The sequence below is a fragment of the Rana temporaria genome, chromosome 1 (assembly GCF_905171775.1).
Source record: "Rana temporaria chromosome 1, aRanTem1.1, whole genome shotgun sequence".
Taxonomy (NCBI): Eukaryota; Metazoa; Chordata; class Amphibia; order Anura; family Ranidae; genus Rana; species Rana temporaria.
In genome coordinates, this window is record NC_053489.1 from 301,237,416 (window position 1) to 301,352,352 (window position 114,937).

General features: G+C 42.0%; 1 protein-coding gene across 1 annotated transcript; it reads left to right on the forward strand.

Annotated features, from left to right (window-relative positions):
* Positions 1-17,833: 17,833 nt before the first annotated feature.
* LOC120944316 lies at positions 17,834-73,293 on the forward strand. Its single transcript, XM_040358355.1, has 6 exons — positions 17,834-18,091; positions 31,510-31,662; positions 46,364-46,675; positions 58,959-59,076; positions 72,503-72,610; positions 73,135-73,293. The coding sequence occupies exons 1-6, from the start codon at positions 18,028-18,030 to the stop codon at positions 73,247-73,249; spliced, it is 870 nt and encodes a 289-aa protein (XP_040214289.1). The 5' UTR covers positions 17,834-18,027; the 3' UTR covers positions 73,250-73,293.
* The last annotated feature ends 41,644 nt before the right edge of the window (positions 73,294-114,937 follow it).

Genomic DNA, 114,937 nt, shown 5'->3' on the forward strand with positions numbered 1-114,937 from the left:
TTTGGCTGTCACATTCACTCAATTTAATTTCTCGGATTTTGCTTTTCAACAATGTTTGCAAACAAAGTTTGGGGCCAGTCAGCCATGTCCAGGTGTGTTATTCCTGGACTAACCTCGCATTTCTGCGAAACGACACGTGTACAGTATCTACACGTGTTCAAAAGTACAAGCAGGCCAAGGAGGCAGATGTCAAAATCTACATGTCAACACATTCTTGCAGACATTCCCCCCCCCCCCCAAAAAATCTGGACTTACTTTTCCGCAGAATTTTGAGAATCTTCTTCATGTGATGTGGCTCCCGCAATTTCAAGTCGGACCAACGCTTCCTGAGTTGCTCTTTGGACCTGGTGACACCAAACATCTTCCTCATTCTCCTCGCCACCTTGTCCATAATGTGTGACTTTTTGCGGTTAGGGGTCTTGTAGGGCCCAAATTCACCATCATAGTCCTTCCTCCGCATGATGTAAACTAACTCCACCATTTCGTCGAAAGCCATATTAGTGGCTTTATATCTTTTTGGCCTGGATCGGGACGGTCCTGCCTCTGTCCCTTCACTTGCGCCATGAGAGCTCCGTGCCCACTCGTGTGACATCGCCATCTTTCCTTCCCACAGAGGTTAGGGGCGTGGAAACGAGGAAATGTCCCGTCATGGGCGGAGATGAGGGCGGGGATTCATGCATATGCGGAGTGTCGAGAATGCAAACAACGTGTTTACGTAGGTTACGCGGAGAATATTCGCGCGATTCCAGAACCTGCACAGTTAACACCATTTTTCCGTTTCACATTGATTAGGGGCATGGGAAAGGTGACGAGGGCGGCGTTTCATACATACGCGGAGTGTATAAAAGGCGCACGCCGTGATTACGTAGGTTACGCGGTCATTAATCGACGTTACAAACGAGCAATTTGAGACAGGAAGGTAAGAAATTTAAACATGGGATCAGCAGCAGCCTAGAAAATGGAGAGCCATGGGATGGGGGTTTGGTCTGTTGGTTGCACCCTTTTATTAAGCTATTATGTCTCTTGGATACCACAATGGGATTTTGGGAGCCAAATGCTTTTGTAGACATCACAAAATATAGATGGGAAAAATGCTCTACCTCATTACAATTTATGTAGGGTGTATTCAGATCAGGCCAAGTATTGTTCTGTGTCGGTTGGACAACCAATGGGGCAGAGCTGGCCAGCATTTTTGAAACAAGAGACACTGTGTTTGTATTTCTATATAGGTCCTACATTTTGTGCCACATATTCTATCAATGTCAACGCTGAGCCTTTTTTAAATCGTGTTTTTGGTTTCTTTTTCTTTTGGTAATCTAGACTAAAATTAGCCACAAAAAATCTTTTGAATGGATCTACTGCAGACCCAAGAGATTATCCAGCACTTGCTGGATAAATTCAGAGAAATGCCCATCCTGTGGGATTCCAAGCAGCCCACTTACCACAATAAGGACCTACGAGCGCAGCACTTGAGCAGCTAGCAGCCTACATGAGAACATGGGTGCCAGAATGCAGTGCCAACATGGTGAAGGATAAACTTGCCAACCTCAGGGGCACATATAGGAGAGCGTACAAAGCTCACCAAAAGCAGCTAAGATATGGAGCAGCAGCAAGACCAACAAAGGAACCCAAGCTATGGTATTTTAACCAGATGTCGTTTTTGCGGGATCAACTGGAGGGCAGGCCATCAATGTCAAGTCTGCCTCCCAGCCTTCCCTCCACGCTACCTTCCAGCGGGACTTCCCCAGATCACCACAGCCCTGCAGAGTCGGATGAAGAGGGCCTGGCTGACAGAGAGGCAGATCTGCGCCTCTACGATGATGAGGTATAGTCGTTTCCTAAATATTTCTGGACTAATAATAATTATTGTTGGATTATTGACTTGATATTGTAAAATAAAAGACAAGCTGGGGAAAAAAAAAAAAAAGTCGTGGGCAAACAAATAGGTGTCAGGGATGACAACTGCAGGGGTCAGAGGGAGAGTCTGTTCAAGTATAAATTAGCCCCAAAAAAGTAGATTCAAGCATGAAAATGTGAGTGATTAGATTTAGAAATATATTAAAACATGTCCCTTTTTTTTACACAGGAAGAAGAGATCAGCCAGGAGGTGGCAGATCCTCTCGTCACTGTCAGCCAGGCCGAAGGGGTCAGTGGCAGCCAGGAGGAGGCCGGGCCCAGTGGCGTTCAGCAGCTGCCCAGGACAACCACCACCAGCCAGGCTCCTCCCCTCCAGATGAGGCCACCAGGCCGAAAGAGGAAATTGGGGCCAGTGGAGGAAGCCAGCCTCAAAATGATTCAGGAGGCGAGTGCCATCATGAGGGCCCCCCTTAACCCCACTGAGGCCTACAGTGCCTCCCTGGCACACGATCTCAACAAAGGGACGGAGGAGCAGAAGCAACTGGCAAAGGGCGTGATCAACCAGGCCCTTTGGTGGATGGAGAGGGAGCTGCTGACCAGAGACACTGGGCTATGTGACCCGGCCCGGCTTGCTGAACACCATCCTTCTGCTGCCACATCATCCCCACCTGCAAGGGGCCAGGGAAGATCCGCTGGAAGGAAGCCTGGAGGGAAGGCTGTAAGGAAGAGGAGACGGTGATTCCCTGCCTTCCATTTGATCCCCCACAAAAGACATCCTGTTTGGACTACCACAGCTTGGGTTCCTTTGGTTATGTGCTGCTGCTTCAGATTTTTGTTTGTGTGCCTCCTGAGGTTTGCTAGTTTATCCTTCACCATGTTTGAAATGCAAGTCTGCATGTATTTTGCTAGCTGTTCAAGTGCTGCCGTTCTGTTTTATTAACTTTTTTCACATTTGCCAAGATAAATGGCTTTTTGTTTAATTTAAAAACGTGCCTATTGTTTGTTATACTGTGGGGATTATTTTTGGCATCAAACATTCAAAACAAATACAATGTTTCATTTAAAAATTACACAAAGTCCTTTGGGGGGGGGTGCATTTGGTGTGCCAACATGGTAGACAATTGAAACAACCTTCAATAAAATCTATGAAAAATTTCCAAAAAAATATAAAGAAAAAAATTACGTACCACAAAATAAAAAATGGTGACATAACTATAAACACAGAAAAAAAGTGGCTAAGATGAACATTAAAGAAAACCTAAAATAAGATATACATGTGGAGGACCCCAAAAAATATGCTACGTCTGGCCTAGAAAAGATTTCACAAATATTACTACATCCCAAGCAACAAATGTCACTTTTCAGTATGGGACAACTCAGTTGAAATTCAGTACGCTGAAATTCTGTACGCTCGTACCTACACACGACCGAACATGTCTACTGAAAATGGTCCGCGGACCAGTTTCAGCAGACATGTTTGGTCGTGTGTACGGGGCCTTAAAGGCCCAGTACATGTGGAACCCTTCAGGTATAACAGAAGTCTTAGCAGCAAAGTAGTAGTTGTTTCCTGGAGCGGTGTTCCGGCCAAGGGAGCTAAGGCAGCTGCATGTGTAAGGTAGCTGAGCTGACAGGCTACGGCTGACAATAATAGAACAGGGGCTGTATCTCTATTAAATGCCCTTTATAGGCAGGAGATCAGGTGCAGTGCATAGCACTGATTTCAAACAGGGTGCCATGTGCGGCGCACTTCCGCGTTCCACGCTGGAACGCAGGGCGCACTTCCGCGTTCCACGTTGGAACGCAGGGCGGTGCCGGGCGATGATGTCATTGTGCAAGCACCGTATGCGTTCCAGCATGGAACGCATTACGTCACTAAAGGCGCCTGTGTATTAGCAATAGGAACAGGCGCGCAGAGCGCCTGTTACACATTGTCCCCTCTGCTCCTCCTAAGACATCTTGCTTTCTAGTTCCTTGTTACCTCCTCCCATGCTTACCTCCTAGATTTCACCAGAAACCTCTCCCATCCTTTGGAACTCCCGACCCCAGTATGCTCCTGTAACGGAATGACCCGGGACAAACAGAGACTTTGGAAGGATGAGGGGTACTCCTGTGCCAGCATCATTAATAACTCTTATGTCTAGGGTCACCTTATGTCCGATAGGGCCATAGGGTGACTGAGAAATTATATCCTAAATTACAGGACAGGGCACATTACTGATAGCTCATATTGCAATTGGAGATATTGCAAGTTGTTGGTTAATTGTGACCCAACCAATCAATAGTAACTAATTTCTATGATTAGCCCTGGCTAGTGAGTTGTTAATTGAGTCAGGCTTCTGGAAGACCTTTCATTGTGTGATAACACTGTTTAAAGCCTATTGATGCTCAGAGGTGTGAATACCTTTCATGCGGAGACAGAACGTCTGTCTAAAGATGTGGATTGAGAGGGATTTATTGTGTGATGGTGTTTTGTTTGAATTCTGTTAATGAAGGAATGTGATTTCTCAGGTGGAGTGATTAGATCATGATAATTATAGCCCGGCACCGAGATGTCTGGAATGTTTAGCAATTAGCCATCTGAAGGTGTATTGAAGCCCCCCCCCCAGGGTGTCATGTGTGGGTGGAGAGTTTTATTGTTCCTTTCATGCTTAAACTGTATATAAACTTGAGAGCTAGCCATTAAAGTTGTCTTGCATTTGAAACCAGAACACAGAGCTGTGTGTCTCGTGTCTGGGGGGAATTCTTATGGGTCGTGTTCGTTTGCCTGATTGTGGAGTGTCGATAAGCTGTCGTGGGTTGATGGAAGGTCGTAAACGGTGGTGACCGTGGCAAGTGGTGGCAGCAGTGGGATGTTTCCATTGGCAGAAGGACGGCTACAAGGACACAGGACAATGGAGACGCTGTATAAACGGCTGAAGCTCTCTTCCCTCAAGGACTTACTGGAGAGCCGGGGCAAATCGGCCTGCAATCGTAAGAGAAGGGACATTATTACAGAGCTTGTCCAAATGGATAGAGCTGAAAGGCCCAGTGTAACAGAAAGGCCCAGCATAACAGACAGGACACCCGAGGAAGAGTTTTTTGACCGGGCTGTTAGACGTGGACTGGCACAGTATGGACCTAATCCTCCACCGGAGATCATAGACCGGGTTATAGCGGCTGTGGATGCCACTTTGCTACAGCAAAGAGATGCTGCAGCAGCAGAAGTCACAGCAGCACCAACTGAAGAGAGGGGAGAGGTACAGATGCCAGTAACCATGGAAGTGGAGTTCCAGGGAGCCGGGGCAGTTGGCCCCTCTCCACAGCAACAAGCTGTGGTGGTAAAGCGTTTACTCCCAGCTGAATCACTGGCGGCAGGGCAGGATGCTACTGGCTGCTGCACACAACTGCAGCTTCAGCTGACATCGGGAATGAGACTGTGGTCTCCCCTCAAAGCGACCCAGCAGAAGAGCTGGCAACGGAGCAGAGTGCCACAAGCCTCTGCTCTCAACTAACGGAAGAGGGAGTTCCTGGGGCAGTGGATGGGACTGTGGTCTCCACTCAAAGCGACCCAGCGGAAGAGCTGGCAACAGAGCAGAGTGCCACAAGCCTCTGCTCTCACTTAACGGAAGAGGGAGTTCCTGGGGCAGTGGATGGGACTTCAGTCTTCACTGATACAACCCCAGAAAATGGTGCGTCACCGAGACAGGAGGATGTCGGCTTTGCTTTGCAAGCATCAGGGGATTTTCTACCACCAGTGGATGGGACTTCCGTCTCCACTGGTATACCCCAGGGATGGGGGCCAGTTGGCCCAGATCCCCAACAGCATGATGGACTGAGCCCAGTCACCCTGTCTTCTCTCCAGCGGCTGAAAGGACTCCAGGGAGAAGGGCCAGTCCAGGCCTCTACCCAGCGGCAGGCAGGTTCTCTGAGAGAGACAAAGGTTGGCGGGGTGAGTAATGCTCTGTTTGGAGCAATTTATTTGGGGTACGGTATGGATACCAGCATTGAAGGACTGGTACTACTGACTAACTTCAGAGTCAACCCGTTCGGGGTTCCCTCCTGTGTCAGTCTCCCACCGAAAGGGGAGAGACGTAACGGAATGACCCGGGACAGAGACTTTGGAAGGATGAGGGGTACTCCTGTGCCAGCATCATTAATAACTCTTATGTCTAGGGTCACCTTATGTCCGATAGGGCCATAGGGTGACTGAGAAATGATATCCTAAATTACAGGACAGGGACATTACTGATAGCTCATATTGCAATTGGAGATATTGCAAAGTGTTGGTTTTTTCTATGACTCATCTCTCTGTGTAGACTGTTGACATGTTAAATAAGGCTGGCTCTTGAAAGGCCTTTCATTGTGTGATAACACTGTTTAAAGCCTATTGATGCTCAGAGGAGTGAATACCTTTCATGCAGAGACAGAACGTCTGTCTAAAGATGTGGATTGAGAGGGATTTATTGTGTGATGGTGTTTTGTTTGAATTCTGTTAATGAAGGAATGTGACTTCTCAGGTGGAGTGATAAGATCATGATAATTATAGCCCGGCACCGAGATGTCTGCAATTAGCCATCTGAAGGTGTATTGAAGCCCCCCCAGGGTGTGATGTGTGGGTGGAGAGTTTGATGGTTCCTTTCATGCTTGAACTGTATATAAACTTGAGAGCTAACTATTAAAGTTGTCTTGCATTTGAAACCAGAACAGAGCTGTGTGTCTGGGGGGAATTCTTATGTGTCGTGTTCGTTTGCCTGATTGTGGAGTGTCGATAAGCTGTCGTGCGTTGATGTAAGGTCGTAAACGGTGGTGACCGTTACAGCTCCTACCCTTCAGGAAAGCCTACAACTCTTCCACCTATTCACTGTACTTTCTCCACCTCCATCAGAATAGAATATCCTCCACAGCTGTTATCTTTTGTACCACCCAACACCCCCCCCCCTTTTAGAGTTGTGAGTGAGCTTCATTACCAGGGCCCTCTTATTCCTTCTGTATTGAACTATATTGTCTCCCTTTATATTGTAAAGTACTGTGCAAACTGTTGCTGCTATATGCAGTACATTGTGTATAATGTGTATAATGTTAATAACAGTTTTCATTTCTGCACCATTTAAAACACAGAAAATATGTGAAATTTTTGCATAACTGTCAGCAAAAGTTCCACTTTATATGGAGCTTATGCTAAACATGACCTGCCTTAAATGTCTTATATAATATTAATAACGTGCTATATCTACTTTGTAAACTGTAAAGTCTTAAAACAACCTGTATGTTACACTGTCACTCTATCCCAATATCGGATACTGGATACAGTATATAAAACTTTCTAACAGTCATATATCAGGGACTCCTACTAGAAATTACAAGTCAGTATTATAGTCATTTTTATAGTTCCATTTGCTCTGCACTGTTTGTAAGCTTCTTTGACACAGGTAGGGATGGATAGAGGGAGGAATGAATGATAGATGAGATGGGGATGCCTAGATGGATGGATGTTTGATAGTTTGATTACGAATTCCCCTTGGGTGGTAATCAACACTCAAAATAAAAATTGTGCCACGTCCTACAGTAATTGAGTTGAATATATGAAAAAAGAAAAAATGGACTTCGTAGGCACATAAAAAATTAACAAAATTGTTTAATAATTCATAAAGTAGTACAATTTTATTTTCATTAATTGCATCCAATGGAATACACAATAGAAAATATTAAAAAAGAGAACTACGTGATTAACTAAAGAAGATACTATTGCAATATATTCCACTCGCTGCGGGGATATATCTCCTTGGTCAGTGTCCATGAAGTTCTTGAATTGCTAAAAATAGCTCAACATGTTTCGCGATTATAAGAAAATCGCTTCCTCAGGAGCTTCTAGATTTGAAACAAAATACAACAATCATTTTTAATTAAATCAGAATATAATACATGCCTTAACTGATTCATATCAATGGCATTAATATAGATAGAAACTCACCAGCTAGTGGTGTTATTAAGAAATGCCTTCCAGGCCCGTAACACTACAGCCAAAACAACCCCCACCTTAATGGGGATGATGGAACACCCAAAAATGATAGATGGATGGATGGACGGAAGAAAAATTGGGAATTAAAGATAGTTGGTGAGTTTAGGAGATGTTGTGTAATTAATACATGGATGATTCCATTCCAGAGACTCATGTCTCTACTGTTCCTATATAATTTTAGTTATTTTTGGGGTAAAAATTTTTTTTTATTGAACATTCAAGTAAAATATACATTCAAAGGTGATGATGACTGATGGTTAATAAAATAAAAATACATCAGAAAAAAAAAAAAGAGGCACGCTTTAGATGACTCCAGTGATGCAGTAATGACATTGTGGTCAATTAGCAAAATATGCTACCTATTTCTGAGAAGGTAGCCTTACTACTGTGCCTCAGTGGTGACTGCACTCTGCTATCATATATTGGCCCAGCCTGAGCCTCTTTTTACTCTCATATTTTAATAAGTGTAATTTTCCTCTTTCAACTGTACCACCAATTTTGTGTCAGAAAATGCCTTGGGATGTTGGAGGGAAGCTGCCAGGGGGACAGCACATTAAAGTGTTGTGTGCCCTGCATATCTCTCAGACTTGGAGGGGGGATGTGACTTTGTAGAGTACACTATTGAGTTCAGCTTATTAACATGTCTTTATATTTGGAGGAGCCCATAAACCCTATCGAGGGCATTCAAGTCTCTCTGAATTGTTCATCCACGTCGTAGATAGTTGCCATGAGGTCTTCTATTTACATGAATTGCGCTATAAAGTAACTGCAATAGATTAAATCATCTCTCTGCTTTCTTCTGTCAGCCTGTTCATTGTGTAAGGATGACAACAATCAGTCTCTCAGTATTAGTTATGCAGTGCAGACAGCTTCAAGAGGCTAATATCAAGACAGATTTGGATACTTATAATTATTTTATGTAAAAATAAATTTTAACATTATATAACAGGATTAAGCTATGACTTTTATATCTGCTCTGAGTTTAGATGTAAGTGTTAAAATGCTAAATGTTAGAAATCCAAAACGACTCTAGATTACTAAAGTGCAAAATACATAACAGTAGTATACAATGCAGTTTTGTATTATTTGGTGTTCATTAGTCTTAAATATTTAATCACACATCATTTGTGAAGAGAAATGGAGCACGTAGGCATTTATCGTAAAATACTAAACTTCGGTCATTTCCCCCCTCCCTTATTTTTTTTTCTTCACATGAAAAGCTGTCACATGCTTTGTGCATGAATTATCATTCACACGGCAATGTCAAGGACTATTAATCATTTTAAAACAGAGCTTATGTACTGAAGTTAGCTACAAATTATATGTTAATTATAGCATAAAATATGTTTACAGTGAGATTATAATGTCTAGCCTTTCAACGTGGAAGATAATATACAGTAATAAATAAGATTAACAAAGCATTTTACAATTATACCATATTCAACACAATTGTTTAGTATTGTATTTAAAAAAAAAATGCACCTTTTATTTTTACAATTTAAACCAGCAATTAGACCTTGATGTGTTTTAAAATCAATAGTTAAAAAATGTATTAAGACTTAAATTAATAAAATGTTATGGTTAGACAAAATATCATTATAAATAGCTTTAGGGCCAGTTCACACCAGACGCAGTTCCGTTCAGTTCTGTGTGTTTTTTTTCTGCACAAAATGCATGCACAGTGTTTTCCATGTATTCCAATGGATCTAGATGACTCTAGTTCACACCATGCAGCCAGTTTCCGGTCAGTTTCTGCACCAAAAAAAAAACTGACCGGAAACTGACTGCATGGTGTGAACTAGAGCCAACTAGAGCCATTGGAATACATGGAAAACACTGTGCATGCATTTTTAGTGCAGAAAAAATGCACACGGAACCGAACGCAACTGCGTCTGGTGTGAACTGGCCCTAAAGTTATTTATATTATATTTAAAAGGTGTTTTTAGAAGTGGGGATCAGACAAAAGAGTTAGACTAATGGTTGGTTAACCAAAGTGTAGCTAACTAGATGTTTATAATGAAAGGGCTAAATGAATAGATTTGTTAAATAATACAGTAGTAGCAGAGCCACATGTCAGCTAGATATACAGTTATAAATGGCCGGCATCTTATTACTGTAGAATGTATTAGCTTATCGTCAAACATATTCACACTGGAGCAGATGTTGGCGAAAGAGCAAGAATAATGATGTTGGTAAAAAACAGCAACAGACTATAGAAAGGGCTTGTAGAATTAAGTTTCATTTAACCCTGGCAGCTGCGTGGCATTTAATCACTCAATCCTTTTGGAGGATGAATTTGTCCCACTCTCCCCCTCTGGGACTTTTGGTGACCACGGCCAGAACAACAAAGGAGATAGAGGATGTATCAAAACGATGATAAAGATCAATGTGTCTGGTACCTCCCACTGGGTCTGGAAGTTTGGAGAAACATATTTAGCCAGATTCATAAAGAGTTACGCCGGCGTATCAGTAGATACGCCGTCATAACTCGGAATCTACGCCGTCGCAAATTTAGGCGTATTCTGGAAACCAGATACGCTTAAATTAGGCTAAGATACCAGCGGCGTAAGTCTCCTACGCCGTCGTATCTTAGGGTGCAATTTTTTCGCTGGCCGCTAGGTGGCGCTTTCGTTGAGTTCGGCATAGAATATGTAAATGACTAGATACACCGATTCACAAACATACGTGCGCCCGTCGCAGTAAAGATACGCCATTTCCGTAAGAGGTACGCCAGCGTAAAGATAAAGCTGCCCCCTAGTTGGCCTAGTCAATGTTAAGTATGGCCGTAGTTCCCGCGTCGAAATTTGAAAATTTTACGTCGTTTGCGTAAGTCGTCCGTGAATAGGGCTGGATGTAATTTACGTTCACGTCGAAACCAATACGTCCTTGCGGCGTACTTTGGAGCAATGCACACTGGGATATGTACACGGACGGCGTCACCACCCATTTACATAAAACACGCCCCCCTCATCCTCATTTGAATTAGGCGCGCTTACGCCCGCCCCATTTACGCTACGCCGCCGTAAGTTAGGAGGCAAGTGCTTTGTGAATACAGCACTTGCCTCACTTACTTACGGCGGCGTAGCGTAAATACGATACGCTACGCCACCTTAAAGATACACACAGCTATCTGAATCTAGCTAATAGAAGTTAGTGGACGGAGGCCAGGAGGGCTGATCTGCATACTTGATGGGACTTGGCGTGATAAGGAGGCTGTCTGTGGCTTAGGAGGGGTCCTCTAGGTTTAAATGTGGGGCCTTTCCTTCCAGGCTGGGCTTGGGCTGGCTTGAGAAAGACCCATTCAGCATCATGGTTTAAACAGGATTCCTGCCTGAGAGCCGTGGGAGCAAGGAGTACAGAGTGAGTACATCAGCACACCCAGGGATTCACAAGGAGAGAGACTGCCACATGTAGCAAGCTTTCAAAGGACAGTGCAGTACTTAACCCTTTATACCTTATCCTAGGAGATCTTCGGAGCAGCCTGGGAACAGTTCTACAAGAGAGGAGAGGAGATACTCCTGCATGAAGCTTTTCAATATTTTGGGTTACTTTCCAAAGGATTCCCAGTCCACAATTGTTGTACAAGTATTTTATTACCGTATTTGCCGGCGTATAAGACGACCCCCTAATTTTCCAGGAAAAATTTTGGTTTTGTGATATACTCGCCATATAAGACTACCCCCTTCCTACTAGTCTTTCTGGAAGCTGAGGGGTAGCCAGAACCGCTGACAGAAACAGGATTTTTTCAAATCTCACTGTTCCATTACATTACATGCCTCACTGTACCATTACATTACATGCCCCCACTGTGCCATCACTTGCCCCCACTGTGCCAACACTTGCCCCCACTGTGCCAACAGTGCCATCACTCACGTTTTGCTGATTTGTTTCCAGGCCGGTGACAGTCTCCGTGCTGTGAGCGTCCATGATTTGAAAGCCGCGCCTTCTTCTCAGCGTGTCCTGTGATAGGCGGAACACAAATTTTCCCAGCAGCGCCTCTGTTCTGTGTTCCGCCCCTCACAGACGTCCTCTCGTCCGAGGATGAGAAGGCATCTGTGATAGGAGGAACACAGAACAGAGGCGCTGCTGGGAAGATTTGTGTTCCGCCTATCACAGGACACGCTGAGAAGGAGTGGCTTTTAACTCATGGATGCTCGCAGCACGGAGACTGTCACCGGCGTATAAGACGACCCCCGACTTTGGATGCAATTTTTTGCAGAAAACATTGAATGTAATGAGTAAAGAGAAAAATGTTACATCTTAACATTAAAGATTTTTTAAAAGCCAGCAGCTACACATACTGCAGTTTTAATAATAGGACACTTACCTTTCCTGGAGTCATGTTTCCATCAGCTGTCGGGTGCTGCCGCTGCTATTGCGGGTAAGGGTACCCGACAGTGTAGCCTTTCGGCTTCATGCCAGGAACCCTACTGCGCATGCACGAGGCCCGCTCCTCTCTTCTACTGGCTGGCGGTCGGGGGAGGGAGGAGGGAACCCCAGCTGTGACGTCACCACCCGCGGTTGAAACTCCCGGAATGGGGAAAGGATACCTGTGAAAGACAGGTATCCTGTCCCCCCTTCCCCCGAAAGGTGCCAATCGTAGCACCGGAGGGGGGAGGAATCAGATGAGTTTAGGGTGGAACTCATCTGAAAGTATATCTCTAGTCGCATACGACATCATATAATTGTTTAGTTAAGAATTAAATTAAGACAGATCAATGCAGTAAATTAATAGTTATCTATCTAAACAAGAATCTACCTTATATATATATATATAAATGTATGTAGAGTCGCTTGTATATTTAGTGCTATTTTCAATAGTGAAACATTATGGTCCATCTACCGCTGATTTAGGCCTCCAATTCTAATACAGAGTGCTTCACAATATGTTAACATGAAAAAGCCTACAACATCATCTTTTAAATTATTGAGATTTTTTTCCATGAACTTATTAGGCATTCTTGCAGGAGGGAAAAACTGATCCAGTTATGGTCAGATAACAGCAAGCAGTATCTTACTATTGTAGGTAGTCTGTTGCTGCAGAGGTGCATTGTGAAGCCGGATAACATTTTTAGCATACAACCTCGTTATATGTAGTACACACCTGGGATCAAAGCCCCCGCTGTGGTGCCTGTACACAGCACTGGCTGGCGACATGTCGTCTCGGAGATACTTCCGGGTATTGCGGTTTCCGGCGCTGTGATTGGCCAGAGCTGCAATGACGTCACTCCCGTGCATGCGCGCAGGAGCTGCCGGTAACAGCACACTCACTGAAAGCAATGGCGCGTAAGTGCCATTGCTTCTGTGCGCATGTGTCAATTAAGTTGGCACATGCAAATACAGGGGATATCTCCTAAACGGTTCAGGTTTAGGAGATATCCAGGGTAGCTACAGGTAAGCCCTATTATAGGCTTACCTGTGTTGTAAGGGTTTACAATCACTTTAATCATCTCAGGATCACATCCTCTCCTCCTTATAGGAATGAAATCTTTTGCTTCCAATAAGAATTTGTGGGGTTAATTTGGGTGACTTGGGTGAGTTGTTAAAACAATACTTTGTTCATCTTCTTTGTGCATATAAACAGTTTACATCGCCGAAAATGTATTTGAGAAGACTGTGCACCAGTGCACAAAGCCAGACATCTATCACATCTCAGCAATAGGACCCCTTCTTCAGACATGTGATGTGCCACATGCCTAAAAAAAGGGATACTGCATGGCTCCGAACTATGCTGTGATGTGATCACTTCAATAAACTTTTGGCTGCTATTTTAAAGATCCTTGGTGTGCTGGTGATATGTGATTTACCTTGTGTCGACACTGGTTCCCAGCCAGTGCCCTCTATTACAAAGCCTTATTATTGGAGGGGCCTTAGTGTTCTTCCCTCATGGGGCCAAATGGACTACAGTATTATGCTTGCAATACCTTAATGGTGGCTTTTTCTGCCCCTGGTTCCTGAAAGAGACCCATGTTAGGTTGTGTGGTAAAGCAAACATGGAAAATGTTTATAGAACATGACTAAAGTTTGGGTGATCAATATGAATTGCATCAATGGGAGTTGAATGTTAAAAACCAAGTAGGAGTCATTGTATAGGTTAATAGGCAAGGCATCTTCAAACAAACAAATGGCATGAGGGCTGGGTATTGTCCTGACACTTTCAGCCTTTTTGTTTGTGAGCAAACAGCCAGGGATCCCTTTCTTCTTAAATGAATGAATTTACATTTTTTTTATCGTAATGAGGGATCTGCACAAAAAAAGGCATGGGGTCCCTTCCAAAAACACTTTTATCCTTGATGAGGGTCTGGTAGGGATGTCAAGGGAGACCTCACGCAAAAAAATAAAACTCATGATTATTTTAGTGGTGGGTACCTCTAGCCCAGTGGTTGTGGGGGTCTGTGGGCAGGGATCAGAATATGGAAGCTCCCTTTAACATTAAGTGGGCACCTATATACTGCCCCCATCCCACGTAAATAACAGACACAAAACAAAAACAAAAAAAATAAGAACTTACATAGTTGAATCCTTTTTTAGAAAAAAATGTCCTCGATCCATTCAAATGGAATGTGGCAGGGGTACTATGCAGTGCTATGCGGTGCTCTTGCAATCTGTCAGTGTAAGATATCTGCTTGTACCTGAGGGTATTGCTATTTTCAACCACACGCTTTCTGCAGAATTTGTTTGGCTTTGGATCACACGTGGAACCATCTGCACGGCACCTACACGGCACGGATTGCACAGTAAGGAAGCTTCCCCCTTCTGTTTGCGCAGTATACAGCTTACTGTGAGCACTGCTCTTACCTGTATGAATCCATAGAGAGAATCCATAAGGAGGACTGCAACCGAGGACTTGGTGAGAGTACATATACCCACCCACTGCTTGTGTTTATGGATGCATATAGTCTGCTCCTTCTACAATCTCCCCCACACATGCTCCTCTAAAACACATGTGCCATACCAAAATAAGCTGATACGTGTATAGCCAAACCACACCAAGCTGATTGGTTGATCTACACCGCGCAGATCTGTTCTAACTACATATGTGACATCTCACGGATCCTTCCATCTGAAGCGCTCCTGTTACCATGACTTGGAAGTATCTTTCCCTATTGATGTTAGGATAGTCATACCCTCACGCATTCACCCAGCAAATATCCATGTTTAGAAGCAATTTTCTTTGAATAATAGCACACACAGCCTACTGGAATCCTTTTGATAGGACTGTACGGATCATACACAGTAATTATTTTCCAGCCTACCCTTCCGTCGCTCCGACTTCAGAAAAGGTTTCTGAACTACTTCAAGGCAACTTCTAAGCAACTTGTACCCATAGATTTAAATGGAAGTCGCCTCCAAATTCGGATCACATCTTAACTGAAGCAACTTTTCAGGAAGAGAAAATAGTTTACTCGGGCAAGCCCCTCCCACCCTCCCACAGAGCTGATTATTCTGTGATTGGCCACAGCCAAAGTCTCCTATCCTGGAGGCAACTTTAAGTCTTGTTGTAAGTTGCTCCATGTCGCGCTGAAGTCGTGCTGAAGTTGCCTTGCAAAGTCGTGCTGTAAGTCGGGTTGCCCCTGTGTGAACCGGTTCTTACTGTATAAGTGACAGTAAGAAAAAACGGCACAATTATTTGTCAAGTTTCACTGTATAGGCTTATACAGCTTTATGTTTTTCAAAGACACAAAATGAATGAGTACATAAATATAGCTGCCCAAACACAGCATAGAGTTTCTAGGGATGCAGATAAACTAAAATGCAATTTTTTTCGTCATCCACAGTTATATTCAAATAGGGTAAATACGAGTGGTCCAGTCAGGTGTATCTTGTTTATATTGTTTAGATGGCATTGGGAATACTGAGGTCATACTTCGACCTCATACATGCCCTCATTTAGCTTTAAAACTATGTCTTTCATCCAGAAACTTTTTTTATTCAGAATGAATAATATTTGTCTTCCCCGTATATACAGTATACTGATCATTGCCAGAGAAAATATATAATTATCTTCATATTTATGGACTATTCAGAGTATACTTATCCCAAATTCAAAGCCTCAAACACTACTTAATATGTAAATATCAATTTCTATCATTTGAAGCTCTGACATTCTGCCACCTTGCAATGTGTGCCCCTTTATTGTGAAGTATATGGTATATATTAAACTGAGCAATGCTGGGTGATTGGTTCACACATTTGGACCAGTCTGTATTAGATATTACTATTATTATTAATATTTTGATTATTTTATCTCTTAAACCTACCTAAAAAAATAAATGTCAACATATATATGTACAGTCGGAATAGAGTTATTGGGCCGGATTCAGAAAGATGAGCGCATCTTTCTGCGGACGTAACGTATCTCAGATACATTACGCCGCAGTAAATTTGGGCGAAAGTTCTGTATGCATAAAGAACTTGCGCCCTTAGTTACGGCGGCGTAACGTATGTGTGGCGGCGTAAGCCCGCTTAATTCAAATGGGGATGTTGTGGGCGTGTTTTATTAAAATTTCACATGACCCCCGCGTATTTTGCGACTTTTGTGAACGGCGCATGCGCCGTTCGTGAAAAAATCCCAGTGCGCATGCTCAAAATTACGCCGCAAAGCCTCATTGGTTTCGACGTGAACGTAACTTATGCAAAGCTTTATTCGCGAACGACTTAAGCAAACGACGTAAAATTTTCAAAACTCGGCGCGGGAACGACGTCCATACTTAACATTAGCTACGCCTCATATAGCAGGGGTAACTTTACGCCGGAAAAAGCCTAACGTAAACGACGTAAGAAAATGCACCGGCCGGACGTACGTTTCTGAATCGGCGTAAATACCTAATTAGCATATTCCTTGCGTAACTATACGAAAGCGCCACCTAGCGGCCAGCGTAAATATGCAGCCTAAGATACGATGGTGTAAGACACTTACGCCGGTCGGATCTTAGGGAAATCTATGTGTAACTGATTCTCTGAATCAGGCGCATAGATACGACGGCCCGCACTCAGAGATACGACGGCGTATCTGGAGATACGCCGTTGTATCTCGTATCTGAATCCGGCCCTAAAAGTTTGCATAAAATTGCTTCAAAAACATGTGCATTAGACAATATTTGACTACAGAGAACAAAATGTATTCTTTTCCCAGACTTGAAAGCTTGTCATTATGCAGATTTCTGGGGCCCGATCGGGTCAGAACGCGGTGACGTAAAACACACAATGTGCTGAAAAAAAACGAAGTTCAATGCTTCCAAGCATGCGTCTACTTGATTCTGAGCATGCACGGGTTTTGAACCGATGCTTTTGTGTACTAACCATCGGTTTTGACCGATGGTCAGCCGTCCATCGGTTCGATTTTAAAGCAAGTTCTAAAACTTTGGTCTGAAGGACAAAAGTCCGATGGGCCATACACACGGTCGGTTTGGACCGATGAAACTGGACTTCGGTCTGTTTTCATCGGTTTGGACAGGTCGTGTGTACGCGGCCTTAGAGATTTCCTCATAGGATCAGGAGTCAGACACTTTGTGGTGGGAGTGTGAGGTGCAAATGGGTTCGCTCAATTTGAACCAGATTGCTCTAGAAAATGCCTTTATGGCAATGGACCATGTTTGGTCATTTTTTAAAGCAGTATCTAAAGCATATTAGGTGTTCCATATTTTTGTATTAATAGCATATATTTCATAATTATCTTCATAAATATTTTCATACTTTCACTACTGATAGAGTAAACTTATAAATCTACTTGTATTTTGAAACCTACAATAAACCAATGTTCCTATATAGGCAGCTAATCTAACTCATCTGCTTCCATTTTTATTAAAGTAACATACATACTCAGTTTGCATTCTTGAAATGTTATCACATTGGGTTAAATTGAAGAGCAATTATCATGACTAGAATTTAAGGTTGTTTGCTAGATGCCATCATTCTTTTTGGTGATGTAAAATACTGTGGCTATTGGTATTTGGAAGCAACCTGTGACTTTCTGTGGAGGACAGTAATGGATCTTCCTACAGGATTCTACATGAAGTAGAGTCAAATTTCATAGCACTCTTCCAGCTAAATACCAACCACAAGAATTGTTTCCTTTAGTTTGAACGGTATTATCTTTAACTTGCAAGTACTATCTATATGCTATTGACTACCTTCTATACAAGACAAGGAAGGATACCGCCAATCAAATAATGAAATCTCTGGGATTTGAAAACATTATTACTTTGGTTCTATGTATTGTCTGTAAAACGAAAGGTAGGTGCATTTTCTCTTTCTGACTTTCAAATGCATGGAACATTATTCCATTTAGCTGTTGTTATTCCCCCAAAAAAATTATTCTTTTATTTTTATTTTTGTGAATTATTATGTATTCATTCTACACTTTTGGCAAACGTCATTTGGCTTGAAATTATATATTTTACATTTATTATTTTAAATAATCACTTTTTTATTCTTGCAAGAGGTGTACTGAGCTTTGAGTGCATGTAATATTTCTATTATTTAATAGTAATAGTGTATTTTTGCTTAACAGGCCTATTTAATAAAACAGTTATGAAGTTCTGTAGATTATTGAAAAAAAAATATATGTTTATGGCAGTCATAGCTAAGAAATACATTTTTCATTATCTGATATACAGTATAGTAGCCAACTAGTCACTTGTTTCTTGGCTTTACATAAATAAACCAGTATGTGTCATGTTTCTGTATGACAGAAGATTGTGGTCTTTAGTTAATAAATGCTCCAAACACAAAGAAATCATCCATACCCCTAACATACATATAATCTTCAGCGTCTCATATCATTTACAGATAGGCATTGATGGGCATACCTTAATTTCATGGAGGTGAGGAAAATATGTTCTGGGTGTGTTGGGTTTGTGTACAGCACCTGTTAAAAGCCAGAGATATCAGAGGTATCAGACAGTGAACCTAATAATATATTAAGGGCCTATTTACACCATTCATTGCATTAATGCACACATGTTAATATGCATTGTGTCCCACATTATTATGTATTTACTTAAGGAAGCCTATTTTTTTAATAGGACACCACCACAAAGGAATGGACCAAAAAAACAGACATGCACCATTTGTTTCAATGCAGTGCACCACAATGTACAGTAATGGAATACCATGCATTGTGGTGTTCTGCAAGATTTGTATGTCAGAACTGCATTGCCTGCAATAGGATGAAATTCAAAATGAATGAGCACTAATACACAGAATGTGCCCTAACATGCATTACCACAGCGGAGGTGATTGCAAAAGTTTCTTCCATCCCTCTAACTTGTGCTGAGAGTATGTTGAGCAATAAGTTGCCTATTGAGGTATATAACACTGTTCAATGTAAGGACACTAGACTCAATTCACCAAGCTATAATGACTTTTGTATAACAACAATTGTTGTCTCGTGTCTCCCTAACTTACAAGCATTGTGTACAAGTTGGTTACAGGCATATTGTTGCATTAAAATGTAATCTAATGTCAAAACGTTCTTCAACATTTTGGACAGAGTGGGGAAGTGTGGCCAAGGAGGCATTAAAAATGGGTGGCTTTGCTACAGTTTCTCCATTTCCCTGGCCACCCACCCAAACTGCCCCAATACATCCTGACAGGGCTGTACAGATGCATTTGTGGCTCAGTGTGCAGAGTTCGAAAGACGGTGCTGCCTGTTAAACTTGCCATTGAGTTTAATGTGGCTGGGCCGCAACCTCATGCAATGTACGCAATTGCAGCTGGGTGTGGCATTATAGAGTCAAATCAGGTGGTAAGGAGGCACATTCTCATCACCTATAAAATGCCCTGTGAAAATTGGTCCAAATATGGATCACTCTTCAGAGGTCACCACAAGTCTGAAATAGCCCTTAGCGTGATTCACCTTCTCTCTTTGTCCTGGTGACTGTTGTGCTCATGACTGAAAAAAATTGAAATTCCTAAAATTGAAACTAGAGTAGCAATGGAGGGGAAATCTTTAAATTGATACACTTGTTTTGGTGACAATTATTGAAGAGGGCAGTTTTATTACTTTGTAGATGTTTCTTCTCACCTCCTGCTGAAGCTACGGGAAAGGAAATATAGGAAAAAATTCCAATTGGCAAACATGGCAAAAACAAAAACCTAACTGGGGTTTAAATTATTCCCTTTTTTATACAGCAGTATTACCAACCTACCAGATTGAAATTTACTGACACGACACCCATTTCTAAAAGTAAAAAAAATACAGATGTAAGTGCAAATTTCAGTATTTGGGCTACAAACAAGTACAATATGAAATTAGCAATGTGGGTAGATATTAAGACAAGAATCATATCGATTATTTCATTTACGATAAAGTAAATAAGTAGCTCAGGACAGGACAGATGATGATGACTCCTCACTGACAGGACACATCCCCTTCTGAGTAACAGTGACAGTCTCTCTCCACACTAGGTGGTCCCTTACGGCCACTTCAGCCCAAACAGAAATCACAGTCCCGCTCCTATTCTGCGGACCCACACTTAAAGCTCCAGCTGCTCCGCTCGGCTCCCTTGCACCATGACATCACACCAGACACTGCCTCCGCCAGATCCATGCAATGCCCGAACACACTGTAGCAGGCACTCAGATGGTCTCGGCCGGCTCTGGACCGAGATGAGCATCACAGCCATATTTTTACTGACAACTTTCCCTGTCACTGGCATTTACTGGCAGGAGAAAAGTCCACCAGACTCACACAATTTTCGAACATACTGCAGCAGACACGCAGAAGGTCTCGGCCGACTCTGGACCGAGCTGAGCATCACAGCCATATTTTTACTGACAACTTTCCCTGTCACTGGCATTTACTGGCAGAGGAAAAGTCCGCCAGACTCACGCAATGCCTGAACACACTGTAGCAGACACTCAGAAAGTCTCGGCCAACTCTGGACCGAGCTGAGCACCACAGCCATATTTTTTACTGGCAACTTTTCCTGTCACTGGCATTTACTGGCAGGAGAAAAGTGACCCTTTTTACTTGCTGCCAGTAATAATACTGACAATTGGCAAAACTGCTATACAGAATGAAAAAGGATTTGTTTTTTTAAATACTTTAGGTTATCTGTCACAAGAATTACTAAAATGTAAAAAGAAGACATTTACTAAACATTCCACATTTATGAATTACTACCATTGCAATATTGTATATAGTAAAACCATTTTTTTTAAAAACTGCTCTGTTGGAAATCCCTGCTTTGTGCAAAGAAAGGTCTATGGGAACTTTTCATTCTTCTGAACATGTTTTTAGATAGATACAGTATATATACAGAACCACATAATTCATTCAGCTTTCTATTGCATTTTTTAAACTACTAACTTCAACTGCCCAAACAGTCATAAGCAATAAATAATCAAATATTAAAATGAAACGAGAGGAAAACAAAGAGGTTAGACATACAACTGGACATATTTTTCCATACATTTCTTTTTTATGAATTACAAAATGCTAAAATCTAGCATGTTAGCACTTCAGGGACACCTTAAACAAAGTACCTCATTTGAAAGCAGTGTTTTAACAAGATAATGGCATTGGTAAGTTATATCAATAAATCCCCTGGTTGTGAAATCCATTGTCCCTAGCAAGTATACTCAAATGAGATCTACAACCCCCTTAACTATAGCACTAAAGAAAGTCAGATCTTTATAACAAACTGTCATAGTTAAATAATAACAATAACACAGCACGCCACACAGACACTCTCCAAGCTATTAACATGATAAATATTATACATTGTTATTGCTTTTTCACATTAATTGAAAATCAGTTTAATTATATTTTGTTATTAAAAAAGATTAATGCTGATTTAAGCCACAACTAAACTGCTTACTATCTGTAAAGTGCGTTGTGTGCATATTAATGTTCAAGGAGCATATTTATCATTGTTAGGCAAACTCTGGCTGATCAATTTCACCAACATTCACCAGAGTCTGTTCGATGCCTGATGTGCATTTTAACCCATACTTATGAAGTTGCAAATAGTTCCGAACAATATAAAACAACTGTGTTCAGTTGAAACTAAAAATGTAAGTATGGAAATCATGTACAGGTACAGTAAAACTTTGGATGGTAAGCATAATTTGTTCCAGGAACATGCTTGTAATCGAAAGCACTTGCATATCAAAGCGAATTTCCCCATTAGAAATAATGGAAGCTCAGATGATTTGTTCCACAACCATTTATTCATAAGTCCTTCAGTTTATAGTCCATATTAAACGATTATAGCAATGTGACAGGTTGTGTCACCATAAAATGTCCATCCACAAATGGAAGCCTCCACAAGGGGATTAGAAGCAAAATCCAGCAGGAGCTACAGAGTATAAAACAGAAGAGAGGCGCATCTCAGGCCTCGTACACACGGGCAAACATGTACGATGAAACCGGTCCGCCGGACCGTTTTCACCGTCCATGTTTGCCCGGGGATTTCTGCACGATGGCTGTACTAACCAATACGCGGGGCGTGTCCGCGGCGTCGCCGCGACGATGACGCGGCGATGTGGGCGGCCCTGCCAGTTAAATGCTTCCACGCATGCGTCAAAGTCTTTCGACGCATGCGAGGGATTGGCGGGCGCTCGGACATGTACGGTAGGTCTGTACAGACGACTGAACATGTCCCAGCGGGCAGGATTCCAGCGGACTGTTTTAAAACAAGTCCAGAAATATTTGCTCGCTGGGAAAAGGCCCGGCGGGCAAATGTTTGCTGGAATCCTGCATGCTCGGGCCTACACACGACCGAACATGTCTGTTGAAACTGGTCCGCGGACAGTTTCAGCAGACATGTTCGGTCGTCTGTACGGCCCATAAGTGTAGCAGAATGGTAACATTTAATAAAGGTAAAACATTTAGCAACTCACATGGTTGATGATTAAATAAGGAACATTTAAGTAAGAAAGCATCTGGGGTACAGCAGTCCACATAGACCGTCCTCCGCACCGCTGTCAGGTTGCAATCGTGACTGTCATGGGTAGTCATCCCATGGGTAGCAGAGAAATCTGAAAGCGTGGCTTGAAGGACCTGTGGAGCACAGCGTGGAAGGGATGACGTTGATGGTGGTGCAGAGGACAGTCTAGGTGGACCGCTTTACCCCGGATGCCTACATACTTAGATGTGCCTGTTTTAATCATCAACCATGTGAGTTGCTAAATGTTGTACCTTCATTAAATGTAACCATATTGCTACTTAGAGGTGCCTCGCTTCTCTTTTATACTCAGTTGTGACATGACACTACTTGTATATCAATGCGTTGATATACAACGTTTGTTTGTCTTGCAAAATACTCTCAGACCAAGTTACTCTCAATCCAAGGTTTTATTGTATTTGCAAAACCTCTTTTGCTAATTGGACATCAAACTACCTAAGGGCTTGTTTACATTTGTGTTAGCAAATTTATTAGTAGATCACTCTTCAGAAGGTGATTGATGGGCACCTGTTTCAACCCCTATAAATCTGCACCACCATGTCGCAGCTGTGTGCAATTGGATGATTTCTGTGCAGCTCCATTCAGTTGAATGGGTAGCGTTTGGTGGCCAATACTGCCTGCCAAACAGAACAAGGGGATAATGTTTTGCCACACCATGTGTACACCCAAAGCAACCCTTTGTCTTTGCAGCCTAAAGGGGAGCAGTTGGGGTGGTGAAAACTCAATGCAACCACGTGTTTTTACAACTCTTCCAACTGCAAATGTAAATGAGGACTAAAAGATCAAAAATTTGCTTCATCTTCAGTACTGACATTAATTACTGTACAGATGTAAAGCTATTAAAAAAAACTGAAAGCTCTGGCTGCAAGGAATATAATTAATACTTTCCTGTTTCACTGCCGAAGAAGAGCTAAGTTTGCGGAATTATCTATGATATATATTGTAAGCTCTAATGAGCAGGGCCCTCTGATTCCTCCTGTATTGAATTGTACTGTAATTGTACTGTCTGTCCTACTTTTTGTAAAGCGCAGCGCAAACTGTTGGAGCTACATAAATCCTGTATTATTATAATAGTAACATCCAAAACAATCTTCCAGTTGTGATAGGTGCCTGATTCCCCATTGCCTGCCATTGTTCTTTCCGCCAGCCCCTATTGTTCTGCTGTATCCTGTACTGATGTAGGAACTACTTTTATATAAGGTTGATGTAAGGGATATACACCAATAACAAAAAAATGTTTCACGTTTGTCCATTTTAGCTCAATGTGACATTTACTTTATTTCTAGAATTGGAATACTGACAACAATGTGGTATTTTTTGGTAGAAAACTCTTAATATATTGAAACAAAAAGTTGTATTAGAAAACAACGCTCAGCTGTCGGCGGATAGGGCGGTCCCCGCACACAGTGCAGGGACCGCCCTGTCTCTGCTCCGCTGTCCCCTATGTGGAACCTGATGCAGATGGACCGTCTGTCCGTCTGCATCAGTTCCGCTCCGCCGAACGGAAGAAAAATAGGGTTTCTTCCATTCGGAAAAGCGGATCCCGACTGACGCGGACGCTAGCGGATGCTCCATCCGCTAACGGACGCGTCCCCATAGGGATTCATTACAAGTCCGTTAACGGACTTGTAATGAACGGACAGACGGAGCGGACGTCTGAAAGGGGCCTTAGGCTGTCGAGGAACTCGACAAGGCAATTTTCTCCATTCCTGTCGAGGAAAAAGAAGACATTCTCTCTTTTTGGCTCGACGGGATCCTCGACAGTTTCCTCGTCGAAAAATGTACACACAACCGGTTTCCTCTGCAAAAAAAAAATCCCAGCAAGTTTCTTGCTGGTTTTTGCCGAGAAACTCGGTCGTGTGTACGAGGCCTTAAGCCTCGTACACACGACCGAGGAACTCGATGGGTGAAACACATCGTTTTGCTCGTCGAGTTCCTTGTTAGGCTGTCGAGGATCTCGGCGAGCCAAATTTCTCCATTCCCGTCGAGGAAAAAGAAGACATGCTCTCTTTTTGGCTCGACGAGATCCTCAACAGTTTCCTCGTCAAAGTGTACACACGACCGGTTTCCTCGGCAAAAAAAAAAAAAAACAGCAAGTTTCTTGCTGGTTTTTGCCGAGAAACTCGGTCGTGTGTACGAGGCTTAAGAGTACAGAACCGAAGCATGATTTAGCCCAGGTTCACATTGGGCTGTGGGAATGAAGCCGTGCAAGTTCAGCTGAACTCGCACGATTTCACTCCCGCCAGTCATGCCCGATTTCGGCCGTGATTTCAGAGACATCTGTGTGGGTTTCTGCACAGATGTCAATGTAAAACGCGGCCCAAAATTGTAAAAAGTACTACAGAAACTAGATTAGGATGGTGTCATTGCCAGCAAATACCACCGATTTGAAATGCGACATGCCAAATCGTAACAATCTGAACCAAAAATAAAATACTTTGATATTCAAGGAGGTTAAAGTTTAGAAACTTAAGAGGTAAAAAAAATGATGCTTTCCACATTTTCAAAAAAGTTTTAGGCAAGTGCGTCTTCAACCAGAGGTTAATAGTACCACACATAAAACACACATAAAAAAAAAGAACCTCAACAAATTTAAATAAGAGTTGTAAATGGGCCATTAGGCATCGGCTTTTATTGCTGTTTCACAAATCCAGGCCCGGTGCACTCCCTCCACATTTTCCTCCACCTGCTCACTTCTTGCCTTTGCATGTTAAATAGTAATGTTCCCATTACAAAGAGTCTTATGATACCGTGGGCCAGCGCATATAAAGCAGCACAAAACCTGCACAAGAGAATTAATGCCACATGACGTGTTGATCATCAGATCACTGAACAGCAGGGATGTTTCTTAGTCAGATTATCACCTCTGACTCACCTCACATGCTCCTCATACATTATCACTAGGAGTCATTTACTAAATGTTAAAAATAATTTCACCTACGCAGGGTCTGATTTCTTTATTTCTTTCTTTAAATGGTATGATTTCCATCCACATTTGATTTTTGTACATGAATTAAATACAATTGTATATGCAACTGTTTTATAGGGGATTTAAAACACAACTGTCATGCAGTTAGATACCTATGTCAGGGGACTCATATGGAAGCTGCCGATCTGAGCAGTCTGGATTCCAACTCGTTTTATGACCCCACCTACAGTTACATAGAACAGGGGCTTCACTACTTCAAAGCTAACATGCAACGTGTGAATAAAATAAATACAATTTCTATCAAAGGCTTCTCAGACATATTTACTTTAGTGCACTCAGAATAAAATCACTGGATTGTTATTTGGAAGGTATTTCCTTTAGTGAGTTTGAATGATAACTCTTGGCTTCTGGCTGCTGCAGAACTACAAATGTTAGTACTACAAGGGTGAGTTTTATTTCTTAATTTTCCATGCCCAAGAACATGATACCCCCGTTGTTACTCTCTGTCAGCACTCATTATAAAACACATTCTATCACGGATGCCGGGATCTCGGGATTGCTGTGGATCTACCCAGTCCACAGTGCTATTGGCTGGCTTCATTACTTTGACGCCACCCTTCTGTCATATTTGGTCATTAACCTACCAAACACGGCTTCACCAAGCAAATATGTGGTCCCAATGCATACCCAAGCAGGGTTCCACCGGTTTGGAGCACCCCTTATGCACCATCTACACTTTTACACTCAAGACATCTCCCCATTTGCCTGCCTCCTGGCCGCATATGGGACGCTTTATGGTGATCCCCGCCTTCTCTCCTGCGGGTTCCTCCTAGACATGCTTCTGATGAAGTGGCCTTCGCTGCGAAACTAGTAAAGTTCAATGTCGTGACCTTCAACCCATATATTTTCCCCTTCCAGGATCATTGTATTGGTGCTATGTATGGTCGTCACCATTTTTAATATTTTTTATTGTATTTTTTGATCTAATAAAATTATATTTTTTACATTTCAATTGTACTTCATTACCGAATTCCATTAGTACCGCAATAGTCCAAACGGCCCACCCCCTTTTGGCTCTCTGGTTTGGGGACCTTAGACCCAATTTTTTCTTTATCACATTCTATGCATAGTTAAATTCACTGCTTAACAGAACAGTGTATGCATCACTGCTGCTAACACTGTCCTTGCAAGTACCACCCATTGCTAGTAGGTAGCAAGATGCACCTGTCACTGCTGCCATCACTAGCTAAACATATGTATAACTTTCATTGCTCTGGAGCACAATGTACCTGTCACTACTACAACACTGCCTATACATAAGTAACATCATTGCTACGGAGCACAGTGTACCTGTCACTACTACAACACTATCTATACATAAGTAACATCATTGCTACGGAGAACAGTGTACCTGTCACTACTACAACACTATCTATACATAAGTAACATCCATTGTTTAACAGCACAGAGTACCTGTCACTGCTGCCAACACCAGCTATACATATAATAACTCCAATTTCCCACCAGCACAGTGTACCTGTCACTGCTGCCCACACTGCCTACACATAACTAACATCCATTGCTTAGCAAAAAAATTTACCCTATCTCAGACGCCAGCACTGCCTATACATTAGTAACATCCATTAGTCAGCAATGTATCTGTCATTGCTGTTTGTCACTATTTACTATGAAATATACAATACACTGCTCAACAGCACAAAAGCCCTATCTCTTTCTATCTTTATACATACATATAATTTGCTGCTTATTAAAATAATGTCCATGTCACTGTTACCAACACATTTATTGCCCACCATGCAGCAGTACATAGTTCCAATTGATGACGTTGGTACTAATTCCTGTCTACCATGAAATTATTTGCTGTTCAGCAGTACAGAAATCCCTGTCAGCTTGGCTTGATTGACTTTGATTGACAGCAGTGGGAGCCAATGGTGCCACTCTCCTGTCTCAGCCAATGAGGAGGGGAGTCCCAGGCAGCCAAGACGACTCTGCAACTTTGCTGGTTCTAGATGGACCTCAGGTATGAATTAGGGGGGGATGAGGGGGCTGCCTGCCACACAGAAGGCTTTTTATCTGATGCATTAAGGTAAAAAAAAAAATTCTGCCTTTTACAACCCCTTTAAGCTTTGACAAAAAAAAATGGGAAGCAGATTGGTTTCTATGCAGAGCTGCACCAGATTTTGCACTCTCTAGTCTTAGTTAATCAACCCCTATATGTCCCTGCACAGCGTCTGATTACAAAATAAACAGAGTAGGGCACCAACCTAGGACCAATGCCAGTAATGGCCCCACAAACAACAGGTCAAATTACAATAGATTTGATCTTGAAAGAAAATTGCAATGAACCTTCTTAAATTGTTTACAAATGATAGAAACATGAATCAACTCAAAGAAACAAAAACTTTGCATAAATGTTTTTATAGGGAAAATACTGTATTAGTGTAATGCACCTAATAATAACGTAAAGGGAATAAGCCATAGACAGGTTCACATTACACTTTGCCTGCTAAAAGCTCATCTTCTTTCAGCTTGAAAACAAATTTTAATCTAGCTGCCAACGCGCACACTACCTAGTTCAATTTCATTCGACTAGAATGTACACACTAAAAAAAATCAAAAACCTGCAAGGGGGGCACACAAGTTTTTTACTGTCTAGGAGCCTCCGAAGAGTTTAATCTGGCACTGTCCCAGCATGACCTACACATACTTCATATATTTATTGTAAATTACCACTTCCATGACTTTTGTATGTTACTTATATGGATGATCAGTGTCACTGATTGGTGTTTGCTCTTCTCTTCTGAGTCACCAGATTTCATTCAGAGTGGGCACACTTTTTGAGCTCCTAATATTAGTTATATACCGTATATACTCGAGGTAAAGAAGCCTGACTTTTTCAGCAATTATTTTATGCTGAAAAAGCCCACCCCTCGGCTTATCTCGAGTGAGGGTCTCCTGCTGTGTCATTCTACTTTCGGGGGCGGCCTGTCACTGTAACAAAGCCCTGCCTCCTCCTCATTCACGATATAACGGAACACTAAACACTGATAACAAACTAAATCAGTGTATTCCATCTATCACACACAAGGAGGAGGGCTTTGTTACAGTGGATGGGCCGCCGACTACTGCAAATTGTCATGACACATCGGGAGAACCAATGGTATCATGAGGCTGCAAATGGACACAGTGAGGCCTGCAGTGGGCACACATAGTGGAGGCTGGCAAAGGGCACAGTGAGGCCTGCAGAGGGCACAGTGAGGCTGCAGATGGGCACACACAGTGAGGCTTGCAAATGGGCACAGTTGAGGCTGCAGATTGGACCACAGTGAGGCCTTCAAATGGGCACAGTGAGGTTGCAGATGGGCACACAGTGAGGCTGCAAATGGGCACAGTGAGGCTGCAGATGGGCACAGTGAGGCTGCAAATGGGCACAGTGAGGCTGCAGATGGGCACATTGATGCTGCAGATGGGCACAGTGAGGTTGTAGATGGGCATAGTGAGGCTGCAGATGGGCATTGTTGACCCTCTTTTCCACTTACAGTAGCTGCTGCATTTCCCACCCTAGGCTTATACTCGAGTCAATACGTTTTCCCTTTTTTTGTGGTAAAATTTGGTGCCTCTGCATATATTCGGGACGGCTAAAACTCGAGTATATACAGTATATTATGCTTCTCTATTTTATTTGCATGAACAAAGGTACATCTTTAAAACTGTACCTTCAAATAACACATCCTAAATACAATAGAATACTGGTTGACCAGGCAGACTCACTATTGTATGATAATAGTAAACAGATTTGTATAATAAAAGCTGGGGCATGCATTACCCTAATTGATGGTTTTTATGGCAAGGTGGACTAAAAAGTCCAAGATTTTACTAGAAAAATGATCAGCCTAGCTAGAAACCCCAAAGATTTTTGCCTTATTGTGTGAAAAATTGCTAATCAATTTGTTTCTGTGGAGCTTTCTGCCTTGAAGTGTATAATGTCAGCTCTGAAATAGATAATCATTGAGGGTACACTCAGAATAAATCTCTCTTTGAAAAGGTTGCTTGCAATTCTTCATAGAAAATCCATATAAGGTAGCCATTTAATCCTTTTTACTGATAAATTTTAAACCCACCACTCCAAGTTCCTAAGTAGGGATGAGCCAAAAACCCCCGGTTTGGTTCACAGCAGAATATGCGAACAGGCCAAAAATTAGTTCGAACTTACGAACACCGTTAAAGTCTATGGGACAGGAACATGAAAATTTTAAAGGCTAATATGCAAGTTATTGTCCATAAAAAGTGTTTGGGGACCTGGGTCCTGCCCCAGGGGACATGTATCAATGCAAATTTTTTTTTAAAAATTGCAGTTTTTTCGGGAGCATGTGATTTTAATAATGTTTAAAGTGAAACATAAAAGTGAAATATTCCTTTAAATTTCGTACCGAGGGGTGTCTATAGTATGCCTGTAAAGTAGCACATGTTTCCCGTGCTTAGAAAAATCCCTGCACAAAATGACATTTCATTTAAAACTACTTGTGCTATAATGAATTGTCGGGTCCCTGGCAATACAGATACAAGTTATTGAAAAAATGCGTTCCCCCTTAGTCCATTACCAGGTCCTTTGGTCTGGTATGAATATTAAGGGAAACCCTGCGCCATATGCGTGGGGGTCCCCCCAAATTCCATATCAGCCCCTTCAGGTCTGGTATGAGATAATACGGGGAACCCTGCGCCATTTTTTTAAAATGGCGTGGGGTCCCCCCCCCAAAAATCCATACCAGACCCCTTATCCAAATTGGTAACGGGTACACTGTACCCCTACCATTTCACAAAAAAAAAGTGTCAAATGTTAAAAAACACAGGAGACAGTTTGGGACAAGGTCCTTTATTAAAAAAATAAATAAATAAATAAAAAGGTTTCCAACGATGTAATCCGCTCTCGAGCGATACAGAAAAAGACTTCGCCGTAACGAACGATACCATCTCCATAGGAGGGGCCCGTAAAATTACGCTCTGCCGTGTGACAGCTGTTTTATAGCTGAGGGCGGGGCCACATGTCACGTGCATGGGTGACCCCTGCCCCCCTCTCTAAATCAAGGAAAAAGCCCGGGGTTACCCATTGACGTGTACGGGTGACCCCGCCCCCTCTGACGCGTCACGGGAGACCCGCGTTGCATACCATAGACACCCCCCAGATACGAAATTTAAAGGAATATTTCACTTTTATTGTTTCACTTTAAGCATTATTAAAATCACTGCTCCCGAAAAAACTTGCCCCTGCCCAGGTCCCCAAACACTTTTTAGAACAATAACTTGCATATTAACCTTTAAAATTAGCACTTTTGATTTCTCCCATAGACTTTTAAAGGGTGTTCCGCGGCTTTTCAAATTTGCCGCGAACACCCCAAATTGTTCGCTGTTCGACTCGAACATAAAGCTTATCCCTAGTCCTAGGCATGCAAGAACATCCTGCAACATCTGTAAACTTATAAGGTCACTGTTCAGTATTTCCACTTGTGGTTACATTTTTAAAACAATATGTTAGATGGATGATAAATGTACCTACAGTGTACAGTCTCATAAACCAATAGTTAAATGCAGTTCAGGTAACTACTGACCAAATGGTATTTTGTCGTTATTCTGAAAAGAGATATAAAGATCAGTCACAGATGAAGCAATTCAGTAGAAGTTGTACTAAGTAACGATCAGCTATTTTGTTGTGTGTTCCAAGAATGGAACCTGCTTTAAATATAAATAACAAATAAAATAAAAAATTGAAAATGCATTTAATCTATTCACAGGAGATGTGTCCTTTCAGACTTTTGTCCTATCGACATCACCATCTACCTCCTTCCCTGTCTTGAAAACCACATCTGCTTTGGAAGAAAGAGAAGAGACCACTGAAGCGAATCCTCACATGGTGCAGCCTGAAGTGCAAACAACACAGCTTTCAGGTACAGTGATAATGAAAACTTTTATCTACAACAACTCCAAGAAAAAAATGTCAATGCTAATTCACAGTAGTGCTTGTCTGGAGTGTAGTGATTCAGGTTAACGTTGCTGAAATGGGACTCTTATCAAAGTTTTTATTGAACATGCTCACTTTAGACAGTAGAGCCTTATTGCTTTAAATGCTAGGGCCGGTAACAATCTTACCCAGTGAAATGTACATGCCAATCAAAACTGAATATTAAATACCAAGATACATATGTCAAGTACCAGTCAAGTATACAGTGGAACCTTGGATTACGAGCATAATCGTTCCAGGAGAATGCTTATAATCCAAAGCACTCGCATATCAAAGCGAGTTTCCCCATAAAAGTCAATGGAAACAAAGATAATTTGTTCCACATTGACTTCCATTGCATGCAATACCGCATGTGGCCAGAGGTGGGGGGCGCCAGAGAGACTCGGAAATACTCGGAGACCGCATGGATGCACACGGAAACCCCCGGAAAGGCTCGGAAACACTTGGGAACTGAGTATTTCCGGATGTTTCCGAGTATTTACAAATGACTCCAGGTGACACCCTGCACCTCTGGCCAAATGCGGTACTGCACACCTCAGAGGCTTGAATCCTGCTCGTTTTGCGAGACAACACTCGCAAACCGAGTCAGGATTATTTTTAAATGATTGCGAAACGCTCGTTAACCACAATTACTCCGCAATCCGAGGTTCCATTGTACTCCCTTTTGCTTGAAATCTGGGGATCCTGAAATGCACCTGCTGGTAATGGTGGAACACCCCTCCTTGACAAGATGCATATAGATGTACTGTATTGATGTTATAAAAACAGTACTAAAACCTTTACCGCTGTCACCAATCAGATGCACCTCCCGTCCAACACTCCTGGAGATGGAGACAGAGTGTGAGGGCCAGGAGTGGCATGAGAGATGGCTGCTAATGTCCACTCTTCAAGTGGGTAGAGCTTGTATTCGCAGTCGAATTGCTCTGTAATGCTCTGAACTTGCTCTGTAGTGTGTAAAGTTAGTCTAGAGTACTAGAGTACAAGCTAGTATTATTGTACTCTCTACAAGGTTGGATGAGAATGCAAAGTACATGTACAAGCCCAACAGAAAACATTCTCACCAGCAGCTGTGTGGCACCACTTTTTTGTATTTTATATTAAACAAATAAAGGGATAAAAAACAAAATAATACGGCGCTAATAAACCTGGAAAAATATATGTGAAATATATCTCAAAAAATTTAATAAACACAATAAAAATGAATGTGAAATATATTACCCAAAAAAAATATATTTGACCAAAAAAATTAAGATTGGTGAATTGACAATATGATAATCAATGTAACAAATCCGTCCAAATGAATAAATAAAGTGAATAAAGATAGTCCATAAAAAATCAGTGCAATTGAGTCCAATTAAGGTGAGCAGCTGTAATTAATCAAGAAAGGATCCTCCACCAGAAAGGTCACCAATATGGTGGAAATGAAATCTCCTTACCAGAGAAAAAGACCGGCTTTCAACGGTCTAATTCAGCATAAGGATGTTTAAAGTCTTCCTTGAAAAGACTATTCCGGACACTGCTATGAATCACCAGTATGATAACTCCAAAAGATAGGATCCTATTCAAATCCGCTCCAGTTTAACATTGGTGTTCATAAAAATAAAGAATAGTTGAAACCACATAGTGCATTACTGTGTAAACATTAGGTTTTTAATAGAAACAGATGCGGCACTTACAGCAAAGCCTTGAAAAAACTTGCATATGGGATATGGTGTGGAGAGGATGGCGTTCCCTCAATCCTCCGTTTGCTTCGTATCTCCGTCCGTCATGTGTCTCTCCCTCTAGCGTGATGACGTCACTGTGGCTAAGCTCCTCCTACGCGTTTCGTCGCAATACGGACGTCTACGGGATAGGCTGCCTGGAGAGAGCGTCATCACAAAGCTCAATATATATAGCCCCATCCGCATGATGGAAGAGGGCAAAAAACAATAAGAGCTATGGGAAAGAGAAAACGGAGCGTGCACGTGTTAATGTGTGACGCATAAACAAAGCTATTTGCGGAAGAGAGTGTTAATAATAAGATGGATGCCATCTTGTGGACAAAGGGGAGTAAGACACATGGACGGATTGAACACAGCAAAGGATAATAAAGGAAACACCATCACAGCTATCCATGACTTAAAGTCTCTTAATAAAAATACAACATATGAAGCCTGTACAACCCATATCACCTATAAACATGCATAAATACATATATATCCTGAATCATGTATATAATTACAAAGTTTAGTATTAAAAATTCCTCAATAAATTTGAATTATATGTTTATATTGAAAACATTAAAAAGTAATAAAAACTGATAAAAATACATATTAAAAATCATTAAAAATCATTAATAGAAAAGATGAACATAAAAAATGTGGACAGGAACAAAAACTTTACTCTGTAAAGAGTAAAGTTTTTGTTCTGTCCACATTTTTTATGTTTCATCTTTTCTATTAATGATTTTTAATGATTTTTAATATGTATTTTTATCAGTTTTTTATTACTTTTTAATGTTTTCAATATAAACATATATTCAAATTTATTGAGGATTTTTAATACTAAACTTTGTAATTATATACATGATTCAGGATATATATGTATTTATGCATGTTTATAGGTGATATGGGTTGTACAGGCTTCATTGAAAACATTAAAAAGTAATAAAAACTGATAAAAATACATATTAAAAATCATTAAAAATCATTAATAGAAAAGATGAACATAAAAAATGTGGACAGGAACAAAAACTTTACTCTTTACAGAGTAAAGTTTTTGTTCCTGTCCACATTTTTTATGTTCATCTTTTCTATTAATGATTTTTAATGATTTTTAATATGTATTTTTATCAGTTTTTATTACTTTTTAATGTTTTCAATATAAACATATAATTCAAATTTATTGAGGAATTTTTTAATACTAAACTTTGTAATTATATACATGATTCAGGATATATATGTATTTATGCATGTTTATAGGTGATATGGGTTGTACAGGCTTCATATGTTGTATTTTTATTAAGAGACTTTAAGTCATGGATAGCTGTGATGTGTTGTTCCTTTATTATCCTTTGCTGTGTTTCAAATCCGTCCAGTGTCTTACTCCCCTTTGTCCACAAGATGGCATCCATCTTATTATTAACACTCTCTTTCCGCAAATAGCTTTGTTTTATGCGTCACACATTACACGTGCACGCTCCGTTTTCTCTTTCCCATAGCTCTTATTGTTTTTTGCCCTCTTCCATCATGGCGGATGGGCTATATATATTGAGCTTTGTGATGACGCTCTCTCAGGCAGCCTATCCCCGTAGACGTCCGTATTGCGACGAAACGCGTAGGAGGAGCTTAGCCACAGTGACGTCATCACGCTAGAGGGAGAGACACGTGACGGACGAGAGATACGAAGCAAACGGAGGATTGAGGGACCGCCATCCTCTCCACACCATATCCCATATGCAAGTTTTTCAAGGCTTTGCTGTAAGTGTGCATCTGTTTCTATTAAAAACCTAATGTTTACACAGTAATGCACTATGTGGTTTCCTACTATTCTTTATTTTTATGAACACCAATGTTAAACTGGAGCGGATTTGAATAGGATCCTATCTTTTGGAGTTATCCATACTGGTGATTCATAGCAGTGTCCGGAATAGTCTTTTCAAGGAAGACTTTAAACATCCTTATGCTGAATTAGACCGTTGAAAGCCCGGTCTTTTTCTCTGGTAAGGAGATTTCATTTCCCACATATTGGGTGACCTTTCTGGTGGAGGATCCTTTTCTTGATTAATTACAGCTGCTCACCTTAATTGGACTCAATTGCACTGATTTTTTATGGACTATCTTTATTTCACTTTATTTATTAATTTGGACGGATTGGTTTACATTGATGATCATATTGTCAATTCACCAATCTTAATTTTTTGGTCATATATATTTTTTTTGGGTATATATTTCACATTCATTTTTATTGTGTTTATTCAATTTTTTGAGATATATTTCACATATATTTTTCACAGGTTTATTAGCGCCGTATTATTTTGTTTTTTGTTTCTTTGCTTACTATGGTATTTTAGTAATTAATACTGGCAGCTTTTCACATTTATTTTATTTATTCAATTTTTCACTGTTATTTAATTTACACGTTAGCGCAGTGTTTTTTTCTGTTTATACAGAGAAATCCCTTTCCAAATAAAGGGATAAACCCCCATGTTTTTTCACCTTAAACTGTCTATAGTGTGCCCAATCATTAGACTGACCCTAGAATGGATGATTCAAAGGGTACTATTTTACCATACAATCAGTTTTTCTACTAATATTAATTCGGACAAAATTACTCTACGATAGTTCATGCATTCTATCATTGCTAGCAGCCATCTCCAGTTAATGTTAAGAACCTTTTATAATTTAGGAACATTTTGTGCATTTTCATTTTACATTTGTTAATTGTTAAATATTTTCCCAGACAGGTATATCTAAAAATAATATTCTTAATTTAAAAGTTTTGGAAAACAATTATTAGCAACATTTTCGCCAATAGAATTTAAAACAAGACAGATGGGTTGCTAGAGTATTTTTTTCTTTCATTTCTCTATCATGTTAAATAAAGCCTTTTCATTATTAGCTCCAATTCATTTGTGCAATGTAATTAAAGTACTACATCTTTCTACAAATCCAAGCCCTAAATGTGAAACTAAATAGTTTGATTTGTAGTATTTTAATTTGTTACAAGGTTTTACGCATTTTAAGCGCTGCATGGGTTTGTCTGTTATAAAAAGGCATAGCATTACACAGACTGCAGTGACTTAATTGCTCGATTTTCCTCTTGGAGTACTATTAATTACACCGTTTCTTTATGCTTGACTTACTGGGGATGTGTTAGCTGTGGAGTTTACATGCTTTAAATCAAGTGACTAATTGTGCATTAGGATAAAAGTTAGCTTTTGTGGTTTATGTTCAATTCAAAACTATTATTCATAGTACATGTTACAAATGGATTAGACAGGTAAAGCTCATGGTAGTTATGGCTTTTGAAACTACTCAAAAGGGGTCAGATTTTTAACTGTTATAGTTAAACTGAATGTAAAGTATGTTTTTATAGGTTTTCCTTATTGAGTTTGTGACTAAAATATAACATTTAGAAATAAAATGTTATATATATAGAGCCAGATTCACAGTGGACTTATGACGGTGTATCTCCACGTACGCCGTCGTAAGTCCGAATGTAAGCCGTCGTATCTATGCGCCTGATTCTTAGAATCAGTTACACATAGATTTGGCCAAGATACGAGCGGCGTAAGTCTCCTACGCCGTCGTATCTTGGGTGTATATTTACGCTGGCCGCAAGGGGGGCTTCCGTAGATTTACGTGTCAAATATGTAAATTAGGTAGATATGCTGATTCACAAACGTACTTGCGCCCGCTACGTCGTTTACGTTAGGCTTACGTCCGGCGTAAAGTTACCCCTGCTATATGAGGCGCAGCCAATGCAAAGTATGGATGTCGGCAAGCGTATCTTTTTACGTTGTTTACGTAAGTCGTACGTGAATGGGGCTGGGCGTAGGTTACATTCAGGTCACAGGCATTGGGCCTGGCGTATCTTATGGAGTAAATTCGATGTTATACTGAGCATGTGCACGCATGGGCTGTTCGTTAGGCGCGTCATTTACGTGGGGTCATGATTCATTTACATACAACACGCCCCCTACCAGCCTATTTTGAATTAGGCGGGCTTACGCCGGCCAATTTACGCTACGCCGCCGCAACTTACGGAGCAAGTGCTTTGTGAATACTGCACTTGCCTGTCCAAGTTGCGGAGGCGTAGCGTAAATAGGATACGCTACCCCCGCACAAAGATACGGCCAGATACGTGAATCTGGCCCATATTATTTAAATATTAGGTAAATATGAAACTTTGTATGTGGATATTACATGGAAAAATGTGAGGGAGGGGGCGCTATGTCTAATTAAATCGTGAACATATATAAACATGAATAAACATAATAATAAATGAATAATAGTCCATATATGAAACCATCCAAGTATGTGCTTATGAAAAATAAAAATTATAAGTGATAAATAAAAAATATATAAAAAGATGATGAAAACTTGTGTAGACAACGAGTGTTCACAAAAGTCCTTTGAAAGAAATTTTCCATAAAGTGAGATCTGTGTCTGAAGAAAAACAATTGAAGCCTCCACCAAAGGAATAACGTTCACCCGACGTGAATAAATAGATTGGCTCCTTACCAACTTGAGTGGACCCTTTAATTAAAAAGAGGTCAAATCAGCTTTGTTACACCACTGTAACCATGGAATAAGCAGGTGAGGACATCTCAGTCAGCAATAAGACAGGTGGCAGATCTCACATCCCATCAAAAAATGCAAAAGAAAGGTTGCAATAGTATATTATCCTTTATTAAAAGCAATATAAAAAATGACAGGACAGCCAAATGGCCTCTTACTTGATAAAGTGCCAAAGTCCCGGCACTGAGGCTACTGCGCGTGTAATCCAATGCATCGAATGTTGCAAAGAGCGGGTCCGCGTGTATCTTTGTAGGTGGCGTGCGTTCCAGCTCACCCACCAGGACCCGGAAGTAGCGTGCGTCAGCGTGACCAGTGTGCGCCTTGACGTACGTTTCGATGTGAAATCGTCATCAGGAAGCGTCACTGGTCACGCATCGAATGGGTCTAAATAACCCTGTGACGAATCTAAGTGGTTGGAATGGGACCAATCGTAGCCTCGGTTCCGGTCTCAAGCTCAAACAATAAAACTTTATTAAACGAACAAAGCTATATAACGCTGGGATACTCTGGGGTAAATAGTAGCGATAATATAACAAATAAAATTAGGAATAATTTCCTATATGTATCATAAAGGGAATAAATTAATATAAAACTTTGTCTCAATATTCAAATTGAGGCCAAATAGGACAATCCCATTGATAAATGGTATATTTAAAAAATGGTATATTTAAAATTGTATGTACTGGTACTGCACAACCATGGTATATTTAAAATTGTATGTACTGGTACTACGCATAATACAACAAAAAAATACATAGAAACTCAATGCTGATAAGTGGTTATTATTCATTACTGTGGATATTACATATCTTCCTATTTCAAGCCAGTAGTCAGCTTGTGGGCCCTTTTCTCTTTTATCAATTTAATGCTAACTGATTTTGCTGACAAAAAGCTTGTCGATTAGCCACACACTCTTGTGTGCCCACTTCCTTATCTGCTATTTATGCCTGAATACAGATTTTCAATTAGAGAGAGACTGTCTTAAAGCAAACAGCTACTATATAAATAGTTAAAAAAATATACAATCTCATAAGCGCTTTTAAATATGTAAAATCTAAGATCTATATAGCTGCTGGTGATACCTCTAGTAATGCATCCTAGAATACTATTCACTTTTCCCACTGCCTGGGCAGACTATTTGCTCATTTTTCTATCATCTGAAATAAGTACCCCTAAATCTTTTTCTCTAGTAGTGCTGGTTAACACTGTACCCCAATGTCATACTCTCTCAGGGGATTATTTTTCCCTATGTGCATTATTTTACATTTAGAAATATTTAACTGCAGCTTCTCCTGCTTTGACCCATCTTCCAGCAATGTGAAATCACATTCCCTATTACAGACACCTCCAGGGATATCAACCTTATTACACACTTTTGTATCATGAAAAAGATATACCTTGCCCAACAAACCTTTAGTTGTACTTACACCTACATATACATTAAATAGAACATGACCCAGTACAGAGCCTGGTGGTATCCCACAAGTGCCTGGTCTCTGTTCTGAGTGAACCCCATTTACAACCACACTCTGGTATCTATCCTTTAGCCAATTACATATCCACTGAGCCACCCAATCCCAACTTGTACAACTTTTGTATTAGCTTATTATGTGGCTCTGTATCAAATTCTGAAATCAAGATATGCTATGTCCACAGCACCACCCTGGTCCAAAACATTGGTAATATAATCAAACATTTTTAATCAGATTAGTCTGACATGATCTGCCCTCAGTAAAGCTATGCTGCTTTGGTTCCAGCAAGTTGTGTATTTTTAAGTTATCAATGATCCTTCTTTTCAGGAGTGATTCAATTAACTTGACTACAACCGATGTTAAACTATTTGTCCTGTAATTGCTAGCTTCTACCTTGCTGCCCTTCTTGTGGCTAGGTACAATATTAGCTGTATACATGGAAGTTCTCTCAGAACTCTGGGATGAATACCATCAGGGCCCTTTATTAAGCTTTAACCAAGCCAGTTTCTCTGTTACCTCTGTCTCCAGGAATCCTAAAAATATACTGTCATTACTTGAACTTATATGAGTCCCCAACTTGTTATTGTTAGTGAAATTTTTTTTTTTTTTTCTTACTATCCTACTTACCTCTTTAGAGCCCTTTCACACATGCGGACAGTATGTCTGTATTTCATCCATCCGTTTTCGGTTGAAATACGGACATTCATGTATCCCTATGGGATAGCGGGTGTCAGCGGATGAACATCCGCTGATACCCGATCATATCGGTCCCCGCTATGGTCCGATTCTGCAGATGGAGGAAAATCCTATTTTTCCATCCATTTGTGGATCGGATCGGGTGAACACGGACAGACGGTCTGTGTTGATCCGATCTCCCAAAGAGGAGAGCAAAAATCTGACAGGGCAGTCCCTGCACAGTGTGCAGGGACTGCCCTGTCATCTGTCGGCTCATATAATCTAGTTGCCTCCAGGATGGTAGACTTTAAAAGTGCACACTGATTACTGATTACTTACTCCTGTCATTTTACTCCAACCTTTCAATAAATCTTTTAGAAATATCCCCATTCCAGCAAAATTTGTCCTTTTGAAATCTACAATTTTTGTTTTTGTATGCTTTTTCAGTTCTTGTTTTAATATCAAACTAAAGGCATTGGTGATCACTAGAACCCAAATATTCTCCCACCTCACATCAGACAGTCAATATGATGTCAGGACTAGGTCTAGAATATGATCACTTCAGGTTGGGCTTTTTACTAATTGTTTTGGAGAAAGCCCATTCAGTGCTTCCATTACATCCATTACATCCTTGTAATAGCAGATTGAGAATTCCAGTTAAAGGGGTTGTAAAGGTTTGTTTTTTTATTTTCTAAATAGGTTCCTTTAAGCTAGTACATTGTTGGTTCACTAACCTTTTCCTTCGATTTCCCGTCTAAATGTTTTTTTCTTTGTTTTCTTTGTCTGAATTTCTCACTTCCTGTTCCTCCTCAGTAAGTTGTTCTGGCTGACTAACCCCCAGCCAGAACGGCTCAGATGATGGGGGCAAGCTTACTGGGGAGAAACAGGAAGTGAGAAATTCAGGCAAAGAAAAAAAACATTTAGAAGGGAAATCGAAGGAAAGGGTAGGTGAACCAACAATGCAATAACTTAAACCTATTTAGAAAATAAAAAAATGAATGTTTACAATCCCTTTAATGTCAGGCATGTTGAAGTCACCCATAATCAAAACCTGTCCCTTCATTGTCATTTAAGTTATATTGTCAATTAACAAGTTATCATAATATTCAGTCTTTCCTGGGGGTCTGTATACTACACCAATTCTCATAAAAGATCCCTCTCTGGTTGGAAGGCTGACCCAGAGGATTTTGAGTATTTCATTCATTTTTTTAATTAATGTTATCGTTATAATATTTTTGACATACCGTATTTATCGGGGTATACCGCGCGCCGGCGTATAACGCGCACCCCAAGCTTAGAAAGGTAGTTTAAGGGAAAAAAACTTAAATTTTTGCCCTGCATCAATCGGCGGCCTTGTCCGGTATCCATCTGCGGCCTTGCATGGGGTCCATCCAGCCTTGTGGGTGTCCGTCTGCGGCTTCCTTGCACAGGGTCCGTCCAGCCTTGTGGGTGTCCATCTGCGGCTTCCTTGCGCAGGGTCCATCCAGCCTTGTGGGTGTCGATCTGCGAGTCCATCCGCACCTTGCCCGGGGTTGCAGAGGTGTTTGTTTTTGGATTTGGCGCCTCGGCCGAGCTGAGAGGAGACGGATTTCCTGTGTGTTCGGCTCCTCTCGGCTTGTCTTGGCTTCTCTCGGCTCCTCTCGCGTGGCTGCGGGCGGAGCCAAGCGTGGCCGAGCCTAGCTGAGTGCGCAGTACACTCGGCTCGGCTCTTGGCTGCGGTGCTCAGAGACAGCGGGGATCGGCGTATATCGCTCACCCATGATTTTAAAGGCATAAAAGTGTGCGGTATACGCCGATAAATACGGTATATGGCAACTCCACCTTCCCTCTTCCCCACTTTGTTGTTCCTGTATAGTGTATACACTAGTATTGTTATTTCCCAGTTATTTGAATCCTTAAACTATGTCTCTGTAATTGCAACAAGGTCCAAGTTGTCTCTAGACATAAAAGCTATCAGCTCACAAAGCTTGTTGCCTAAACTACGAGCATTCTTGCACATGACATGAAAAACACTGCTATCTACTGCTTTATTTTTACCATGAGAAACTTTAACTGAAGTGACCACCCCATCAGCCCAGTCCTTAGCATCACAAACCCTCACATTTGTTTCTACCTGCTGGGGTCAGAAATGCTCCTCATTAATTACATCTCTGTCCCCGTTTCTCAGTTTAAATGCATGTCCAAAAAACTCCTAAATTTAATTCTAAGAAGCCTAGTGCCCCTTTGTGAGGAATGCAGACAATCCCTCTTGTACAGGTCCATGTCAGACCACCTGATAGCATCATGACTAACATAGCCAAAACTTTCAGCTTTGCACCAACCCTTTAACCAAACATTGAACTCTGCTATATGAAGTACTTGATGTCCAAGGTAAGACAATGAAAATGTAACAGTACACCCTAACTGTTGAAGATCCTTGCCCAAATTCTGAAAATCCCTCTGTACAGAACTCCCTTCATTCTGGAGACAAATAAGTTGTGCCAAGGTGCACAACGACATCAACATTTAATTAGTAAACTGGTATACATGAAAATGGACACACTGTTTGCTTAGCTGAGGAAAAATATCTAACAGAGGCTGTAGTTGGCACCTCTGGCTAATGGTATACATTTTTAAAATAGCTTGAGGACACCCATCATAATAATCTGCTAATAGCAGATAGAAGAAGGCGAGAAGGGATGGGTCAATGTCAGAGAACATGGTAGCTAGTTGCTCTGTTTTAAACAGAGTGCTCTATATTCTGGTGTCCTAGGACCCTCAGCAAGATATTTTATAAAGTACATTCAGACATATGAAGTTAACAACTATGGTATGTAAGTCTCTGATCAATTTTGTTTAGCCACCACTAAAATAACTTTATTGAATACCAGTGGGTCTTTACATAAATGTTATTGGACTGCCATTTGTTCTGCACCTCCGAATGTCTGCACATAAGGAGCTTGGAATATCAAGGTGCTCTCATGTGCACATAAAATCAGAAATTAGTGTTTGTTATCGCATGTCCAATTTCACTTTTAGTGAAGTCAGCCATCACTATAACTGGCCAATAGTAAAGTACAAGACGTGGCAGAGAGGGTCACTTCTTTTGGCACCTGAATATTTAGAGCGCCTGGTCCACTCTTCGATAAAATAGAGCTGGAATGCTCTCACCTGAAATTGCCTGCTTGGTAAAGCCAGTGCCAGTTTCAAAGATTTCATATATATTTTTGCAAAATACAAATAAAATTATCATCAATTATTTGCTAAGTTTCCATGTATTCACCATTTTCATTTTTTTAAATTGTTTGATCTTTGATCATCTGTGTCCCTCCTATTTATTATCTATTATTTTGTACAGTAAATAGAAAATCTTCAAAATTTTTAATGATTTACCTAAGGCATTCTCATATACTGTATATATATATATATATATATATATATATATATATATATGAACAAATTAGTCATTAGATATTTTAACCGGTTAAGGGCCAGCTCACACCGATATACATCAGCAAAATGTCACGTACAGGCAGATTAACGTACCTGTACATCGCCTTTAAGATGCTGCATTGTGGGCGCACGCACCCGTCGCAAGCTCCGTGAGTGTGATCGCGGGTCCCGCGGACTCGATGTCTGTGGGGATACCCTCGATCATCTCACAGAGAGGAAGAATGGGGAAATGCTAATGTAAACAAGCATTTCCCCATTCTTCCTAGTGACAGGACACTGATCACAGCTCCCTGTAATCGGGAGCAGTGATCAGTGTTGTGTCACACATAGCCCATCCCCCTATAGTAAGAAGCACGCCCTAGGACACACTTAATCCCTTTAGTGCCCCCTCCCGGTTAACCCCTTCACTGCCAGTCACATTTACACAGTAATAAGTGCATATTTATAGCACTGATTGCTGTACAAAATGGTCCCAAAATAACGCCAAAAGTGTCCGATGTGTCCACCATAATGTTGCAGTCACAATAAAAATAGCTGATCGCTGCCATTACTATGTGGGGGAGTGGATGCACTGGACGAGAAGAGAGATCTGTCTTTCTGATTAGCAGAAACACAAGAGCTTTCTTTTCCTCCCTGACAGATCAGTGGTCTGCCTTGTCTACATAGGTAGACCACTTTTCTGCCTTTCCCCTGAACGATTGGCTCCCGCTGTGTCCAAACACAGTGGGAGTGGCGCTCTGGCGGCGTGTGAATGCGCCCCAGATCTTGTATACAAAATCACGTAAAGGTACGTGAGCCTGCACAGCTGGGCCGCCCTGCCACAGTATATATGCGGTGGGCGGTACAGAAGTGGTCAATGGGACATTTTGCTGTAAAAACTCTATAGTGTATTTTTTTTTTTTGCAATAATCAAGTGTAATTTTACATGTAATTTTATCATTTTTTTATATTTTAACTGTTATTTACTGTGTATTAATTAGTTATTAAAAATAAAAAATCAGATATTGCTCCAAAAACAAGAAATAGCAGCCAATCAGACAAGAATTGTGATTGTGTGAAGTGCAAATAAAGTATAAAGTGTAGGGCTGTGAATGAGAAAATATGGAGCAAACCTTGGGAAAATATGTCTATTCCCAATGTGCACAGAAAACTATATAACTAGGCCCTGTTCGGATATGAGCAGTGTATATACTCAAAATATACTTATATTAGGTGAAAAAAACAGCACAAATGCAGTGAAAATCCAAACTATACCAAAAATAGTGTATCTTAACCACTGAGAGTGCTGACCATTGCTGTTCCTCCTCCAGCCTGCACAGAGCCAGGACTCAGGTCACCAAGGCCTGGAAAACTGATGAACACTTTGTTGGAAGAGAAACAAATGAGCAGGAACACGGGTCATCACTAGACCTCTTCAGGAATTACCAAACCTGATTCAAGACAAGACGTTCATAAGTTTGGCGGAGTCCTAGCCTGGCACATTCGGTTCCGGTATTCCTGATCCTAACGGTTCAACAGCTGATCAGATATTGAGGTCTGTTTCCAGTGGAGAAAAGGAGGTGTTCTGTAGATCCAGTTCTTACGAGTCCTTGGTGTAAACAAGCGCTGGTATACCACCACCGTATGGTGAGTTGGGAGTATTCATTTCTCTCCCCCTGCCCAAAGGTGAAGGCACTCCTGGGTGACACTTTCTATAGTACACCAAGTATACATCATTTGAAGTACCAAGTACAGTGCGACTTTGGACAAGTTTCCTCCCACTTGGATATTTACTGTTGAACTGTCTAGTGCTCATAACTTTGGACTCTGGCAATTTATTTCATGTAGAATTCTGTATCTCACAGTGGTTAAGATACACTATTTTTGGTGTTGTTTCGATTTTCACTGCATTTGTGCTGTTTTTTTCACCTAATATAAGTATATTGTTGAGTATATACACTATTCATATACGAACAGGGCCTAGTAATATAGTTTTCTGTGCACATTGGGAATAGCCAAATTTTCCCAAGGTTTCACTTATGTCAATATGCATTGATGGTTTGCTCCATATTTTCTCATTCACAGCGCTACACTTTATACTTTATTAATTACCGGTAGTTATTGTATCTATTAATTGTTCTGTATTTTTTTCCTAAAATGCCCCTTTTTACACATTCCATGTTTGCATTTGTAGTTCTATATGGAAAGGAGGACTAAAAATTCAGCTACTCACAACATTTTCAGCAAAATTCACTGATTAGTTTTTAAGTGTTCTAATAATTCCCTTTGTATTCACTAGCCTTGCATGAACATATTTAGCTTTATTCAATGAATGAATTGTACCTATAGCAATTTTGACTTTACAGGAGTCAGACTAGCAAAAGTCAAATTCTAACTGGCTGTTATGAATTACTGAATTAGAATAAAGAATTAGCAGTCTATAGTAAATAAGGTCAATTATACTAAAAAATATTTCAGAATAATGATCATGTTTGATTATTCTCCCTTGTTCCTCAATAACTGCTGGCATTGCTTTAGTCTGCCTGGTAATGGGTAACAATGTACAATATACAATATATAACAGTTAAAGCATTTTTTTTAAGTTACTGGTAGCATTAATTACTAATAGGTTGTTTAGTGGTCCTTTAAAGTTTTATAAAGCAACACAAAGCATGCCTCCACTTGTAGACTTACACTGATTTGAGAAAAAAACATGTATCTATAAAAAATGTTAAGCACTTAAGTGCTAAAATGTGTTAATTAACCAGGATGTGCGACTTTCTTTTAGACCTCAGCCCAGAGCTGCCAAGGATTACTTTGTCTCCTATTTCACATCATCCTGAGACTTCAGCATTGCCTCAGCTACCTGAAAATTCTCATGCAGAAATTTCTGACGCCAGTAAAGAATCTAATGACATTTTTACTGATGATGACCAATTTTCCAACCTAAGTGAAGGAACTATAGCACCAGAAGTGGAAAATACCGTTCCAGATCTCTCAACAACCACACCAGATCCGTCTGTAACTGAGTCACAAGTCACACCTTATGAGGAAATCGAGGCTGATGTATTATTAGAGGAAACATCAGAAGAGCTTGGAGGTAAGGCAGACACGTCCCTGTAAAATAATTTAAGCAATGAACTTTGTGTCATACACATCACAAACAATAAATATACAGGATTCATAAAAACTTAGCTATTTTATTTCATTATATTTTTCTACTTGTATATTAAACAATTATAAAGCATCAAACATCTTAATGATTTAATCTAGTGCAACTGAAAGGTTAAGCCTGTGAACTAAGAAATGAAGTTAATAATTAGGTGGAGAAAACAGGAGTTGGCAGCATCACAGATTTAACTAGATTAAAGAATTCTACTGTGATGATCTTCTACAGATATATTTTAATTATATAGTCTGCAATGGCACACACAAGTTCTTCCATAAGTCTATTATACATTTGGCTTTACCACTAGTTTGTAAACCTTTAAGAAGTTTCTTGATTTCTTCATGACCGTTTTCTAAAATGCAACCTAATTGTCATTTGAAGTTTTATCATACTGTAGCCCTCTTTTGGGGGGGTGGGAGAGTTATGACAAATGTCCCACCTCGGACATGATATTACACTAAAATAAAGTAAGCTGCGCTGTGTAAGTAGTGAAAAGAAAAATACAGTGACATATATAACATATAATATACACCAGAATCAATGAGGGCTGCAAACCCTCCGAATACCTGATGATATATCAATATTGAACATGTAAACTCATGAGTGTGCATAAATACCACCAATCAAGGGGACTAGAGTGCCCTCTGAGTGTCCATTTATCTCTATTGAATTGCTAAAAAGAAAAATGTTCCATAACATGCAAAACTCAAAACGATAGTTCATATGAAAGTTCCTCAACCGACTGATCCACAGTGATATATGACAAAAAAAACACCCAAGAAGCTGTGACTGGGTATGATAGGAAAGTCCTCCACCTTTGAAAATACTGCCGCTTACCAGCTGGATAGATCTCTTTTTTAGAGAGATTGCATTGGCCTATGGCTTATACCCCAGCCCTGGATCTCTGTGCTTGGCAGCAAAGTATCCCAGATCCTCTAATCCGGATGTCCTCAATATTACCAACAATCAGTGATTCCCCATGTAAGGATAAAAAGGGCTTCCATAGTGTAATTCCATAAGACGTTTATTGTTTTAAAAAACAAGATTGCACTTACAATTTTCCGTAGATAAAATAGCGTGTCAAATACATTCGATAGCTGAAGATGGAGGGAAAAAACTGCAACAAACACAAATGTGAAAATTAAAATAAGCAGCTGCACTCAAACAAACAAAGCCTAAAGCCCCATACACACGGTCTGACTTTTTGACAACAAACTTCAAAATGAGCAGGTTTTCAAAAAATCCGAACGTGTGTACGCTCCATCTGACAAACTTTTTCATTTTTCATCGGACAAAAGTTCGCTCTTCAAACGGACAAACTTTTCGGCAACAAAAGTCCTATTGTGTGTAAAGAAGTCCATCAGACATTTGTCCAAAGTACAAACACGTATGCTCAGAACCAATGCTAAAATCAACCAACAATAGCAGAAGTTGACCAAAGGGTGGCGGTAAAGAGCAGAAAAGTTTGCTGAAAAAGTCCTGCTGTGTTTATGCATAGCAATTTCACGGCCAACGCCCTTCAAACAAAAATCACCGAAAAATTTGCATAATACAATGTGAACAGATGCGGTATAAAGTTCAAATGTTAAGTATAGACTTCCAACAATGTAGAAAAAAAATGTATGCAAAAAGGAGTCCACAAGAAAAGAGGAAACAAATGAAGATTCTTCCTATTGTGGTGACACCAAAAAGTGAAGATGGAGGGAAAGGTTGCCTGTAGTCACTCTTAAACTCTTCCGAGATAAATGAATAAGGTACTCTTACCGGCTGGGATGGACGCACATGTCTTGCGACAGTGGGTCATACAGGCTTAAGATCCTGGAAAATCTGGATCAGCTGTTGGATATAGAAGACGGTCCGGATGGATCAGGGTGTAGGATCCCCAGTTCTCTGCTGACGAATACTGCGGATGCAGCAAGGTCCCTTCAGGGTCTGGTCAGACTGGATACACACCAGGGTGATTCCTCATGGGCTCCAATGGAAAAATAAAATAAAAAAGTTGGCCTCCAGATGGTGCAGGTCAACTAAGATGGTTTTATTTGAACAGGTCATACATCAATGACATGATAAAAATCACGAGAATATAAAAAAGTAGTAAAAAGCATTGTGGGGGGCAGTGAATGCTGTCCCTAAGCGTTTCGACACAAGGGGTCTTCAGCTGGGGCATTACACCTTGTCCCCAAACACTTTTTATGACAATAACTTGCAAATTAGCCTTTAAAATTAGCACTTTTGATTTTTCATGTTCGTGTCCCATAGACTTTAACGGTGTTTGCGTGTTCAAACACATTTTTTGCCTGTTCGCATGTTCTGCTGCAAACCGAACTGGGGGTGTTCGGCTCATCCTTACTAATGAGCATCTTGATATGCCCCACCTGTAAGGTGGATGGATTATCTCGGCAAAGGTAAAGTGCTCACTAACACAGATTTAGACAAATTTGTGAACAATATTTGAGAGAAATATATATATATATATATATATATATATATATATATATATATATATATATATATATATATATAGGCCTTTTGTGTATATAGAAAGAGTTGTAGATCTTTGAGTTAAGCTCATGATAAATAGGGGCAACCACAAAAGTGAAGAGTTTATAATTTTGCTCAGTGTATATGTATATACATATACACTGAGCAAAATTATAAACTCTTCACTTTTGTGGTTGCCCCTATTTATCATGAGCTTAACTCAAAGATCTACAACTCTTTCTATATACACAAAAGGCCTATATATATATATATATATATATATATATATATATATATATATATATATATATATATATATATATATTTCTCTCAAATATTGTTCACAAATTTGTCTAAATCTGTGTTAGTGAGCACTTTACCTTTGCCGAGATAATCCATCCACCTTACAGGTGGGGCATATCAAGATGCTCATTAGTAAGGATGAGCCGAACACCCCCAGTTCGGTTTGCAGCAGAACATGCGAACAGGCAAAAAATGTGTTTGAACACGCAAACACCGTTAAAGTCTATGGGACACGAACATGAAAAATCAAAAGTGCTAATTTTAAAGGCTAATTTGCAAGTTATTGTCATAAAAAGTGTTTGGGGACAAGGTGTAATGCCCCAGCTGAAGACCCCTTGTGCACTTACAATTTTCCGTAGATAAAATAGCGTGTCAAATACATTCGATAGCTGAAGATGGAGGGAAAAAACTGCAACAAACACAAATGTGAAAATTAAAATAAGCAGCTGCACTCAAACAAACAAAGCCTAAAGCCCCATACACACGGTCTGACTTTTTGACAACAAACTTCAAAATGAGCAGGTTTTCAAAAAATCCGAACGTGTGTACGCTCCATCTGACAAACTTTTTCATTTTTCATCGGACAAAAGTTCGCTCTTCAAACGGACAAACTTTTCGGCAACAAAAGTCCTATTGTGTGTAAAGAAGTCCATCAGACATTTGTCCAAAGTACAAACACGTATGCTCAGAACCAATGCTAAAATCAACCAACAATAGCAGAAGTTGACCAAAGGGTGGCGGTAAAGAGCAGAAAAGTTTGCTGAAAAAGTCCTGCTGTGTTTATGCATACCAATTTCACGGCCAACGCCCTTCAAACAAAAATCACCGAAAAATTTGCATAATACAATGTGAACAGATGCGGTATAAAGTTCAAATGTTAAGTATAGACTTCCAACAATGTAGAAAAAAATGTATGCAAAAAGGAGTCCACAAGAAAAGAGGAAACAAATGAAGATTCTTCCTATTGTGGTGACACCAAAAAGTGAAGATGGAGGGAAAGGTTGCCTGTAGTCACTCTTAAACTCTTCCGAGATAAATGAATAAGGTACTCTTACCGGCTGGGATGGACGCACATGTCTTGCGACAGTGGGTCATACAGGCTTAAGATCCTGGAAAATCTGGATCAGCTGTTGGATATAGAAGACGGTCCGGATGGATCAGGGTGTAGGATCCCCAGTTCTCTGCTGACGAATACTGCGGATGCAGCAAGGTCCCTTCAGGGTCTGGTCAGACTGGATACACACCAGGGTGATTCCTCATGGGCTCCAATGGAAAAATAAAATAAAAAAGTTGGCCTCCAGATGGTGCAGGTCAACTAAGATGGTTTTATTTGAAGAGTTTATAATTTTGCTCAGTGTATATGTATATACATATACACTGAGCAAAATTATAAACTCTTCACTTTTGTGGTTGCCCCTATTTATCATGAGCTTAACTCAAAGATCTACAACTCTTTCTATATACACAAAAGGCATATATATATATATATATATATATATATATATATATATATATATATATATATATACACACACACACACAGTATCTCACAAACTGAGTACGCCCCTCACATTTTTGTAAAATATTTTATTATATTCTTTCATGTGACAACACTGAAGAAATTACACTTTGCGACAATGTAAAGTAGTGAATGTATAACAGTGTACATTTTCTGTACCCTCAAAATAACTCAACACACAGCCATTAATGTCTAAACCAATGGCACCAAAAGTGAGTACACCCCTTAGTGAAAATGTCCAATTAGCCACTTTCCCTCCCCGGAGTCATGTGACTTGTTAGTGTTACAATGTCTCGAGTGTGAATGGGGAGCAGGTGTGTTAAATTTGGGGTTATCGCTCTCACTCATACTGGTCCCTGGAAGTTCAACATGGCACCTCATGGCAAAGAGAATCTGAAAAAAAAAATTGTTCTACATAAAGATGACCTAGGCTATAATAAGATTGCCAAGACCCTGAAACTGAGCTGCAGCACGGAGGCCAAGACCACCCAGTGGTTTAACAGGACAGGTTCCACTCAGAACAGGCCTTGCCATGGTAGACCAAAGAAGTTGAGTGCATGTGCTCAGCCTCATATCCAGAGGTTGTCTTTGGGAAACAGATGTTTCAGTGCTGTCAGCACTGCTGCAGAGATTGAAGGGGTGGGGGGTCAGCCTGTCAGTGCTCTGACCATACACGGCACTCACACTGCATCAAATTGGTCTGCATGGCTGCCGTCCCAGAAGGAAGCCTCTACTAAAGAAAGTCCGCAAACAGTTTGCTGAAGACAAGCAGACTAAGGACATGGATTACTGGAACCATGCCCTGTGTTCTGATGAGACCAAGATAAACTAATTTGGTTCAGATGGTGTCAAGCATGTGTAGTGGCAACCAGGTGAGGATTACAAAGACAAGTGTGTCTTGCCTACAGTCGAGCATGGTGGTGGGAGTGTCATGGTCTGAGGCTGCACGTGTGCTTTCGGCACTGGGGAGCTACAGTTCATTGAGGGAACCAAGAATGCCAACATCTACTGTGACATACTGTAGCAGAGCATGATCCCCTCCCTTCGGAGACTGGGCCGCAGGGCAGTATTCCACAAAATTACCCAAAACACACCTCCAAGATGACCATTGCCTTGCTAAAGAAGCTAAGGGTAAAGGTGATGGTCATGTCTCCAGACCTAAACCCTATTGAGCATCTGTGGGGCCTCCTCAAATGGAAGGTGGAGGAGCGCAAGGTCTCTAACATTCACCAGCCCTGTGATGTCATCATGGAGGAGTGGAAGAGGACTCCAGTGGCAACCTGTGAAGCTCTGATGCCCAAGCGGGTGAAGGCAGTGCTGGAAAATAATTATGGGCACACAAAATATTGACACTTTGGGCCCAAATTGGACTTTTTCACCTAGGAGTATACTCATATTTGTTGCTAGCAGTTTAGACAGTTATGGCTGTGGGTTGAGTGATTTTGAGGGGACATCAAACTTACACTGTTATACAAGCTGCACACTTACTGCTTTACATTGTAGCAAAGTGTAATTTCACATGAAAAGATATAATGTGAAGGGTTGTATTTACTTTTGTGAAATACTGTTTAGATAGATAGATAGATAGATAGATAGATAGATAGATAGATAGATAGATAGATAGATAGATAGATAGATAGATAGATAGATAGATAGATAGATAGATAGACTCAGTATATATAGTATACTGTATATACAATCACACCACCAATATTCCCTATTATTGATGGATATACAAATTACTGTGTTACACAAGCCTTATGATTTTAAACACAATCTCTCCTTCTCAACAAACAAAGAACCTTTTGTATCCGTTTAAAAAAATGTCCTATATTTAAATAAGTATTCTTCACCAGGTGACTATCCCATGAGACAACTGTGACATTATATACTAATAGATATGATTTTAATGTGTACTTTATACACACAAGACACGTCACTGGGTAAACTGTATTTATAGTAACATGATTAAAGCATAATCTGCTGTAAGATGTAAAAAGGTATTTCTTTATACTGTACAGACCCTCTTTCATAAACATCATTATGTACTGTATATCCCATTTAGCTTCAATTACCAGTGCACTGCCATCAAAGCAACATTCCTTAAGTTATCAACTTTTTACATATTGTAAAGGACAAGCGTCAAATGTAGAGCTTTAAGGACACCGCCACTCACTGGTTCTTCTTTTTAAGGGCTTTGTTTGCCCATTTTTATTAAAAGCAAGTTCAGCAAACAAACATAGGTTTCCTTCGCAAGGGGTTTTCAGCATTTCTTTGTCCATAAACAAAAATGACATTCAGCCTAGTTGGCTCTCACTTGCAGCACTGCTGCTCTGGCCTTAAACGCCAGGCCCTTGTCTGTCTCGTACAGACTTTTACCAACCACATTGGTGCATATAGTTAGCAGTCTCTTGGTGGACTGGCTCCCCTGTGGACTCCTGGTACTCAGACTTCCTATCTGCTGGGGGGGAGCCCAGAACTATGGTCAGGTTACTACTAATAGCCCAGCACAGACCTCACCAATCAGTATGCTGACTGTTTTCCAAATCAGGACCCAGGACTGGATCAGGACCCATGACTGGATCCCACCTGGACCTCTCAGAGATCCCCAGGCTCTAGGTCCCAAAGTGGACCTTTCTAAGAAAGGAGGAAACTGAAAAGCCAGTTTCCGCTTCATGTTACAAGCTCACTGGAGCCCCTCAACCCGTCCGGTTGAGAATTCTAGACCCTGACAGGGCAACGCTCTGCCACAAAATGTACAGGCGTAAGTTAATCACTTACATAAACACACACATCTTGAAAAATTCATGTATCTGAAATAAAATACAAACACAATAAAAATACATAAAAATGTCCTTTAAATTAAATCCACATCAGTCAGGATTCCAGTGATGTTATCCACATCAATCATAGTATCTAGCAATTGAATCCTCATGAACAGTGCTAATGTTTACCTTCAATAAATTCCTTTGCTGCAATAATGGAAACAAACAGCTAGGAATCCTGGTTGATGTCACTGATCAAATTTGAAAAAGAAAAGAAGGTAATGCCAAGAACAGATTCAGGATCAGGTAAATTCAGCACTTTGAGCACCCCAACATTAAAAAGACCCTATCGACATTTAAAAAAATCAAGAAAAACCCTGTAAAAGTAAGCTTTTTTTAAATGGAAAGGAAAAAAGATTAAAAAACAGAGCAGTTTGACCTTATTGAAAAAAATATATAATAAAAACCAATATATCCCACCAAAAAAAAAAATACAAAAAATAGCCCACTGTTTTAGCCTACTTTTTTTTTTTTTAGGGAAGTCTTACCAGGACTGGGGGGGGGGTTCTCTATGTTACTCTCTATGATATTAAAGTCTGCTACTGGGTGAAAAGGCTGAGTGATGACAGAATAATAAAATGTGCTGCCTAAATGTTTTGAGCAACCCATTAGAGTTCAACCTGATTGTCAGGAGCTGACCTTAGTTTAGTTAGTGGCTCAGACAACCAGAATTGTTTGTTCTATTCTATGAACTTGTTACAAAAAGCCCTCTTGCATTGAAACTATGCTTTTGTGCTGTTTTGCTGAAAAAAAGTGCAGGACAAACTTGTTCCTGAGTGTCCCTGCCCATGTATGGTTTACCACTGGCAATACCACTTTAAAAAGACTTGTACATTCATCATTTCCCAATTAGGACCAGTTAGGGCCATGTCACAGGAGCGATTTTATAGTTTCTACAGCTGCTTCCTGCTGTGGTGGTGTTGTAGCAGCTAATTTCTCCCCTTAGCATTTATACTGAGGAAAAATTGAATTGTAATTAATGAAATATCTGTGTTACATTATCATAAACAAGTTGGAGCTCATTCACTGACATGTTTCATTGTTTAAACTAGCTTAAGATTTATCAACGGCAGTAGCTACAGTAATCATATTATCCAATGCATTTGTTGATGATCATGAACCACCACAAGTATGTATCTGCATATGCAGACACTGGAGTAGATTTACTAAAGGTAAATAGACTCTGTGCAGTTTTTAGTAAATAAGGGGGAAGCTCCGCTGACTTCCATCATCCAATCATGTGCAAGAATTTTTTTCCTGTATGTGATTGGGTATTGGGCGAAGCTACATTTCATTTATTAAGCACAGGAGTGCACAGTCTATTTGCCTTTAGTAAGGCCCCATTCACACCTGTGTGCTATTATAGCTTGAAGCCTGAAGCTACAAATGCTGGAGGGGAAAAATCAATTATTCTCTATGGAGATGGTTCACATCGCCACTCCAAAACGCCTGAAGCCAGAAGCTCCAAAACGCCTTAAGCCCAAACAAGTTCTGTAGCTTCTTTTTAGACAGATCACAGGCGTTTTTCTTCTTTTTACATTGGTGACCATTTGACCTGTACAAAATCGCGGCAAAAACGCACAACGTTCCGCCTTTAAAAGTATATGCTCAGGTGTAAATGCAGCCTATATCCACCGCTATGTTGAACAACTAGCTAACCGAAGAACAATAGAGAAATAAAGCAATTCTTTGCTACAATGTTACTAGTGTTACATTGCCCTTAGGTCTCAAGTTTACAAATGGAAGGCATTCAGCAACGTTGATACTATCCATATCATGTTGAAAGAAGCACAAATAAATCAAAAACTGGAAAGGTACAGGTATTTTAAGTTAACAATTTAGGCGCAACTCTGGTAAACTATACAATTCCCTTGAAGTGGCACTGTGCTTGGACTGCAGGGATTAACTGCTCATAAGTTCTGGAGACACAGAAAAACAGATTAACTTTCCCGATCATCTGCTTCTCCCCAATGCTAGACCTGCTATTCTCTGCAGCATTTTCTACCCTACCTTCCACCTGGTCTAGGGTTCAGACGTCATCATCACCATTCCTAGGTCAATAGCCCTGATGGACGTGAGGACCACGAAGGACAGTCCACCGTCAGAGCATTGGGGAGCACCATATGATTAAGGAGTGCATATCACAATAAATAAAACCACAAAGGAAATTACTACAAGCATATCCTAACCTCCTCAATCAAAATGAACCAAAATGTAATCGTTCTATCTGCTGTATAGGTGATTAACATTGATACATTGTTTTATATGTTTATTTATATTTACACCACCATTGAATTACACAACATTACACAACATTACATCCTTATTAAATAGACATTAAAATTATTTACAATACAGATTCAAGGGCCCCCACTTATGGGTGTTAATCACTTCTACAGCAGCAACATACTTTGATATTTTGTTTTAATGTACATATAGTAAGCTGTAAGCAAAGTCAGCAAATCTAGCGTGAACAGGCAGATGAGTTTCCTTTATTTCAACCTGGGAAGAGAAGCAACAGATGAGTCTGTAAAGGCAAAATGGGGATGGTAAAGGTGTCAGCTTTTATGCAATCATTGTTAAAGCTTAGATGGAGCATAACTATCCATATAACTACCTATTCAATTACAGGATCTAAAAGGCATAAACTTAGTTCATACAGGCAAGTTAAGATCTGACAGCAGACAGATCATAAAGGTGAAAAAAAACAGATAAACGGTGCTTGTGATATCAAATTATAAACTAAACAGCTGCACCACTAACATGAGATATTATCACAAAATATAAATATTAAAAGAAAGCCGCGCTAAACAAAATATACCAGTGAAAAATTATTATATAAATAATATTAATGATTAAATTGGTGAACCTCCACCACATAAAGTGCGTGCTTACCGGAAGGCACTGCCTACTACTCAGAGCTATGTTGTATTATGGTCTCTTTGTTCAATGTACTGTAGTTGATATGTACCACTTATTTCTGCTTTATGTATATATATATATATATATATATATATATATATATATATATATATATATATATATATATTTATATACAGTACAGACCAGAAGTTTGGACACACCTTCTCATTCAAAGAGTTTTCTTTATTTTCATGACTATGAAAATTGTAGATTCACACTGAAGGCATCAAAACTATGAATTAACACATGTGGAATTATACATAACAAAAAAGTGTGAAACAACTGAAAATATATTTCATATTCTAGGTTCTTCAAAGTAGCCACCTTTTGCTTTGATTACTGCTGTGCACACTCTTGGCATTCTTTTGATGAGCTTCAAGAGGTAGTCACCTGGCGCAGCACCCCATCACTCTCCTTCTTGGTCAAACAGCCCTTACACAGCCTGTAGGTGTGTTTGGGGTCATTGTCCTGTTAAAAAATAAATGATGGTCCAACTAAACGCAAACCGGATGGAATAGCATGCCGCTGCAAGATGCTGTGGTAGCCATGCTGGTTCAGTATGCCTTCAATTTTGAATAAATCCCCAACAGTGTCACCAGCAAAGCACCCCCACACCATCACACCTCCTTCACGGTGGGAACCAGGCATGTAGAGTCCATCCGTTTACCTTTTCTGCGTCGCACAAAGACACGGGGATTGGAACCAAAGATCTCAAGTTTGGACTCATCAGACCAAAGCACAGATTTCCACTGGTCTAATGTCCATTCCTTGTGTTCTTTAGCCCAAACAAGTCTCTTCTGCTTGTTGCCTTTCTTTAGCAGTGGTTTCCTAGCAGATATTCTACCATGAAGGCCTGATTCACACAGTCTCCTCTTAACAGTTCTAGAGATGTGTCTGCTGCAAAAGGTGGCTGCTTTGAAGAACCTAGAATATGAAATATATTTTCAGTTGTTTCACACTTTTTTATGTATAATTCCACATGTGTTAATTCATAGTTTTGATGCCTTCAGTGGGAATCTACAATTTTCATAGTCATGAAAATAAGGAAAACTCTTTGAATGAGAAGGTGTGTCCAAACTTTTGGTCTGTACTGTATATAATGTGTGTGTATCCAACATTGCATTGCCTTTGGTTTCATCCATAGGACTACTGATTTTAGGATATTTTTGTACTAATAAATATTTTTTTTATATAATACATTTTTCTTTTTTGTCTAAATTGCCTTAAAAATTCCAATATTTCAGGGTATACCTTTTCCATTTAACAAGGGATGATGGCAATTAACATGCCAATCCACATGAGTCTAACTAATTTGCAAATAGACCACAATGTCAGGGGCTTAGCAGCTATGATTATCGTGGTCTGTTTGCAGAGAGTAGGAGAGAAACTGTCAGGATCAGCCAGTTTTTTTTAGGTGTTAAAGGGGTCCAAATTACACAGCACAAGCACTGTGCTGTATAAAATGCTTTAAGAGCAGGATCCATATTTATTTATTTTTTATGGGGTTAACAAACGCTTTAAATAAAACAGAATAGAATAAAATAGAGCAACTTTGAACTTGATTAAAGCAAAAAAAAGTTACATTCATTACTTTATGGCCATTGAAAAGGAACAACAATACATTATATAAAATTGGACAGCCAAATGTTGCATCTTTCCAATGCAACTTTTTTGAGGGTATCCTGCTTCCTTTTTTTTTCCCTTGCAAGAAAGATAAAAGGCAATGGGTGATTTAAACCCACCAATGTTCAACAATAACTGAAATATAGTTTTGGGTACACTGACCTTTATCCACTGCATAATAATAATAATAATAATAATAATAATAATAATAATAATAATACATTAATTGTGTTTTTACTAAGGTGTAAATTGCATATTACATAATTTGCATATTACATATTTTAGTTTAATTTAATAAAGCTTTGGTAAAGTTGGTAATGATGTACATAGCATAATTATTTGTTGCAGGCTATCAGGTTTTATACGTGAACTTATAACATGAGCTGCATCACTACTTTATACAGTACTTAACATCAACAACATTATTGTTCTTTAAAATATTGCTCTTTGAATTTTACAGATGTACTTGCCTTTACATGTTACGGCAGATTATTTTGCTAAAATCCCAATTTTAACCACATTTTCCTATGTTTATATTTAGGCAAACAAAGACGTTTGGGGCTAGAACCATGGAAAATTGGTGTTATCTCTGTTGGTGTTTTCTTGGCAATAGAGGCTGTAGTGCTTGCTGTCTATTGCTTACTATGCAGAAAACGAAGGTATTATTCATATACTGTAACAGATAGTAACCATTAGCATATCCCTTGTGCAGCTTACCTATAATTTGTCAATGTAAATAAGGCATTTTAATAAATATTAAAAAAAAAATGCAACTTTCTTAAAGAAACACTATTATTACAATGTGTTTGTCCCATGTTGCTAGTTGCTTCCCAATTCAAGTTATGAAGTTGACCTGTCCCCCTCCCTGCATGGCAATTTGGACAACAGTTTGTAAGGAGATGGATCTATTGTAACTGCAGCTTGTCTTGGATCAGAGAACTTTCAGCTAAGGCAGGAGTAATGCAGAGAGACCAGGATTACTATTGTCTGTGTCTGAGGAAACTGCTCTGAGCCTTATGTCGCGTACACACGATCAGTCCATCCGATGAGAATGGACCGTTTTCATCGGTTAACCGATGAAGCTGACTGATGGTCCGTCGTGCCTACACACCATCGGTTAAAAAAACGATCGTGTCAGAAAGGGGTGACGTAAAACACAATGACGTGCTGAAAAAAATGAAGTTCAATGCTTCCAAGCATGCGTCGACTTGATTCTGAGCATGCGTGGATTTTTAACCGATGGTCGTGCCTACTAACGATCGGTTTTGTCCTATCGGTTAGGAATCCATCTGTTAAGTTTAAAACAAGTTGGCTTTTTTTTTAACCGATGGCGCCCACACACGATCGGTTTTGACCGATGAAAACAGTCCATCAGACCATTCTCATCGGTTTAACCGATCGTGTGTACGCGTCATTAGACAAGCTGCAATTATGATGGATCTGTCTACTTTCAAGCTGTTGTCAGATTTGCTGTGCGGGAAGGGTAGGGAGGCAAGCAGGTCAGACTTCCTGCACATAGGAAGCACCTAGTTACATGAAACAAAGTACTACATATACAGTATGTTGGGTAGAATTGTTTTTTTAAATAGTAATTATAGTTCTTTAAATGCTGCTTTACAAATATAACAGCAAAATAAACTAATATTATATTTAGAGCACAAATGTATATTGAACACACATCTTTTCTATCAAGAAAATGCATGTGATCAAATATGTTGTTATGAAACACATAAATATACAGTAACACTTTGACAAACACAAACTGACACACAGCCGATGTAGAGATCGAGTTCCAAACCAGGGACTCAGTAAGGAAGTGGAGTATAAGGATAAGGATGATAATCTAGAGCCTGTACCTTCAAAAATCACATCAACTCCCATTTTTCTCTCCTAACATATTCTTTATTAGCCTAACGTTTTTTTTAAACCCTAACTGAATAACAATTTGTTTACTAAAACATTGTGTATCAAACAATTGTATTGTTTTTTGTCTTTTATTAATAAAATGCAGTTTCTACATTTTTTACATCCTTTGTTTGCATATCAGCATGGTTAATATCCTGCAGCCTTTTCAAGCCAATTACATAGTTACATAGTTACATAGTTACATAGTTAGTCAGGCTGAAAAAAGACACAAGTCCATCCAGTTCAACCACAAAAAATAAACAAACAAAATAAAAAACACAGTACAATCCCATACACCCAACTCCATACCCACAGTTGATCCAGAGGAAGGCAAAAAACCCCAGCAGAGCATGATCCAATTTGCTACAGCAGGGGAAAAAATTCCTTCCTGATCCCCCGAGAGGCAATCGGATTTACCCTGGATCAACTTTACCTACAAATCTTAGTACTCAGTTATTTTATGTACATTTAGGAAAGTATCCAGGCCTTTCTTAAAGCAATCTACTGAGCTGGCCAGAACCACCTCTGGAGGGAGTCTGTTCCACATTTTCACAGCTCTTACTGTGAAAAAAACCTTTACGTATTTGGAGGTGAAATCTCTTTTCCTCTAGACGTAAAGAGTGCCCTCTTGTCCTCAGTGTTGACCGTAAGGTGAATAACTCAACACCAAGTCCACTGTATGGACCTCTTATATATTTGTACATGTTGATCATATCCCCCCTAATTCTCCTCTTCTCAAGAGTGAATAAATTCAGTTTCTCTAATCTTTCCTCATAGCTGAGCTACTCCATGCCTCTTATCAGTTTGGTTGCCCTTCTCTGCACTTTCTCCAGTTCCCTGATATCCTTTTTGAGAACTGGTGCCCAAAACTGAACTGCATATTCCAGATGAGGTCTTACTAATGATTTGTACAGGGGCAAAATGATATCTCTCTCTCTGGAGTCCATACCTCTCTTAATACAAGAAAGGACTTTGCTCGCTTTGGAAACCGCAGCTTGGCATTGCATGTTATTATTGAGCTTATGATCTACCAAGACCCCCAGATCCTTCTCCATTACAGATCCCCCCAGTTGTACTCCCCCTAGCATGTATGATGCATGCATATTCTTAGTCCCTAAGTGCATAACTTTACATTTATCAACATTAAACCTCATCTGCCACTCAGTCGCCCAATTAGACAGAGCATTGAGGTCGGCTTGTAAATTGGCGACATCCTGCAAGGACGTTATTCCACTGCATAGCTTGGTGTCATCTGCAAAGACAGAAATGTTACTTTTGATCTCAGACCCAATATCATTTATAAATATATTGAAAAGTAAGGGTCCCAGCACTGAACCTTGGGGTACACCACTGATAACATTGGACCATTCAGAGTAAGAATCATTAACCACGACTCTCTGAATTCTGTCTTTCAGCCAGTTTTCAATTAGTGGTTGAATTATTAAAATCCGATGCAGCTGCATAGAAACCAATCAACTTCAGGGTTTTTATCAAAGCTTAATTAAAGAAGCTGATTGGCCACCATGCGTAGCTGCATTAGATTTTGCACTCTCCAGTTTTAGAAAATAAATTCCTTTCCGTCTGCATGTATGCACTCCAGCAACTGCTATACATGAATTCTCAGGGCTGGTTTTCTGGTAGTCACAACAGTAGGCCAAGCTTGTGTTCTTACAGCTGCTTGCAGTCTCCATTGGTAGAGACAGACTGACAACACAGAATTACAATTACAATACATAGTACTGTGCCTGCCCAAGGACCTCAATGGCAGGGTCACTTAATATTGTTTTACTGAAAGGCTCAGTCTTAAAAAAATATAAATTTAAAAAAGCTATACTTTACTTTTTAAATTACTTTAACATGTGAAAACATATACGAGACTGTAGTGTGTGAGCTTATATTTACTTTCATTTTTTTTTAATCTAATGTAAATTTCAAAACAATTTTGAAATAAAATGTAGCAGTTTTGTATTGTTATTAGTCTCTAAAACAATGGAATTGTATGAATTGTGTATTTGCAAACAGGGAATAGATAACTGAGGCAGGGGTCCTTTCACATTCAATGTAATTAGGGGAGCAGTTCATGTAAAACTGCATTGCATGGGATAGCTTTCCAGTTTGCACCCAAATTATCAGTACAATGCAGATGCATATGTTTTCTCAAATGCGCACATATGAGGGAATCACAAGAGGAATGCTAATTTACATTAATTTTAAGTAAAAGCATCATAGTTTAATGACTGCTAATATTGTGCTTTTATTATATGTTCAAAATAAATTCAAGTTTAAATGGATTTTCAACAAAATAATGCATGGAGACATGGAGAGATAGGTGAGTTTGATGTAATATTAAATAATAATTAAATTGAGTTTTCAGTTTATGGTGCCCAGATACAGTTCAGCTCTGCTTTAAACATTGTTTTCCAGCCAGAAGGCATCTGACTGGAGAGTAGATGTTTGGCAGGTCTAGGGTAGCCTCCAGATATTTCAGGATTGCTTTCCAATACTTCTCCACCTGGGGACACTGCCATACCATATGGAAGAAGTCTCCCACTGCTGTATGACACCAAGGGCAGTCCGGTGACTCTCGTCTACCCATTTTATGCAGGCGCTGGGGGGTGTAATATATCCTATGAAGATAGTTAAACTGTAGCAGTTTGTCTCTGGCTGAGATCATCGATTGCACCAGTGTAGACATGACCTTAGACCATGATTCTTCTGTGAGGGACGGTATATTTGAATGGTCCTCATCAGCTATTAATTTAACCATACTCGAAGGGGAGAGTGCCACCACCCCTCCTCCATACTGAGCCGTTGCTGCATGATGCAGCTGGAGGTATCGGAAAAAGAATGTATTTAGTATTCCATATTCAATCTTCAAATCTATAAAAGATCTAAAGATCCCATCCCGGAATAATTAATGAGCGTATTTGACACCATAGGTTTCCCAGCATGCCCCATCTGGAACCTTAGCTATCTCACTAAGTTGAGGGTTGTGCCATAGGGGAGACTGCTAGACTAGTGCCTTTCACTTTAATGTTACACACGTGAAAGATTTTATATGAGAGTTTTAAAATACCTGCTCCCTGCTCTGGATATGGGCCATTTCCGTATAGTATGTTAATCAGTGCTTCATACGATTGAACCTGTGCCATCCGCTTGGCAACTGAGGCAATATTCAGTTGTGGAAAGCCCCACCAATGAACATGTGTCAACTGGGATGCCAAGTAGTAACAGTGTAGGTTCAGTAATGCTAGACCACCCGCTCGTATTGGTAAAAATAATGTTTCCAAGGACACCTTAGCTGGCTTAGGTCCCCAAAGAAAGGAAGAGAGTTGTGCTGCTTTTCTGACCAGGTATTGGTACCTGGCAAAGTGCTCAAGCCATTAATACCCGGCATGTAGAATTTTCAGAAATGGCAGCTGGATTTGTTTCTCACCACAAGTTTCCTTTAGCCCAGAGGCCAACAATGAAGTAGGTATAGCATAGGGGAGGGGGGTTGCAGGCATGTTGGTTACCCCCATTGACAAGGTCCAATAGCGACGAAACGCGTCTGGGAAGGATCACGCAGTGACGTCGCCACGACAAGGAGTAGGGCTCCTGTATGCCGGCTGGCAAATTTACTGTTATGCAGATTTTAAACGCTCGTTTGTGAGTATATTTTACCCTTTTTTTAAATAAAAGTGTATGTCACAGAGTCACGCTATGTGTGCCTCTTTTCTCATTTACATTTAAACGGTGGAGCTGAGTACATCACGCTCAGGGGATGGAGGGCTTCCTGGTGGAAACATCCGAGGATTAAAGGCCTAGGCTGGGTTATAGCCATCTGCCCTAACCACTTGCCTTCTGGTAAGCGGCTTTCCTTTTTCCGGTGGAGGGTCACTTCATGCATATGTGTCACTGGGTGGTGTGGAACGTAGGAGTTGCCATTGCAAGGATTGTATCCGAATAACCTGTGACCGTATAAGTGCCATCTGATCAACTACGGACCAAATTACATCTTTATTGATTGTGACTTAATAGACTGTTTGTGGCGCGGCTTTTCTTTTGTCCATGTTGGTTAGAGCAAGAGGGTATTGGGTCTGGGTGACCCTTCCTATGGCCATGGTGTATGGGATGACAGCAAGAGGGGTATTGTGCAAGCATTGAGTAGAGCGGGGTGTGCACTGACTTAGAGAGAGAGGGTGTACAGGTATCATGGTAAAGAGGTAAGGAGCAGCCATGAATGTAGTGAGAATGGTGGGGGTGTGCAGGTGCAGTGTTAAGAGGGGAGTGCTTTGTGCAGATATCAGGTGAGAAATTGGCCTACAGGTTGGGGGTGTTAAGGGTGGCACAGATGAGTTTGGAAGGGTGAAAGAAGACATGCACAGGCACACTTCTGAGAGGAGAGGTAAAGGTGCAGTTGTTATTGGTAGGTGGTGAGAGGAAGGGTGATTGATGGAGAGCAAGCAGGTGTAGGTGGGGGAGGTGTCACTTATGCAGGCATAGAGTGATAAGTACTATGCTTTCCTCTACCTCCCTCTCTCTCAGTACTACTGCCTTCCTCTCAATCTTTTATATCTTCCCTCTTTTTCTCTACTCTTGCCCCAGCTCTTCTCACTACTTTTGCCTCTGCCTTTTACTCTACTCCTTTCTGGCTCTGCCTTTTCTGATTCCTTCCTCTAGCTGCCTTCTTCTATCTGTACTACCTTCTCTCTCTATACTCCTGTTTTCTCCACTTTCTTGTAGCCGCCTCCATTACTGAACTCCTTACTGTCTCCTTAGTTCCACTTCTACCTCCATCTCTCACTGGTTCTGTTTCCACATATGTGGCAAATAGTAAACATTGGGAGCATGAGATGGAGTTTTACTCTCATGCTCTTGAAAGTTTGCCAGGCAATTACGTCACTAGGCAATTTTCAAGGGCTCCTGGGATAATGGCCTCATGTATCTCATGTCCTTGCGCATCCCCTAGTGACAAAATATCGCATTATTTCCAGACCGGAAAATACGCGCACGGGAGGACCGGGATGTCATGCTGACGTCGCATTGGCAACCTGTTAGGAAGAAAGAGAGTGTCGCTCAGTGGCTTCACTGCACATGCTTGGGATCGGGAGGTGCATGCTGGGTAGCCAACTGCACCGATTCCAGGAAATACAGAGGAGCGGGCTTCAGATGCCCATATCCTTGATGGCCACTGCCTGCTTTCGAGATCAAGTAAGAAATTACATATTTACAAGTAACAAGTATGAGGACTCTTATTCTAATATCCAAATGATATAGTACAAGTACTAGGAATCACAGGGGTGCTTTTATCATAAAATTGCTTAGGAGATTTTAAATATGTAATAAACGTATTTATTTTAATTGATGAATGACAAAACCTTTTGCATAAGGTATGGGTTAATGCAGCTCCATGTACCAGGGTCCTAGTTACATTATGGTATGGTAAAGGTACAGAGGGCTTCAAAATCCGGGACTTAAATTTCAATCTAAAAGCTTAACTATGGAATCTGAAAATTTAAGCTAATTGTTTACCATACAGAGCTACTTCAGATTCAATTTGCTCCAGTTTTATTAAATGTATCCAATAGATTTACCAGTGTCTTAAAGTGTATTTAAATCCAAAAACAAAATGTAAGTGGCTGTGTAAGTTTTCTATTTTCAGGCTTTTTTTCACCTCATGATTCTGCCAGGAATACATTTCTTGTCATAAGGTCACAACACTCACTCACTGTACTGTATCTAAGGAAGTAGTGCTGTTATCCTAGGACAGTAAGTGTGTCAGGATTATCTTCCACTCTTTGTCTCTAACACATAGGGAAACATTTAAAAAAAATTAGTTGCATATTTAACTGACTAAAAGGGAGGAAAAGGGAGAGTTTGTTGTTAAGGTTTACATACATTTTAAGGTATCACATAACTATACCATTATATAAGAATTATATGTATTACTAACAAGTATTTAGCTATTTAGGTTTTCTCTATTCAGTGCTTGTAACCTTACTCTAAAGCTTTTAACCTTATTAGATATGATGGATTACATTTGCTCTTTAATGAGCAGTGGTGTCTGTGGGTACTCCCACAAAGGATTATTTGACAGATGTGCTTACATCTGTTATGGTTTATAAGGTAATTAAGAAGCTGAGAGTATTCATTTACATTGTGAAACTCATTGGGGAACATTGCTGTATTACACTTCAGATTGTGTGTGGGTATATACATCTATGACAAAGCCAGAAGGGCAATTTGTTTACAAAGCGTGGTGGAATTTTTAAATTACAATTATTAGAAAGACTTGTTTTGTATTTTTTGTTTCAAGGGCCAAATTAACAATGTACAAAACTCAAGGCTTGGTAAACTGAGATAAACATGTAAAAGTCTATGAATGTGTTACTAATCACCTTTGCATTATTAAAGAAAAATATACTAATTCAGGCACACTTACATTTTTCTATATAGAGGACCAATGTGTTCCATTGCTCTTTACAGAGTCAGCTATGCTTAATAAACTATTCTTAATATTATCTTACTCCTCTTTAGTTTATTTTCCAAGATCCATACAAAATAAAAAAGGATAAATACTCATATGCTACAGTCAGTCCAAACATGACCCAATTATTCTACCAGCATTGCTTACCACATATAGTAGATTTAAGTACATAAAAATCAACAAAGTTAAGCAACTTTGTAGTGTGAAGGTCTATATAAACATTCCCCTCAACTTATTCACTATCAGGTAGCCCTTTAAACTACTGTTAGTTAACTACTCAGTTGTTGATAAATATTTGTTCAAATGACAAATCAAAAACTATGTGTGTTCAGCAGTGGCACCCATATGGGGTGCGTCGCCCCCCTATCCCTTGCACCTAGCCACTAATCTACATGCAGGGTGCCGGACGCATGGATTCCAGTGTTTTTTTTTTTTTTTTAGAAGCACATGATTCAAATTGGGGCTCTAATTGGCTTAAAAAAAGGGTGTGCTTGGGGTGCAGCACTCTGCCCCCCGAGCCCACCCAGTTGTATGACAATAGCGAATATCGAAATATAATATCCCCTTTCCTTTCCAAATAGTGAATTAATATTCCCAATTGTCATCCTGATTCTCCTACCGGCCAATCAGGAATCGGGTCCTGAGACCTGTGACCCAATTAGTCAAGAGGAGAAGCAATCCTATTGGCCACCAAAGAGGAGAAGAGATGAGACACAGGAGAAGCTGCCATGAAGCCCAGGAGTAGAAGATGCAGGGTGAAGCCCCACCAATGGCCATGTGTCAACTGGGATGCCAAGTAGTAACATTGTAGGTTCAGTAATGCCAGACCACCCGCCCGTATTGGTAATAATAATGTTTCCAAGGACACCCTAGGTGGCTTAGGTTCCCAAAGAAAGGAAGAGAGTTAGGCTGCTTTTCTGACCAGGTATTGGTACCTGGCAAAGTGCTCAAGCCAGTAAAACCAGGCATGTAGAATTTTCAGAAATGGCAGCTGGATTTGTTTCTCACCACAATTGTCCTTTAGCCCAGAGGCCAACAATGAAGTAGGTATAGCATAGGGGAGGGGGGTTGCAGGCATGTTGGTTAGAGCAAGAGGGTATTGGGTCTGGGTGACCCTTCCTATGGCCATGGGGTATGCTATGACAGCAAGAGGGGAATTGTGCAAGCATTGAGTAGAGGGGGATGTGCACTGGCTTAGAGAGAGAGGGTGTACAGGTATCATGGTAGAGAGGTAAGGAGCAGCCATGAATGTAGTGAGAGTGGTGGGGGTGTACAGGTGCAGTGTTAAGAGGGGAGTGCTTTGTGCAGGTATCAGGTGAGAAATTGGCCTACAGGTTGGGGGTGTTAATGGTGGCACAGATGAGTTTGGGAGGGTGAAAGAAGACATGCACAGGCACACTTCTGAGAGGAGAGGTAAAGGTGCAGTTGTTATTGGTAGGTGGTGAGAGGAAGGGTGATTGATGGAGAGCAAGCAGGTGTAGGTGGGGGAGGTGTCACTTATGCAGGCATAGAGTGATAGGTACTATGCTTTCCTCTACCTCCCTCTCTCTCATTACTACTGCCTTCCTCTCAATCTTTTATATCTTCCCTCTTTCTCTTTACTCTTGCCCCAACTGTTCTCACTACTTCTGCCTCTGCCTTTCACTCTACTTCTTTCTGGCTCTTCCTCTTCTGCTTCCTTCCTCTAGCTGCCTTCTTCTATTTGTACTACCTTCTCTCTCTATACTCCTGTTTTCTCCACTTTCTTATAGCTGCCTCCATTAATGAACTCCTTACTGTCTCCTTAGTTTCACTTCTACCTCCATCTCTCACTGGTTCTGTTTCCACATATGTGGCAAATAGTAAACATTGGGAGCATGAGATGGAGTTTTACTCTCATGCTCTTGAAAGTTTGCCAGAAATATGGGAGTGAAAATAATATTTTTCACCCAAAATCCCAGGTGTTAAAGCAGAGTTCCACCCGTTTTTTGAAAGTACAATTATGTACATGCTCATCATAAATGTAAAAAATCCCCTAGTGACAAAATATCACGTTATTTCCAGACCGGAAATTACGCGCACAGGAGGACCGGAATGTCATGATTGACAGGTTGCTATAGCTATAGCAACGGAGCGGGAACTTCCGCTGACGTCGCATTGGCAACCTGTCAGGAAGAGAGAGAGTTTCGCTCAGTGGCTTCACTACACAGGCGCGGGATCGGGAGGTGCATGCTGGGTAGCCAACTGCACCGATTCCAGGAAATACAGAGGAGCGGGCTTCAGATGCCCATATCCTTGATGGCTACTGCCTGCTTTCGAGATCAAGTAAGAAATTACATATTTACAAGTAACAAGTATGAGGACTCTTATTCTAATATCCAAATGATATAGTACAAGTACTAGGAATCACAGGGGTGCTTTTATCAAAAAATTGCTTAGGAGATTTTAAATATGCAATAAACGTATTTATTTTAATTGATGAATGACACAACCTTTTGCATAAGGTATGGGTTAATGCAGCTCCATGTACCAGGGTCCTAGTTACATGATGGTATGGTAAGGGTACAGAGGGCTTCAAAATCCAGGGACTTAAATTTCAATCTAAAAGCTTAACTATGGAATCTGAAAATTTAAGCTAATTGTTTACCATACAGAGCTACTTCAGATTCACTTTGCTCCAGTTTTATTAAATGTATCCAATAGATTTACCAGTGTCTTAAAGTGTATTAAGATAAAACACCTTTTTCCACGATTCAGCAAAGTACATGAGAGCAGTGGCTCTCCCAGGTGTCTCTCTGCTCATTGGCTCACACAGCAGCAGTAGTTTTTGGCATAATTGAAACAGGTGGCTAACATGTTATGTATATATATATATTATGTCAGTAAACTGTAAGGGAATCCCTGTAAAAAGCAAAATTAATGTACACAGAGATCATAGTCTGATATTCCACAATACTTTGTAGAGTATACAAATGAGTGCTATTCACACTATGCTGTAAGACAGTAAAGCTAATCACTGTGCCCCCATGGTCATCATAATTTTTTTATTTTTCAATCAAAAGCTGTAAAACACAGCAAATGATGATATACAAAACCAAATGAATGCTAAAAGGCGCATTTATTAAAAAAACGAAAAAAAACATAACTCTTTTTTTTTAAAATGACATGTCATGTTAAAATAAAACCCCTGGGCCTAGAAGCCCTAGAATGAAGTGTTTAGGACATAGGAGCAAAGGTGCTGCTGGCACTGGTGGCTGACTAAGCAACAACGGGCAACCTTAGATAAAAGTAGGATACCAGCTGGACCAATGCTTGCCATATATGTCCACTATAGGGATGATCTCTGTTCTGGCATTCGTCCGAACATTAGATTATAGCCCATTTGGCTGGAGTTGAACATCATATATAAAAGTGGGTTTTCTCTTGCTAATATGCAGTATATGACAGCTTCCTTCTTTTTCTGTTAATGACTGTTAAGGAAGCAACACCCCCCACCATGTTAAGGGCATGTGGCCCGGTATGGTTAAGCAAAGCATGCTTACCTTTGCTTTATTTTTTTCCCTTGATTTCTGCTTGTGGTTTCCCTTTAAACACCCTCTCAATCTATACAAGAGCTAAAGGGCTTGCTATAAATTATGAAGGGGGGATACCCATGCCATTTTTTTGTGTTGGGGTCCCCCAATAACATCAATATCAGACCTCCATCTAGACTACGGGTCTGGTGTAGATAAATGGAATCTCCGACTGCTCTATTTACAAACAGAATGAAGCAAGAAGGAGCTGCCATTTTTTCCGGTAATTTAAACACACTTTTTTCTTTGTAAATGTCAGTTTTACAGTGGTAGGTTGTACACATTGCACAGATGCGCCACTTCCCAGTGTCGGGACCTCAACTCAGCATGTTCTTTAAAATAATTTTTCATTATTAAATTTTACTTTAAGTATTATTAAAATCGCTGCTCCCCACCAAACAGATATTTTAGAATTTTGTTTGGCTTCTCCAGGGCAGTGCCGAGTCCCCATGCTATGTATTTGTATATTGTAAAAATATATGTATATTACTTATTTTTAACATTTGCATCTCTTTGACTTCAAATGAGGTTCATGTTTGGCACCTTAACCCAGTTACATTCAGATAATCACTAGTGCAAATATTGCACTAGATGATGGTCCACTCATCTAGATGGTCAACTCCCAGAGTTGTCAAGTCACATAACTTCTTTATTTAGAAATTGGAATCAAGCAAGCAGCTTACTAACTGACTGCCAATATGTAAAATCAAGTGACTGTCAGCCAAAGCTCTCATACATTTTGCACCTACAAGTGTTTAATCATAAATGTCAGATCCTCCAATCCCAGAAGACGCCTTTTTTGGGGAAACGCATACGCGTGACATCATTGTGGCCGGCTTGGATGGGTGATACCACTTCTGGTTCGTTTGCACTGCTTGTTTTTTTCCCCTCAATGTAACTGTATTTCTGTGACTTTACAATATATTGTTTAAGCTTATTTACGCTATGAGGCTTCTCCCTATTTCACATATGTTATATTGATGAGTGGATTCCATTTTTTTCATGGCATGGGGACATACTGTTGATGGGATCAATTCAGAGTTGATTGCCACATTTAAAGGAACAACGCACCATTTTATATTTGTATTGTTTTATCCCACATCCAGTTTTTGGGTTGCAGGAGTTTCACATGGGCTTAGCACAAATTATTTTTTGTTTTGAATAAATATCAGTGACTCTTGTCAATTCTTTTGATGGTCCATCATCTATAGAAATAGAACAGAAAAGTATGTTTTACTGTGAATCTGTGCAACTAATACTGGAACTAACACTGTAGATCTAGATGCACATTTAGCCATTATGGCATTATAAATTATTTCTATAGCTCTGTCATTTGTCAATTGAATAGCAGTGGTAGAATATATATTTATATGGCACCCATGACACCCCTCTTCTCTATATAACCTGATTTTCAGTGAAAATAATGAAATTCAATTAAGATGATTAACATTTAACTACAATAAAAAATGTAACATCATTATTTTAAGTGGAGAAGTGTTCCTTACAATGATGCTAAGTGTAGTGTCTTATTACACTGTTCGTCAGTATATGCCCCCCTTATTTTGGAGATCAGTGAAAGAAGTGCCCCCCTACAGTGATGGTAGTGAAAGATATACATTGGTGTCTAGCAAGAAAAAAAAATGCTCCCTTACCTTGGTGGTTAGCAGAAGGAAAAATGTCCTACATTGGTGGTTAGCAGGAGTAGAAATTCCCTCCTACATTGATAGTCATAGCAAGAAAGAATGCACCCTTACATTGGTGGTCAGTGGAGGAATGCCTTCTTACATGAGTAGTCACTAGAAAGAATTCCTAATTTCTTTGGTGGTCAGTGGGCATGGTGTCCATCAAATTGATAGGGAGTGGGAAGAAGAATGTCCTCATACATTGGTGGATATTGGAAAGACCATTACAGATCTGGAGAATGAGAGGAAATGTTGCACTAGCCCCATTATGTTGGCTCCTTCGATCAAACCCAATGCCAGACCTATTCAGGCCATATACTGAGTATCGGAAACAAGAACCTAATTAGTCATATGAGAGGTATGATAAAAAAAAAAAAACATACCATTAATTATATTCATGTTCGAAATGAACATTGCATCTTTTATGGTCAATAGCTAATTTATAACATTTAATTAATAAACCTTAATTTCATTATAGGAGAGTTGTAATAGTCAAGAGTTGTGAGCAAGACAGTGAAGCCGGTGAAACAATCAATGTGGAATCCAATGACAATACAGTAATAGGAGTAGAAGGAACAATTAGTGGGTAAGTAGTTAACAACATACCACATTTTGTTGTTTACATTTTTTGCTCACAAATTAAATGCACTTTCACTCAGCAGCACTTTACAATTTCTCTACCTGTTTCCTTCTATTTTTTCACTCTCCTATTGCAATTCTTACCATTTTGTTTCTTAAAAGCTCTAGATAACAGTAAAAAAGTAAAACAAATATGTTTATCAAATATAGCTCTATCCATTTCTTCTACTGGTGAATGTCAATTATGTGCTACTTTCTGCAACAATGATTGTGATTTAGCCTCTTTGACCCCTGTAATTTGAGGTTGTTTCCGTTCTCTAATGTGTTTTCTCAACTATTTTTCACTTATACCTCTCCATGTGGCCTTACCATATATTTGTCCTCCAGAGTCATGGTTTAAAGGATACATATACATTGAATTAACTTTATTTTATGAAAATATCACTTTTGCCTTAATCTGTGTAAACCCAACAATTATATTGTGCATTTTATTATTTACAGAAACAGTAAATAAATGTTTTTTTGTTGTAGAACACCTAGTCAAAATGCAGGGGACAGCAGCAGACCCAGTGAGCATCAGGAAGATCATCAACAAAGAGGGGACATGCCAGGCAGGATGCCAGACAATAAATCTACAACCGTTTAAAAAAAAATATAGCAATTTTATGATTAACCATACAAAACACAATACATCTTGTTGCACTCCTTTTTTTTTAATTGTTAATTTATGTCCACTTGCATTCATTTAGAATTGTAATTTTCCCTGTGTCTATATGATAGAGTTAAACTGAATGTATTTTTTTGTTGTTGTTTTGGATAGAATATGGAAGGGTTACAACACCTGTTGGTCTATTTCCCTTTGGGGAGATTTTTCTTCACTTCCTGTCCCAGATTGTCATAGTCCACAGGGAAAACTTGCATCTCAATTAACCTGAATTATGTAATTCTTCAGATATGTTCACACTTATTCATGCCAAGTATTGAGCTGGCTTATTTAGCCAGCATAGAGACATACACTAGTGTGAAAACATTTTAGGCAGGTGTGAAAAAATGCTGTAAGGTACACTTGCACACAGTTTTTGAAGGAACTCGGCAAGTAGGTTGTTCCAAGCATCTTGGAGAACTAATCACAGATCCTCTGTGGATTTAGGCTGCCTTTAATCCTTCTGTCTCTTTATGTAATCCCAGACAGACTTAATGTTGAGATCAGGGCTCTTCTTTACGCTGAAGATAGTTCTTAACCACTTCCCGCCCGGTCAATAGACAATTGACGTCCGGGAAGTGGTTCTGTAATCCTGGCTGGATGTCTATTGACGTCCAGCAGGATAACATGCCGGCGCGTGCCCATGGGGACGCGCAGTGTGGCGATCGGTGTTGCGGGGTGTCAGTCTGACACCCTGCAACTCCGATCTCAGTAAAGAGCCTCCGGTGGAGGCTCTTTACCACGTGATCAGCCGTGTCCAATCACGGCTGATCACGATGTAAACAGGAAGAGCCGTTGATCGGCTCTTCCTCACTCGCGTCTGACAGCCGATCGGCGGCTCTCCTGACAGGGGGGGGTATATGCTAATTGTTTATCCAGTGCCCACACTGGACCACCAGGGAAGCCACCAGGACCACCAGGGAAGGGGGCAACGTGGATGGCCAGGTATGTACCACATGGCCATCCACATGTTAAAAAAAAATTGCAATAGATTCAAATCAGTGCCCACAAATGGGCACTGACTGGCAACATGAGCACAACATAGGAAACATTTAAAAAAGTGCCCAGCAATGCCACCATCAGTGCCACCCCTCAGTGTCCATCAGTGCCACCCCTCAGTGTCCATCAGTGCCACTTCTCAGTGACCATCCATGCCCATCAGTGCCCACCTATCAGTGCCCATCTGTGCCACCTATCAGTGCCACCCATAAGTACCCATCAGTTCCACCCATAATTACCCATCAGTGCCGCCTATGAGTGCCCATCAGTGCCGCATACCAGCGCTGCCTATTAGTGCCCATCAGTGCCGCCTATCAGTGCCCATCAGTGCGGCCTTTCAGTGACCATCATCAGTGCCCATCAGTGCCACCTTTATCAGTGCCACCTCATTGGTGCCACCTTATCGGTGCCCATCAGTGCCGCCTTATCAGTGCCCTTAATTGAAGAAGAATATTTACTTATTTACAAAAAAATTAACAGAAATTTTTTTTTTTTTTTTTCGGTATTTTTTAAGTTGTTGCGCAAAAAATAAAAATCGCAGAGATGATCAAATACCACCAAAAGAAATCTCTATTTGTGGGAACAAAATTATAAAAAAAATTGTTTGGGTACAGTGTAGCATGGCTTGGGCAGGAAGGTGCGTAAGTGGCTGGTACGGAAGTGGTTAATAACATTGGCTGTATGTTTGGGGTCATTGTCATGCTGCAGATAAAATTTGGGGACAATCACATGCCTCCCCCATTGTATGGCATGATGGATAAGTATCTGCCTGGATTACTCAGCATTGCGGAAACCATTGATCCTGACCAAATCTCCAACTCCATTTGCAGAAATGCAGCTCCAAACTTGCAAAGAACCTTTACCATGCTTCACTGTTGCCTGCAGACACTCATTATTGTACAGTTCTCCAGCCCTTTGCAAACAAACTGCCTCCTGGCTCCTGCTACAGCCAAATATTTCAAATGTTAACTCACCAGTCCAGATCACCTGTTACTATTTTTCTACACCCCAGTTCCTCTGTTTCGAGCATAGTTAAGTCACTTAGATTTGTTTCCACATCAGAGGAATGGCTTTTTGGCCACAATTTTTCAATGAAGATGGATATATCTGGGTACAATTGGTTATCACCAGTTCTTTGCTGATGATACTGCTAGACATCTTCTGAAGTCAAAGGGAAGTAAGCATCATGTGTCTTTTATTAAGTTTCCTTGGCCAACCACTAAGTCTACTGTCCTCAACATTGCCAGTTTATTTCTGCTTCTTCAAAAGAACTTGGACAACACATATTGAAACCCCAATCCACTTTGAAAAATTTGCCCTGGAGAGACCTTACTGATGTAGTATTATTACCTTGTGTCTTGTTGCTGTTCTTAGTCTTGCCACGGTGTATGACCTGTGACATGAAACTGTATTCCACAACTTCACCTTAGTAGCAGAGTTTGGCTGTTCCTCACCCAGCCTTAAGCCATTTCTGTTTCTGTTTCAGTTAATGATTGTGTTTCAACCTACATATCAAATTGATGATCATTAGAACCTGAATGGTATATATTGATAAATCATGCACCTGCCTCTAATCCTACAAAATCTCTGACTTGCAAGTGCACAACATTTGCAAGTGTAATGCCCCGTACACACCATCACTTTATGTGATGAAAAAAAATGACGTTTTTAAAAACGTCACTTTAATTGACTGTGTGTGGGGGAAAACGTCGTTTTATGTCTTGTAAAAAACGACCAAAAAAAATTGAAGCATGCTTCAATTTTATGTGTCGTTTTTCAAAAGTGCACTTTTTACTTCACAGAAATTGACCGTGTGTAGCAAAAAACGTCGTTTTGTAAGACGTTTTTTCATCCACGCATGCCCAGAAGCTACTTCAATGGTAAAACGTGGTGGAACGTAACCTCACTTTGCAAGAACATTGTGAGAAAAACGATGGTGTGTAGGCAACTTCGTCTTTGAAAATTGAAGTTTCAAAAACGTCATTTTTTACTTCACAGAAAGTGTCGTTTTTTTTCATCACATAAAGTGATGGTGTGTACGGGGCATAAGAATTGATGCTGGTTTGAAGTCAAAGGGTAGTCTCACCAAATATTGATTTGATTTAGATTTTTCTTCTGTTCGCTCACTTTGTATTTTGTAAATTGATAAAAAAACAATTAAAATATATATTTTTGAAAGCATTCTTAACCACTTGCTGCCAAATCACATACATGTACATGATTGACTTCAAGTGGTTATATTGGGATGACGCCTGCAGCTACAGGCATTATTCCAGTATTAATTTTTTTAGGAGGCTTTTATGTAAAAGCCACCCTCATGGCTAACAAGCTACTGGGTGGCTTTTAGAAGCGGTGGGAGGGTCCCACCAGTGAGCCCGGCATGAAGCTCATCATGGACTGCAAGATCCACAATGAGCTCTATGGTATAGAATACCAGAAGTGACGAGTATTATTCTCATTTCCAGTTTCCCCGGATGTAAACAGCACCATTTTTTTATTGTGAAAGATTCTGATCGCACCAGTCTTGGTGTGATCAGATGCTTTTAGGGGCAGAGGAGACATCTGGGGGTCTATTAACTCTAAACTGGTAATTGCAAAGGCTTTTAAAGCATTGTCTATGGAGATTTTTAAATACCGTAGTTTGTCTTCATTCGATGAGCTTGCGCAATTTTAAAACACATCATGTTAGGTATCTATTTCCTCTGTGTAACCATCTTTTATATTTTACCAAAAAAATTGGTATTATATTGTGTTTATGTGTATTACAATTCGAGCATTTTTTCCAAATAAATTGCATTCCAAAAACCGCTGCACAAATATTGTGTGAGTTAAAAATTGCAAAACCCACAATTTTATTATCTAGGGGGTTTGGGGTGCTGAGTAATTTTCCAGCAAAATATATAATGATTTTTTTTTTTTTTTAATGTTAGAAAAGGCCTGGTCTTAGGCCTCGTACACACGATAGGTTAACCAGAGGAGAACGGTCTGAAGGACTGTTTTCATCAGTCCAAACCGATCGTGTGTAGGCCCCATAGGTTATTTAACCTTAGGTTTAAAAAATGAGAACTTGCTTTAAAATTTAACCTATGGATTTCTAACCGATAGGTCAAAACCGATCGTTAGTATGCAAAAGCATCGGTTAAAAACCAGCGCATTCTCAGAATCAAGTTGACGCATGCTTGGAAGCATTGAACTTCGTTTTTTTCAGCACATCGTTGTGTTTTACGTCACCGCGTTCTGACACGATCGTTTTTTTAACTGATGGTGTGTACGCACGACGGACCATCAGTCAGCTTCATAGGTTAACCTAGGACAACGGTCCTTCAGACCATTGTCCTCTCGTTAACCTATTGTGTGTACAAGGCCATAAAGTAGTTAATTTACAGTTTTTCTTCACACCTGCCTACAACTTTTACACAGTACTATAGCTGAATATAATATTCTCCTACAGAGTAGTGGTAGAGTGTATACTATATAATATATTATTGTTGTATTAATTGGTATCGACTCTCATTCAGAGGCAATAAATAGATAAGAGGCACTAAGGCCGAGTACTCACGAGCAGACATGTCCGATGAAACCGGTCCGCGGACCGTTTTCATCGAACATGTCTGCCCAGGGACTGCCCGGGGACTTCTGTTCGATGGCTGTACACACCATCGAACAGAGGTCCGCGCGTAAACAATACGTGGAGCGTGTCCACGGTGTCGCCGCGACAATGACGCGGCGACGTGGGCGGCCTGCCTTTAAAATGCTTCCACGCATGCGTCAAAGTCATTCGACGCATGCGAGGGATGGCGGGCGGCCGGACATGTACAGTAGGTCAGTACAGACGACCATACATGTCCGGGCGGACAGGTTTCCAGCGGACTGTTTTAAAGCAAGTTCAGGAAACAGATGTCCGCTGGAAACCTGTCCGATCCGCCTGAAAATGGTCCGCTCGGGCCTACACACGGCCAAACATGTCTGCTGAAACTGGTCCGCGCACCAGTTTCAGCAGACATGTTTGGTCGTGAGTACGGGGCCTAAAAGTTTCAAAGATGAAAGCATGAGTAAGTTGGAAACATGCTGAAAACTTAGAGAAACCTGGTCCAAAGTCCATACAGTATAAGAAAGAGAAAAAAAAACAAATGTTTATTTGACTGGAGACCATCTACTGTCATGTACCAATGTGCTTTTGTTTGAAGTGGCACCCCTCCACAGCAAGTCGAGAGTTCAAACTTTTTAGTTGAAGATGTCACATCATTATTTGCAAAGATCAAAAATATAGCTTTAGGTCTCCACATTAATTCAAACAAGTCGATGCAAAAATATACTTCACCCATCTGCCAAAAATATGTCCATCAGGGACTCGAAATCTAAGATGTATACAGGAGTCCATAAAGCAAAAGGCATACCAAGCACAGGGCTAGGAGAGAAGGGGACTTGTCCCGGCCATGGAATCCCATTGTGGCTGCAGTGTGCTTCCTTTCTCAAGCAGAAAAACAGGGGTTCTAATCCTTTCATACTCTATCCAAAACTAAAAAAAAAAAAGAGTTTTGATATAGATCTACTTTAACGGATTAATTTGCAAGAAAACTTACACAATATCATCAATGACATAAACACACATTTTTAGAAATTGTGTTGCTTGTAGATTATAACAAAGCTTAAATGAGCACTAATGTATTAAGTTTCACAGTGATAACGCTAAAACAGGGTGTCACCATAAGCAAAACTTGCTAGTAAACTTAACCACTTCAGACCCGGAAGGTTTTGCCCCCTTGACCAGGCCATTTTTTGCAATAGGGCACTGTGTTGCATTATCTGAAACTGCACGGTTGCACAACGCTGTACCCAAATAAAATTGATGTCCGTGTTTTCCCACAAATAAAGCTTTCTTTTGGTGGTATTTGTTCATCTCTGCAGTTTTTATTTTTTTTCACTATGAACAAAAAAAAAGAAAAAATTTAAAGAAAAAAAGTATATTTTTATACTTTCTGCTATAAAACCTATCCAATATTTTTTTTTCATCAATTTAGGCCAATATATATTCTGATACAAATTTTTGGTAAAAAAAATTCCAATAAGCATATATTGATTGCTTTGTGCAAAAGTTATAACGTCTACAAACGATGGGATATTTTTCTGAAATTTTTGTTTAATTTTTTACTAGTAATGGCAGTGATCAGCGGGACTTCGACATTGCAGCCGACAAATCAGACACCCAACTCACACTTTTGAGACTTTTTTGGGGACCTGTGACACTAATACAGTGCTAAAAATATGCACTGTTACTGTACTAATGACACTGGCAGGGAAGGGGTTAACATCAGGAGCAATTAAAGGGTTAAGTGTGTCCCTATGGGATGCTTTCTTACTGTGTGGGGGTTCTCTGACTGAGTGAAGACAGAGATCGACGTTCCTGCTTAGCAGCAACACAAGATCTCCATCTTCTCACCTGACAGAACAACGATCTGCCTTGTTTACATAGATCACTGTTCTGCCTCTCTCAGAAATAATTGTGGGTGGCCCGATGTCCGCCAGACCCACTGATTGGCATCCCCCGTGTCCCCTGTGTCCAATCAGCATGCAATCCTGCCTCCGGCGGCACGCGTGCCCCACCCCCCAGTGTCTATTGCACGAAAAGACGTACAGGTATGTGATTTCGCGCAATAGAGTCTACCAGCTGCAGTAAATATGCAGTAGGCAGTGGCAAGTGGCTAAATACGGTCAGTCTATATCCATAAAACCTAGCTCCAGCTAACTAAAAATGGTTTTACATGAAAGCCAACCATTGTAAGCACCCCTGTGAATGTTAAATAGTTTGTCTTAAAGCAGAACTATACTGCATCTGAGAACCACTAACCAAAAATGCTATTTTCATTATATTTAATATTCAAAGCAAACTCACACATCCATTTTGCTGAGAAATCACTTTGAACACAACCACCCCACATGCATTTCTGGCCATGGTCATCTTGAGTAAGGACGGATGATTTATGTGTTTAGCTGAGAAAATCTCTCCTTCCCTCCCAGAGACTCCTGGAATATGTGCCATCATCTGCCTAGGCCCAGAAATCAGGTAGTAGCTAAAGAAATGTAAACAAACAATTTAAAATAAGTAACTATGATATACTTTCATACAGGGCTTTTTTTCTCACACAAGGTGCAAGAGGTACAGAGTACCTTTCAGGATGCCAGGTGCATTAATTACAGCTGTGTTTTTTTTTCTATGAGAGGCTCTAATAGGCTTCAAAATAGGGTGGGCTTCAGATGCAGAGCATTGCACTCGGAGCCCACCCAGGTGTATTAAAATAGCAATTGAATACTCGCTATTCTAACACTGAATTGCCTCTCCTCCAATCAGGAAGCGCAGGTCTGATACCTGTTTCCTGATTGGCTGAAAGGACAGGCGATCCTATTGGATGCCTAGGAGGAGGAGGAGGGAGATAAACAGCGGAAGCAGCCATGATCCACAGGAGGAGGAAGGAAGAAAGCTGCCGCCCATCGGACAGCTGCCCACCCGCCCGCTTCCTAGATGGGGTAAGTGCAGGGCTTTGATGTCCCGCCCGTCCTCCCGCCAACCGACTGGGTTTTTTTTTTGCCACCCCCCCCCCCAAAAGAAAAGAACACCAGCCGCCACTAATGTGATGACACTTTAAAAAACACTTTTATAAAACCAGTTTTATTCTCGTTCAGTGCTGTAAGGAGTGCCCTGGATTTTTTGGACTTTGGATATTTATGAAAGGCACACAAGCAACAATAAAAACAATATAGACGTTTTAATGAAAGGAAATATCTACAATGACACAGATAGCAATACAAACCTGAACTGAGATTTAACGCTTTTCCCAATCTATCCAAAGCAGGCAATGCATTGTGTTTGGGAGCACTAAAAGCTTTTTTTTTTTTTTTTTTAGGATTGTTGGGTAATATGAAACGGTCCTATGTGAAATATATAACCTTTTAGTCTACCTTACATCTAATAAGTGCTTGCTACTCTATGTTGTAGAACTGGGAGCTTTATATTGCATTCTCCCTTCCAATTTCTGTTACAACATAATGACACGGTTCACACCTCTAGTCTCCTAAAACAGTCTACAAAGCTCAAAAAAGCTGTTCATAATAACAGTAATTTTGTTATAAAAAAATACAATTGGTATGACTTATTGTTTTGAGCATCAAAGCATGATCTTTTTAAGACACTGAAAGTATGAAATCAAAGCAATCAATGTGCTTTCATACCAGATAAATAGAAGATATATTAAAGACCATTTAAAAAAATAATTTTACGACAAGTTGAGATCTGTACCTTCCCTGACCTCAGAATGTAGACCCATGGCACATATTTTTTACAACCCGGACTTTCCACCGGGCCAAGACATCAAATCCTTTCAATAGCTGGACAAGGGGTTGTATCGCATTGGGCACTTCTTCACCCCCTCTGGCCCGATTACCCAGAAATTCTGTGTTCGGAACCTAGACATGCCGGCCACGAAGCACTACAGATTTCAACAGATACAACACTTCCTCCGCAGGCTATGGAAGGGGAAACCTATCCCCCCCAAATTTACTCCTTACGAAATGTGGTGCGGATAGGCTATGGCTCAGAGGGGTGGAATCTCCATCATTTATCAATTACTTGCCCTCCCGTCCTCAAAATCTTCGTACATGCTGGCATGGGAAACTGACCTCCAAATTAGTTGGGACCTCGAGAGGTGGCAGTCTTCATTTTTCAGAACTTTCCAGGGGGTAAGAAACATCTCCTTGGTCGAATCTGAAGTCAAGGTCTTGACCGGATGGTACAGTACCTCACCCTCTCAAAGTTGGCCTCCTTTTTCCCCACAGCGAATCCTCTCTGTTTCCGCGGATGTCAGCTCACGGGCACCATGGCCCACACTTGGTGGGAGTGCCCTAGACTTAGGTCATTCTGGAGCAGGATGTTTACCCTGATCCAAAAGGTAACTTCTCACCAGCTTCCGAGAACCCCAGCTATAGCTCTCCTGAACTCTAACCTCCCTAGAATTCCCAAAGCAAGCCACAAACTAATACATTTTATGCTGCTAGGGGCCAAGATGACCATAGCGAAGGCATGGAAACAACCCACGGTCTCCCTCTTGGCAGACCGTGGGTTGTACTTTTTATGCCTTATGGCATGTTGTCAGGCTTATATCTAGAATGTTTGTATGGCAGATAGCGTGTTCCTCTGAGCGCACAATGTTAATATTGGTCTTCCGTCCTCATGGCCAATAGCTACCTTCATGATCGAGGGGGAACCCTCCGGGCACAGTTTGTGCCCAATAGGGGTGCCTGGGGTTTTCTACCCACGATCCTGTACCAACGTCTGAACAGCAGGACGAGGTATCTAAAATGAACATTCTGGTCAGTGGTCAATTTATCTGTACTGATTGGACTCTTGCTTGTCAATTGCCTTTACATATTGTGGTCCTATGTCTGGAAGGAATGTACCAATTGTTTATTTTCTTTTGGTTTTATAAAAATCTTTAAAAGAGAAAAAAAATAATACATTTAAGGTGTATTCAGACATGCATATTATTTCTTGTGTTGTAAAAAGAAAACACAAAAACACAAAAACAATGTTGGGGGTTCCTGGACCATGAGTAAAATAATTAAAATCAAATTAATTAAATGGGTGGCCCATGTACAGTAAGGGTGAGGAGGAAAGCATTAGATGATGCTGGACATCTTCCAGCCAGGAAATAGGGAGGTTCTATCTGAATTGCTGCATTTTCCAATGCACACTGTCACAAGCTCCAAGTCTGCATTGAAATCAGAGTAAGCCATTTCAGTGAGGAGAAAAATGTGTACAACTATGCAGCTTTAAAGTGACTGTAAAGGTATTTTTTTTTCTCTTTTTAAATAACAAGCATGTCTATACTTACCTGCCTCTTTTCGGGTTTCTCCTGCCGGCAGTCCTGGCACCTCCCCTCTGTCCAGTGTCCCAATGGGAAGCCTCTTTCTATGGATGCACTTGTGCGTGCTGACTGTGTCTAGTGACATAGATAGCGGGGCTTGGCACAGCCCCCCCCCATTTCCAATGATGGCGTGATCATTTGTAAACAAACCAGAGCTCCACCCCTCTCCTCACACAGATCGGTACAGTGTGTGAGGAGAGAGGGGGAGCCGGGTGCAGCAGCACTGTGGGCTGCATCTGAAATTCCCACAGTGCTGATCTGTGCCCAGCCATGGATCATCCATCCATGCTTCATCCATGGCTCATTCATGTCTCATACATGCTCCATCCATGGCTCATACATGTTTCATTCATCCATCCATGCTCTATCCATGGCTCATACATGTCTCATCCATCCTTTAATGCTCCATCCATGACTCATACATGTCTCATCCATGCCTCATACATGTCTCATCCATGCTCCATCCATGGCTCATACATGTCTCATACATTCATCCATGCTCCATCCATGGCTCATCCATGCTCCATCCATGACTCCATCCATCAGTGCTTATCCATGCCACATCAGTTCTCATCCGTGCCACATCAGTGCTCATCCATGCCACATCAGTTCTCATCCATGCCACATTAGTACTCATCCATGCCACAACCATGCCACGTCAGTGCTCATCTGTGCCACATCCACGCCACTACAGTGCCCATCAGTGCCCCACAAAAGTGTAATAGGTAGTCAAATTAGATTTGAAATGTATGCCCCTAGAACACCTGATGTTGCTCCCTGCATGTTGGGCCTCTCTACAGTATGTGGCCTGGCTGTGTAAAAGTCTCATACATGTGGTATTGCCATACTCAGTAGCAGAATATTTTTTGGGTTGTAATTTGTGTAAAATAATATGTTTTAATTTTCTTTCCACATTTTCCAAAAACTTGTGGAAAAAAATGACATGTTCAAAATACTCAATATGCCTCATAGAATATACGTTGGGGTGTTTACTTTCCAAAATGGTGTAATTTTTGGGGGCTTTTCCATTGTCCTGGTGCTCCAGGACCTTCAAATGTGTAAAAGGTAGTCTAGAAATTAGATGTGCAATTTATGCTCCTAGAATGCCTGATGGTGATACTTGCATATTGGGCCTCTATATGTGGCCAGGCTGTGAAAAAGTCTCACACATACAGTATCGCCATACTTGGGAGAAGTAGCAGAATATATTTTGGGGTGTTATTTGAGGTATACATATGCTGTGTGAGAGAAATAACTTGTTAATATGACATCTTTATGAAAAAAAGAAAAAATAATCTTCATTTTGCAATGAGTTGTGGGAAATCATCACAACTTCAAAAAACTAACCATGCCTCTAACTAAATACCTTGGACTGTCTACTTTCCAAATAGGGGTTTATTTAGGGCAGGGATCCTCAAACTACGGCCCTCCAGCTGTTGCAGAACTACAATTCCCATCATGCCTAGTCAACAACTGGAGGCCATAGTTTGAGGATCCCTGATTTAGGGGGTATTTGTACTTTCCTGGCTTTTTAGGGTCTCAAGAAATGTAATAGACCGTCAGTACATCAGGTGTGATAATTTTTCAATGATTGGCACTAGGGTTGTCCCGATACCACTTTTTTAGGACTGAGTACAAGTACCGATACTTTTTTTCAAGTAGTTGCCGATACCGAATACCGATACTTTTTTTTGAATGTGGCCCCAAATGCAGCCATGTCCCCCCACAGATGCAGCCATATCCCCCCACAGATGCAGCCATGTCCCCCCATATGCAGCCATGTCCCCCCATATGCAGCCATGTCCCCCCATATCCAGCAATGTCCCCCCATATCCAGCAATGTCCCCCATATCCAGCAATGTCCCCCATATGCAGCAATGTCCCCCCATATGCAGCAATGTCCCCCATATGCAGCAATGTCCCCCCATATTCAGCAATGTCCCCCATATGCAGCAATGTCCCCCATATGCAGCAATGTCCCCGCATATGCAGCAATGTCTCCCAATATGCAGCAATGTCCCCCCATATGCAGAAATGTCCCCCCATACGCAGCAATGCCCCCCATATCCAGCAATGTCTCCCCATATGCAGAAATGTCCCCCATATCCAGCAATGTCCCCCATATCCAGCAATGTCCCCCATATGCAGCAATGTCCCCCATATGCAGCAATGTCCCCCATATGCAGCAATGTCCCCGCATATGCAGCAATGTCTCCCAATATGCAGCAATGTCCCCCCATATGCAGCAATGTCCCCCATATGCAGCAATGTCTCCCAATATGCAGCAATGTCCCCCCATATGCAGCCATGTCTCCCAATATGCAGCAATGTCCCCCCATATGCAGCCATGTCTCCCAATATGCAGCAATGTCTCCCAATATGCAGCAATGTCTCCCCATATGCAGAAATGTCCCCCATATCCAGCAATGTCCCCCCATATGCAGCAATGTCCCTGCATATCCAGCAATGTCTCCCAATATGCAGCAATGTCTCCCCATATGCAGCCATGTCCTGTTTCACTTACCTGTATCTCGCTGCATTCCCGCTGCCGCCGACTGTGTAATACGGGCGGGAACATTACAGGCAGCTTTGAATAGCTGTAATGATTGGCCCGGCGCTGCGTATAGACACTCCCCCTTGCTCGGGATTGGACAGTTCACCCGAGCAAGGGGGAGTGTCTATGCGCGGCGCAAATCATTACAGCTATTCAAAGCTGTAATGTTCCCGCCCGTATTACACAGTCGGCGGTAGCAGGGATGCGGTGTAACGGCGGCGGATCGCGGCGGCGGATTGCGGCTTCGGTGGCGGCGGCGGCGGGAGGGGACGGGGGGGGTGGCAAGTATTCTATTTGTGTATCGGGGCGGGGTATCGGCGTCTGAGTACCGCCGAAAAAACTCGGAATCGGTCCCGATACCGATACTAGTATCGGTATCGGGACAACCCTAGTAGCTTGTAGACTCTATAACTTTCACAAAGACTAAATAATTTACACTGATTTGGGTTATTTTTTACCAAAGATATGTAGCAGTATAAATTTTGGCCAAAATTTATGAAGAGAAATTACTAATTTTCAAAATTTTATAACAGAAACATTATTGTTTTTTTTTATTTATAGCGCAAAAAAATTAAAACACAGAGGTGATCAAATACCACCAAAATAAAGCTTTATTGGTGTGAAAAAAGGTACAGTGTTTCATGACTGAGTAATTGTCATTCAAAATGTGAGAGCACCGAAGCTAAAAATTGGCCTGGTTAGGAAGGGGGTTTAAGTGGTTAAGGTAAAAAATGTTTAGGTTTCACAACCATTTTAATTACAAGTATTGGTTTATTCAATACAGCTGGGAAAGAGTAATATATAAATGATGAGAAACAAAAATAAATTACTTGTAATGGTATGTTTTTCATATTTTAACAAATATGAGTATTTTCTGTAACGGTTGATGTGGAATTCCAGGGGGAAAAAAAGCCAACTAATCTTTAAAATTGTCCCTCCCACCTCCTAACACCTGTTCTACCTAACCTGTATAAGAAAGATCTGTTTTTTCAGGCTGCTTTGGTCCAGTCATGTGATCCGGCTCCCCTGTGTCAGCCATCAGTGGCATGGTAACAATGGATGGGTCATAGTAAGCCTTTAGGTTACATCACCACACCCAGGCATTGCCAGCCATTGTTGAGCATGCTCTCCTCTACCTTGCAGCCAGTCCTTGCTGACACAGGGGAGTTCATGTGACTGGACTGGAGCACCCAGAATATAGACATGTATATACATCTTCTTACATAGATGTTAGGAGGGGGAAGGGAACATTTTTAAGATTAGTTAGCTTTTTTCTGAAATTCCACTTTAACTCTACTCATTACCTATATATCAATTTTGAGTAGATGCCAAAGGGTTTAATAATATCAGTAATGTTTTATATTTATTTGAGTGCTGTGGCTGTATTGTCCAGCAGAGCTTGGTTTCTACTTCCTTGCACAAGGTCATAAGGAAAGTGGTAGCAATTTGTAGCTGGATTCCACAATGCGATGCTAACTAATGCTGTGATAGGAGCATGCTGAGGCGATGTGCAGCCATCACTGTGCTTTGCAATAGCTGCAGCAGATGGATGAGTTTGTAAATTCCTTTTGGGGATATCTCAACACTGGCATGCCCAATCATTAGAAGCACATTTGGCAAGAACCTTGCGGGCCAAGGGAAATTCTTTAAACTTACATAATGCTAAGTATGCTGTAAACAAGGTAAGACCCATAGGCGTGCGCACATAGGCTGTAAGGTGTGCCTGGGCACACCCTAATCACCCTGTACTGTGCAGATTCCTCCTGCTGCCTGGCTGCAGAGAAAGGGACTGGGGAATCTCTGTCCTCGGTCCCTTTCTCTGTCTCAAAAGTTAGACATCAGGGGTCTGTTTAGACCACTGATATTTCACCAAAGCCCCCCAACAGGGCTCCTAATATATATATATATATATATATATATATATATATATATATATATATATATATATATATATATATATATATATATTTAAAAAATATATATATAATTGTAAAAAAATAATAATACAAATAAAGACACTGTCACCGATCTCTGCCCTGCTGACAAAGCCCTACTGACTTGCCCACTGCCATATACGGTATATTACACATGCATGTATGTTTGAGTTTCTCATATTTAGAAGATGGTGGCATGTCCTCAGAGGGGGAGTCGAAAACAGATCTCACCTCACATTAAATGAGATCTGCCCATCTTGGAACTTATGCAAATCTAGTAGCACATCTCTTCCTTCTCTGTCAGCTGTTGTTATCATTGGCACCTAGAACTGTAACTTTCCCATTCCTTTATACTAAGTCATTTGCAGGCCTCTAACTACATATATTACAGTAGGGATGTAAGTGATTTCTGACTGGATTATTCTCCATGATCAACAGTAGTAGGAAAAATTATCTAGATAATCTGAATAATTTACTTCAAGTGTATGGGATTGTCACAGATACTACAAAAGTAGTAAGTCATCTTTAAAGGGATTGTAAAGGCAGAAGGTTTTTTTATCTTAATGCATTCTATGCATTAAGATAAAAAGCTTTCTGTGTGCAGCAGCCTCCCTCAGTCCCCCCAAATACTTTCCTGAGGTCCCTCTCTGCCCAGTGATGTCCACGAGTGTCTCAGCTGTCCAGCAGCTGAGACACAGCAGCACTGCCATTGGCTCCTGCTGCTGTCAATCAAACTCAGCTAGCCAATCAAGGGACAGAGGGGGCAGGGCCAAGTCGGCTCCGTGTCTGAATGGACACAGGGAGCTGTGACTCATCACGGTGCCCCCATAGCAAGCTGCTTGCTGTGGGGGCACTGAACCACAGGGAGGGCCAGGAGTGCCAAAGGGGGAACCCGAGAAGAGGAGGGTCGGGGCTGCTCTGTGCAAATCCACTGCAACAGAGCAGGTAAGTATAACATGTTTGTCTTTTTTCTAGGAAAAAAAAAGAGCCTTTACAAGTACTTTAAATATACTACAGTGATACAGGTAATAAAAACAATTGAGATATACCTTTACTTATATATCTAATGTAAATAACAAATATGGAGATACCAAATATTGCAATATTGGAAGAAAACTAACAAGAAAAAAAATTAATGAGTGTTAGTAAGCTGCCACATAATATAATTAAAGCTGAATTTCAGGAATTTAGCTAATTTGAAAAAAGTCAAGGTACACTATGAGTTAAGTCCAAGGAGCTGCATGACATCTGCATGACATCTCCTGGGCTTACCTCTATAATTTACATCTGGCAGTTTTATTGCTTCTTGGACGATGGCTGTATTCCTTGTGCCTCAGGTCTAAACCTCTTCAACATTGGAGTTAGTGAAGCTGCTATACCCGCCCCTCCCCTTCTCCTGCTCAGTCACAGAAGCCTTTGTATAATATGAACTAATTTACAAAATACAAAGGCTTCTCTAAATGGGCAGCAGAGGGGAGGGGTGGGCATAGCTAGCTGCTAGGTGTGCCTCTCTCTCCTCTATCACTGCCCCACATCTTCTAGGACTTAACTTATAGTGTGCCTGCACTTTTTACAAAGTGGCTTGATTCTTGGAATTCAGCTTTATGTAGCGCCTGTGTACTTTCAGTACAGGTGCTATGTCAAATTTAGAGGGGAATGAGAGAGTTATTTTGCTCTCATTCAATATGATTCGTTAAATTAGGTTTCTGTCCGGCTGGACTGTCCTGTGGTTCCATTTTGTGTTCCAAAGATACTGTTCCATCTTTGGATAGCAGGTGGCGCCAGAGGGGTTCAGGGAAGGGCGCCTTCTGCCAGCAGCCAATCAGAGGAGTTTCTCCCTCGCGGGGCATGCTGGGGGAGGGTACTTCTAGGGTGGACGCCATGTTGTGGGGTCTTCGCTTGTTCCGGGTGCGGCACCCACCTTTAGGGTGTGCGCACATCACGGGCCGGGGCGCACGTGCTACGCGGAGTTCCCAGTCCTGGGCTCTCATGGCCCGGAGCAACTAAAGCTGCCAAGGGGCCCCAGTGACTTACTGGGTCCCTACACTTCATGAGGAAGATCCCAAGCGAGTTATGCTGTTCGATGGGGAGTCAGTCTGAGATGAGCCCGGAGGCAGGCAATCCAACAGGGCCTAGACAATCCATCGGGGATCGCGGTGACCGTACACTGACAGTTTGCTCAATGGCAACCTGTTAGTTGGTGACCATATAGAAAAGCTACCTGATGGAGATTCAGGCAAATTGTATTTACTGAGAGGATTCGCTCTACTATCTTGGTTCCTGAGAAAAGGGCCTGTGGCAGAGGTTCCACTCCTAATTGCAAATTTCACTAGAGCCAAGTCAGTGGCAGAGACTTGTTCCTTCTCAGAAGTTCTAAGTGATACTCCGGCTGCCAGGCCAGTGAGAGAGGCCTGTCCAGGTACGCTTCACCCATTCCGGCTGGAGTGGCGACGTGAGTTAAAGTCCCATTGGAGGCAGAACTGCTTCCGTTTATATATAGGCCTGAATCTGCAAATTCTCCTTTCACCAACCTATCTCTGTCTTCCTCAAGTTGAATGTTTGCCATGTTGGGCAAGTAAATAAAGCACAGAAAATGACACTCTGCTGTTTGGACATTCAGTTACTCCATCATCATCCCTAGACACATCACAGAGGTAACATAATCATGCCATCCCAATCTAACCAGCGGCTCCTTAAGGGGTAGCGCTACACGTGGGGGCTCGTCCGGGATCGGCTGTTACCACTAGCAATGGAACTGTGAGTTATTTTATTACTGAGAGCAAGGAATTGTCGTTTGTCGAACTGTGTGGTGAAGAAGGAGTTAACCTCAGGTAGCCAAAGTCTGGGCGTACGTGCAGCGGAATGCGTGCCTGCAACGTGTCCAGACAAGTTCTTCAAGTAGGAGGAGTTACCCACCCCTGCATGAGACGTAGTTATGCGCCAAACCAGCAATTGCTACCCGCCTGCGAGAGAGAGACCATGGGGCTGATTTACTATGCTCTGTGCGCTGCGCTGGTTCATGCGTTAATTAGTACTCCGGGTGAAGCCTTAATTAGGCGCATGAACCAGCGTAGCAGCCGGCGCATTGAAAGTAATATGTAAAGCCGCGCCGATCTCCCTATAGAAGTCTATGGGAGAAATCAAAAGTGTTATTATTAAAGGCTAATCTGCAAGTTTTGTCCTAAAAAGTGTTTGGGGACCTCAGTCCTGCCCCAGGGGACATGTATCAATGTTTTTTTTTTTTTTTTAAACGGCCGTTTTTTCGGGAGCAGTGAAATTAATAATTCTTAAAGTGAAACAATAAAAGTGAAATATTCCTTTAAATTTCGTACCTAGGGGGGGGGTGTAATGTCAGCATGTGAAATAGCGCATTTTTCCCGCACTTAGAACTGCCCCTGCACAAAGTGACATTCAGAAGGAAAAAAAGCCATTTAAAATTCACACGCGGCTATAATGAATTGTCGGCTCTGACAATTCTGACAGGATTAATTCATAAAACAAACAAAAAAAATGTGTAGGGGTTCCCCCAAATTAAATTACCAGGCCCTTCAGGTCTGATATGGATATTAAGGGGAACCCCCGCCGTAAAAAAAAAAAAAAAAAGACGTGCGGTTCCCAGCAAATATCCATACCAGGCCCTTCAGGTCTGGTGTGGATTTTAAGGGGAACTCCACCCCAAATTTAAAAAAAAAATGGTGTGGAGTCCCCCTAAAAATCCACACCAGACCCTTATCCGAGCACGTTAACCTGGCCGGCCGCAGAAAAGAGGGGGGGACAGAGTGCGGCCCCCCCCTCTCCTGAACCGCACCAGGCCACATGCCCTCAACATGGGGAGGATGTCCCCATGTTGATGGGGACAAGGGCCTCATCCCCACAACCCTTGCCCGGTGGTTGTGGGGGTCTGCGGGTGGGGGGCTTATCAGAATCTGGAAGACCCCTTTAACAAAGGGGACCCCCAGATCCTGGCCCCCCCCCTATGTGAATTGGTAATGGGGTACATTGTACCTCTACCATTTCACCCCAAAAAAAATGTAAAAAGTGTTAAAAATGACAGTAGCCGGTTTTTGACAAATCTTTTATTAAAATCTTCTTTTCTTCTTCCATTCGGGTTTCTTCCGCTGCTTCTTTCTTGGGTCTTCTCGTCCACATCTTGCCCGACGTCTTCTTCTATCTTCTCCGTCCGTCCTTCAGCCTCCTCGTCTGCCCGGTGTCTTCTCCTATCTTCTTCTCCTTCCGTCGGCCTCCTCGTCCGCATCTTGTGTCTTCTCCGGTCTTCTTCTCGGTCCGCCAGCCTTCTCGTCCACATCTTTTTCTTCCCCGGACCCAGCGCTTGAATTTGAATTGGCCGCCGTGTTCCGCTCCTGGGACCCGCCCCCCTCTGACTCCACAAGTAAACTCCTTAGAAGGTCATGTGCGTCAGAGGGGGGCGGGGTCACAGAGCGTCACACGGCGGGGGAATTCGATTTCAAGCGCGACGTCCAGAGAAGAAAAAGACGCCGCAGCTTCCAATTGAAGTTCCCGCCGTGTCACACTCATGTGACCCCGCCCCCCTCTGACGCACATATGCCACACGCGGACTTTCAGATGAGTTAACCTGTGGCGTCAGAGGGGGGCGGGTCCCAGGAGCGGGAACACGGCGGGATCTACAATTTCAAGCGCAGCGCCCAGAAGATGAAGAAGATGCGGGACGAGAAGGTCGACGGACAGAGAAGAAGATGGGAGAAGACGGCAAGACGGCAAGATGTGGACGAGAAGACCCAAGAAAGAAGCAGAGGAAGAAACCCGAATGAAAGAAGAAGAAGGAACCACGGAAAGAAGATTTTATTAAAGGAATTGTCAAAAACCGGCTACTGTCATTTTTCACACTTTTGTCACTTTTTTTTTGTAAAATGGTAGGGGTACCCCATTACCATTTCACATAGGGGGGGGGGGGCAGGATCTGGGCGACCCCTTTGTTAAAGGGGTCTTCCAGATTCTGATAAGCCCCCCGCCCGCAGACCCCCACAACCACCGGGCAAGGGTTGTGGGGATGAGGCCCTTGTCCCCATCAACATGGGGACATCCTCCCCATGTTGAGGGCATGTGGCCTGGTACGGTTCAGGAGAGGGGGGGGGCCGCACTCTGTCCCCCCCTCTTTTCTGCGGCCGGCCAGGTTAACGTGCTCGGATAAGGGTCTGGTGTGGATTTTTAGGGGGACTCCACGCCATTTTTTTTAAAAAATTTGGGGTGGAGTTCCCCTTAAAATCCACACCAGACCTGAAGGGCCTGGTATGGATATTTGGGGGGACCCCACGCCATTTTTTTTTTTTTTACGGCGGGGTTCCCCTTAATATCCATTCCAGACCTGAAGGGCCTGGTAATTTAATTTGGGGGGACCCCCATACATTTTTTTTTTTTTTTTCGTTTTAATGAGCAATGACTGTATTCTTTATAGCCATGAGTACTTTAAACTTACTTTTTTTTCACTTCAGAAATGACATATTGTACAGGGACAGTTCTAAGCACGGGAAACATGCGTGTAAACCCCCTCCCCCCCTGTATGAAATTTAAAGGAATATTTCACTTTTATTATTTCACTTTAACCACTTCCATACCGCGCCTATTCTGGCACTTCTCTCCTTCATGTAAAAATTATATTTTGTTCCTGGGAAATGACTCAGGACCCCCAAACATTATATATAATTTTTTAGCACACACCCTAGGGAATAAAGTGGCGGACATTTTTTATTTGATTTCCAACGGCATTTGCGCAATAATTATTCTAACGCCTTTTTTCTTTGCCCAAAAAAAACACCATGGTCCATGAATTTAAAAATAACCAAACAGTAAAGTTAGCCCAATTTGTATGGATAATGTGAAAGATGATGTTACACCGAGTAAATAGATACCGACTTGTCACACAATCATGGAATGGCGCCAAACTTCGGGACATAAAAATATCCATAGGCGATGCTTGTTTTTTTTTTTTTACAGGTGACCAGTTCAGAGTTACAGAGGAGGTCTAGGGCTAGAATTATTGCTCTCGCTCTAACGCATGCGTCAATACCTCACATGTGTGGTTTGAATGGTGTTTACATATGTGGGGACTTACATGCATATTCGCTTCTGAGTGCGAGCTTCTAGGGACAGGGCCGTTTATTTTTTTGTGTTTTTAGCTCATATTTTTCTTCTTTCACTTTTTTGTCACTTTTTTTGATTTCGGATCACTTTTCTTCCTATTACAAGGAATGTAAACATCCCTTGTAATAGGATTAGTGTGTAACAGGCCCTCTTTATGGAGAGAGGCGGGGTCAATAAGGCTGGAAAGCATGGTATTGAAAAAAAAAAAAGATCTCATGCTTTCAGCTGCAATCATGTTCGTTCAGCACAGTGGTGTAGTGTATAGCACTTTGACCTAGCAGCAAAAGAGTCGTTGGTTCGAATCCCGCCCGTGACAGCATCTGCATAGAGTTTGCATGTTCTCCCTGTGCCTGTGTGGGTTTCCTCCCACAATATAAAAACATGCTGTACATCGGATGCGGTCTAAATAAGCCCTAATATGCAGTAGTATATTTAGGATTTGTGCTGCCCTAGGCCTGACTACATTTCTGCACCTCCTAATACAAAAATGACCCACCCCTTCCTGTCAAAGCCACACCCTGTTTTTGCAAAAGGTGATGATGTCTGCGCTGTGAATGATTACCACTGTGGGCAGGGGAGAGAGGAAGGTGAGGGGAAGGGGGGGGGAGAATTAAGGTTAAAGGGGGGAGGGGGGGGGTTAAAGTCAGGTGGGTCTCTGGAGCAGTAATGAAATCACAAAAATGGTAGAGGTGCAGTTGCAAAGTGGTGATTAAATCAACATAAACTAGACAAAACTGTGCATATCACTGAAGAGGACTGAGAAAAAACGACAGTACATATATCTGACAGTCCCAAGTTAGATGAAAAAAAGAACCAAAATCAAATTCCAAAAAGTGCTGTTGCAAGAAAGCATACTGAGTAAATAATCAAAAATAAAGTTCCAAAGCCAATGATGAATGAAGATGTGCGGGAAAATCAAATCCAAACAAGTGCGCCCACACCGTTAGTGATCCAAGCAGCTTACCTCCTGGTTAACGGTGTGGGCGCACTTGTTTGGATTTGATTTTCCCGCACATCTTCATTCATCATTGGCTTTGGAACTTTATTTTTGATTATTTACTCAGTATGCTTTCTTGCAACAGCACTTTTTGGAATTTGATTTTGGTTCTTTTTTTCATCTAACTTGGGACTGTCAGATATATGTACTGTCGTTTTTTCTCAGTCCTCTTCAGTGATATGCACAGTTTTGTCTAGTTTATGTTGATTTAATCACCACTTTGCAACTGCACCTCTACCATTTTTGTGATTTCATTACTGCTCCAGAGACCCACCTGACTTTAACCCCCCCCTCCCCCCCTCTCCTCTCTCCCCCTCTCCTCTCTCCCCTGCCCACAGTGGTAATCATTCACAGCGCAGACATCATCACCTTTTGCAAATTATCTTTTATTGTCTAATTAGGATAGACTTTCTTTGTCTGCTGCAGTGTTCCCATTCACGTCCCACATTCCCCTCTCCCCCATTCACCTATCCAAGACAGCGCAGGAGTTTCACCCAGTCTCCACACCCTGTTTTTGTATCACCCGCCCAGGAATGTTCAGGGCACACACACACACTAGTTCTGGGGTGGGGGAGGGGGTTACTGGACTCCCTTAATTTGCATAGTTTTTCTCTCACTTCCTGTTTGGCTATGGGGCAGAAAGTGAAGGCAAATCTCCCCAATTGGACACAGATAATACAAAATAAACTGACAGGGCCTATAACCCTCCCTCACTCTATCCAAAATTAAAGAAAATAAAAAGTGTTGATTATAGTTCTAGTCAGGGGCGGACTGACCATTGAGTCACTCGGGCACTGCCCAAGGGCCACATGCCACTAGGGGGCCCCCATCAGGGTTGCCAGGCTCAGTAAAACCAGGGACAGTATGTAAAAATCTTTTATTTTTTTAGATCTGTCCCTGATATGTCCGAAACTGACATGCTTTTAATGTGAATATCCCAAGATTTTAGCTGCCCCGCCTCTGCACTGCCTCCTGGCGTGGTGGCCATCTGTAAGCCAGAGGGGCCCCATAATCTTCTATTGCCCAGGGGCCCCATGAGTTGTCAGTCCGCCCCTGGTTCTAGTTTAAGCACAAATTTCATAGAGTTTTATTGAGAGGCCTAAGAAAATATAACCATGCCAATAGGCCAGGATACAGTGTGGCTAATATGTATGAATGTGTGTGTTAGAGCACCCCACCCAATGTTAACTAAAAAATTATTAATTTGCAAATAAGTATTATCTGTTCATTTTTTTGGGGATGTCTGCACCCCTGATAGTGACAACATGTGTGAGGTGTCTTCACCCTTTCTAATTCATTCACTTCCTGTCACATAGCCAAACAGGAAGTGAGGGTAAAACCTTACTAATATCTTTTCTTGGGGACACAGAGATCAATCTAAATAGTTTCCCATTATGTAAATTGCACTCTAGCATTTTGCTGTGTACACCCCAAATTATTAGGGATCTTGGACTTTGGGGTCCATTTACTAAAGGCAAATCCACTTTGCACTACAAGTGCAAAGCAAGGAAGAAAACAAAACAACTTTGCTTCTACAGTATTGGATGTTAAAACCATCAGTGCTTCCTCTCTGATTTTCAGCAACTATGCTTGTACTGCAGAGTGGCTTTGCCTTTACTAAACCCCAAACTAAATAATCATTTGGGGCAGGGATCCTCAAACTACGGCCCTCCACCTGTTGTAGAACTACACATCCCATGAGGCCTTGTAATGCACTGACATTCACAGACATGACTAGGCATGATGGGAATTGTAGTTCCTGAACAACTGGAGGGCCGTAGTTTGAAGACCCATGATTTGGGGTGTACACAGCAGTGCAATTTGCTTAATGGGGACACTAGTTAGATTGACCTGTGTCCCCAAGAAAAGACACTGGTAGGGTTTTAACCTCACTTCTAGTTCAGCTGTGTGACAGGAAGTGAAGCCAATTTTAAGAAAAGGGGCACAAAGCTCAACATAAAAAAAAAACACAAAGCAGGGGTTCTAACACTCACTTGGCTTCCCTCAAACACCCACAATTAGAATAGGATTGCCTTGCGCTAGATTTAAGCACAGTGCTGTAAATCAGCACGTCAAGCCTGTCCACCAATAGCAAACCCCCCCCCCCCACGGGCCATGTTTGCAGGTTTTACTTCATCTTGCACATGTGCTTTAAAAGACAGTCTGGACAGCAATTCTTGATAAGAGAAATCCACAAAACATGTCCTGTCGGGGGTACTTGAGGGCTGAGGACCACTGCAGAAAAAAGAAAATACTTACCAGTTTGTCTTTAATTTCGAGATTAAACATGGCAAACATTTCATGCCTACACACCAGGAAAGAAGCTTAGACAAAAATCACACATAATTTGTTAGGCCCAAACCTATTTCAGCTGCAGCTGTCAAAATATAGCATGAAAAAGTAACAAAAAACAAACTTCCAAATTTTAAAGTAATTTTTATTGGTCAACAAAACAAGGAAAGCAAAAAAAGACAAACACACAAACAAAAATACATTTCAAGAATCAAAATAAACATAGTTTTAACCTCACATCTTGACACATTTTTCATAAAATAAGGCCGCATAGACAAATACATCAAAGTGAACATCATTTAAAAATAAACAAAAACCATTGGCAAAATAAAAAAAACCATGCAACAAACCACATTTGTGTTTAGCAACAGCATTTCTGCCAGCCTGCCCCTTCTGAGGGCAGCTGAGGAATGATCGATCCATGCTTTTTATAACAGTGCTAGTAATGAAGCAATTGAAATCACATGAACAAATTGCAGTCTCTAGTTTGGGTGAGCTTGTAATTGCGCACACCTGGTATTAACCCAAACCACGCTCTATGAGCATCCAAGTGTTTTTCACCTTTTAAAAAGAAAGGATAATTTTTTTCTAAGTGTTTGAGCAGACTCAGTTCATCACACATGTAGGAACCAAGCTGCAATGGCATGAGAGCTTTTTTTTTTTCCCCCTGATCTGATGCTTTCCAGCCTGAAGGGGAGGTGTTAAAGACAGAATTGAACACGCACATTTAATAATCTATTTGTGGGAAAAAAAAGGTTGCCAATTTTGTTTGGGAGCCACGTCGCACGACTGCGCAATTGTCAGTTAAAGCGACGCCGTGCCGAATCACAAAAACTGGCCCGGTCATTGACCAGCAATATGGTCCGGGCTCAAGTGGTTAAAAATTCACAAAACACTAAAGTTAGCCCAATTTTTGGTGATAATGTGAAAGATGATGTTACACCGAGTAAATAGATACCTTACATGTCACGCTTTACTATTGAAAACACTCCTGCAATGGGGCCAAAATTCAGTACTTGAAATTCCCCATAGGCGACCTTTTTTTTTTCAGGTTACCAGTTTATAGTTACAAAGAAGGTCTAGTGCTAAAAGTATTGCTCTCGCTCTAACGCACGCGTCAATACCTCACATGTGTGGTTTGAACGATGTTTATATATGTGGGTGGGACGTAAGTCTCGCCCACATATGTAAACACCTTTCAAACCACACATGTGAGGTATTGTCGCGTGCGTTAGAGCGAGAGTAATACTTTAAGCACTAGACTTTCTCTGTAACTATAAACTGGTAACCTGAAAAAAAAAAAAAAAAATGTCACCTATGGGGAATTTCCAGTACTGAATGTTGGCCCCATTGCAGGAGTGTTTTCAATAGTAAAGCGTGACATGTAAGGTATCTATTTACTCGGCGTATCATCATCATCTTTCACATTATCACCAAAAATTGGGCTAACTATAGTGTTTTGTGAATTTTTAATCACTTGAGCCCCGGACCATATTGCTGGTCAATGACCGGGCCAGTTTTTGTGATTCGGCACGGCGTCGCTTTAACTGACAATTGCGCAGTCGTGCGACGTGGCTCCCAAACAAAATTGGCAACCTTTTTTTCCCACAAAGAAAGCTTTATTTTGGTGGTATTTGATCACCTCTGCGTTTTTTGAATTTTTAGAGCTATAACCAAAAAAAGAGCGACAATATAAAAACAAAAAAAAAATAATTTAGACTTTTTGCTATAATAAATATCCCCAAAAATATATATTCTAAAAAATAAATAAATCCCTCAGTTTAGGCCGATACATATTCTACATCTTTTTGTTTCCAAAAAAATCGCAATTAGCGTTTATTGATTGGTTTTGGCAAAAGTCTTCAAAATATGGCATTTTTGTTATATTTTTTTTTAACTAGTTATTGCGGCGATCAGCGATTTTTATCGGTACTGCGACATTATGGCGGACACATCGGACACTTTTTTGGAACCATTGGCATTTTTCTAGCGATCAGTGCTGTAAAAATGCATTGCTTACTATAAAAATGGCACTGGCAGGGAAGGGGTTAACACTAGGTGCGAGGGAGGGGTTAAATATGTTCCCTGGGTGTGTTCTAACTGAAGGGGGGGTGGGACTGACATGGGTAAATGACAGATCGCTGTTCATGAAGGGGAACTCCAGACCAAAAAAATGTGGGTTCCCCTTCAGGTGCATACCAGGCTCTTAGGCTTGGACTGGAACATAAGGGGTTAAACCCGCGCCGAAAACCAGCGTGGGGTCCCCCCCCAAGATGCAGACCAAGCCCTTATCCCAGGCACGCAGTCTGGCCGGACAGGAATGGGGGCGGGGACGAGCGAGCGCCGCCCCCTCCTGAGCCGTACCAGACCGCATGCCCTCAACATGGGGGAGTGTGTGCTGTGGGGGAGGGGGGCACTGCCCCCCCACCCCAAAGCACTCTTGTTCCCATGTCGATAGGGACAAGAGCCTCTTCCCGACAACCCTGGCCTTGGTTGTCGGAGTATGCGGGCGGGGGGCTTATCAGAATCTGAGAGGCCCCTTTAATAAGGTGGCCCCCAGATTCCGGCCCCCCACCCTATGTGAAGGAGTATGGGGTACATTGTACCCCTACCCATTCACCTGGGGAAAAAAATGTAAAGAAATAAAACACAACACACATTAATAAATTAATTTATTAGTCTGCCGGGGGTCTTCTGCCGGGGCCCCCCACCACCACCCCATTAGGCCCCGGGCTTCGCCGTCTTCTGCCGGAGCCCCCTTCACCAGGAGGCTCCTGCCTATGGGGGAGGGCTCCGTCGCTTTCTGCGGGGGGGTTCACCTACCCCCCCGTCTTCAGCGCTGTCTTTCACCGGGACCCCCTTCACCAGTGAGGCTCCTTGCCTTTGGAGGAGGGTCCCGGGCTTCGTCGGTTTCTGCAGGGGGGGTGCCCCGTCTTTTACCGGGACCCCCTTCACCAGTGAGGCTCTTTGCCTTTGGGGGAGGGTCCCGGGCTTCGTCGGTGTCTGCGGGGGTCTTCAGCGCCATCTTTCACCGGGACCCCCCTTCACCAGTGAGGCTCCTTGCCTTTGGGGGAGGGTCCCGGGCTTCGTCGGTTTCTGCGGGGGTCTTCAGCGCCGTCTTTCACCGGGACCCCCTTCACCAGTGAGGCTCCTTGCCTTTGGGGGAGGGTCCCAGGCTTCGTCGGTTTCTGCGGGGGTCTTCAGCGCCGTCTTTCACCGGGATCCCCTTCACCAGTGAGGCTCCTTGCCTTTGGGGGAGGGTCCCGGGCTTCGTCGGTTTCTGCGGGGGTCTTCAGCGCCGTCTTTCACCGGGACCCCCTTCACCAGTGAGGCTCCTTGCCTTTGGGGGAGGGTCCCGGGCTTCGTCGGTGTCTGCGGGGGTCTTCAGCGCCGTCTTTCACCGGGACCCCCTTCACCAGTGAGGCTCCTTGCCTTTGGGGGAGGGTCCCGGGCTTCGTCGGTTTCTGCGGGGGGTGCAGCGCCGTCTTTCACCGGGACCCCCTTCACCAGTGAGGCTCCTTGCCTTTGGGGGAGGGTCCCGGGCTTCTACGGTGTTTTCCGCCGGGGGGCGACACCCGCGGGCTTCTGCGATGCCTTCCGCTTCTGCCTGTCTCCTCCGCGGAGCACAGGGCTTTCTTCCGCCGGAGGGCGCCACCCTCCGGGCTTCTGCAGTGCCTTCCGCTTCTGCCTGTCACGTACCTTACCAGAGGCCGAAGTGCTGAGAGGGCTTCCCTTGCGACTGAGTGCAGAACGCCCCCTGGAGGTGAGACAGGGGGTGCTGTGCCCGGAGATGCAGGGGTTGCCAGCTGCGACTTGCTGAGAAGGTGTAGAAGCTCAGCTATCCACCAGGATACGTAGTTAGGCAGGGGTACCACGGAAGTACAGATGAGATAGGTATGCAGGGAAACCCAGGGGCGGAGTCAGGAGCCAAGCCGGAAGTCATGCACGGGAAGCTGGATGTAGTTGGAGTAGGTCAGAAGGCAAGCCGAGGTCATACACTGGAACAGTCAGGCAGGAACAGGATAAGGGTAATCCGAAAGACAAGCCGGGGTCATACACTGGAGAAGTCAGGTCAGGCAAGCCGGGTCGTCAACAGGTAAACAGGAACACAGGAACAAGGGCTCAGGAACACACAAGGGCTAACGATCATGCAGCAGTTGGTAACTGCTGCAGCAAGTCTTTAAATAGGGCACTGACGCCAGGAGTCCCGCCCGCATTGCGTGCGTACTGGCGCACACGCGTGCGCAGTGAAGAATACAGGATTTGCAGAGTTGTTGCCCGTTTGCGCGCGCATGCGCATTGCGCTTGCTGGTCCGTGAAGAGCACGTCTGACAGCTCTTCCACGGTTGGTTCCCTGACACTGCCTGTCTCCTCCGGGAGCACAGGGCTTGTCTGCGCTGTCCTCTCCCTTCTCTTCCATTGGATGTTGACACGACGAGATTCCGCGCTGGAATGCCGTCTGAGCAGCGGGCATCGACTTATATAGGGCAATGCCACCATGTGACCTCAACCCATGTGACATCACATTCCCATCATGCCCAGGGAATGTGATGTCACATGGGTTGAGGTCACATGGTGGCATTGCCCTATATAAGTCCATGCCCGCCGCTGACACAGCATGTCAGCGAGGAACCTCGTCGTGTCAACATCCAATGGAAGAGAAGGGAGAGGACAGCGCAGACAAGCCCTGTGCTCCCGGAGGAGCCAGGCAGAAGAAGGAAGAAAGCCCTGGCTCCGCGGGGGAGCCAGGCAGAAGAGGGAGCAGAGAAAAGACCGGGGAGTTGGCGCACCCCCGGCAGAAGACCAGGAAGACCGGAACCCTGGCGGAAGGCACCGGAAAGACCGGGGGATAGGCGCCATCCCCCGGCAGAAGTCGCCGAAGTCCGGATGGCCCCCCCTAATGTAAAAGAGCTTAAATGGGGTGGGGGCACCCAGCGGAAGGCTCCGGAGAGGACCGAGGGATGGCGCCCTCCCCCGGCAGAAATCACTGAAGCCCAGGGTCCCGGCAGAAGATCGGGTGAGAAGAAACTCCCCCTTGTGACAGAGCTAAAGAAGAAAGGGGGGCTTCCGGAGCTGATTAATAAAATATTTTATTCTGTGTGGTGTTTTATTTAACTTTACATTTCCCCCAGGTGAATGGGTAGAGGTACGATGTACCCCATACTCATTCACATAGGGTGGGGGGTCGGCATCTTGGGGCCCCCTTATTAAAGGGAGCTCGCAGATTCCGATTAGCCCCGCCCGCATACCCCGACAACCAATGGCAAGGGTTGTCGGGAAGAGGCTCTTGTCCCTATCGACATGGGGACAAGAGTGCTGTAGGGTGGGGGGGCAGTGCCCCCCTCCCCCACAGCACACACTCCCCCATGTTGAGGGCATGCGGTCTAGGTACGGCTCAGGAGGGGGGGGGGCGCTCGCTCGTCCCCACCCCCATTCCTGTCCGGGCCAGACTGAGGGCTTGGTTTGGATCGGGGGGCGGGAACCCCTCATGTTCCGGACCAAGCCTAAGAGCCTAATGTAGCCCTGGAGGGGGACCCGCGCCGATTTCAAGTTTGAAATTTGGCGCGGAGTTCCCTTCATGGCTGAAAACAGCTCGGAGATTCCCGTGCACCGCGTCACGCAGCGCATTCACGGGTACGCCGCTTGGTATTTACCAAGATTCTCACGGCGTACTGACATGGCGCACGGGAAGCTCCGAAATTTCTCTCTACGCATGCCCAGTATGCAAATGAACCTCCCGAGGTTCAGGCGCACTGTGCAAGCGTACTGGGATCTGTTTTCAAAAAACACTTTCACTTTCAATTCGGCCCGCCAAACACATTCAAACACATGTCACTTCACTTCCCCTACATCCCCCCACCTCCCCCCCTAATAAACTCCCGCCCAAACCCCCGCAATTTACATTTCAATGTGCCGTGCGCCAGGTCTGTACTGGTGCACAATGCACCCTCTCCTGGGCGCACGGAGCACATTAGTAACTACTGAAATACACTGCACTAGCAGCGTATTTCTTTAGTAAATGACCAAACGGCTGCTACTCCTGCTTTTACTCCATGAGTCATGGAGTAAAGGCTTGGTAAATCAGCCCCCATGTGTGAGATGTCTGCTCCCTCATTGCCGTTCGTAGCTTCCCAGCGATTGAGACCCCTGATGACTGCCCCGGGAGTCTTCACCATGTCTGCTATTGCCGGAGCACCCCTCACTGACACGGGGATCCGGATGAAGACGGATGGCAAGTTTGTCCTGTACTCCAGCGGAGGACTGGAGGCCTTAGGACTGTCCTGCCCTCGTTGTACGGAGCTGGCCGTACGGATCCTGCCTTTTGCCCGGTGCCATAAATGCCGGGCCTACCTTTTCCAAGTCCAGCCACCCACCAAAGCTCCTCGTGAGTACCAGGTGGACTGGACCTCCGGAACTGTAACTGCGGAGGAGGAGACCCCATGGCCAGAACCCTCCCCGTCCGTGGAGATCGTTGAGCCAGAGGCTATCGACGCTGAAGTTTTCACATTCTCTTCTACTCTGACTTTGTTTTCCGCTACCTCGCCATTCCACTCCCCGGAGGAAAGCGACCGTGACAAGACGAAGAAAACCGACTGTGCAGCTAGCGTGACAAGCACGCAGGCCGAAGCCGTACCGGAGACCACCACAGCTAATGTGGTCTCAGTGTGGCGTGCTATTCCCTGTGAGAGCCCTACACAGGTCTCCCGCGGCCGCGGTCGAGACCTGTCTGCCCGTTTGCCGGACTGGCCCAGAGACCCGTCCAAGATGTCCAACTACCTACCTGCGGAGGAGTACAATTCGTCTGAGTTGGAGTCCTTGTCTGATAACGGAGAGATGGAGCACTGGTTCAAGCCAATGTTCCCGGAGTCCCAAGGCTATGGGGGATTTCGGGCCATCCGGACCAGAAGAAGGAAGAAGCGCTCAGGCCGGTGTGCACCGAGTGTGTCCAACCTTCCGAACCACACACATCGTACCTGAGCATCCCGCAGCTGACCTGGGGAGTTGGTGAGTCTGTTCTAGTTACTTCTTATTTTACCAACCCCATCCCCCCTACCGTGCCTGTACTCAAACGCCTGGAAGACTGTCTTAGAGAATAGAGCCCAGGCCGTTACATTTTCTGTGACCAAGTGGTCTTGAAATGCCCTGGGATAGATGATCAGGTCTTTTCTGTCGCCTCTACAACTGCAAGAGGTGACATTGTTTCACTGCCTGACCCACGGTTTTACAGATAGGCCTCATGCCTGTATTTCCATGCCTGCTGCTGCTTTTCAAGAAGACTTGGACAAGAGTTGTTACCCCTATTCGAGTTGTGTTTGATTTTTCTTTTCTTTTTTCCCAACGGATGCACATTTTGGTCATGTGCAGAACTTCGGGCTGGGTTTCTTTCAGTTATTTAGAATAGGGTCTTGCCAGTTTCTTTTACCGCCATTGTATTCTCTAGGGTCTCTGCTAAAAAAACATATATAGTTTTTGGGGGTTCTATGTAATTTTCTAGCAAAAAATAGCAACAAAGATGATGATTTTTACATGTAGAAACGAAGTGTCAGAATTGGTCCGGGACTGAAGTGGTTAAAGGAGTTGTAAAAGCAGAAGGTTTTTGATCTTAATGCATTCTATGCATTAAGGTCAAAAACCTTCTGTGTGTAGCAGTCTCCCCAGCATCCCCCAATTACTTACCTGAGCCCCATCTCTCTCCAGAGATGTCAATGAGTGCCTTAGCCATGGGGGACTCTCCAGCTGATTGGCTGAAACACAGCAGCCATTGGCTACCACGGCTGTCAATCAAAGTCAGTTAGTTAATTAGAAGAGAGAGGGGCAGGGCTTGGGATGTGCTCCATGTCTGAATGGACACACGGAGCTGTGACTCGGCTCGGGTGCCCCCATAGCAACTGTTTGCTGTGGGAGCACTCAACAGGAGGGATGGGCCAGGAGCAGCGAAGAGGGACTCGAGAAGAGGAGGATCTGGGCTGCTCTGTGTAAATCCAACTGCACAAAGCAGGTAAGTATAACATGTTTGTTATTTACAGAAATGAAAAAAACAAGACTTTAGAACTTTAACTTAAGTCACATATACTGTACAAGATACAAATGAATGCAGCTCTGTATTTATCATGACATCATTATTTATATAATGACCCTGTTCTCCCTATTGTATGGTGTCCTTTATTCATGGTCTTTAACCACTTGACCACTGGGCACTTAAACCCCCTTCCTAACCAGACGAATTTTCAGCTTTCGGTGCTCTCACATTTTGAATGACAATTACTTAAATTTTTTTTTTTTTGTGCTATAAATTAAAAAAGACTGAAAATGTAAAAAAAAATAATTGTTCTTCATTTCTATTATAAAATATTGCAAATAAGTAATTTTTCTTCATAAATTTTGGCAAAAATGTATACTGCTACATATCTTTAGTAAAAATAACCCAAATTAGTAGATATTATTTAGTCTGGGTGAAAGTTATAGGATCTACAAGCTATGGTGCCAATCACTGAAAATTTATCAATTTGATCACACCTGATGTGCTGACAGCCTATCTCAATTCTTGAGACCCTAACAAGCCAGTAAAGTACAAATACCCCCCAAATGACCCCTTTTTGGAAAGTAGACATTCCAAGGTAGTTAGTAAAAGGCATAGTTAGTTTTTTTGAAGTTGTCATTTTTTCCCACAATTATTTGCAAAATTAAGATTTTTTTTAATTTTTATTTTTTTCACACCAAATTGTCACTTTAACAGGTTATTTCTCTCAAATGGCATGTACATTCCACAAATGACACCCCAAAATATATTCTGATACTCCTCCTGAGTATGGGGATACAACATGTGTTAGACTTTTACACAGCATGACCACATACAGAGGCCCAACATTGAAGTAGCAACTTTAGGCCTTCTAGGAGCATAAATTACACATCTAATCTCTCAACCACCTATTACACTTTTGAAGGCCCTGGAAACCCCCACAAAGTGACCCCATTTTGGAAAGCTAACACCCCAACGTATAATCTATGAGGCATAATGAGTCTTTTGAACAGTTCACCTTTTTTCAGAAGTTTGGGGAAAATGTCGAAAAAAATAATGAAAAAGCATTTTTTTTACACAAAGTTGTCCATTTATAAGATATTTCCAACACATATCATGTACATAGCCAAAATGACACCCCAAAATATATTCTGCTATTCCTCCTGAGTATGACGATACCACATGTGTGAGACTTTTACATAGCCTAGCCACATAGAGGCCCAACATCCAAGAAGAACCATCAAGTGTTCTAGGGACATAAATTACGCATTTAATATCCTTACAATCTTTCACATTTTTGAAGGCCCTTCATATTTCTAGCACATAGCATATACATACCAAGAATTACACCCTAAAATACATTCTGCTGAGTAAAGGGTAAACAAAATATTACCTGTGGTTTTAGTAGTGCAGTTGTCCACAGGAGGAGAGCCCTGATCCAGGCAGCAAGCAGGGACGTGGTCAGCGTCAGTGAATGGAATTGTCCAGGCAGCAGGCAGAAATATTGTCCATAGTCAGTACTGGCAGGGATACAGTCCAGGGTCAGTGCAAGTAGAGACATTGCCAGCAGTGCCAAAATATTGGTCCTGGTAGTAAGCAGAAACATGGTCCAAGTAGCAGGCCAGGAAAGAATGGGGACAGGGGTAGAGGCTTCTCCCACCCAAATCTCTTTGAAGCCTCTGGGCAACCAGACCCTAATCTGGGAATGAGAAAACTAAAAAATATTTTTTTTCATCCAGAAAAACTATTCTGGAGCCCCTCACATATGTGAGACCCCTAAGTTCCCTCTAGCATAGCAGGGTAAGAGATCAATCCAAGAGGCAGGCAAAAAACGTGGTCAAACAGTCCAGGGTCAGTTCCAGAGGAGGCAGAAGTAGGTACAGTTTAGCGTTAGGCAGAAGCGTGGTCGTATAACAGGCCAGGGTCAGTTCCAGAGCAGGCAGAGTAGGTATAGTTTAGCGTTGGGCAGAAGCGTAGTCGTATAACAGGCCAGGGTCAGTTCCAGAGCAGGCAGAGGTAGGTATAGTTTAGCGTTGGGCAGAAGCGTAGTCGTATAACAGGCCAGGGTCAGTTCCGGAGCAGGCAGCGGTATGTACAGTGGCATAAGAGGTGTGGCGGTAAATGACAATTACCATACTTTCCTAATAATGTAGAAAAGTATGGTAACGGCGGAAACATTGACTTAAACAAAGGCCTGGTTGGGAAGGACAATCAGGGCAATAATATGTGTCTTTTCTAGTTCCTTCTCTGGTGCACACCCGGCATCTCTTCTGACGTTTTCGGCCTGATTCATGGGGGGGGGGGGGGGTTCTCAATAAAGTGTTGTTCATGGAGTCTGCTCACGCAATCAGAGCGAATGCTAGGTGAGTCTTCAGGGTACAAAAGGGAGGAGATCATTTCTTCTTGGCACTGAAGATAAGATAAGATAAGGGGGTCCTTGTAGATTTACGGTAAATTACATAAGTGTTGTAAAGGGCTAAACTGAAAAGATATATGGAGACTTTTTTATACCAATGGCGGCTTTTTTCTTGTGGGAAGGTAGTGTTCGAGCATCTGATCATTGAAATTGACTCCCCCCATGAACAAATTATAGTCTTGAACACATGCTGGTTTTTGGATAGGGACGTTTTTTCTGGGGATTTCCACGTAGGTCTCTTTATGTATCGTTGAGAGCATGTGGACGTTTCGTTTGTCCCTCTACTGGATAGCAAATACTTCCTCATTCCGCAAAGACGCCATCTCCCCTTTTCGCAGTCTTTCAGTAACGAGCCTTTGCGGGAAACCCTTCCTATAGGGTCGCACTGTACCACACGCTGGAGTGCCCATCCGGTGAAGGTTGCGGAAGAGGGGCAAGCTTGTATAGAAATTATCCACATAAAGGTGGTAACCCTTTCCAAGGAGTGGATATACAAGCTCCAAAACAATCTTTCCGCTGGCTCTGATATATTCTGGACATTCAGGGGGATGCAGTTGGGTGTCCTTCCCTTCGTACACCCGGAAGGCGTAGACGTACCCCGTGACCCGGTCACATAGCTTGTAGATCTTAACCCCATATCGGGCCCTTTTGTTTGGAATATACTGCTTGATGCCAAGCCTGCCTGTGAAGTGGACCAATGACTCATCCACGGAAATATTTTGGTCAGGGACAAATAACTGGGGGAATTTCTCAGAGAAAAAATTTAGAAGTGGCCGAATTTTAAATAATTAGTCATGTGATGGGTCATTTTGGGGAGGGCACTGGGTGTTGTCATTGAAATGGAGGAAACACATTATCATCAGGAATCTTGATCTTGACATAGTGGATGAAAAGATTGGCATGTGGTGGATGGGTTTTTTGGACCAATATGAGTATGTTTCATTTTTTTTTTTGTGAGCCCCATGTTGAACGTTTGGCCTAAAAATAATTACAATTCCTCCACTGTCAATGCTCTCCATTCATAGGGACAGGCGTAACTTGAATCAGGGTTGTCTGTTATGAATTGCTGTCCAAAGAGGTTGCACTGGGCCACGATAGAGGATAATAGGTCTTGGGTAAAAACTAAATTAAAAAAATCAATGTTTGCTGCTCCTGAATTGGGGGAAGCCACATAGGGTAATTTCAAGGGCATAGGGAAGGCTGGCATGGGTCCTAACACTTTGGGGGTGAGATGACACTCTGCTAGTTCTTGGCCTTTGCTGCAGTGGTACTTAATTTCTTCTGGATGGCACTGAGCTGCTAGCTGATGCCACTGCATTTCTGGTGGATCGCACTGAGCTGTTGGTTGATGCCACAGCGCTACTTGTGGTAGCCTGCTGCTCCATGTCAATATGTCTTTGTTTCATGGGCACACTTTGCTCTTCCTCTGAATCTGTAGAAGACCCACTGCTTACAACCGGTTCATATTCTGAACCAGAATCAGAGAGCTCCCCGCTGCTCTCGTCGGTCAAGCACATCTGTTGGTATGCCTCCTCAGCGGTAAAAAACTTTTTTTCCATACTGGTGACTGTGGGCTGTGGTGACAAACTATGGTAGGGAAACTGGAACAGATATGGCTGCACTGATGGGTGCTGATGAGGCTGGTCTAATGAGGGTGCACTGATGGGAACTGATGAGGATGAACTGACTATCTGCCACTGAAATGCACTGATAAGGCGGTGGTGATGAGGATCCACTGATGAGCACTCACTTATGGGCACTATTGGGCACTCAAGTGGCACTGATGAGCGCTGTAGTGGTGCAGATGCGCACTATAGTGGTGCTGATGTGGTACTGATGGCACTAATGTGGCACTGGGCACTAATGGCACCGATGGGCACTGGTGGCACCGATGAGCACTGTAGTGATACTGGGCACTTTAGTGGCACCGATGGAGCACTGGTGGCACCAATGGAGCACTGACAGACACTGGTGGCACAAATGGGCACTGTATTGGCACTGGTGTGGCACTGATGAACACTGGCAGCACCGATGGGCACTGTTGGCACCGATGAGCACTGGTGTGGCACTGATGAGCACTGATGGACACTGGCGTCACCGATGAGCACTGTATTGGCGCTGGGCACGGTAGTGGCACTGGTGTGGCACTGATGGAGCACTGACGGACACTGGCGGCAGTGGTACTGGTGGTGCACTGGTGGCACCAATGGGCACTGATGAGCACTGTAGTGGCACTGGTGTGGCACTGATGAGCACTGATGGACACTGGCAGCACCGATGAGCACTGTAGTGGCACTGGGCACGGTAGTGGCACTGGTGTGGCACTGATGGAGCACTGACAGACACTGGCGGCACTGATGAGCACTGTAGTGGCACTGGTGCGGCACTGATGGAGCACTGAGGGACACTAGCAGCACCAATGGGCACTGAAGTGGCAGAGGTGGCACTGATGGGGACTTGTAGTGGCACTGGTGGGGACTGTAGTGGCACTGGTGGCACAGATGGGTACTGTAGGGGCACTGATGGGTAGTGTAGTGGCTCTTCACCGTGATCCGTGTTGTGCTGGGTCCCGTGGACCCGGCGAGCATGGACACTTCCGCGAGCGTGCCTCAGGGGGTGCACAAGACAAGGAAGTGCACGAGGACGTCCCAGGTTATACCTACCTGTTCTATGTAGGGGGTTTGCATAGAGCAGCCCACATCCTCCTCTTCTCGGGTCCCTCACCGGTGCTCCAGGCCCCTCCCTCCTGCCAAGTGCCCCCACACCAAGCAGCTTGCTCTTGGGGCAATCAAGCCAAGCCGCTACTCTGTGTGTTCATTCAGACACAGAGCTGTGTCTCACCCCCACCTCCTGTGTCTCCTCATTGGCTCACTGACTTTGATTGACAACAGCGGGAGCCAATGGTGCTGCTGCTGTGTCTCAGCCAATCAGGAGGGAGAGACATCTGAGGCTCTCGTGCAACATCGCTGGATCAAGATGGGGCTCAAGTAAGTATGAGGGGGGGTGAGGTGGGCTGATGCAAACAGAAGGTTTTTCAACTTGAAGCATAGACTGCATTAAGATAAACAAAAATTCTGCCTTTAGAACCACTTTAATTATTAAAGGTGCAAATAGTAGGAAGAACAATAGGTGAACTGATAACAGCAGGACCCTCTGATTCTTCCAATATTGAATTGTACTGTAACTGTACTGTCTGCCCTCATGTTATAAAACGCTGCACAAACTGTTGGTGCTATGTAAATCCAGTATAATAATAATAGTAATAATAACAGGAAGCAGATTTCAGTTTAGTGATTTTAGTTCAGTGAAAAAACTGTTTTCACTGATTTCTGGGTAACTACAGTATAGTACTATTCTTTGTTTCTATGCACAGTTTTTTTTTTAGGTAGAAGAAAGTGGCTCGATCATGACCTGTTGGGATTCAAACAAATTGCCCCTCTGTTATGTACTTAATTTGTTGCTGCAGACTTTGGCAGGAAAACAATCATTTTCAAATGTATACAACACACCATCAAATGGTGGAATTGATAAATTGTGGAACTGAGCTCTACTACATGTACTTTCATTATTGCTGGTAAATTTACTGTATTTATCGGCGTATAACACGCACAGGCGTATAACACGCACCCTAACTTTAAGAGGGAAGTTTCAGGAAAAAAACATTCCACAGCCCCCTGCGTATAACACGCAGGCACAGTTTACCCTCTATTTTCAGGGTAAAAAAGTGATTGTTATACGCCAATAAATACAATACATCATTACTCATTGTACAGAGCTACAATAATATGCATAATGTGTAGTAACCTATACAGGACAATAATAAATCATCCATCATCTGATCTGACTACAAGAAATAAAACTCTGATCAGTTGCTATGGATTATCCCACATTTACATCAACGTATCTCTTTAGGCAACAGGGCAAATAACTATTCCTCATAGTGAGATGGGCCAAAAGAAACACAGTAGACCCTTCTAAAAAAACAGGGCAGACAGATTTGCATTATTTTTTGGATCTGTGATGGAAGCAAGACAAATACCCTTTGGCCTCGTACACACAACAGTTTTCCTCGACAGAATCCATCAAGAAACTTGGTGGAAGAGCTTTTTTGCTGAGGAAAACGGTCATGTTTATGTTTTTTGTCGAGATAACTGTCCTGGAACTCGACGAGAACAAAAGAGAACAAGTTCTCTTTTTCCTCGTCGGGAGTTTCAATTTCTTCGTCGTGTTTCCTGTCGGGCTGGTTTACGACAAGAAAAATGTTTGTGTGTATGCTTAGAAACCCGCGCATGCTCAGAATAAAGTATGAGATGGGAGCGTGCCTTCGGTAAAAGTAGGGTTTATAATGGAGATAGCACATTCGTCACGCTGTAACAGACTGAAAAGCGTGAATCGTCTCTCACCAAACTTTTACTTAACACGCAGTAACATGAGATTAGCAAAAGCAGCCCCAAGGGTGGTCCCAGTGGAATCAAACTTCCCCTTTATAGTGCCGTCATACGTGTTGTACCTCACCGCGTTTGAGAACGACAAGATTTTGTCTTGACAGTGTGTACGCAAAGAAAGCTTGTCAAGATTCTCGACAAGCCTAACAAGGAACTCGTCGAGGTCGTGTGTACGAGGCCTTTGTTTTAAAGTGGTAGTACACTTTAAAAAAAAAAAAGGTAAAGGCATAATGCACCGCAAACTAGCACATTATAAAAAAAAATTACCTTGAAACGAAGCCCTCCAGTGGCGCACTGTCACCGCTGCAAAGGCTTCCATCTTCACCCAATCTTCCTTCCGGGTTTGCAGGCTTCAGCCCCTTGAATGGCTAAGTCACGATGACTCATAGCACAGAGCACTGAAGGAACGGCACAGGTATGCCAACCAAGCAAATGTCTCCCAAACAGTGCATGTTTAGGAGATATTAATTTAGCCAACAGGTAAGTTTTATTAAAAGCTTACCTGTAGGTAAAAATCTAAGTCCAGAGTTTACTACCACTTTAACCACTTGCTGACGGCCGTACGACTTTGTACGGCCTCAGCGCGGCTCCCAATCTCTAACAGGCCGTGTTTTTACGGCCTCTCGTTTACACGTTCCCCGCGCGCGCTCCCGAGCGCGCGGCGGGGAACTTCTGTACTGGCCGTGTCCCTTGGACACAGCCAGTCACAGATCGCCGTGAACGGCCAATCGGAGCGGCCGTTTCCTAGGCGATCTGTGCGGCCAATGAGAGATGATCTCATATGTTTACATATGAGATCATCTCTCATTCCCGGCTCTCGCAGACAGCGGTGCTGTCAGGGGAGAGAGGAGACGGATCTGTGTCTCTTGTACATAGAGACATAGATCGGTCACCCCCCCAGTCACCCCCCCTCCCCCACAGTTATAACACTAATTAGGGTACACATTTAACCCCTTCCTCACCCCCTAGTGTTAACCCTTCCCTGCCAGTCACATTTATACAGTAATTAGTGCATATTTATAGCACTGATTGCAGTATAAATGTGAATGGCGCCAAAAATGTGTCAAAAGTGTCCGATGTGTCCGCCATAACGGCGCAGTCCCAATAAAAATCGCAGATCGCCGCCATTTCTAGTAAAAAAAAAAGCATTTATACAGTAATTAGTGCATATTTATAGCACTGATTGCAGTATAAATGTGAATGGCGCCAAAAATGTGTCAAAAGTGTCCGATGTGTCCGCCATAACGGCGCAGTCCCAATAAAAATCGCAGATCGCCGCCATTTCTAGTAAAAAAAAAGCATTTATACAGTAATTAGTGCATATTTATAGCACTGATTGCAGTATAAATGTGAATGGCGCCAAAAATGTGTCAAAAGTGTCCGATGTGTCCGCCATAACGTCGCAGTCCCAATAAAAATCGCAGATCGCCGCCATTTCTAGTAAAAAAAAAAATTTATACAGTAATTAGTGCATATTTATAGCACTGATTGCAGTATAAATGTGAATGGCGCCAAAAATGTGTCAAAAGTGTCCGATGTGTCCGCCATAACGTCGCAGTCCCAATAAAAATCGCAGATCGCCGCCATTTCTAGTAAAAAAAAAAAAAAAAAAATAATAATAATTCTGTCCCTTATTTTGTAGGCGCTATAACTTTTGCGCAAACCAGTCGCTTATTGCGATTTTTTTTTTTTTTACTAAAAATATGTAGAATACGTATCGGCCTAGACTGAGGATAAAAAAAAAAACGTAAAAAAAAAATTGAGCTATTTATTATAGCAACAAAGTAAAAATATTTTTTTTTTTTTCAAAATTGTCGCTCTATTTTTGTTTATAGCGCAAAAAATAAAAACCGCAGAGGTGATCAAATACCACCAAAAGAAAGCTCTATTTGTGGGGAAAAAAGGACGTTAATTTTGTTTGGGAGCCACGTCGCACGACCGCGCAATTGTCAGTTAAAGCGACGCAGTGCCGAATCGCAAAAAGTCCTCTGGTCAGGAAGGGGTTTAAGTGCCCAGTAAGGAAGTGGTTAAGAAGGCTTTACTTTACTTCTTTACACTACAAAACTGTGCATAATATTTACGTAAAAGCAATTTTATGAAATTCATTATTAACAGAAATTATTATTTATGAGCCTTTGAAAAACACATGACTTTTGGGATTTTTTTTTTTAGCTTAACTAACAAAATAGCATAATACTTGGTATGTCTGAAATTCCCTAGAGACAATTACATGTATTATATAGAACTACTGGGGTTACTGGGTTCAGAGGGACTCAAAAGTAGCCTGAGGACTGACAACTGCTAGGCATCTATGAATCATGAGATGCCACAAGGTATGTCAAAATATCAATCACAATACTTTCTTATTTGTTCATAAAATACAACAATTATTGATGTGGCTTCGGTCAAACATGGGTTAGTGTGCTGCTTACGCAAACTGTGAATGCAATTGAATGATTCATTCACAGTTCAGAGAAACCACACACAAATGTGACCGCTTGCTGCAATAGCAACCAACTACCGATAATGTGCTTTATAGCTTTTGAACTCAGATAGCTAGTAAGGGGCCAATAATCAGAGATTTCTTATGTGCCAGCTCCTGCACTACAGGTTTGTTAGTGTGTGTCAGCAAAAACTTCAGGTGCTGTTTAGCTGCTGCCCGCTCCCTTGCAGCCTTTTTCTTATGGTGCTTTATTGGGTTCTTATTTTCTTATCTTTCTCTTTTTTATGTTTTTCTTCTTGCTAGCAAAAAATAAATAAAAATTATATATATATATATATATATATATATATATATATATATATATATATATATATATATATATACATTTGGGGAGTTATATTTTATCCCTTTTTTTTATAATTAATTAATTTAATTTAATACAGGTACTTACATAGCACTGGCAATTTACACAGTGCTTTACATGTATATGTAG

What these genes read in the sequence shown, in the direction of transcription:
- LOC120944316 (XM_040358355.1), top strand. Translation starts at nt 18,028, where the DNA reads ATGAAATCTCTGGGATTTGAAAACATTATTACTTTGGTTCTATGTATT. An exon ending in GCAAACAACACAGCTTTCAG is followed by an intron (nt 31,663 to 46,363) that starts GTACAGTGATAA and finishes ACTTTCTTTTAG; the next exon opens with ACCTCAGCCCAGAGCTGCCA. An exon ending in AACATCAGAAGAGCTTGGAG is followed by an intron (nt 46,676 to 58,958) that starts GTAAGGCAGACA and finishes GTTTATATTTAG; the next exon opens with GCAAACAAAGACGTTTGGGG.